The sequence below is a fragment of the Magallana gigas genome, chromosome 4 (assembly GCF_963853765.1).
Source record: "Magallana gigas chromosome 4, xbMagGiga1.1, whole genome shotgun sequence".
NCBI lineage: Eukaryota > Metazoa > Mollusca > Bivalvia > Ostreida > Ostreidae > Magallana > Magallana gigas.
In genome coordinates, this window is record NC_088856.1 from 34109186 (window position 1) to 34253364 (window position 144179).

General features: G+C 34.1%; 8 protein-coding genes and 3 long non-coding RNA genes across 13 annotated transcripts in view; 5 read left to right on the forward strand and 6 right to left on the reverse strand.

Annotated features, from left to right (window-relative positions):
- Positions 1–4695: 4695 nt before the first annotated feature.
- On the forward strand, positions 4696–46961 carry LOC105321151 (nucleolar protein 8). The gene is made up of 17 exons (XM_034451178.2): positions 4696–4948; positions 9799–9925; positions 12559–12621; positions 25578–25656; positions 25805–25952; positions 29062–29130; positions 29738–30769; positions 32438–32548; positions 33783–33902; positions 34079–34190; positions 34400–34514; positions 36458–36556; positions 36693–36913; positions 37286–37388; positions 38113–38192; positions 40585–40667; positions 40832–46961. Exons 2-17 carry the CDS (start codon positions 9802–9804, stop codon positions 40901–40903), a joined length of 2631 nt encoding a protein of 876 aa, XP_034307069.2. The 5' UTR covers positions 4696–4948; positions 9799–9801; the 3' UTR covers positions 40904–46961.
- LOC105321153 (uncharacterized) lies at positions 45416–53409 on the reverse strand. The gene is made up of 6 exons (XM_034451177.2): positions 52700–53409; positions 51666–51698; positions 48671–49003; positions 47532–47768; positions 46972–47047; positions 45416–45909 (listed from the first exon to the last, which is right to left on the reverse strand). The coding sequence occupies exons 1-6, from the start codon at positions 52770–52772 to the stop codon at positions 45648–45650; spliced, it is 1014 nt and encodes a 337-aa protein (XP_034307068.2). The 5' UTR covers positions 52773–53409; the 3' UTR covers positions 45416–45647.
- A 378-nt stretch (positions 53410–53787) lies between these two features.
- LOC105321152 (inter-alpha-trypsin inhibitor heavy chain H4) lies at positions 53788–62212 on the reverse strand. The gene is made up of 12 exons (XM_011419382.4): positions 62051–62212; positions 61672–61844; positions 61298–61408; positions 60872–61116; positions 60263–60426; positions 59723–60008; positions 58004–58725; positions 57809–57908; positions 56864–57100; positions 55161–55280; positions 54771–55019; positions 53788–54608 (listed from the first exon to the last, which is right to left on the reverse strand). The coding sequence occupies exons 1-12, from the start codon at positions 62129–62131 to the stop codon at positions 54394–54396; spliced, it is 2703 nt and encodes a 900-aa protein (XP_011417684.3). The 5' UTR covers positions 62132–62212; the 3' UTR covers positions 53788–54393.
- Positions 59556–60007, forward strand: LOC136274707 (uncharacterized). Its single transcript, XR_010713136.1, has 2 exons — positions 59556–59632; positions 59675–60007. It is a non-coding gene; the product is annotated as an uncharacterized lncRNA (long non-coding RNA).
- A 3365-nt stretch (positions 62213–65577) lies between the features above and the next one.
- Positions 65578–81798, reverse strand: LOC105321154 (inter-alpha-trypsin inhibitor heavy chain H4). 2 transcript variants are annotated; one of them, XM_066082194.1, is made up of 16 exons: positions 81637–81798; positions 81240–81388; positions 80933–81043; positions 80458–80702; positions 80108–80271; positions 78460–78745; positions 72975–73678; positions 72620–72713; positions 72497–72532; positions 71865–71942; positions 70754–70780; positions 67009–67065; positions 66647–66724; positions 66438–66560; positions 66052–66288; positions 65578–65885 (listed from the first exon to the last, which is right to left on the reverse strand). In XM_066082194.1, the coding sequence occupies exons 1-16, from the start codon at positions 81718–81720 to the stop codon at positions 65689–65691; spliced, it is 2670 nt and encodes an 889-aa protein (XP_065938266.1). In that variant the 5' UTR covers positions 81721–81798; the 3' UTR covers positions 65578–65688. The 2 variants fall into 2 exon arrangements, with proteins under 2 accessions (XP_065938266.1, XP_034307064.2); XM_034451173.2 differs by having other exon boundaries at positions 67009–67077.
- On the forward strand, positions 67978–70723 carry LOC136274704 (uncharacterized). Its single transcript, XR_010713133.1, has 3 exons — positions 67978–68283; positions 68648–68744; positions 69125–70723. It is a non-coding gene; the product is annotated as an uncharacterized lncRNA (long non-coding RNA).
- A 2767-nt stretch (positions 81799–84565) lies between the features above and the next one.
- LOC105339538 (uncharacterized) lies at positions 84566–97449 on the forward strand. Of its 2 annotated transcripts, none has more exons than XM_066082195.1 (7): positions 84566–84709; positions 93147–93225; positions 93323–93388; positions 93483–93587; positions 94772–94939; positions 96859–97026; positions 97121–97447. In XM_066082195.1, exons 3-7 carry the CDS (start codon positions 93331–93333, stop codon positions 97156–97158), a joined length of 537 nt encoding a protein of 178 aa, XP_065938267.1. In that variant the 5' UTR covers positions 84566–84709; positions 93147–93225; positions 93323–93330; the 3' UTR covers positions 97159–97447. The 2 variants fall into 2 exon arrangements, with proteins under 2 accessions (XP_065938267.1, XP_034307063.2); XM_034451172.2 differs by lacking the exon at positions 84566–84709 and adding an exon at positions 92065–92194 and having other exon boundaries at positions 97121–97449.
- A 5223-nt stretch (positions 97450–102672) lies between these two features.
- On the reverse strand, positions 102673–109005 carry LOC105339535 (pleckstrin-2). Its single transcript, XM_034451171.2, has 10 exons — positions 108854–109005; positions 105918–106073; positions 105536–105661; positions 105241–105293; positions 105020–105111; positions 104430–104602; positions 104148–104294; positions 103973–104053; positions 103447–103522; positions 102673–103038 (listed from the first exon to the last, which is right to left on the reverse strand). Exons 1-10 carry the CDS (start codon positions 108896–108898, stop codon positions 102875–102877), a joined length of 1113 nt encoding a protein of 370 aa, XP_034307062.2. The 5' UTR covers positions 108899–109005; the 3' UTR covers positions 102673–102874.
- Positions 109006–113413: 4408 nt separating this feature from the next.
- On the reverse strand, positions 113414–143044 carry LOC105339566 (dipeptidyl peptidase 1). The gene is made up of 8 exons (XM_034451169.2): positions 142829–143044; positions 127871–127962; positions 127384–127589; positions 121337–121495; positions 120707–120816; positions 118953–119084; positions 117372–117543; positions 113414–113763 (listed from the first exon to the last, which is right to left on the reverse strand). The coding sequence occupies exons 3-8, from the start codon at positions 127494–127496 to the stop codon at positions 113439–113441; spliced, it is 1011 nt and encodes a 336-aa protein (XP_034307060.2). The 5' UTR covers positions 127497–127589; positions 127871–127962; positions 142829–143044; the 3' UTR covers positions 113414–113438.
- LOC136274705 (uncharacterized) lies at positions 122548–126312 on the reverse strand. Its single transcript, XR_010713134.1, has 3 exons — positions 126172–126312; positions 125951–126036; positions 122548–122688 (listed from the first exon to the last, which is right to left on the reverse strand). It is a non-coding gene; the product is annotated as an uncharacterized lncRNA (long non-coding RNA).
- A 261-nt stretch (positions 143045–143305) lies between the features above and the next one.
- The window catches only part of LOC105336396 (ADP-ribosylation factor-like protein 8A), a 7255-nt gene continuing 6381 nt past the window's right edge, over positions 143306–144179 (forward strand). The window contains exon 1 of the mRNA XM_011440704.4: positions 143306–143506. Coding sequence (XP_011439006.1) covers positions 143384–143506 — 123 coding nt within the window. The 5' untranslated portion in view covers positions 143306–143383. The remainder of the gene's footprint in view (positions 143507–144179) is intronic.

A 144179-nucleotide genomic window follows, 5' to 3' on the forward strand; every position in this document is an offset into this window, starting at 1 on the left:
AACTTTTTTCTTATCTCTAGGATTCAGGCACGTAGCATTGATTTTAAAATTGGAGGGGGGAGGGGGGGGGGGCGACCTCATCCAAAAAATCTTGACGAGCAAAAAAAAAAAAGTTTTCCAAAATCTTGAAAATTATAATCAGTGAGTGTGTTTGTGGGGGTGGGGATAGCATGAATTTACGTACACTGTACAGCTTTAATCAATTCCACTGTTCATTTTCTTATTTTTCACATGGTCCAAAAAAGTGTGTGTGTTTGGGGGGGGGGGGGGGGTGTAAACTCCCTGATATTTCATCTTTTATATGTAAATTTAAGAAAAATCATTGCTGCGCCGAAAAGTGCCCCCCCCCCCCCCCCCGAATGGCACAACAATATCCAAAGTATACCAAAACTTCTTTTTTAAATCCAGCTACATAGTCGAAAAATACGTTACGCTAGATCTCCCAAAACTCATCAGATAAAAATTGGCTATGTTTAGATGTGATGTACGTACTCCCCCCTGAGGATCGTAACAGGTCGCTACAGAGGAGAACCGGTGGAGGACAGAATAGACCCTGTAACTTATGTGATCTTAACGAAATCGAAACTGAAAAGCACTTTTTATTACGTTCATACGTTGTCCATTCTTTAATAACCAGAGAAGTCATTTATTTTATAAAATCGGATATGATTTAACTGTAAGTCAAAATAATACAAATGATAGTACTCTGTTCGTTGACCTAATATGTAACTACCCACGCCAAATCGCTTATTTTATTAATGAATTATACAATTTAAGACAGAAACACTTGACAAAGCCATCTTGCTCCTAAAACATGTAATATTTATTCACATGTACATGTAATAAACAGTTTGAAAGTGACTTATAGGTCCGTTGGGCCGGGTGTATTGATGTTATATTTGTATAAGGAATTTTGTAATTATGCTATATACACGTCACTATAATAAATTATTTACTTACTTACTTATAACACCCGTCTCTGGTTAATTTCTTTCTTTAGCTTGAAATGGGGCTTATTATAGAACCTTAATTAGAAAACCAATCAATAATGATTGCTAAACAAACATGATTATATTTGCACGTGGATAATCGTTTTATACAGTAATATTTACATCTACTACGAATACGCATTTTATTAGAACACGGTGGGATGAATCGTTGTATGATGATATAAGAATTCAATTGTATGATCATTTACCGCAATTGGATGAAGTTTTATTTAATGTAGAACTAACAAAAAACGGTGTGAATAATTGTATAGAATCATTTACGCAAGTACTTAATAATGTATTTTTACCGCATTGTAGCAAAGAGTTTGTTGTAAATAAAACTAGCAATTATACTCATTGTAAAAGTTATAAAACCTTAGACAACAAACCTTGGTTTGACGAAAAATGTGTAAACCTTCGGAGAATCTATTTACGGAATTTGAAACTGTTCAATAGTGCAAAAACTCATTACAATAGAACTCATCTGGTTTCAGCAAAAAGAACTTATAAAAAATACGAAGGAAAACTTAAGCGTGTTTACCTCCGATACCAAGGAGATCATATGGCATATTTAAAAAAGAAGAACCCCAAACAATTTTACCATTTCTTTCGTCAACATAAGAAGAATCCTATACAAGGACCAACTATTATAAATTTTCATGATCATTTTAAAGAGCTGTCCTCCTCGGATAACAACACCTACTCCGATCAGGAAACATTCGCTGAAACGGACATTTCTTCGTACCCCGAACTTAACGGTCCAATAACAACAGAGGAGGTAACTCGCGTCATAAAACGTTTGAAAAAGGACAAGTCTCCAGGAATGGACAATATTTTGAATGAATATTTTATTGCGTTTGGTGACTATCTTACTACATACTTAGTTGACTTATTTAATATTGTTTTTTCTTCCGGTATCTTTCCCCAAATATGGTCGGAAGGTATTATAACTCCTATTTATAAAAAAGGAGACTCTGTGGACTGTAATAACTACAGAGGTATCACACTTGTAAGCTGTTTATCTAAAATATTTACATCTCTATTGAACGACAGATTATGTAATTGGTCCAAGGCATATAATGTAATCACTGATGCTCAATTTGGCTTTAGAGCTGGACATAGTACAACAGATGCAATTTTTATTTTACATTGGTTGATTAGTCGAAATATTGCAAAGAGGAAAAAATTATTTTGCTGTTTTGTAGATTATCAAAAGGCTTTTGACAAAATTGATAGAAATCTAATGTTTTTTAAATTAGCAAGAAGTGGTGTTGATTGTCGTATGTTAAACATTATAAAGTCTATGTATAGTAACATAAAGTCATGTGTAAAATATCAAAATCATATATCCGAGTTTTTTTATTGTCTCGAGGGTTTGATGCAGGGTGAGTCTCTGTCTCCTTTCTTATTTTCCTTGTACGTAAATGATTTTGAAATTGAATTCATAAAGGAGATGTGTCTACCTGTTGAAATTAGAGATATTGCTTTATTCTTAATTATGTATGCAGACGACACTGTACTTTTTTCAGAGACAGAGCAAGGTTTACAAAATATGCTGGATTGTTTACAGCAATATACATCCAAGTGGAAGTTAAAAGTTAATGTAGATAAAACAAAAATTGTTGTATTTAGAAAAGGTGGAAGGTTAAAAAATAATTATTGTTGGAATTATAACAATGAATGTATTGATATTGTTGAAAACTTCAATTATCTTGGTATAACTCTGAATTATAATGGCAGTTTTCATAAAACGCAAAGCGTTTTAGCATCACAAAGTAGAAAAGCGATGTATTGTTTATTGTCCAAAATGAAGCCATTACAATTGAATGTTAATACAAAATTGTCACTGTTTGATACATATATTGGTAGCATAGTACATTATGGTTGTGAATTATGGGGACAGCACCCAGCAAGTGAATTAGAAAGTATACATTTAGATTTTTGTAAGAAGTTATTATGTGTTAAGAAAAGTGTTACATCAATGATGGTGTATTTTGAATTAGGTCGTAAACCACTGCAGTTGGATAGAAATTATAGAATGTTGAAATATTGGATAAAGTTAAAGAATAGTGATAATTGTATTTTAAGCAATATATACCAAGATATGTTAAATGAATGTGAAACACAGTTAGCCTCTAATTGTTGGCTCTCATACATAAAACAATTGATTAACAATTTAGGTTTTGGATATATATGGAACTGTAAAGAACAATTTAATGAACATGTATTCCTACATGAAGTGAAGCAGAGGTTGACCGACATGTTTATACAAGAAGGACATGGCTACTTTGAAAATTCTCCCAAATGTACAATGTATAAGCACTTATGTTATAATTTTGAAGTACAAGAATATTTAACAAAACCAATACCAACTGTATATGTTCAATTTATAAGTAAATACCGTTTATCCTCTCATCAACTCGAGATTGAGCGTGGCAGATTTTATAATATCCATAGAAATGAGAGAGTTTGTAAACTATGTTCACTATCACAGATTGAAGATGAGTTTCATTTTATTTTAATCTGTCCATTTTATAAGGAAATAAGAAAGTTGTATGTAAAAAAATATTATTATGAAAAGCCTTCTGTTTTTAAACTTATTCAATTACTTTCAACAAAGAATATCAAAGAGTTGTGCAATTTGGGAAAATACTTATATAAATGCTCAAAATTACGATAAAATTATAATTAGTTTTTGTTTTGATAGTATACTCTTCATTATCCTGTTTACTTCTGTTATGTAAATTTTGCAGACTGCTGTGTGCACACGCAGTCTAATACAAGATTGTGATGGTCTTTCTTTTTTGTTTCTGTTTTTAAAAATTGTTTTCATATGTTTGTTCACTTATGTATATATGTTAAACCTATGAATCGTATGGTTCTTGGTAATAAACAATACAATACAATACTAAGTATTATTTCCTTTATTTCTTACGGAAACATATAGTTAATTCATAGCTCTTTAGAAACAGCCAGACTGAAATCTACACGCCCCGTTTATCGATTGGTCGAAATCTACAGCGGTTGAAACTGACAAGATACTGACAGGAATAAAATGGAAACACCCTGTTTATCGATTGGTCGAAGCCACCAGCAACCTAAGAAAAATCACGGACTGCACAAAATAATCATGATGATGTCAGACTCAAAGTCTCACAGGAGACGATTTGGCTGTTTCTTTTAGCTAACGTACTCATGTACGTTAACAGTAATTTGGTGAATTTTACTTACTTTTCATACTCAATTTATTAATTAGTTGAAAGAAAGATGTTAATATAAATAAAAAAATGCTTTCTTTGATGATTCATGCGGGTTATGGAGGTAGCGATCATTGCAGAAAAATGCTAACGCGGGTTATATGTATTTTTTCTGCAATGTTGCTACCTTCATATCCCGATTGAATCCCCAAAGAAAGCATTTTATTTTTTAATTAAAGTTATCAGTGAATGGGCCACAATAAGGATGATCATTTGTATATAGATATGTTTTCAATGATTACACGCATTTATATATTAATAAATATTTATTTAAAAACTCTTAAACATCGCAATAAATACAATGATACAAAATAAATAATTTAGGCGCGAAACGTCTCAGCGCGAAAGGTCTTCAGGAACGAAACGTCTCAGTGTGAAACGTCCATGCATAGGAGTGTAACGCCTCATTACCGGAAGAAAGTTTTCTGTACGTCGTAGTTTGTAATTTTGTGCGTATTTGCATTTCCGGTAGATAACAACAAGGCATGTTCTCAAATGAATGTTCAAAGTTAATCGAAATCCGACAATCCATTATTCTATTAGCATGATGAGTGACTAATCTCATTTCTGTTACTAAGACCTTGATTGAAAAGGATTACTTATTTAACAAGTTGTCACTGTATCAGTGTATGGTAAGGCCTTTATTCACCTACAGGAGTCGACAAGTGTTATCAGCAAACACGATATAAAGTCAAAATACATGTAAGTAATACAATCTTTGAGTTAAGTTAGTAAACTTATGAGTAGTTGTTATTCGGTTTTAAATGAAGACTTGTTAAAAAAAATCTGATGGAATTGAATTTGTGACTATTTGAGTTTGGTTTTACACAAAAAAAGCACTATGTTTGTCCCAAGATATAAATTCTATACTCTATGACTGGGACGATACTGTACTTAGCCCATGCGCGGATCCAGAAAATTTTTCCAGGGGGGGTCCGAAGGATAATTGTGTTTGCCAGGGGGGGTCCGAGGCATATTTTCGCGATAATTTTACTATGTAAATTTAATAAATTTTCATTTTCCAGGGGGGGTCGGGACCCCCCCGACCCCCCCTCTAGATCCGCGCATGACTTAGCCGATTCAGAACATATCACGATACATGAGATGCGATACAATACATATCACGATACATTGCAATGAAATGAAAACATGAATAAGGGTTAAAAATTTATTCAATCTGTCGATGTATTACCGCATGTCCAAAGTTATTTTGATATATTCAAAATGAGCGTTGCACAATTTACAAATTACTTTAGTCTCATATACACTACTTTTTCATAAACAAGTATTCCAAAAGTTTACCACACTCCAGATTTAGCTTCCTAATAGTTTTGACAAGGTTTTCCGCCATCTTTCATATTAGGCGCGCGGACTAAAAATAGCCGATATATGAAGCTTGGATATTTTTGGAAAATAAAAAAAAGTTCGCTTAGGTATCGTAGTATTAATGGTAAATGTATCGATCCAAATATCATCAAAATAAATACCGTGATGCACCGGTGCATCGGTGGATTGTCCCATACCTACTATACTCTGTCTCGAGTTTTTGCTTCCACCACTTTTTACTGGATATTTCGATAATCATAAATACCTTTGTGCTCAAACTACGTTCATCCACTTATATGAAAAATGTCCAGATTATCTGTTTTGAAACTCCCCCTCTATCGCTTCAGGTTTCAATACACATCCAAAAATAGAAAGTTTACGGGGATTTTGCATTGCATCAGCCATTTATAAGCCCAGATGATGATGTTGAAAAATTGCATTAGGTATCCTGAGTGCTTCTGAATGGACTAAAGATGTAAATATTTCCCATTATAAATCTCCGTAAGAAATTTGTTTTTGTTCCTTTGAACTTTCATGAGTGAAAAATGATGATCGTTCAATGAAGATATCTTAGATATATTCCCTTTTATCGATTTCAACTGTATTTCTTACACAAGTAGGTGTATTTTCATTAAAAATCATCAAAAAGTGATGAAAGCAGTAACTTGGGACAGACAATATAATGTTTGTTCATTTGCCCTTAATTGCGTTCACCCTTGACACCGTTCGCCTTAGTGTCTGTTCGCCTTAGGTCCATTCGCTGTTGATTCCATTCGCCCAAGGTCCGTCGCCTTGTTTTAATACAAAATTAATGTAGTTGTATATTTTCATATTTGTGTAATTATATATCTCTTAATAATTTTTAAAATGGTCAGAAAACAACACTATTGTAGCACCTTTACATAACCATAACAAATGGACTGACCTCAAAATAATACGATGACTTATTGTCAGGGCGAATTAATTATTTAATTATGGTTAACAGTAGTTTGATAAAGTTACATGTTCCATCTACGTATATATCTCATTTAACTCTTTACCCCTTAATGCCACCTTTTGACGCATAGGCCATATCCTTAACACTCTACCCTGGGCTACCCTTAGACTGTTTTCAGATGAACTGAAAACAGCTGGTGTGTGAATTTAATAGACTTATTACAGGACTTAGCAAATCAAACACATAGAAAACTATATATCAATGGATTTGTAATAAATTAAAATTTTAATATTCATTGAAAATTTTTTATTTTAAGTCACTAATAAAGCAATACAGGTGCTAACAGGTATATGAAAATAAAACTGAGTGTTCTACATTAAAGCTTTATTAAGAATAATTTCACAACAGATACTTGATAAACATATTTAAAACTGTATATATTACAAATAATTATTTAATACTTTTTATAGAAAGATTCCATTATCATCATGGAATTCGTTTTTTGATAGTAAATAATTAAATGTACCTGTGGCTGACTTTTCAATTCATGTCTATCGTTTTCAGACTTATATTTACGTTTTTTTTTCAATAAACATGTTAAATGGTGTAAGAGGATTTGATAAATCTAGCATGTTAACTAAATAAGTGTGTTGACTTTTTGAAAAAATACAAATTTACCGGTATATTCGTGTATTTAGGGGTTGCAGGTAATGCACACCTTGTGTTCCGTTTTCTGTAACTACACAGATTTTTCCACAAAATTTTGCATGAATTTGACATCTGGCTTTCATCTTTCAATCTCACTACCAATAAATCTAGAAAATTCTGCCTCTATACTTGATTATAAACAAAAAGTGAAAACATGTGCGATGTCCGCATCGTAGTCCGCCATCTTTGTTTATTGTAGTAATGCATCACGCCACCATACACAGGTAAATCACGTGATATCTTTATTTAGAATGAGTGAACAACCATCCGTATACATGGCCAGGTGTATACCAGTCAATGTTTATAATAAACAACAGGTGTTGAGGGGTCTAATTAAGAGCTGTGTATAGGGTGCGTCAAAAGTCGTCATTAAGGATATGGCCAGGGTCGTCAAAACGCGTCATTAAGGGTTAAAGGATAGACACCTCTAAGGGGAAAAGAGTTAAGGATCAAAGGATTGTGTTGTACTCGGGTATATAATTCTTTAAAGAAAGAATAGCTGGCATTAGCTGCTCATCCCCTGCTTACCTTTAATATGGACCAATTAACTGATTAATGTCTTAATTTCTTTAATTGTTGAAAACACCACGCAAATCATTAAAAAAAACATCAAGATAGTTTATATCTATAATTTACGGCATTTAATACTAACAATTAGACCACTTACGTCTTTCTGAAGATATAGAATTATAAAATGTATATATTTCATTTAACTGACTTCTTTAGGAATGACGTGAATTCTACGGCAAAACAAATGTGCATTTAACAATTCTTTTTATTATACTTTCATGTTAAATACTGAAATCTTGTTGGTTTAGACGCAGTTTATGATCCATTCTATTACCCTCAACTTTAGCAACACAATGGGGTAACACTATATAAATTATGCCTGTTTGGGAGGGTAACAGTTGAGATTGACACCCCGAGGAAACTAGTGTCAACCGACGCGAAGCGGAGGTTGACAATGGTTTTCGAGGGGTGTCAATTTCAACTGTTATCCTCCCAAACAGGCACTATTTATTTTATTATACTGAATGTCTTAATTTTCGAGATTTTTTTTTACTGATTTTATATAGAAATGACGTGATATAGAAGTGACGTGAATTCCATGGCGAATCGTACGCGCATGATTTACAAGCATGTAAAAATTCGTTGTGTTACCCGTTGCTAAGTGTGTTGCTAACGCTGAGGGTAATAGAGTGGATTGTCAACTGTGTCTTAACCAATCAGATTTGAGTATTTAACATTGTTACATGCAAGTAAATTATGCACATATGGTTTGTCGTAGAATTCAAGTTTATTTGTTGATCGATTTTTATATAAATTTAAAAGCAGTAAAGTTTTCTTAAAAATTACGACATTTAGTATAATGTAATAAATAGTGCTCATTTGGGAGGGCAAGAGTTGAAATTAACACCCCTCAAAAACCAAACAATTGACCATTGACAATAGTTTTCAAGAGTGTGTCAATTTCAACTTTTACCCTCCCAATTATAAAGTGTTATTGTTGTCAAGTGTGTTGCTAAAGCTGAGGGTAATAGAACATAATAAACTGCGTCTAAACCACCCAGATTTTCAGTATTTAACATGAGAGTATTATAAAAATAAATGAAACATATTTTGCTCTCTTTAGATTATATTTTAATTCAACTTTTAAAGTAGACTGTATCTGTTTTCTGAGATTTATCGGCTGACATGTTTATACTTTGTTATTCTGCCATATCGTGTATATTACCTGTTATTTCATTGGATAAAAATATGAAGTTGCAAGGGGTGCAACTCTTGAAAGAACTATATATGATAAGAGTTAAATTTGGCCCCCATAATTTGCCATTTTTTAAGTGTTTCGGGTACAATAAAATGTTAACTAACTTTTTTAGAAGAGTTGATATAAAATATATTTTTCATCTATTTATTTGATTTATTTGCACTCACTGGCAGTACATGACGTCAGAAGTGACGCCATTTCTATAATTCAATCAAAATCAGCCAAAAATTGACATTTTCTTATCTATTTACAAATGGGAAATATAGAGCGCATGCTTGAACAAGGAAAATGTTTTTGTCACTTATATGTCTTGGCTAGATACATCTCTGATTAAAATATTTTATTTGTTCAAGAATGCGCTCTATGTTTTCGGAAGGAAAAACTGCTTGAAAACAAGCTGTTTTACGCTAAAAATGCAAAAATGGTGGGAAAATGTTGTCTTTACAATGTCATATTTCTAATTTGTGGGCACTTGAACCAAAATGAATATCATGTAAACACATCACATGCATATCTGTACTAAGAAAACAAAGAATGATAGTAAAATGATGATGTTCATATTAGGGGGCCATTATCATATATAGTCCTTTGCTAGATAGTGCCAAGACATCACTGAGTTTTCAGATCTCATGCCAGGGGAGCCAGTTGGACTAAAAACCCTTGGCTAGCAAAGATGCTGGGTCTCTATTTATGAGAGTCTGTGGGAAGAGCCTGATGTGCTGCTTGTTGAAATGCCCTGATATAAATATGAACTTAAGAATTCATTGTAGCGAAAATCTTTGTTTTATATTGAATGTTTTTTTTTATAAACAGAGAATGAAGCGATTATTTGTCGGGGGCCTCTTTCCTGGGGTCACAGAAGACGATATTATTGAGAGATTTAAACGTTTTGGAGAAATAACAGGTGTTGAAATAAAGAAGAAGAAAACAACGGATACTGGTATTGATATTATGTGACATAGTGCATAGTTACAGTTTGGCTAAATAATTTTAAATATCATTTTAGCTTACCTGAGCTGAAGGCTCAAATAAGCTTTTCTGATCAAAATCTTTCTATTGTCTATCGTTGTCATTGCTGTTGTCATTGTAAACTTTACACATTTTCATCTGTTTCTGCAAAACTGCTGTGTCAATTTCAACAAAACTTGACACAAAGCATTGTAGGGTGAAGAGAATTCAAAGGACTACGTGCGGTATGGTCAAATATCTGCCCCCGATTTCAACCAATTTTTAAATAGTATCGTATAAAAATAAAATCTTCACAAATCATTGTATAGAGGATGCCTATAACTTTAATCTTGATTTTAGTCATCATTGTTCATTTGCTGTTTATCTATGACGTCACTTAAATGACCTAATTCCTGCAAATTTCCAAAAAAATGAAAATATTCTCATTTTTGCTCCATAATTTGCATTTGGAAGTATAGAGCGCAGGTCTGCTCAAGTGCGATTTTTACATATGTTTTTTGTCAGATAGTTATACACATTATACTAAAAAATGGTACTTGAGCAAGCCTGCGCTCGATGTTTCTCAGTCGAAAAACCATCGGAAAAAAACAAATGTTTTGCTACAAAACATCAATTTATCAAAATACATGTACTGCAATCTTAATGACGTCATTTCTACATTATGACATCACTGTGGTGATAACCTTTTACACCTTTATTTCCAATATGATTTTAATTATCTTTCACCTTCTTTTTAAAGCTCTTTCTAAAACTTTGATTTAGGGGGCAAAAAATGCATAAAACAGCACATGGTCCTTTGTTCAATGAAGGACCAAGCTCTCTTTAAAGGGGATATAATTTTGAATTCTTTAAAATGTGTTGGTATTTTCTTCTCAATAATCATTGGGCCAGAAAAGCTTAAACTTGTGTTGAAGCATCCACAGGTAGTGTAGATTCAAGTTTTTCAATCCATGACCATGATCCCTGAAAATAGGGTGGGGCTACAAGGGGAGGGGTCAAATTTTTACATATGAAGAATCTTTAAAAATCTTTTTCTCAAAAACCATTTAAGCCAGAAAAGTTTTAGCTTGTGTGGAAGCATCCTCAGACAGTGTAGACTCCAGTTTGTTCACACCATGACCCCCATTGGTAAGGTGCTGCAACATTATGGGGTCAAATTATTTCATAGGAGTATATAAAGAAAAAAAAAATCTATAAATCTTCTCGAAAAGCAATGGCCATGAAAACTGTAACTTGGGTTGATTTGTTCTTAGGTAGTATGGATACAAGTTTGTTTAAATCATTATCCCCAAGGGTAGGATGAAGCCGCAATTTGGGTGTGGGGGGGGGGGGGTGTTTCGTATTTTTACATGTGGCGTGGAAATACATAGGAAAAAGTTTATAAAAATCCTTTTCTCAAAAATCAATTGGCCAAGAAGCTGTACCTTGTGTGGAAGAATCCATAGGTAGTGTAGATTCAAGGTTTTTCAAGTCATGATCCCTGGGGCAAGATGGAAGGCACAATGATGGTGGAAAAAATAGAGATAAAATATTTAAAAATATTCTTCTCAAAAACTGAAAAAGAAATACTCTAAAGACAGTCTTAAGCTCTTTTTTGGCTTGGATGAGAGATGTGACCGAAGTATAAATATTTTCAATTCTAAGTACTAGAGCATTCCTAATGCTCTTAAAACTTTGTTTGGAGAACTTGTTGTAGTCAGGTTGTCAAGGTCCTTGTTTTATGAGTGTTAACTTTTGTACCCAGGATGTCAAGGTTCTTGTTGTGTGGGTGTTAACATTTGTAGTCGGTTGTCAAGGTCCTTGTATGGGTGTTAACTTAGAAGTCAGAATGTCACAGTCCTTGTTTTATGAGTGTTAACTTTTGTTATCAAGATGTCATTGTCCCCGTTGTATGGGTGTTAACTTTTGTAGTCAGGTTGCCATAGTCCCTGTTGTATGGGTGTTAACGTTCGTAGTCAGGATGTCATAGTACCTGTTGTATGGGTGTTAACTTTTGTAGTCAGGTTGCCATAGTCCCTGTTGTATGGGTGTTAACTTTTGTAGTCAGGTTGTCATAGTCCCTGTTGTATGGGTGTTAACTTTTGTAGTCAGGTTGTCATAGTCCCTGTTGTATTGGTGTTAACTTTTGTAGTCAGGTTGTCATAGTCCCTGTTGTATGGGTGTTAACTTTTGTAGTCAGGTTGTCATAGTTCCTGTTGTATGAGTGTTAACTTTTGTAATCTGGGTGTCATAGTCCCTGTTGTATGGGTGTTAACTTTTGTAGTCAGGTTGTCATAGTCCCTGTTGTATGAGTGTTAACCTTTGTAGTCAGGTTGTCATAGTCATTGTTAGATGAGGCTGCATTTGACCCTTTTAATATGAAAAGAAATTTTGATGCTCTGATACTTGTATTTAATTCAGTATGCTAAGATGTATTTTGATCATCTCATATGAATGTTTGAATTTTAAAAAATTGCATTGTTTTGCAACAATAAAAGTGTACAAAACAATTTTATTCAATGATTTGGTATGATTTTGTTAATTTAGATATTAGCTTTTGTAGGGTTGTGTTATACTTGGGCCTTAAGGCTGTATGGCTCATTTGTTTTACTTTATTTTTTGCAGCTTCTTTAGGCAACACATTTGCTTACATTGATCTTAACATCACAGATGAAAACTTGGCTAAATGTAAGTATATGAGCATGTATTAATTGCAATGTGCTGAATTTAAAAGCTCTGATTTTTTTTACAGAGTTTTTTAAGCGAATTGGTTCGAATTTTTTTCCCATGTTTCTGTTTTAATTTTTTTTTTTCTCCAGAAAAGAGGTTTTTTAGGGGGGTCTGTATTATACAGTTACCGTAATCACCCTTCATGAGGTCAACATGGTGAAATGATGATCTAAGACATGACCCAAGAGGTGACGTGACCTGACCGAGATCATCAGGTGGGTCAGGTCAAGGGGCATCATTTCACCATGTTGACCTCATGAATGGTGATCAATTATTTTATTATACCGACAATAATAACAATAGTTTTTAATACATAAATAACATTTTATTTCAGCAGAATAATGCATATTCTAAATATATCAGTTTTAGAAAGATTAACATTGAATGTTTAATTAAAAAGTCAAAAAGCACATCTTAGAATCATTTGTAGAATCTAATAAAGAACTTTACAGTATCTTCTCTACTGTTGTTATTCTTTTCCCATGTAATAGTGAATGTGCACTTGACTGGCATTTTTGAATAATTGGCCACAAGAGTTTTGAGGCGTTTGGTCAACTTTTACATTCTCCTTTTCATCTTGAACATTTGCAAACAAATTTGAACCATTTTCATTATTTAGTACTTCAGATAGCAATTGTTTGGTACTGACAGTACCACATTAACAGTTATTTGAATTTAAGAGCTGAATTTCTGAGGATTTGGTACAAGAATTTGTTGACACAACAATTGGGTTTTTTCAGCCCTAAGCTTTGGTGATGGGTAAACAACAGATGATAATACATCAAAAATTTCTTTCATTTTAATTGGAGGTATAATATGTACTGTCCACTCAACATAACTTGTCTGCAGGTACATGTTTTCTTGTTCCCTGATCTGGCTTATACTCTATCCACAGAGTGCCAATAGGGTGAAGGGTGTGCAACATTTTTAAACCAAGTTGTTAAGGTAATAAAAGACATATCTGTAAATCCTTGTCCTGACTATATACTCTCTCCCCCTGTCCCAATCTGGCTAACTCTTCACTAACACTTTGTCTGAGTTAAGTTGGCAATGACCTTGCATAAAGTTACTAGGTCAGTGGTCAATATAACTTATTATAGGTTTGTTACTAACTGACTACAGAATTATATCAAGATTGATCAACCTGATAAATATCTGTAGTCAGACATTAACAAACCTAAATATATATGCGGGTCTGTAGCTCCCTGTCTGAAAAAATTTAGATGGACGACCTGGGAGCCACATGCAGTTCCATACGTGTTAAAAGTTGCAATTTACAATGCATAAAAATTGTATTAGTTTTCTGCCACATTGCCAAATGTTAATCCCACCAGTCAGACATAGAAATATATATGGCAGTCATGTGTCATGTTTAAACCAATGAAAATGTGTCATTTCAGTTCAAGAATAAACAGAGATATAATTATGTCTCCCCTTTCAAAGGGGAGACATATTGTTTTTGTCGACTTTCTTATTCTTCTTCTTCTTATTCTTCTTATTAAGGTCTTCCGTTTCCAACGGAAGACCTTATTGTTATTGCTTTGTTTCTTTTTCCCTATTCTTATTAAGGTCTTCCGTTTCCAACGGAAGACCTTATTGTTATTGCTTTGTTTCTTTTTCCCTTTTATTATTTTTTTTTTTTCTTACGCTTTTTTGTACAAGCGATTTTTTGAAAACGACTTAACCGATTTTCGTGAAAATTTCAGATCTTGTAGATATTGATAAAAACCTTATTTATAATTTTTTATTTTAATGACGTCATTTCCGTTCGGGAGATATTGACGTTTTAGTGATTTTTAGAGGGTCATTTTGTCCTGCTATCTCCTCCTAAACGAAAAAAGATATTGAATTTAAATTTTCAGGGATTGTAGACAAAAGATTGTAGATGTGTTTAAAGGCATTTGTGGTTGTCTGGCTTCAAAGGCGTCGAAGCTCGCCTGGACCCGAAAATCGAGTTTAAAAAAACGACGTAATTTTTAATGGTTTTCGTTCTTTATCTCCTTTCCTGAAAATATTTTACCATAACATATAGAGCAAATAAAATTTATATTTACAGGATCTTCCGTTTGATAACAAGAAAAAGGGGCTGGTCTCTTAAATAAGGGGCCAAAAGGGCTCTAAAGTCTTTCTCCCATAGCACTTTACTGAGAAATATTTTGTAATATGTTTAAGAAGCAAAAATGTTCATCTTTTACTAATTAAACTATACATTATAAATTATTTATTATGCGTTACGTAATTAGGGGTTTTAAGGGGCCAAAAATCCAAAACTTTTGGGATGATCGAATATATCTCAAAAAGGACAAATATTTTGAAAAGCAATATAGAATAAAAGATGCTTAGAATGATGTTTTAAACAATATTCAATCATAAAATTTTCGTTATCTGGCCCCAATAAGGAGATTAGGGGTCGGCCCCTTAAATATCATATCCCAGATAGCTCAAAAACGGCAAAGAATTTCTAAACACTTGTTGTACAAAATATGTTTAATATCAAAAGAACTTTCGTATGATGCCAAGAAAAAGGGGCTGGCCCTTCAATTTAGGGGCCAAAAGGGCTCTAAAGTCTTTCTTCCATAGCACTTTACTGAGAAATGTTTTGTAATATGTTTAAGAAGCAAAAATGTTCATCTTTCACTAATAAAACTATACATTATAAAAATTTTATTATGCGTTACGTAATTAGGAGTTTTAAGGGGCCAAAAGTCCAAAATTTTGATCGAATATATCTCAAAAGGGACAAATATTTGAAAAAGCAATATAGAATAAAAGATGCTTAGAATGATGTTTTAAACAATATTCAATCATAAAAGTTTCGTTATCTGGCCCCAATAAGGAGATTAGGGGTCGGCCCCTTAAATATCATATCCCAGATAGCTCAAAAACGGCAAAGAATTTCTAAACACTTGTTGTACAAAATATGTTTAATATCAAAAGAACTTTCGTATGATGCCAAGAAAAAGGGGCTGGCCCTTCAATTTAGGGGCCAAAAGGGCTCTAAAGTCTGTCTTCCATAGCACTTTACTGAGAAATATTTTGTAATATGTTTAAGAAGCAAAAATGTTCATATTTTACTAATTAAGCTATACATAATAAATTTTTTATTATGCGTTACGTAATTAGGGGTTTTAAGGGGCCAAAAGTCCAAAACTTCGATCGAATATATCTCAAAAAGGACAAATATTTTGAAAAGCAATATAGAATAAAAGATGCTTAGAATGATGTTTTAAACAATATTCAATCATAAAATTTTCGTTATCTGGCCCCAATAAGGAGATTAGGGGTCGGCCCCTTAAATATCATATCCCAGATAGCTCAAAAACGGCAAAGAATTTCTAAACACTTGTTGTACAAAATATGTTTAATATCAAAAGAACTTTCGTATGATGCCAAGAAAAAGGGGCTGGCCCTTGAATTTAGGGGCCAAAAGGGCTCTAAAGTCTTTCTTCCATAGCACTTTACTGAGAAATGTTTTGTAATATGTTTAAGAAGCAAAAATGTTCATCTTTCACTAATAAAACTATACATTATAAAAATTTTATTATGCGTTACGTAATTAGGGGTTTTAAGGGGCCAAAAGTCCAAAATTTTGATCGAATATATCTCAAAAAGGACAAATATTTGAAAAAGCAATATAGAATAAAAGATGCTTAGAATGATGTTTTAAACAATATTCAATCATAAAAGTTTCGTTATCTGGCCCCAATAAGGAGATTAGGGGTCGGCCCCTTAAATATCATATCCCAGATAGCTCAAAAACGGCAAAGAATTTCTAAACACTTGTTGTACAAAATATGTTTAATATCAAAAGAACTTTCGTATGATGCCAAGAAAAAGGGGCTGGCCCTTCAATTTAGGGGCCAAAAGGGCTCTAAAGTCTGTCTTCCATAGCACTTTACTGAGAAATATTTTGTAATATGTTTAAGAAGCAAAAATGTTCATATTTTACTAATTAAGCTATACATAATAAATTTTTTATTATGCGTTACGTAATTAGGGGTTTTAAGGGGCCAAAAGTCCAAAACTTCGATCGAATATATCTCAAAAAGGACAAATATTTTGAAAAGCAATATAGAATAAAAGATGCTTAGAATGATGTTTTAAACAATATTCAATCATAAAATTTTCGTTATCTGGCCCCAATAAGGAGATTAGGGGTCGGCCCCTTAAATATCATATCCCAGATAGCTCAAAAACGGCAAAGAATTTCTAAACACTTGTTGTACAAAATATGTTTAATATCAAAAGAACTTTCGTATGATGCCAAGAAAAAGGGGCTGGCCCTTGAATTTAGGGGCCAAAAGGGCTCTAAAGTCTTTCTTCCATAGCACTTTACTGAGAAATGTTTTGTAATATGTTTAAGAAGCAAAAATGTTCATCTTTCACTAATAAAACTATACATTATAAAAATTTTATTATGCGTTACGTAATTAGGGGTTTTAAGGGGCCAAAAGTCCAAAATTTTGATCGAATATATCTCAAAAAGGACAAATATTTGAAAAAGCAATATAGAATAAAAGATGCTTAGAATGATGTTTTAAACAATATTCAATCATAAAAGTTTCGTTATCTGGCCCCAATAAGGAGATTAGGGGTCGGCCCCTTAAATATCATATCCCAGATAGCTCAAAAACGGCAAAGAATTTCTAAACACTTGTTGTACAAAATATGTTTAATATCAAAAGAACTTTCGTATGATGCCAAGAAAAAGGGGCTGGCCCTTCAATTTAGGGGCCAAAAGGGCTCTAAAGTCTGTCTTCCATAGCACTTTACTGAGAAATATTTTGTAATATGTTTAAGAAGCAAAAATGTTCATATTTTACTAATTAAGCTATACATAATAAATTTTTTATTATGCGTTACGTAATTAGGGGTTTTAAGGGGCCAAAAGTCCAAAACTTCGATCGAATATATCTCAAAAAGGACAAATATTTTGAAAAGCAATATAGAATAAAAGATGTTTAGAATGATTTCTTTAAACAATATTCAATCATAAAATTTTCGTTATCTGGCCCTAATAAGGAGATTAGGGGTCGGCCCCTAAAACGTCATATCCCAGATAGCTCAAAAACGGCAAAGAATTTCTAAACACTTGTTGAACAAAATATGTTTAATATCAAAAGAACTTTCGTATGATGCCAAGAAAAAAAGACTGGCCCTTGAATTTAGGGACCAAAAGGGCTCTAAAGTCTTTCTTCCATAGCACTTTACTGAAAAATGTTTTGTTATATGTTTAGGAAGCAAAAATGTTCATCTCACATTTATTTAACAACATGTTATAATTATTTTATCATGTGTTCCGTATTAAGGGGTTTTAATGGGTTTTAAGGGGCCAGAAGTACCAAACTTTGATAACATACCTCAAACAGAACAAATATTTTAAAAAACATTATTTTGAAAATCAATATAGAATAAAATGCTGAGAATGATGTTCCTAATAAAATTCAACCATTAATTTTTTTTTTGTTGCCCCAATAAGGAGATAAAGGGTCAAATATCAAAGTCAACGTCATATAACCTTCAAAAAATCGCACGGAAGACCTCCTCGTTGCTCGCAACGAGATCGTGTCTAGTTATTATTATTTTTTTTCTTCCTATTTTTGTGCACGCGATTTCTCAGAAACGGCTCGGCCGATCTCAATGAAAGTTTCAGATATGATAGATATTGGTCTGAACCTGATTAAATTTTTTTTGTGTTGATGACGTCACATCCGTTTTTGAGATATTGAGATTTTTCTAATTTTTATATGGGTATTTTGTCTTCTGTCGTTCTCCTAAAGTATAAGAGATATTAAGCTCAAATTTCTACGGTTGGTAAAGGAAAGATTGAAGTTTTGCATGGTTGTTGTTTTGTAAGTTTAGCACTTCTGGCGCCAAAGCTCGCTAGGGCTCGAAAATTGACATTAAAAAAGCGTCGTTAATTTTTGTGCTTTTCTCTCTTTATCTTTTTTCTGGAAAATATTTTATTAAGACATGTAATGTAAAAAAGGCTTATATTTACAAGACCTTTCGGCTGATATCAGGAAAAAGGGGCTGGCCCCTAAAATTAGGGACCTAGAAGGCTCTAAAGTCTTTTACCCATAGCTCTTCACCGAGGGATATTTTGTAATAGATTATAGAAGCAAATATGTTTGTCTCACAGTTATGTATTCAAGCAATATAATGATTTTATCATGTGTTACGTAATTAAGGGTTTTTAGGGGCCGAAAGTCCAAAATTTCGATCACCAATATCTCACAAAGGAAAAATATTTTGTAATGCAGTACAGAAGAAAAGTTGTTCAAAATGATATTCTCAACAAAATGCAACCGTCAAAATTTCGTTAAACGGCCCCTAAAAGGAGAAAAGGGACCGGCCCCTAAAACCTTCTTTCTCATATATCTCCAAAACGGTAACGAATTTCTAAACACTTGTTGAACAAGATTTGTGTAGAAATAAATGTCCTTTTATTTGAAATCAAGAAAAAGGGGCTGGGCCCTCAAATTAGGGGACCACAGGACTCTAAAATCTTTAATCTGTAGCCCTTTACTGAGAGATATTTTATGAAATATTATAGAAGCAAATGTGTTTATCTTATAGTTCTGTATTCAAGCAATGTAATGATTTTATAATGTGTTACGTAATTAAGGGTTTTTAGGGGCCAAAAGTCAAACAATTTGATCACCCATATCTCAGAAAGGAAAAATATTTTGTAATGCAGTATGAAAGAAAAGTTGTTCAAAATGATGTTCTCAACAAATTGCAACCGTCAAAATTTCGTTGAACGGCCCCTAAAAGAAGATAAGGGAGCGGCCCCTAAAACCTTCTTTCTCATATATCTCCAAAACGGTAACGAATTTCTAAACACTTGTTGAACAAAATTTGTGTAGAATTAAATGACCTTTTATTTGAAATCAAGAAAAAGGGGCTGGCCCCTCAAATTAGGGGACCAAAGGACTCTAAAATCTTTAATCTGTAGCCCTTTACTGAGAGATATTTTGTGAAATATTATAGAAGCAAATGTGTTTATCTTATAATTCTGTATTCAAGCAATGTAATGATTTTATCATGTGTTACATAATTAAGGGTTTTTAGGGGCCAAAAGTCAAAAAATTTGATCACCCTTATCTCAAAAAGAAAAAATATTTTGTAATGCAGTATCAAAGAAAAGATGCTCAAAATAATGTCCCTAATAACATGCAACCTTACAATTTTTTTTCAGCGGCCCCAATAAGGAGATAAGGTCCGGCCCCTTAAATATTCTTTCTGAGATATCTCAAGAACGGTGACGAATTTCTAAACACTTGTTGAACAAAACTCTTACACCTGAAACAAAATAGTATCAGGCACCTAAAATGAAGATCCTCTTTTCCTGTTTATATCATGTATAGCTGTTAAATAGCAAAATCAAGATCGAACATAAATCTCAATTTCTAAAATCAGACGGAAGACCTCCTCGTTGCTCGCAACGAGATCGTGTCTAGTTCTTCTTATTCTTCTTCATCCAAATTTGTCCAAGCCGTAACTTAAATACCCTTTGACATTAAGACTTCAAACTTAGAACATAGGTAGATGGTATTGAGAAGGAGTGCACGCCACCAAAATTTTTGACCTTGACCTATTTCCTTTTTCAAGGTCAAGCGTTTTATAAAAAATAGAGTTTGGACTATAACACAAGATTCCTTAAACATACAAACTTTTAACTTGTATCATAGATAGATGGTATATAGTCCAGTTGAACCTTACCAAAATTTTTGACCTTGACCTTAAAATTTTATTTCAAGGTCAAATCAGAAAAAACTTCATTGTTCACCTCCTAAATATTCTTTGACAGAAGGACTTCAAACTTTACACAAAGAACAATTATAATACACTGAGGTGTACTATTGATAAATATTTGACCTTGACCTTGTTTTACTCAAGGTCAACTTGAGAAAAAATAATTAAATTTTGTCTGGGTGGTACCTTAGATACCTTTTGACATTAAGACTTCTAATTTGGAACATAGGTAGATGGTATTGAGAAAAAGTGCAGGCTATCAAAATTTTTGACCTTGACCTATTATCTTCTTCAAGGTCAAGCGTTTTATAAAAAATATAGTCCGGACCATAACACAAGACTCCTTAATCATACAATCTTTAAACTTGTATCATACATAGATGGTATATAGTCCAGTTCAACCTGACCAAAATTTTTGACCTTGACCTAAAAATTATATTTCAAGGTCAAATTAGAAAAAACTTCATTGTTAACTTCCTAAATATTCTTTGACAGAAGGACTTCAAACTTTACACAAAGAACAATTAGAATACACTGGGGCGTACAATTGATAAATATTTGACCTTGACCTTGTTTTACTCAAGGTCAACTTGAGAAAAAATAATTAAATTTTGTCTGGGTGATAACATAGATACCTTTTGACATTAAGACTTCAAACTTGGAACGTATGTAGATGGTATTAAGAAGATGTGCACGCCATCAAAATTTTTGACCTTGACTTATTATCTTCTTCAAGGTCAAGCGTTTTATAAAAAATATAGTCCGGACCATAACACAAGACTCCTTAATCATACAATCTTTTAACTTGTATTATACATAGATGGTATATAGTCCAGTTTAACCTTACCAAAATTTTTGACCTTGACCTAAAAATTATATTTCAAGGTCAAATTAGAAAAAACTTCATTGTTCACCTCCTAAATTTTCTTTGACAGAAGGACTTCAAACTTTACACAAAGATTAATTATAATACACTGAGGTGTACTATTGATTAATATTTGACCTTGACCTTGTTTTACTCAAGGTCAAATTAAAAAAAAAACTAGTGGGTTTTGTTTTTTTATACAAAAAAACACATGTCTCCCCTTCTCCCAAAGGATTGTAATATGGGGCAAATTTAATAAGTGAAAAAGAATGAAGTCAGCTATATGTTAGATATCATCCATATATGATACAGTTTAGAAAATGAATTAACTTGAGACACAAGATTGGTCAAGGTCAAAAATTATGGAGGCGTGCACTCCTTCTCAATACCATCTACCTATGTTCCAAGTTTAAAGCCTTAATGTCAAAAGCTATCAAAGTTACCACCCAGACAAAATTTAATTATTTTTTTTTTAATTTGACCTTGAGTAAAACAAGGTCAAGGTCAAATATTAATCAATAGTACACCTCAGTGTATTATAATTAATCTTTGTGTAAAGTTTGAAGTCCTTCTGTCAAAGAATATTTAGGAGGTGAACAATGAAGTTTTTTCTAATTTGACCTTGAAGTATAATTTTTAAGTCAAGGTCAAAAATTTTGGTAAGGTTGAACTGGACTATATACCATCTATGTATGATACAAGTTAAAAGATTGTATGATTAAGGAGTCTTGTGTTATGGTCCGGACTATATATTTTATAAAACGCTTGACCTTGAAGACGATAATAAGTCAAGGTCAAAAATTTTGATGGCGTGCACTTCTTCTTAATACCATCTACCTACGTTCCAAGTTTGAAGTCTTAATGTCAAAAGGTATCTAAGTTATCACCCAGACAAAATTTAATTATTTTTTCTCAAGTTGACCTTGAGTAAAACAAGGTCAAGGTCAAATATTTATCAATTGTACACCCCAGTGTATTATAATTGTTCTTTGTGTAAAGTTTGAAGTCCTTCTGTCAAAGAATATTTAGGAGGTGAACAATGAAGTTTTTTCTAATTTGACCTTGAAATATAATTTTAAAGTCAAGGTCAAAAATTTTGGTAAGGTTGAACTGGACTATATACCATCTATGTATGATACAAGTTAAAAGATTGCATGATTAAGGAGTCTTGTGTTATGGTCCGGACTATATTTTTTATAAAACGCTTGACCTTGAAGAAAATAATAAGTCAAGGTCAAAAATTTTGATGGCGTGCACTTCTTCTTAATACCATCTACCTACGTTCCAAGTTTGAAGTCTTAATGTCAAAAGGTGTCTAAGGTACCACCCAGACAAAATTTAATTATTTTTTCTCAAGTTGACCTTGAGTAAAACAAGGTCAAGGTCAAATATTTATCAATAGTACACCTCAGTGTATTATAATTGTTCTTTGTGTAAAGTTTGAAGTCCTTCTGTCAAAGAATATTTAGGAGGTGAACAATGAAGTTTTTTCTGATTTGACCTTGAAATAAAATGTTAAGGTCAAGGTCAAAAATCTTTGGTAAGGTTCAACTGGACTATATACCATCTATCTATGATACAAGTTAAAAGTTTGTATGTTTAAGGAATCTTGAGTTATAGTCCAAACTCTATTTTTTATAAAACGCTTGACCTTGAAAAAGGAAATAGGTCAAGGTCAAAAATTTTGGTGGCGTGCACTCCTTCTCAATACCATCTACCTATGTTCTAAGTTTGAAGTCTTAATGTCAAAGGGTATTTAAGTTACGGCTTGGACAAATTTGGATGAAGAAGAATAAGAAGAACTAGAGCAAAGCTCGTTGCAAAGCAACGAGTGGGTCTTCCGGTAATGTCGGAAGTAAAGCAGGAAGTTCCTGTAAGAAGCAGAGCTCTTGAATCAACAACAAGAGTAACTAAAACAAAAAGATGAAAAAATCGAATTATTCCTGGTACGAGTTAACAAAATCCGAATGATTTTAAGTATGAATTAACAAAAACCTTTCTGATTTCAAGAACGACTTGACAAAAAAAATCCGAATGTGTTCAAGCACGACTTAACAATTATTTTTGGTACGAATTAATTTTACTTTGAACATTACGCTATTTTTTAAACCAAGGACGCGGAATCAAAATTTCCGGAAAAATCAATATTTAAACCCCGATATCTCTGTAATGCTTTGTTTGATTTTCAAACGGATTTCAGATTTGAATTCACCATGGCAAGTTCTATAAGACTGTAGTATTGTCTTATTTTGTTCAAAAAAATGAAAATTTCCAAAAATTGGAACTGCTTCCGGTTTTGAGGAAAATTGATGAACAAAATTTTAAACCCCCCAGTACATTATAGAATTGACACATCTATCATCAGTAAAAAATTCAAAGCGATATCTTTAAAGTTAACGGAGATCTCTTCCGGACAAAATCACTTTTTTTAAATTAAAAAATGGCCGCCAAATTTGAACGGAAGTGACGTAAATGCTGAAACTTTAACATCTTTGAGGCACGGTAAGTTTACAAAAGCTCTGAAAATTTCATTGAAATCGGATGAAAACTTTTTGAGATATAAAGCCGAGAAGGAGTCAGAAAAAAAATAAAAAATAAAATAATAATAAAAAGAAACCGAAGAAAAACAAGAGGGTCTTCCGTTGGAAACGGAAGACCCTAATAAGAAGAAGAAGAATAAGAAAGTAGACAAAAACAATATGTCTCCCCTTTGAAAGGGGAGACATAATAATTAAATTTTGTCTGGGTGGTAACTTGGATAGCTTTTGACATTAAGGCTTCAAACTTGGAACATAGTTTGATGGTATTGAGAAGGAGTGCACGCCTCCATAATTTTTGACCTTGACCAATCTTGTGTCTCAAGTTAATTCATTTTCTAAACTGTATCATATATGGATGATATCTAACATATAGCTGACTTCATTCTTTTTCACTTATTAAATTTGCCCCATATTACAATCCTTTGGGAGAAGGGGAGACATGTGTTTTTTTGTATAAAAAAACAATACCCACTAGTTATATAAGTCTTATGTGAAAATACTTGTCTGGAGCATATAATTTTTCCTCATGACACCATCTTGCACATATTTCAGGTAAAGAGGGCTTCCCGGAACTACATTGTAGACAGTTTCTAAATCTTATTCAAATTTTAAGGTCAAAGTCCTCCAAATGTACTTAGTCTAATCTCAATGGTTTCCAGTTTAGGAAATTTTCGTAAGCTTAAACAACATGTGTATTAGAAAAGATAACATCTTTTTAGAATGTAATTGTTATATAATATATGTCTACAAAGATTGTGTTTGAAAATGCAGTCTTCATGAAAAAATATTGATATCAGTCTAAATGCAGTCTTCATGAAAACAAATTGATATCAGTCTACTAGTACAGGTTCCAATATATTTAATTTTAATAATTGAATTGATTTAGAGAGAAAATGATAGTAGCACATATTAATTAACCCTTTATGTCCGGTGATCCTACTTATTGGGTATAGAATAGTCGACATTCTCGTGTGGCAATCCAACATGTTGGTTTTAAGAAAGAAATCATCACTTTTTCACTTTAACCTCAAATATAATAAAAACGACCGAGTGTTTTTCTCGTGAAAAAAAAATTAGAAACAATAAATGATTTTTTATTAAGAATATAAAAAAAATTATAAGCGTTATTTTTTAAAGGATGAATAATTTAAAGTTGTCATCTAATTTTGGAAGTAGGGAAATTCCATGCCATTATTAATCTTGAAAAGGATAGGTCAATCTAAACTGTTGCAAAGAAAACAAATTCAATAACATATATATGCATGATAAAGAGAAAATATGATTTGAATATATTTACAAATTTTAAGTGTCTTTGTCTGTGATAGCACTACGTATCGATTTTGTACTATATAACCCATAACTTCATATGATGTATAATTGAGTTACCAGCGGGGTTTGCTTATTTATATTTAAATATTTAATCGTACAATGGCTTAAAATCATATGAATATAAGTAATAAGGAATCATTCTTTGAATATTAGGAGGTGATCATTTCAGTCAGGGCGTGATCGAATCTATCAAAGCCCTTTGGGCTTTATTGGATTTGATCACACCCTGACCAAAATTATCACATCATAATACCCCCCCCAAAAAATGATTTCTTATTCCTTAAATAAATGTAAAAATGTCCTGTCATGTTCTTAAACAACAGTACTGGGGCATAAGTTGCACGCAAAAGGTTAAATTAATTTATTTTTATTGATTATCGGTATACAAATTTTTTGAGGTGTAGATTTTTTTTTATCAACAGGTTTCAGTCTGTACAATAAAACAAAGTGGAAAGGTCTCTCATTGAGGATACAGCTTGCAAAAGAGGACTTTTTGAAAAGGTTTGAGCACTGTTTAGTTATAGAACACTTTCATTCCAAAGGATTGTTGAATTTTTATTACATCTCACTAGCCGCTCTCATCATTATCAAATCAGAGTTGAAGGTTATTATCAAATAAAACAAAGTAATTCCTTAGAGTTTCTTTCAGATTGATTAAGGAGCGTGAGAATGGTTTTGCTGTGAAACCAAAAATTAAAAAGCCCAAGGGAAAGCATCAGGAGCCACTGAAAAATCAGAAAATTCAGGATTTTGTAATGCAAGGGGCAGTGCCAGGAACCTTGATAGAGGGGGGAAAGGTAAAGTGATTCAGATATTACATGTTTATACTCAGAGGAGATTAGTTTTCTTCAGCAGTTGTTTACTATTGATTTTTTTTTTAAATTTTAATTAAATCCATTTACAAATGATCAGTTTTATTTTCATTTTCTTGTGATATCTGTAAATATTATCAAGCTCCTAACATACTTCACCTCTACAGTTAACTTAATCTTGAAAACAACATGGTAAATTGTCACTTGGCCAAATTAGATTAAATTTGTCTTAATATGTTTTAAAGAAATCTAATTTAATTTTCTTGTGTATTGAATGCTTGTACAGTACCCGCAACGTTATTTTTTACAATCCTATCCTATCGTATCGTGTATCAATCCTATCGTATCGTGCGTGTATACTGTTCTATCGTGTATCAATCCTATCGTATCGTGCGTGTATACTGTTCTATCGTGCGTTAATCCTATCCTATCGTGCGTTAATCCTATCAGGTTTATCGTTTAATTTTAACAATTCTTCCGTTTATCCTATCCTGTAAATCGTTTCGTGCCTTTTCATAAGCAAGTAAATTTATTACTAAGTTGCAACTCGTTCGGTGCGCCGTATACGAATATTTATCGAACAAGAATTGTAAAATCCTATCAAACATTCCGTCAGGATGCTAATTTTTTAATCTTTTTAGATCAAACTTAACCAATATTATATGTTAATCATATCTGTTAACATTAAAAATGAAAAACGAAGTTCTTAGAAACAAGGTAACATATTTACCTGTATATCGAATATATTAAATCGTACGCAGAGTGTATACCTGCGTAAACATTAATTTTTATGCAATATAATTTTGTTGCATCATATTTTACAGAAACAAAACTATTTATGATATAATTTATATTTAATTAAATCCGAGTTGTATTTTGAACCCGTTATTTTCCGTGTGATATTTGATTTCAGGCTGAAATGTTCTCGGAAATCAGCTTGGGTGTGTGGTAATGAAAACAATGTTAACAAATCGTACGAGGAATGTGTATCTGCGTAAATATTTATTTAACTTGTCTGTAATAATTCGTTTTTAATGCATCATTTTCTTATACAGAAAGAGATGTACTTATGATAGATTTTATATTTACTTTATACAAGAGCTGGATTTATATAATTAAACCCACTATTTTCCGAGTGATTTAATCTCGGGCTGAAATATTCGCGGCGATCGGCTAGGGTGTTCGGTAAGGAAAACAATTTTAACAATTGAATACAGAAAATTTATTGATCATTAAAGCTCATAATTTTAGTTGAAAAAAAATTAACTGGTAATTTTTATACATTCTATAAATGATGCAGCGATGATTAACAACTCGGCAATTGTTACTAAAAGAATTTCCACGTAAATCTTTATTTGTACGTGTTCTCTCTCAAATTCTGCCATTATCAGTTTGTTCGTAAATATCGTTTCAAGCGATCATACGTTTATCATGAACATCATTTATCCTTTCCTATCGTATATCAATCCTATCATATCGTGCGTGTATACTATTCTATCGTGCGTTAATGCTATCCTATCGTGCGTGAATCCTATCCTATCGTTTATCTTGTAAAAAATAACGTTGCGGGTACTGTAGCAATAAACTGCATGCATGTTGTATGCATTTTAAATGAAACTGTGAATAAAAAAAAAAATATTGCCATTAAAAACCTGCAGGTATCTATACTTAAATTTTACAATATTTTGCCCCTGGAGCTAGGATATAGAAGATTCCTCTGACTCTTGAATAACTTAAAGCCAATTCAAAACTCTTCTGGTTTCATTGTAATCTAAAGGAGTTTTGAGTAATCACCTTTGATACATAGGTACATACATTCCAAATCATAATACATGTATACCGTAATCCGGTGAATATAATACGCAGTAGTGTACAATACGCACCCCCCACTTTGGGCCTGAAAATGGTGAAAAAAAGCTTGTTGGGATGTATAATACGCATCAAAAAAATTGACCAAACGGTAATCCTGAGTATCAACAAAGCAGTTGTACTTTGTATGCATGCTTGAAACTTCATCGCGGGAATACGCTACCGTAAATAAGAAAAACACAATATTTTTTTAGATACGGATTTATTGTAACTAATACATAGCGGAAATATCTTTAATTCAAAATCAATGTTTTAAATAGACCTAGTATTAAATATTCTACCGTAAATAAAATCAACTACTTTTAACAAGCGTTATATAATTGTTTAGTCATTACAATCCCTGTGAAGTGAAAAACGGACGATGTACAGGTATGGAGATAACGGACCTAATTAAATTCTTAAATGACTCTGATCAAAGTGATCAATTAGAGGCCTGGAACATAATAAAATAAATGCACAAATAGTTGTGTTGTGTATAGTACACATAGCCCAAGGGGGGTGTCTGAGATACCCAAAGGTGTCAAGCGTTAGCGGTGGGGAGCACAACTCTTTCAATGGCTTCAATTAACGGATTAGGTTATAGAATTATTTATATTCATAATTATTTGCAATAAATTGATTAGCATTACATGAAAATTGTTAAAAATGAGCCAAATGATGTGTAAGCTGTTTTCAAAGATCGGTTACAAATAGCACGTGGCCATCCAAGTCCGCATTCTATTAATAACAGCTGTAATGGCAGCGTACACGGAGATAAAGAATAGGCAGTTCAAATTAATTTTTAAAGGCCATTTTGAAACAGTTTATTTATCAACAGACTTAAAGTGTACATTTTCTTTAATTACATGCTATAATAATGATTTCCTAAGGGTTAAATAATAATATATATGTGATAATGAAGGAATGTCACGATGTATAGCGGGGTATCGGTCCTGTCTGTGAACAGCATAGGTAATACGGCAGTATGATACCCCGTGCTTCAGCTAATGAAAAAATATGTCCAAATCTATAGGGATGTATAATACGCACCCCTTTCTCACGGTAAAAAATGCTGGTAAAAAAGTGCGTATTATATTCACCGGATTACGGTATATGTACATGTGTGTGTGTGTGTGTGTGTGTGTGTGTGTGTGTGTATGTATATATATATATATATATATATATATATATATATATATATATATATATATATGAGTTTAACTATGTAAACTGGTTTTTTTTGTAGGATTGGGTGGTTGGAAAATATGGTAGAGTGTTACCAATTGTTCACATTCCCAGCAAACATGGCAAGAAAGTATCCTTTTTAAAAGTAAAATTGCTTTCATCTTTGTGAGTTTTATTGTTTTATACGTATTTAATATCTATTTTAGTTCACCTGAACCAAAGGATCAAGCATGCTTTTCTTAACACCATTTGTTTGTTTAACAACCAAACTTGGCACAAAACATTTTTATGGGAAGAGAGTTCTAGATTGTTAAAATAAGTGTCAAAGATAACATTCATGAAACTGTGAAAATGGGGCATTTGTCTTAAAAATTCTCCTTCTCAAGAACCACTAGATTTTGAATTGTTGAAACAATGACCTCGGGCTGAAGAAGGGTTCAAAGTTCAGCATAGAAATATGTGGGAGAAAATTATTGAAACTCATTTCCTCAAGAAGTACAATGCAAAAGTTTATGATATTACTATGCAAGCATTCTCATATAGTGTACACTAGATTTCTTGATTAATTATTACTTCATGTCTAGTGGGCATACATCAACGGAAACATCTCGAAATGTTCAATAATCATATAATAATAATAATGGTTGACAGCCAATCAAATGAAATGATCTAATCAAGTTACAATCATTCATAGTTTTGTACTCTGGAATACATATTTCATCCTTAATACATACCAGATCATGACTGTGGACCCTTCAAAGTTTTGTCATAATTTAAAAAGGATGAAAGATGACAGGGAAGATAGCAGTAATATTGATGCTTTGACTTGGCATTTGAGAGAAGAAAATCCTGTGCATATTAAGAACAAAAAGCCTTACAAAAAAGATCCAGATTTTGCAAAAAAAAAATGTTCAATCATAAAAAGAAAGAAAGTGAAATCTTCTTCAAATGTATATAAAGATGATAATTGTGTAAATTTTGATTCGGATGAAGTGTCATCTGTTGGTGGATACACAAGTTCAGACGAAGATTCTGTTTCATCAGCTGATACAGATATCATCATTGCAAAGCAATCCCAAAGGAATCATCTGAGAAGCTGTGGTTTTCAGGAACCAAACTTGTCTTCAGATAACCAAGGACTTAATGTCTCACAGACTGTAGATTCAAACTCTGATTCTGGGGATAGCTCAACATCCACAGAATTACTTGCCTCCAAAAATGGCCCTAATTTGGATAATTATTCAATGCATTGGGAGGACAACAGCACTGATGATGAAACTAAAAGTGACTTTGAAAATACTTCACTCAAAGAAATGACAACAATAGGTAATGAGGAATTATCAGCATTTAGAAGTGAATCAAACAAAACAATATCGAACATTGCCCTACCTCCATTTAAAGGAACCTCTAGTTTATATGGATCTAGGGATAGTAAGGTGCAAGAAAGAAGTACAGAAGATAGAGCTTCCTTTGGGGACCTTCCTAGTACAACCACAGTCACTGTAGTGTCTAGTCAAACTGCTTCAAACAGGATGGAACCCAGCAGTTCTACAACAGAACTACACAAGCAGGGGGATACAGGTGACATTTGTGGTTTGATTTCAATGGGGAAAAGTTTAAAAGTGTTAAAGAATGACAGGGTAACAGATTCAATAGAAAAAGAGAGACAGAAAAGCAGAGAATCAGAGCTAAAGAGATTAGAGTCAATGATGGAAAGAAGTAAAGAAACAGAAAGGAAAAAGAAAGCCATTCATCAAGCCCTTGCATTGGTAAGTGGAAAATGAGAATGCTTTTCTTATTATGTATCGTCAGTTATAGTCTGTTATAGTCTGTCCCAAGTTTTTATGCAACTAACTTGGGCGATGTTTAATAAAAAAAACCCCACATACCTGTGAAAGAAGTACAATAATTATTGAAATTAAAGTAAGGGAAAAAGTCTAATGAATGGATACAGATTTGTTACGGAGATTTATTATTGGAAATGTTGACTTCTTTTCACTTTTGGGAAGTCACTCAGGGTACCTTGCACAATTTTTCACTGTTATCATCCAGCTATTCCATGACTGTTGCAATGCAATGTAGACTTTTTATTTAAAGCTGTATAAACCTGACAAGCTAGAGGAGACGTTTCAAAGAAGAAATATTGGGATTTTTTCATTCTATTGAATAAACATTGTATTGTCTAAACAGTTAGAATTGCCAACAATATGGTTATATCCCACATAGCCTAGTTAAAATGACCTTTGATGTCTGGAGGATGTACTATTGTCTTTAATGCATTCAGTAGATGAAACATAAAAATACAAAGTTTTGACCCCCCCCCCCCCTTTCAATTTTAGATTGATTTCACTTCAGATGCAGAAGTGTGTGGCTGTCAGTTTGAATGTAGCAATGCGTTAAGAATGATTTTACTCGCTATTCACCTCTTTGTTTCTATTTTACCAAACGGATTAAACCCTTAAATTTTTCTTAAGACCTGACAGTCATGTTCTGGTGTAAAAAGTCATCTATGTATTGTTTAAAAATAAACAGCAATGTTAAAAAGTTCACCTGGATATGAAGTTGCATGGTCATGTGATCAAATCCTGTGAAGCCTGAAGGGCTTCTCAATAGATTTGATCACATACTAACAAACTTAATATTCCAGTGAACTTTTTAACATTGCTGTTTATTACTTATATTTACGTTTGAGAAAGACAAATCGTTCAGAACTGTACAAATTACCAAGATTTTATATTTACAATAATCCAAGTGACAAGCAATAAGCATGATTGTGCTTTGATCATTGTGACGTCATGAAAAGTTCATACAGAATTTAACATTTTTGCTATTCTATAGGTTCATACACGCAAGCACATTTGCAAATGTAAATATTTATGTTTAACAAAAAGTTATAATCAAGAAGAACTTTTATTATACCTCTATAGTGGCCTGTAATACATTATTTTTCCAAGGCATGTGATAGGTTGTCAGTTGTTGTCATGTGAACCTGACCTTCTGAAATTTGAGCTACCAAGAATCTCCTGTGTGATCTATGTACATTTGTTATCATCCATAAATGGCTGTTTGTTGAAGCCAGAGAAAACATCAAAGATAACTGTAGCTCATCTGAACGAAAGTTACTTAACCTTTCAACTTCCTTTAAACAGTTTTCAAGTAATCAATATTTTAAAAAACCCATACGCATTGGATATCAATAATTATAGTTCCAGATTTATATAAATTACAATTAATTTACATTAATTTATCAAGTTATTGTACGAGTCATGTTTACTTTTACAATACATGTATAAATTTACACTAAGTCTTAGAAAGTAGATACATGTATAAAATTATTTATTTAATGTAAAGTTTTTATAATTTTATTTAAAGGTTTTATAAGCTCACACACCTGCTTTGTAGATATTTGTATTTACATAAAAATTTCTCTCTTTCAGGACAATGCTGGAGAAAAACCAAACAAAAAAATTATCTTTGATTCAGAGAGCAGTGATGTCAGTGAAGATCATGAAGAGGATGAAATTCAACTTGGACATAACAATTTTAATGTAAGATCAAATACTGGTTCAGTTCTTTAATAATGGTACTGTGGAAATATTTATATTCATGGAATTTATTGTATTTTTAATTATCTTTAATTAGATCACCTAATTCACTCAGGTGACACACAGCCATTGGTCTTTGTTTATAGTCATGCCTGGTGTGATGTGCATCTCCCATCAATAGAATGGTTAATAAATTTATATTTTTAACTTCTCCTAAACTACAGAACGAGTCTGTTCTAGATTTGTTGAGTAATTTTATATGAAAGGGTAGGGGAATATACCAGACGAGTAAATTGTGACCCTCACAATCTCCACATCCCAGGTAGCTAAGATTTTTAATAAATTTGTCAAAAGTAAAATTTAAACATCTTCTCTACTTCTGGGCATCTGGATTGGAAACAGAGTACATAACTTGTTTGAATAAAGAAGCTTCTATCAAAATTAAGAAATTAATTGTCCCTGGGTCAGGGGGTCTGTTTGCTGTAAGGACAGGCAGGGCTTTTTGTTCATTTAGTGAAAAAGCATTATTTTATTGATCAGAAGCTTTTTCTTTTTTAGAGGGTATCTTGCAGGCAATTCTAGTGCATGTTAAGAATGATAATGGAAGCTTCCACCAAAAATTGGGAAATTCATGCCCCTACAGTCAGAAATTCTGGTTTTAGGATGGGGCTTTCATTGTTATACTGTATAGTCATGTAAAAGTGAACTTTCATTATCTTCTCTGGGACTAAGCATCTGGTAGTCTAACTGGGTGTATCAAGGAAATTGTCAAATTTGTGACATTGGATTAGAAGTTTAGCTGATAAAAGATTCAGCCCACCCACCCCTTAAAAATGAATAAAAATAGTTTGTCTGGAATATAAGTTAGCAAATATTGTTAATGGTTTTCTATAGTCTTTACACACCTTAAAAAAGATTATTGTCTGGGGTTTTTGATGAAGCTCAATGTACACACTGTATATTCTCAAATTTCTTTATATTGTGCTAATAAATCAAAACTATTATTATCATTACATTGTTTTTTCTTCCTTACGATTGCACAACTTGATACATGTATTATAGATGTTGGTATTCACCTTCATTGAGTAAATTAATCTTAATCATCATGCTAAATAATTTGTTGCTAAAATGAAGAATATCCATTCTGTGAATCCATCACAGAGTTGTTCCCTACGCATGTCACAACTGAGACTCTTGAAGCTCTTGTCATTATTTTTTCTGTTAATATGTTTACCAGGAAGGACGACAAAAGAAACCAGCTCTGTTTGACTCTTCCTCAGAGAATGAAGATGATGAAGAAATAGATGAGGAGCGATTTAGAATTAGACCAGAATATGAAGGGAAAGCAGGCAAACAGGTTACACTCATTCATGTTTTAAAAGTGACTCTGAGGTTAATTATATTTTCTCTTTAATTGGTTACTTCATTTCTGGCCAATACTGGTGTCTTAAAGTTTGACTATATTACACAATTTGTTGCCTTAATTAATTTGATGAAATAGGCACACTTTAGCAGAGTAACAATCTTTTTTAGCTGATGAAACTGCAGGCCAGATTTCAGAATGATGAGAGATTTAGGATGGATGAAAAGTTCATTGATGAACCTGATTCATCAGAGGTGGACTCTGAAGAAGAGGAAAAACATGGTTATTTTACATTTCTAAATTGTTTACATGACATTTTACATTAAAATTTATTTCTTAATGTTTGTGGGGAAAAGATCTTTGTATAAAATTACCCAAGGAATATCAACTACTTTTAATTGAAAAGTTTTTTCATTACAATAGAATTATTGTATTCCAAGAGAAATAATCAACAATATTGCAGCTGCAATATTCTACGTTATTTTATGCAGGTAACAACAACCAAAAAGAAAGCAGTGATGAAAAATCACGAGCCTACAAGATATTGGGAGAAGTCCTAGGAACTACAACAGTAGCAAAAGTAGAGAGAAAAAAAGCAATGTTTAGGTAGTACTCAGAGAGATCTTTCTAGCTCACCTGAGCTGAAACCTGAAGTAACCCTACCTGATCACTATTTGTGTGGCATCTGGAATTTCTAAAGAGTTATCATTTATACTTGCAGAAATGCATCATGTGAAAAAAAAACCAGATTTTTTTTCAGACATACCCACTCACCAATAAGAGGGCCCCAATAGAAGTGCAAAGCCAATCAAATTTATTAAAGATGAAAATCTGCCACATTTTGAATTTTTACTATTATCTACCATTTGCAGGCAATTTGACTTCAAAGCTGAACACCCTCGTAAATAGGCACCATCACACACACCCTTTGATTTTGTTACACCAGATTGCACACCTGAAACTCTTAGCCGACGTGTAGTATTCCTTACATGGTCTTTGGATTTTATGCATTTAATTCTTATTTTATTTGAAACGTTATTCTGTTTGTAAATTATATTTTGACCAGTTTATTAGGGCCCCGCAAGGATTTGCGGGTGCCCTATAGTAATCACTCTGTCCGTCCGTCCTTCTGTCCGTCCGTCCGTCTGTCACTCTTCCGTCCACAAATTTCCTGTTTTTTTCTAATAACTTTTTTTATGGTTGCCCAATCAAGTTCAAATTTGGTATGGTAGTTCAGTAGGCAGAAATACATATTTTGATGCTAAGTTTGGTTCTCTATGTCTTCTGGTTTGGAGCTGGGGTGGTGGGGTAGATTCCTAACTATGCATAAGAAGAATGGGCAAAGAGAGATAACTGCTGAGAATGTTACCATTGTATACATGGAAGGCTGTGCAATATTTGTCCTTTGGGATTAATTAACCTTCCACAGGAAGAAAATCCTAAGCTTTATCTTTATCTGTCACATTGAGATTAATTACTGCACTGCCTGTGTCTGCAAATGAACTTTGTTTTGAAGTTAAGGTCAATTTTGAATGATGTGTAGTATTGTGTACATTCTTTGAAATATGGATTTGAAATATAATATTCATATTTTTTTTGGTTAAAATACCGTACACAATGATTTATGATAGTTTTATTGAATAGAGGCAAAGCCTAGGTATCATTGCATTGGTATCAATTCTTTGTTTTTTTAACAAATTTTATTTCATCCCATGTTAACCCACTTTATCCCGTGGATATGACTCATTGCATATTTTTTTGATATTCCACAGTTGTGACTTTACAATGGGATTTGCCTAGGCATAATGAAGTAAAAATAATGTAGAGTTTTATAAACAGTGTAAACATTGATTGCGGTGTATAAAATATGGGATAAATAGAATCTCATGATTTGTAGTATAATATGATTTTTATCCAACTTGTGTGTTTTATCCCCTCACTAAGGCTCAAGAAAAAAACACTTTAATTGTTGGATGAAAATCATATCCAACTACAAATCACGAGATCCTATATATTCCAGTTCTTTACATCTTCTGCCGGGCATTTATTTTTCATCATTGTTAATATAAAGAGGATGGAATTCAAAGTTTTTTTCACTTCTCTATATTAATTGTCATAGCGGGGCCCTTCCTGACTGGTCATTTTTTCTAGTTTGATGTTAGTATTCTATTGGCTTGAAAAAAGTGCATAAACTTGATAATTTCATCACAACCAAGTAACACGGTGAGGCAAGATGTACATCCACACATTTGAGACCTCTACAGTGAAATACTTAAAACTGTTCAGAGGTCTGCAGCTTATATATTGGTTGTAGGGATAATGGTGGTGAAAGAGAAATATGACGGACAATGCCTATTTACGAGCGGTTCTCAGCTTTAATTAATGTGTCCTTCAAAACTTTTCGAGATTCCAAAATTTTGCTTCTCAGACATAATTAAAAATTACCATTATGAAAAGAAAAAATGACTAAAAAATGATGAATTGTGGAATATATGTTGTTATTTTTGGTATAAGATTATCCATGTACCTGTATGAGCATTTCATTTTAGGGATGTGTCAGCCATTCATTTTGACCCAACAAAGGAGGACCACAAACAGTTTGAAATGGAACCCAATAAGAAAAAAGAGAAAGTAGTGAAAACAAACAAGTTGGTGAAATAAATGTGTTCATGTAATCAAATATCTGTATTAAAAATTTTGTATAATCTAAATTCAGTGCAATATTGTGATCAACAGATAGACCTGTTTATTTTTTAACATACATGTACTCTTTTATTGTTTCAGAGATATTATGGATTCTTCAGATGATGAAGAAACTCAGAATGCTGAAAAACAAAATGAAGAACTTCCTGAAGTGACCAAAGAAAGGTTCTATGAAGTGATGTCCGATTCCTTCAAAGACGCATTTTCAGACAAAGGACCAGACTTGGCAAGCAAATCATTCTCTCTTATGTCTACTTTTGAAGGAAAAGAGGATAGTGACACCAACGATCAAGACATGTTTGGTAAGTTTTTTTTTAAATGAATATCCTCCTGATACTATGTACTATTACATCATCTCAACACAAGATTTGTTGTCATTATTTTTCACGGAATATTTGCCCAGTCCTTTTGATGTGTGAACAATCAGATAAAGATTAGATCTGTAACAGAATTGCAAAAATTTAAAATCATAAGAGTAACCTTTCAAACATAAATACTGGTAATGTAAATCAACTTTTATTCGCATGGGAGAAATTTTCACGATGGTCACAGGAAGTTTGCAGGAGCCTCGTCGTGAATGTATCTCACCACATACCAGTCACAGCCAAACAGGTTTTCTCTGATAAGTTGTGAAATAATCATTTTTCCTTCAAATTTATATTTTTTTGTTGTAGATAGTAAAGAAGTGCCTGACAAAAAGAAACTTGAACAGACTCTATGGAACCCTGATGGTGCTGATAGGAATGATAGAATTATGTCTTCCGATCATGAAGATGGGTATGCATTAATTATTGTGTAATGTAAGTCCCCTACAAGTGAAACTGTTGGAGACAATAATTTTCATCACTGTTGTTCATCTTTCTGTCAGTCATAATACCACATGCAACGAAGTTGCGAGATGTATAATGTTTTTGTCTGATCTGTCTGTCAGTCAGTCAGCCAGTCCTGTTTTTTGTAAGTGCAACTCTTCTTAAACCGCTGAATGGAATTTAGTTAAACTTTGCAGGCTTGTAGGACTTGATGTGCATAATACAGAAAATCCTGATCCCATCATTTTTTTTTTTTGTAAATTAAGGCCTTTTTGAACTTAAAATTTTGGTTCCATGTTGCATATACTAATGAATATTTTATTAGCTCAACTCCCTCTAAATCACCACATGGAATTTAGTGAAATTTGTACTACTAGGTATTTAGGACACAATGTGTAGATGTGCATAATACCAGGAAATTTGGGTTCCATTATTTTTCTGCGAATTTAGTCCCTTTTGAACTTTGAATTTTTTAGTTGTTGAAGACAAAGGAATAGATGTGCATACTTGCAGGAAGTTTTTAGCTGATGATTTTTTTGCAAGTTATGCTCTTTATCAATTTATTTTGTGTATTTGATTCATTGATTCAACATTCTAGAGACAGATAAGGATAGTGATAGTCACCACAGATAGCAGCGGCTTATAAAAAAGAAAACACAGTTACTGTACATTTAATTCTATTTTACTTGCAGAGAATTATATAATCCAGTGAGATTATGCACCAGCAACCAAACTTTCTTCTTTTCTTCAGAAAATGACGAGAGAGTGAAAGGTCAGTATTTCAACAATGTTTTAGTTCACATGCTGAGTTTATATGTCACTACAAAATAATTCCATTTTATCAACCAAAAATCTGGTTTATATTGAAATGGTGAAAATGCTGAGTTGATCGTTGCCAAAATGGTACCCCTATTGTAAGGATAACCCCTTCTACAGTTTTCAAGATAGGAAGTTATTGTTTTGCAGATCTATTGTGAATATATAAGAGATATGCAGATTACTGTACTTGAATTTTGATTTTTGATAATTTATTGAAAAAAATACCAGCTCTTGAACATGGTCATTTTTTGCATAATATTGCATATAGGGTACCCCTATTGTACAGATAACTCTTCCTACTGTTTTCATGATAGGAAGTTGTTTTGCAGGTCAATTTACTTACACTCTTTTTGAATTGGTAGTAGTAAACTAAATTGATGAAGTGACCCTATAGGGCATTAATGTAAATGAAATTCAAAATCATCGATATGATTGTAGTGTTTTGGCAATTTTAAAGTTGTTTTGCATTATTATATTCTCTTTTTACATTTACATGTAAATAATGGAAATATGCGAATTATGATACTGTTTTGCGAGTTAATCCAAGTTAGCAAAATGCAAGAAACATATATAAGATTTTATTCACAAGGAAGCTTTGATGGCTATTTTCATATACCAGTACTTCAAAGAAAGGAGTTTTTGTCACTTTGTGGAGGTTTTTTCTACAACAAATGAAAAAAAAATATTATTGGATCAGAAATTTGTAAATGTATTACATTATATAATATATAGAGCCTGTTTGGGACAGTAACAGTTGAAATTGACACCTTCGAAAAAACCCACTGTGAATTGACTTGATGAGGAGGTTGACAGTGAATTTCGTGGGGTGTCAAGTTTAACTGTTGCCCTCCCAAACAGGCACTATTTATTTATTATACTGAATGGCTCAATTTTAAAGAAAACTTTACTGCTTTTATTATAGCCCCCGCAAACAAAGTTTGGGGGGGTATATAGGAATCACCTTGTCCGTCCGTCCGTCTGTCTTACCGTCTGTGCAATCGTGTCCGGTCCATATCTTTCTTATGGAGAAACATTGGAGGTTCTTACTTCACACAAATATTGCTTATGACCTAAGGGTGTGTCATGACCATGACCTAAGGTCATTCGGGCAAGGTCAAGGTCACTGGCAGAAAAAATGCAAAATTCGTGTCCGGTCCATATCTTTCTTATAAAGAAACATTGACATTGGAAGTTCTTACTTCACACAAAGATTGCTTATGACCTAAGGGTGTGTAATGACCTTTACCCAAGGTCATTCGTGCAAGGTCAAGGTCACCGGCAGAAAAAAATGCAAAATTCGTGTCCGGTCCATATCTTCCTTATGGAGAAGCATTGAATATTCTTACTTCACACAAATATTGCTTATGACCTAAGGGTGTGTCATGACCTTGACCCAAGGTCAATTGAGGAAGCTCAAGGTCATTGTTTTGAAAATGCTAAATTTTGTTTGTGTCATTTCTTGTATTAATGGAAAATTTAGAAGCTAAAATTTGACACAAAGCTTGCTCTTCTCAGGCCACATAAAATTATTTTTAGATTTTCATCCCCGTCTCTCTGAAAATGGCCTGCCCCGATGAAATTTTTATTTGGAAAAAAAAATGTGTGGAAAAAATCGGGCTCATTAATAATTCAAAATGTTTAAATATTAAATGGCTGCTTGACATGTGGATTTCGTTTGATTCGAGTTTGATTTGAGTCATGGTTGTTAAAGGAAGGATGCAAATGTCCTCATGCATTAACAGTTAACTTAAAATAAAATGGAATTATTAAAAGGATAGAAAATGGTTTGTTTACTCCTATTAGCATTAACAGTTTTAAAAAATAGAGCAGTTGTTATTTATAGAAAATGGTCAGTGAAATAAATTCATCCAATATTTTCTGTAATAGCAAAAATACACGCATTATGATATTTTTCTTAGCGGGGGGTATCAATTGTGAGCTTGCTCACAGTACCTCTAGTTCATATTATAATTATAGTAACAATTTGGCAGAAATGCATTCATGTGAACATTTCCTTTTGATAAATGGCTTGTCTAGATTCTATTGGACATGCAGATCTCTATACAAGTATTCACTGAAGATGCATCTGCTTTATCTTGGGACATCGCTATTTTAAGAGATGTTCTTACTGTTTATTAATTGCATTGGTTGAAAGAACAAGGATTGCTAGTTTTTTATCAAAGTTTTATATGTGTGCAATGTCACACTCACAATAAAATGCAAAAAGTTAAACAGTAATTAGATAACCTTTCTGGCAATCCACTAAAAATATGAGCAATTGATAAGTCATCATTTAATAACTATGGTTTTCATATACATCAGCTAATTAGATTTCATTTTTACAGAAGGAATAAGTGCTTTCTACAGAAAGGAAGACTTTGATGAAATCAGAAAAGAATGGCTCCAAAACAGACAAAGTTTAGTCAATGTAAGTTTGACTCTGTGTATATGTAACAATTGTTAATTATTTTTTATGCCTTAAAATGCATATTGCAACTGTTGTTCATCACCTGTCCTATTGTCCATTGAACTGTTCATATAGTCCAGTTGTAAAATTATCAGGATATTTTATTTCTGTTTATTCAAAAATAGGCATACAGGACAAAACACAAGAGTTTGTCAAGAAGAAAAAAGATGGAAGAAAAAAGGAAGAGAAGAAAATGAATAAATTTCTAGTTTTAAAGAGGATTTTTTGAAATTAACAAAAATATGAAAGTTAAAATCATATTCCCTAAGGAAGGAGTCTTCTGGTTATCAGACATACTTATTATATTGAGAAATTCATAAAATTTTCACACAGTAAAACATACCATATTAACAAATGATTGTTTCAGTATAATCAAATTTGACCATCTTGTTTTTGCATCAAGGTCAGGTCAAAGTCAATACCCTTTTCCTCAACTTAAAGTAGAATAAAAATAAATGAGTTATCTGCAGTTAAGTAGACAGATGTTAAAGATATAAGTTTTTATTCTTCATTAAAATGATAAAACATCAAAATATCTTAGATTATACTAATAAATTGAAATAAATGTTTAAACTAAAATCTTTATTCCTTAGCCAGCATTTCCTCTAATTTTTTTCTGAAATTTTGAAGATATTTTGATTTTTTTAATATGCTTCTAATTATGAAATATTTCTGATTTTTACATATTATGAAGACTTTATATAAAGATATAAGTTGACAGAAAAACTGATATCAAATTTTAGTGAATTTTTTGCACAAGTTGAAAACCTGATAAGGCTCCTTCCTAATGAAGAACTCCATCACAATGTTTAAACAATTACCATGGAAACCCTTTTCACTTGAACAGGAATTATTAAATTATAGAAGCTTTGACACTGTTTTAATTTTCACTTCCCAATTTCAGCTAAAATCATACTAATGGCATATATATTGCACATCAAGGCAACTTGAATGTTATTGTATAGAAGGTAAAAAGTAGCAGATTTTTAAGCTTATTAAGACAAAAGGGTTATTGTCATCATTGTTTTGTTCAAGTTTTGAGCTTACTTGAGCTAAAAGCTCTAGATCTTCTAGTAAGCCTTGCTGATCACCTTTTGTCCAGTATCAGTCTACTGTTTGTCTGTCTGGAAACTTTTTACATTTTTGACTTCTTCTCCAGAAAAATTATTTGAATATTTTGAAAACCTTCTTAAAAACAATTGGCCTAAAAATTAAGCTGAAAGCTCAAGTGAGCTTTTCTAATCACTTTTTGGCATCCGTAACCTTTTATATTTTTGACTTCTTCTCCAGAACCACAGGGCCGATTTTAAACAAACTTGGCACAAAGCATCCTTAGGTAAAGGGGATTGAAGTTTGTTAAAATTAAGGGTCACACACTCTTTCAAGGGGAGATAATTAAAAATCATTGAATATTTGTTATTTTTCAAAAATCTTCTCAAAAACCATTTGGCCAGAAAATCTGAAACTTGTGTGGAAGCATTCTCAGGTAGCGTAAATTCAAGTTTGTTTAAATTTTGATCCTCAGGGGTAGGATGGGGCCACAATTGGGGGGGGGGGGGGGAATCGAATTTTTACATAGTAATATATAGAAAAAAATCTTTAAAAATCTTCTCAGAAACCATCTATTCCACCCAATGATCAGCGTATATGCAATATTTCATCCAGGTTTGATAAAAAAAAATTTCATTTAAAAATAGTAATTTTGGCATCTTCGCTAGCCAAGGGTTTTCGGTCCACTTTGCTCCCCATAAACCCTTGGCGGATTTCATTACGAAAACTCGGTGATGTGGTGGCGCTATCTAGTGAGCAACTTGAGTTGCGCCCCTTGCATATTTACATTTTAATCGAATTAAACAACGGGTTTTATATACACTGCGGCATTAATATAACTTGAAAACATGTTGACTACCGAATATCGGAACATAATTAACGATGCTATTAAATACGAATTAAGTTATAACCATGGGAAAGCACGGAATGTTTTATTCGTAGTGTTTTGTAAGGATCTGTACCGGGAGTGAAAAAGTCGCCGATTTATATGAAAGCTTTTATGTCATAAAACCAGGTATCGTTGTCGTGAATAATGTGAACCAAACAGATAAGATAAAACAGAGCTCATTGAACCTTTAAAAGCAATAACCATAAGCAGGAACGAATATACTAACAGGATAGGCAACTTCTACATTCGCCATGTTTACTTCCCATGCATTTACGCGAGCCTTGACAAGTTTGCAGAACTACGTATTTAATCCCAGTAAAATATATAGGTTTTTAAAGCAATCTGGTTAGACCATTGTTGTGGAGGCACTGTACTCGAGAACTTGTGCCTCAACTTGTTAAAAGCACCGAAAGTTTTACCAAAGATCACACATGTGTTTTCTTTTAAAGTTTATATTTACAAGCACTGCGATTGGATCAGCTACTCGCAGCTGCAGCCAATCATAAAACGGAGCTTGTCACCGAGTTTTCGTAATGAAATCCGCCAAGGGTTTATGGGGAGCAAAGTGGACCGAAAACCCTTGGCTGGCGAAGATGTAATTTTGGCGGAGTTATCTCCCTTGACAAAAATGTAAACAAAGGGAACTAATTCATTTGTTTGTGTTAAATGGAATAACTGTGCAGTGATTCTACTTTCTATTGATTTTAAGGTAACCATTATGTATTAAATGTGTTCTTTTGTTTGCTATATAATATATAAGATCATGAAGATATGTCATCTATAATTAGCATAACAAAGTGTACATTTCACGACTGATTAACATTGTATGACTCTTGTTATTTTAATCCGATTTTCCTCTGTTGAAAACATAAGCAGACGTTTGTTTTTATTGAGAATAAATAAAAAAAAAACAAGAGAAGTTATAAGGGGCCACTTGTGACAATGAAAATTTTTGACTCAGCTAAGTAAAAAAATCAACTCAGCTGAGAAATGACTAAGTTTGATTTGTGAAATGCAATTTGAGAAAAATCTCAGCTGAGTATATTCTCAGGATTTGAGTTTAAACTTAGGTAAAAACTTAAGTTTTTTTTGTGAAATCGGAGCCAGGTGAGCGATGTGGCCCATGGGTCTCTTGTTTTTATTGGGGGTTGAATTATACATAGAAATGTACTACATGTAGTATGTAGAAAAATCTTTTTAAAAATTTATTCTCAGAGACCATTCAACCAGAAAAGTTGAAACTTGTGTGGAGGCATCCTTAGATAGTGTGATATTTGCGAGAAGTAAACTTTTAAAACAAACATCTTTCTTTCAATTGCAGATATGGTGAAAATCCAAACTGCAACTTTTCGTAATTGCGTTATATAAAAGTATGTTGTTACCAAGTACGAATTTGTTTTCATAGGCAGGGGTCATCATGTTATTCATGTTAGTCTAATTTTAGTACCACATTCTGATAATGTCAGCACCACCTCTCATGCATATTAAATCTTATGTCCGACCAAGGGCAGATAAGCGAAAATTCTCTCTTTTTTCCAAAGTTGTAAGGAGAAAAACACAGAATGAGCTTATTGTATCACAGTCTTAAATCGTAATTGATGTTGGAAATTGACGAGACTCTTTAATAAAATGAATAAAGATGATATTAGATTAAGAAATAAACGAAGCAAACGCGACCGAAAAAGACCCCAAACCCATGGTTAAGTGCATTCATCCTTTGTTCCAGTCACGATTCCCGGAGGTAGGATGGGGCCTAAGGATGAAATTGAAAATAAATGGAGAAGAGAAAAGTCTATTTTTCTCAAAAATGAAGCTGCATCTTGTGTTGAAGTAGCCTTATGTTTGCTATTACTCGTGTGAGCGAAGTGGCCAATGTGCCTCTTGTTCAAGCAGAGTTCCTATCTAAACTACAAGTAACTTTATGTGTATATAGGGATGCTTGGGATTTTATAGTCTTGGATGCTGAATGTGAGTTATAGGTTTAAATTGTTGGAGGTGAGTTTTTGTAGCAGTTGCCATGTTATTACCAGTTCTATCTCGACCAAACTTGGATGGGTTACGGGTATTCATGAACCTTGTGTCAAGTCGTTATGTCAAGCCTTTTTAATTAACATTAATTAACAGAACAGACCGTGTTATACCTGTCCGATTAATGAAGACGCAATCTGTTCATGAATACATTGAACGTAACGACCATTGCCCGACCTCATTCAGGGTTGTATAGCGTTAAAATTCACACAATATAGCAGACCTTTGAAAAAAACAAAACAACTTTACAATTTCGACAGTATAATAATGAATATAATTCAGAAGAAATGTCAATATTAATTAAACAGCTTGATTTGATGAGCAATTATAGATATTTACATCCCACCGACAGAGATATGTGTAATCTTTTCCCCTCCCTGGTTCTGTGAAGAAGTAAAAAGCAAGTTACAAAGTTCACCAGGATATGAACGTGGTTGGTCACGTGATCAAATCCTGTGAGCCCAAAGGGATCTTCAGTAGATTTGATTACATACCAACCAAGTTCTTATCCTGGTGAACTTTTTAAAATTACTGTTTATTACTTATATTTACGTAAGGCAAACCGTTCACAATACTTTATATGTGGACAATAAAATAAAGAAGAAGGACAGTTTATAAGTTGAAACACAAGAGGTGTTGGTCCCAATACGTTTCTGTACAAATTGCTAGTCATAATGAAATACTTCATACCAACAGACTGAATTATCTTATGACTTTGGATTTGTTATTGATTACAAAAACCAACCATTCACGTCATTTTTATTTGATCCATTCCTCGATAAACAATTTCAATGCATATGGTCATTGTTGCCCATGAAGAGCGTATCGGTATATTACGAAATTACAAATGTCCGTGAATAAGCGTATCTTCGAAACAGAGAATTTTTTTCATCAAATCCACGAACATTAATGCCCACGAACATTAATTAAACTACAGGATATAAAAAAATGTTTCAAACAATTTTGTAACAGTTTTAAAATTTGGCCACTTCATAGTCATATATATGAGGGTCAAATGGTTTTTCTGGTTTGGAGGGTTGGGCTCTGTGCTCATCATACGTCCAATTCCAGTGACCTTGATCCTGAGTTTGCGTTGTTCTACCGCCATTTTGACAACCACTACATCGCTGTGGCTGTAAGTCCCTCTCGTATACCGGATGTGAGCTCAGATAGGCTCTAGCTGGAATCTCTTCGTAGATATCACTGCTTTGTTGCATCTTTTGTGATTTGTCATGTCTAGTTAAACCAAATAATCGGTGTAGTCCAAAATGAGTGACAATGAAATATGATGAAAATTGATATTTAATAACGAGTATTTATGCAAATTAACAAGCATTGGTGTACCGTAATGATTAAAATGTCAAAGGAGAAGAGCGTACAATGCATATGCCTGTCGAGTCCCCCACACCTAGGACATGTAACAACTTGTGTAAATCTCATATAAAAGAAGCTTACATTGAAGGTTTGCAGCAGTACATGTATATTATAGAACTCCATTCCCTGGGCATTAACAAACATACATTTATACTTTTTTCCTTATTTTTATTTCTATGTTTATTTTCTTTACAACGTGATCTCAAACAATCTCTGAATGTGCTAGCGCTATTGTTTATTAATCGTTATTTGGAATGGGCAAGATCATTATTTACTTTTTGTTGTTATCTGAAGAGTTTTATATGTTTTCCAAATTATTCTAGATCTATTGCATAAAACATTTTGAAAATCAATATTTTACTTAAAAGGAAGGCAAAAGCACAAATTTAAAGAGAAAGGTCCACTATGAATCGAACACCCTCTCAGCCGAAAGGTACTGTCTAGCGTCCTCCGCTTATCACACTGAGCTACGTTGACATATGTCGATGTGAGAGAATAACTTATAATTCGACAATTATAAATAAATTTTTGAAGTTTTTGTGAAAACCACGAATTTTGACCCATAATGGGTTAGACTCCACTTTAATAAATCATTAATAATCAAGAATTGAAACTTATCCTTTTAATAAAAGGACTTTTTGGATGGAGTCTAGACCCATTCACATCAAAGAAATGAAATTTTGCACAGTAAATGGTGAAGATTTAGGTACAAAACGTGTTGCTTAATTTGGAAACCTAAATCTCTTGTTTTTACAGAATGAAAACACGCTATTAAGATGCATCGTGAAATTTATGTTATAAACAGTGTATACATGCCAACAATACATATTTTTATTAACATTTGAACTTGTTCTTTATTGGTCAAAGTGGGGGAAATATAATGTCTTGTACGCCCCTGTCCAAAGTTTAGTCCTGTCTACAAACCTTGTGAAGTATTTGAATGTGATGATAGCAGCATAACAGGCAACGGTGGTGAGAAGAACCAGCAAAAGCGCAATTACTAAAATTGAATTGGGGAAGAATATATATATATATATATATATATATATATATATATATATATATATATATATATATATATATATATATATATATATATATATATATATATATATATATATATATATATATATAATTTGTTTCATGTTTTTAACTGTTCAAACTGTGACCTTCGAACAAGTGTCGGACACATAGGGAGCAATCTATAAAAAAGAGGTGCGGGCATCTTGATGAATGATGATTCAAAATTGTTTTAAAAAATTCAGGTAATAGAACTCGCTTAAGAATTGTACTTTAAAAGAGTTATGCGATCAATAAGCCTCTTGTATAAATATTTTTGAAAATAAAACTATAAGTACGTAAAAACTTAATTTCTATTAAAGAAAAACTTGGGACTTGGGAAATCTGAAAGATGCGTCAGAGAATCTTGAATTTCACAGCTGAACAGTAACAGAGTGATAAAGCTAATTATTTTAAGCACAGACCCGTAAATAACGTGGATTCACTGCAGCGATCATTGCTTATATAAGGCGCCAAACGTAAGTTCTTGTCGCCCACAAGAGAAGAGTTTCTAAGCTGTGTGGTGACGTCATCAGTTTGTGTTGAGATTGTTGTGATGAGTGGGGTAGTTTCTGCTTGTTCTGACGTGGAGGGATGTGTGTGCGTTGTCTCGGTTGTTTCATCGTAACAAGTAACTGACATGGCGGCTTGGGGGTGTCCAGCTGAAAAAAAAGACTATGTAGAAATAGCACCTTACATTTTATAATGTTTTAGATTTTACTAAATTGTTGTCTGTTTTATTTCTATCAAACCATAGAATAATTAATTTAACATATCATGTATCGTATATTAACACAGTGCCAAAGCCTTTTTTGCAAACATATATTCAGTATTGCTTTAAAAACTAAAAAAGTTATGTTTCATATATTATATTATTAATAAGATCCCATTTGGAAATAAGCCTCTGATTGCGAGCTCTCATGGGTTATCCTGGTATCATATTTATCATGTCTTTCAAACACGGTGTCTTTGAAGTTATAACCATTTAATATTAAAGCATACTTTGTACAATATTATATTTATTTGTATGATGACATGATACCAAATAAATTTATAAGGTTTGCGTGACAAAAATTCCTTTTGTTAAATAGCAAGCAGAAACATGAAAGGAACTGTATTCTTACTTTTTGACCAACCATATACTATTGAATATAACTTGTGTGGCGGTAAAAAAGTAGCTACCTTTTCACATGCAATTAATGATTCAAATTATAGCGAAATTTGAATAGCAATTAATGTGACTGGGAAATAAACTTTAATGGCCATGTGATGAAAACCTGTGAAGCTCGCAAGCTTTATATAAAAAAGGACCTCCCATCCCTACCCCCCCCCCCCCCCCCTCGCCTTGAATCAATTAGCTCTATGGATAGATACTTACATTTTTTGATAACTGTGGTTTTATATACGTAAACAACAAGGGCTTTGTAAATTGTAAGCGATCGTATTGAAAAAAAACCACAACAATTTTACAACAGCATTATGAGATCATATCATCGTTTTCTTTAAATGATATTATATTGACAGCTTTTATATATAAACGAGGATTTTTAACATAGGCATTTACTTATATCCAGTCTGTAACAATACTGTACGTCAAATGGTGAGTTGTGTTTCATCACGGTAATTCCCAGGGTATTTCCCTCCCTCAGCCCGGAAACCGTTGTCCCGCCATAGCACGGGATGATGTCCCCGGAATGTGGCTTGTCAGACTTTTGAACGTGGATTTCCGTGCCACATCCAACATAGCCAGGGGCAATAACTTGACTGAAGTGGAATTGCTTCCCTTGAATAACGAGTACCTCACAATGACATGTGACCACTGAGGGGTGTTGGGCCAGGGAGAAATCGATCAATAGACTCGACTTCACAATGGAGCCGCTCTCACACGCGTTGATAACTGCAAAATGGTCAATCTTTTAATGGTGGTTAACTTTTGAACATAGATTTACGACATAACATATGAATAGTGCCTGTTTGGGAGGGTAGCAATTGAAATTGACACCCGCGAGAAAACCATTATCAATTTCAATGCCCAAAACAGGCACTATTTATTTTATCATACTGAATATCTTTATTTTAAAGAAAACTTTACTGCTTTTATATAGAAATATTTACATTATCCAGTGTCTTTGCCTGTGATAACACTACGTATCGATTTTGTACTGTATAACCCATAATACAAATGACGCCAAGTTGAGGCGCGAGCGGGGTTTGCTTATTTATATTTAAATATTTAATCGTACGATGGCCTAAAATTATATAAATATAAGTAATAAGGAATCATTCTTTGAATATTATGAGGTGATTATTTCGGTCGGGGCGTAATCAAATCTATCATAAAGCCCTTCGGGCTTTATTGGATTTGATCACGCCCCGACCAAAATTATCACCTCATAATGCTCAAAGAATGATTCCTTATTCCTTATATGACATGAATTCTACGGCGAACCGTACGCGCATAATTTACGCGCGTGTAACGATTCGTTTTAATATATAATTGATAAATTTCTAGCTCTCTAATTAGCTCATATCTAACTCTCTCGAAAAAACCCCAGAACGTTCACCTGCACGTGACTTAGAAGGTCAATATAACATTTGATTTTCTCTACATTGGACTGAAAATAAATCGTCTAATGAAATATCGCGTTTCTCAATTTGTTCGGTTATGGCATCAAACTAAAATCTTTGCTTGATAGCACTCAGTTGATGTGTCTGTATCAATTCGCCGCTGAAAAATTTAATAAAATAATTATTGTTTATATTTCGATCAATACGATGATTTAGCTACCCTCGAAGTACAATATTCACCTCGCATCCGGCTCAGTGAATATTGTACTTCTCGGGTAGCGAAATAATCGTATTGACCTAAAAAAAACCAGCAGTAATTGTAAAGTGTTACTTGTTGGCAAGTGTGTTGCTAACGCTGGCTGAGGGTAATAGAACGGATTATAAACTGCGTCTTGATCAATCAGATTTCAGTATTTAACATGAAAGTATTATGACATATATAATACACCAATAATGTACCACTAAGCACATCGTGCACTTACATGTTTACTTTATACAGTTTTTAAATTATTGGTATTTAATAATTATCAGAGGGAGAACTTGTGCGAAACATAACATCACCAGGTCACTCTCTGATGTGTAAATTAATGATATACGTAGACCATATTCCTTTTACTACAGAAGCGTAAATCACAGTCCTTGTAAAGCAGGGGCGATTTATATGTAAGGAACCATTTTTCGTATATTATGAGGTGATAATTTTGGTCGGGGTGTGATCAAACCAATAAAGCCCGAAGAGCTTTATGATAGATTTGATCACGCCCCTACCGACATTATCACTTCATAATATACAAAGAATGATTCCTTATTACTTATATTTATATAATTTTCAACAGTTGTACGATTGAAGTTAGAATATTAGGTATGCAAACCCCGCTTGCGCTCCAACAATACGTCAAATGAATTTATTGGACTTTAGACCCGTAGTACATAATCGATTCGTAGTGTAATCGCAGACAAAGACACTGAAATATGTAAAAACATGTATATATTGTTGGTTTAGATTGAAAGAGGGTATAGAAATAGTATCTCATATCGATTGTTTGAATTTATTAAATTAACCTAACTTTCCCTTTACTGTATCGAAGACCGATAACTTTTTGAATGGGCGTTTTATACTTGTATATACACATTGTTCTGCTACTCATGCAATGTCATTTACCGATAACTTTCTAAAAACTGTGTGATTCTCCAATAGTGATGATTGCATATTTTCAAAGCATTGATCAAAGAACCACCAGTGCTGACGTCACTCGAGGAGGGGGCCCATACTAATTATTTTTTAAAATAGTTGCATGCATATTTTGTAATATTATCTTTTTGTTTCAACCTGTTAATGATATAAGTACTTAATGTTCCTCTACATCAAGTGACTTTTACTTTAGTGACTGTTCGTCACAACATGAAGATGTAAATGCATTGAAGTATTGTTTATGTCGACACAGTTGCTTCTCTAATATCGTGCTCAATGGATTTGGCATCAGATTACTGATCGTTTAAATAAGTCAACGACTTTTGTTTACTTGCGTAATACAATTTTTCTGATTATTATGTTTTCCTAAACAAGAAATTCTGATATTTTTAATTAATCTTACATTTTGTAGAGTATAAACTAGAAAGAATGATCTTACTGGGACCAGGCTACGCTCAGGTTAAACCAGATACGATAGAACATTCTATCTAAATATAAACCTATAAAATAATATTACTGTAACCAGTTTATACTCGTTTGTGAAACTTTCTCAATGGGTGAAGAACTCATAAAATTTAATGTGAGTAGTCTATTTTTTGATGAGCATACTAGTATCACTATCTAATTTGTATGAAATATATTTTAAATTTAGGAATATTAGAATATAAAACCTCACTTTTTCAAACATAAAGCCGCAATATCAACATAAAGAAAATGGGCGGTAAATTATTAAAGACCTCCTTCTCTACCCCAACGTTAGTTACATGAACAAAGCTTAAAATGACATACAAATACTTACCTGGAAGTCCGTTTCTGGGACATGCTGGCATCACTGAAAAGAAGAAGGTATACCATTGTGTATACTAATTACTCAATAAAAACTTACAAAAGATGATAGGCGAATTTTGCGGGTAAAATGTCATTTTCTAACTTAATATGTTAAAAGAGAAAAGTTTAGTTAACAAAAGCTTGAGAGTTTTTTTTAAAATACACAGTGGCACAATGCGTTTCAAAATTATTTTTTTTTTTTACGATTTGTTGGTTGTTCGGTCGGTGAGGGTTTACGACGTTATGATCAAATGAAGCTGTGTAGGAGCAGGTTATAAGAAATAACATAAAAGTTTTTAAATAATACACAAAGAAAAATGCTAGCCTCTGTGTAATTTTCTTTTATTTTTCAATGAATCCCAAAATTTGGTGCATTTTGATATTATTATATGACCCCCATTAAAAACCAGACACCAGAATTTAGTATATTTTTACATATTATGTGGAAAATGATATTACTTATCACATATCACAATTTGGGAAAAATCGATATTGAAATATGTTTTTTAATCTGCCTCGAAGTGCGGAAAATGACAATTTCCTCAATATTCCTACAGTTAATTTACCTGGGGGTGATTTTTATGGTCCCTTAAAAGAACCAGATGGTACATTTTCTTGAAACTTTGCAAATATACTAGAGTTGGTTTTACAAATGGATTAATGGCCCCCCGAAACGTTCCAAAACAAAAAGAAAAAGAAACAGTTTAACATTTCATACACTACTAGAACAGCGTTATAACTTTCTGGACAGCGAAAATGTTTTTCAGCATTTACAGTGGTACATTTGTAAGAGTTGCAAACATAAGATTGCTTAAAGACTGCTTAAAGAATTTTAAATTCTATTGACAAATTTATGTTGTAGGGTTTTTCAAAATAGTCACCACAAGTCAAAAATTCTTCTTTTGTGTGCCATCTCTTTCGCTTAATATTTTCTTTTTATCATGGGAATGATTAATTCATTTATTATAATTTTTTCTGCTGTTTAATATAAAATGGGCTACTAACCTTCAGATGAAGCTATTCCAAGCAAAATAAAGATGGCTGGCAAAACTAACAACATTGACACAATTATATCCATAAGCCAGCTTGACACACCCGTACATGTATATGTAGGTCTACGTTTACTTTTTGTGGCTTTGTTTCTGTCGATCTTATCGATCTTCGCAGGTATATACGGCCGTATGAAAATAAACACCACCCAACAACCCCAGATTCGACGTGCTTCTTTATCACTCTTATAACTGAGTTCAGGTAGAAAATGTTACTATGACAACGCCTATGTATCTGATTCAAAAATATTGATTCTAGAAAGTTGAGATCATAAAACAAAATGGCTTTTTATCTGTACTTGAATTCCAAAGAGACTAATGTGACCTAAACTGTGTTATATGTAATTAAGTATGGTTGATAATTATTTCATATGAAACGATATGACAAATTAAAGTGGTAAAAAAACAACGCAACACAGGAATATACGTGAATGAGGAATGGACGTTACATAGGAGAAATTCGAAAATCCGTCGCCTAGATTCGAATTGTTGTTTAGTTGAAATTCAACATCTGAGAAACAAGACAAAATACAATATAATTACATTTTATACTAAGGTTGTAATTCAGTGTCATATTTTCCCGCCCGCGTGGTGCATTGCTCTCTCTCTCTCTCTCTCTCTCTCTCTCTCTTTCTCTCTCTCTCTCTCTCTCTCTCTCTCGTAGTGTCTACCTATCGCAATTGCTTTTCGTTTTCCAGACAGGAAAACGAAAAGCAATTGCGATAGGTAGACACTAAGAAAAGATATTTTGATTTGATTTCTTATGATGAAAAACTCTTTCCTTTAATCTATGCATTAAATCAATAATGAAAGTATTATTATCTTGAATTTTATGCCAGACGTTTATACCAACTTGTCTGATATTGTCGTTGTGTACGTTTGATAGTCACAGTTAAGCGATGACACCTACAAGACACAGGCTAATCTTTTTTTTATTCAGGAAATCTTTTGGTTTTATTTATAGCGTATTTTAAACATTTAGTTATATGCAAGAGTGTCACAGTTTTTGAAATTCTATTTATAGCATAAAGAATAAACATGACAAAATATTGTAAATGTTTATTGTGAGAACAATTTTTTTTTAAATGGAAAAAAATATGTGACATTGTATCTCATAAATATTAATGATTTGAAATCCTTCCAGTTAAAAAAATCTTACATATGTTCTTATTCATGTAATCTTATAAAAAGAAAAAATATATTTCGCTGCCTTTCTTTTTAATCTGTTTGAAAGACTTATATTTGAAAGACTAATACATCAAAGTTGATGTATTAGTTATCCCCCGTTATGTAGGAAACAATTACTTTCTTAATGATTTCATGTTTCCCCATTTTTGTCACATCTTTAAAATAGAAATGTATTAAAAGTCCAAAATATAGCTTGAACTGCTCAATGACCGTGAAATTATAAAGGAACAATTTTTTGTAAGATCCATCTCTCTTAAAACATATGTTATTCGCTAATCATTCAACAAATTGAGAAGAAAAAGTAAATTAAAAAAATCATATCATTAATTATATGACTGTAAAATATTAACATTGATGCTATTTACAAAATGTTTAATTTGTTCAAACGAAATATATGTACATTTGAAATCGGAATTCTTCACTGCCCCCTTAAAGGTCAATGTAGATGACTTTCTTGTGACGTCACGGAATGATTTCGTAATTTGATGGGATTAAGTTCAGAAGATTCGTCATTTTTTTGTTCAGAAATAAGCAGGATTCTCCAGATGAAGCCGTTCTTTCAATGGCCTTCAGCTTTAAGGTTGGCTTATTTCGCTGTCGGCACTTGATTTTTACAACTTGTTTTCCATTTCTTGGTGTTCTTCTGACAACCTTGCACTTCATGTTGACAAAGCGACCTGTAGATCAGACATTTTGTGTTATGGCTTGGAAACAAATATGTACTTTTTAAACGTGAAACAAATGCGTGATTATGATTATAAACATGATCATATTAAATGCAAAATTCTTATTTAAAAAACACAATTACAAAGTTTCTAAGCCCTAATATATAAACTTACTCAGAATTCCAGTGTACTGTTTCCTCTGACGACCGGATATATCAGCCGTCACACGGATACCTTGATCGGATAAGATGCCGAGGCGGATTCCGTCCGCGAGGCAGTCGACCTGTGGAACGGTTTGATTTGAGCTGATGACGACTGTTTCCTGCAGTTTACTCCCTCTAAATTTGTTTACTCTAAGGCTAGGAAAGGTAATCTTTGGCGTCCAGGTCTGTAGGCCTAATGGTTCCGCGGACATAGAGCAACCTGTTAATAATATTTTTCGCGCGTATTAAAAAATGGAATTGCTTTTCCTTTTATTTTTTTTTCATGTTTCAATATCTATATAGATTTTTATCAGATTTAAATAATCTAAGAAGATTCTCAACATTCCAATTATTCACTTACCATTTTTTTGCTGCACCATGTTTATAATGCTATACCTCTTCGACTCTATCAATGGTAAGTCGAAACACATGTTTACTGAGGATACATTAACAAAAAATGCAGGGAGGTGCTGCCGAGTCCCTAAAATGTAAATCAATAAAACAATTTTAAATAATGGACCTCCCGGGCGCACAACAAGGATACAAACCAGGAGAATTTGTAGACATTACATGGACATCCGTGACAGTTGAAAAGATATATAACCTATTTATTTGCGCTATCAAAATATTCATTTGATGGATCTTACTATCACAGTGCACAATTCACTGTTCATTATTATCTTTATTTTGGACGTTACTTTTTAAATTCAACACCTGTGTTGTAATACTTCCTCACAATTTAATTCTATCAAAGTTATTTATTCAATTAGTGATTGACACTTTTCGGAATCTATGAGTGTGATATTAAAGAGACATGACTGTTATATCTCAAGAAATGATAATCTGTTAAAACAACATTGTGCAATTTCCTATTTTTATGTCCAGGACATCAAAGACCCATTGGGTTTATTTACTTATTTTATATCTGTGAACCTCCCACTCAGCTTACTTAATGTCATCACCTGTCAATTTTTACTCATAGTTAAGATTCGTATATAAAGTTTTATTATACTTTCATGTTAAATACTGAAATCTGATTGGTTTAGACGCAGTTGATAATCCGTTCTATAACCCTCAACGTTAGCAACACACTTGGCAACGGGTAACACAACGAATTGTTACATGCGCGTACGGTTCGCCGTAGAATTCACGTCATTTCTTTTCAAAAGCAGTAAAAATTTCTCTAAAATTAAAACATTTAGTATAATAAAATAAATAGTGCCTGTTTGGGAGGATAGCAGTTGAAATTGACACCCCCTCGAAAACAATTGTCGAACTCCGCTTCGCGTCGGTTGACAATGGTTTTCTCGGGGTGTCAATTTCAACTGTTACCCTCCCAGACAGACACTATTTATATATTGTTATACTTTCTTGTTAAATACTGAAATCTGATTGGTTTAGACGCAGTTCATAATCTGTTCTATTACCCTCAGCGTTAGCAACGCACTTAGCAACGGGTAACATTACGAATTGTTACATGCGCGAAAATCCTGCGCGTACGGTTCGCCTTAGAATTCACGTTATTCCTATCTAAAAGCAGTGATGTTTTCTTTAAAATTAAGACATTCAGTATAACAAAATAAATAGTGCCTGTTTGGGAGGATAACAGTTGAAATTGACACCCCTCGAAAACAATTGTCAAACTCCGCTTCGCGTCGGTTGACAATGGTTTTCTCGGGGTGTCAATTTCAACTGTTACCCTCCGAAACAGGCACTATTTAAATAATGTACAATTGTCAATCTGAAGTCTGGAATACGGCGGCCAGCCTCGCGGCCAGTTGTCTGACTCATACAGGAGCCTGAGGTCGGAGGCCAATACCGGCAATATATCCGTCTCGTTTGTAACATGTCCGTCAGTTGAATCGTGTTAATGTTGCCAGCGTTGAGATTTGTATAATAAATTCGGAATCCTGCATAAATTGGCTTTTATTTCTCTGGAATTGTATTTTGGTGGACCTTTGGGAATACGGCACACTTAAACATACAGGTCTACACCTACTGCAGTGCAACTGCAAGTTCCAGAAGAATTCCCTAACAATGATCGGATCTACGCGGTCACATTACCTTGAAATTTTGGAGATTTGGGTTTTCTAGATTTGCCTCTAGAGCTCTTTCTTCGAGATTTGGTTCTTGTTCTAGATTTCTTTCTCAGATCGGGCAATAAAGACATGAATGGAATACTGGCATGACCGTAATTCGGAAGTAATCCGGACATATCAAATGCATGCATTCTTTGGTAAGCGTGGATATTCGAATTTAAATTCATCCTCTGTATATTCGACAAGAACATTCCCCTGGAATCTGTAAATATATAAAATGAAATGTTTTCAATATGCAAACTTCACTATGTCCTTGGTTGACTTTCCTTTCACTTTTCCGTGATTAACAGAAACTGTATCCATAATGATTATACCTTTCAGCGGAGAAATACAAATATAGGAGACAATTTCTGCATTGAAATGTCTCCCTCATTTTATACTAAAAACAAATGACAGGAACAAAAGCATAAGGGAGGAGAGCGTACAATGTCTGTCCAATCCCCCGCACCTACGATATTTAAACGTCTTTACAGGAATCTTACATTTGAAGGTGTGTGGCAACACACTTTGAAAGAATTGTGCGCTTTGAAAAATTTTAAACCAAGTTAACCCACTTTGAAAAAAATTATTTTAAGCGCGTTATGAAGGTACATCAACAATTTTTAGTATTGAAAATCTTAATGCACTTTGAAAAATTATGTATAAATCACAAAGTCTAGAATTGAATTTCTACTTTGTTGATAGTATGATTAAAGCACATGTATAAAATAGAACTGCATTATCTGTACATTAACAAACATTCATTTGTACTTTATACTTTTCTTCTTATTTTCATTCTTTTGATTACCGGTATTTTTTTAACATTACAACGCTGTCTTGCAACAGCTGCTTCTCTGTAGTGTAGCTTTATCCTACATCATCAAAATTCCTAACAACATGAATCCATCAAATTGAAACCACAATCAATTACCTGCTGCTATTGGCTTTTCTACCGTATCACTGCTTAGACCAGCTTTTGAATTGTCGGGGAGGGTCACAACCATTGACGTCAACGGGGTAACAAATTGGTACTGCAATATAACAAAAAATATGTGATGTTTTATCATCAGCGTACATATTAAAATATTTTAAGATGTCTTGAAATTGATCCAGTTGATTTTCTAACCTTTAGAGACATCGCCAATATTTTCTTGTTAATGTTTTCTATTTCTTCCTTGTCATCAATGCCATCCTTTTTACGCAATAGTTGTTTGATTGTAAGGTATGCCCACACGTTTTCCATCATCGTTGGCTTGACTGATTTGGATGGCTCTGAATGAATTGCTGGAACTGGTGGAAGTGTAATGGGAGGCGGTAAAACGCAAATCCATGGTCTCTTAAGTCCAATATCAACGTTTTCATATCCTTTTGCAAACACTTGTACTCCATCTTGTAATCTTTCCATGTCTTGTATTTGTCCAGCAACAATAAGCTCTGATCCTTTGAAGTACGTATTGAAATTATTCCGAGTAAGGGTCGTCTTATTAAGAGAACCGTCGACGTATATAAAAGATATATTCCTCATGAGGACCGTGGAGATTTCCTGGTAGAACCCAGCTATTTGTAGCGCCGCGTCGGAATCCTCGTAGATCCTTTTGCCAAGTCCATTGTTTTGAGCTGCGACTTTTTTAGTGAAGTCGTAATCGGCCCCTTTTCCAAAGGCCAGACTGAAAATAGGAATCTGAACTTCATTGAATAGTTTAATGTTCTCTAGAATTTTGACAGTGTTTGTGACCCCTGAAGTGGGTTGTCCGTCCGTGAGGAAAACTAAAATAGGTGCCCGTGAATTGTTTCTCTCACTGGCCAATACTTTCAATCCCTCCGTCATTGCTGAGTTGATATCAGTACCTTCAAAATAAAAGATATATGATTTAAAGAACGTTATTTCATTATTTACAAAATAAAAAATCGAAGATAAATTTCTTGTATACAATCACTTCTTCTAGTATTTAACTTATGATGTCTATTTTTTAACAGGATGCTTTTATAGTCATATTACATTTTGAGTATTGCAGTTCTCAAAAAGATCCTTAACAATTGTTTATATATGGGATATAAACCTTTAGCAAACTCTGAACCTCTTGTGAGGCTTAAGAATTGTCCTGGGGCCAAAGTCTTAACTATTTTAAAGAATAATCTGGCTGATTAGTTTCTGAAGAGAAGATTTTTAAAGATTTACTCTACATATTCCTATGTAAAACGTTGACCCCCCCCCCATTGAGGCCCAACCCTACCCCCGGGGGTGTCATTATATTCACAATTTTGAATCTACACTACCTGAGGATGCTTCCACACAAGGTTTAGCTTTCCTAGCTGATAAGTTTATAAGAAGAAGTTTTTAAAAGATTAACTCTATATATTCCTATGTAACACTTCGACCCCCCCCCTCCACTATGGCCACACCCTACCCCCGGGGGTCATGAATTTTATAACTTTGAATCTACACTACCTGAGAATGCTTCCACACAAGTTTCAGCTTTCCTGGCCTAATGGTTCTTAAGAAGATTTTAATTTCTAAAAGAAATTCAATAATTTCTTATTACCGTATCTCCCCTTGAAAAAGGGCGTGGTCCTTTTTTCACAACTTTGAATTCCCTTTGCCTAAGGGTGATTTGTGCCAAGTTTGGTTTAAATTGGCCCAATATTTCTTGAGAAGATGTTGAAAATGTGAAATGTTAACGGACAGACGGGCGGACAGACGAACGACAGACAAAATGACAAAAATCAGAAAAGCTCACTTGAGCTTTCAGCTCAGGTGAGCTAAAATATAGTATTTTTAAGATTGATTTTGATAAAGGTGAGCTAAAATATAGTATTTTAAAGATTGATTTTGATATGCACTTACTTCCGCGGGCAGAAATACTGGTAATGAATCGCCTGGCGTCTGCAATGGCGCTACTTGTTGCTTGAACAAGTTCGTTACGCCAGAAATTCAGTTGGTTATCAAAAGAAATTAACATGAACCGATCTTGTTCGCTGATTTCATCCAATATCTTTAGCATGGATTCGTGGAGCTGTTTCATCTTGTTTCCACTCATAGATCCACTTCGGTCTAAAACAAAGACTATGTCCATTGGCATCGGATCCAAACCTTCTGGTGCCAGAAAATGGACAAAATAACCATCCATCACCTAAAGAATCCAGTATGTATCGTGATGCATCGGACAGAATTTCGATTTAAAATAGAAATCAAATTTTATCAATAAAATAATATTTAAATAAATGTGACTTTTTTTTAGGAGATAGTTTACAACCGGGTTTTTTCTTAACACATGGATCTTTGCCTGAATGTATACACACACACACCATTGCCAAAAACTAATTTTATTTCTCGAACGAAAGTGGTTTAACCTTGAACATTTCTGGAATATAAATCGGTTAATACCAAAACTTCTCCCGAATCTTTCTCTCTCTCGATGTCGTATTGTACGACGAACTGGCCGGAAACGCCTTGTTCAGTCAGAGCCCGCTGTTGAGAGGCTGTGAGAGAGTAGGAAACCCTCACTTCGGTCTCTGAGAGGCGAACAATATCGGCGTCTCTGTTTTCTCCTGCATACCGAAACAATCATAACTTGGTCAAGAGTCATATAAAAAAGTACAAAGGTATTAGAAATTGTAGGCAAAACATTAATTATGAGCTCTTAACGCTTTACAAGGTTATAGTAATAGCTTTGTGTTAAGTTGTTAACAACTGAAGCAGTCTTAAATGTCAACATATACTACAAAACTTATAGTAGTGATCAGATATTGATTTTCCCAAAAAATAATTTCCTAAAGCATATCATGAATGTTTGATTAAAGTCCTGAATTTTCTATTTATCATATGCCACAACTGTCCGTATAAGTTGCATGTTGCTTCACGTTTAATGTTAATATTCATTATTGTGATGCATTAAAAAAATAATAAGCCAACACACAAGTGGCTTCTAGAAATGGAAATTATTATTATTATTTCATATCATTTTATACATGTACCTTTATGTACAGCACTTACCTTCCCTGTTTTCTGTCAGAATATCGTTACGTAATGGCGGTACATTGACGGTTGTGATATTTCTATATTCCTCGATGGAGACATCTACCCTGAAATCGTTCACTATTTGTCGAGGATTGATGAAGATTATCTGCTCGTAGTTTCCGATCCGTCGCCGTAACAGTTCCTGGTAAGTCAACTCAAATGTCACTTTTTCGGTGGCTGCAACATTCACCTGGATTTGAAATTTATTGGAGTCCCTTGGCCTAGAAGAAAAGACAAATTAAATCACATTCCGTGTTACTAGGAGACAAATACATTATATTGTGTGATCTGTTATGAAACTCGTTCACGTTTGTCTCTATTTTTGATGTACAACAACTTCGACATGAAAACAAGTTTATTTATTTATCAAGTCCTTTTCGTTAATAAATGAAAAAAACATACTTTGACACAATGTGCCCTGCGCTTTGGCCGCGCGATTTTGCCACGTCATATTCCTTCTTTGCTTGCTCTTTTTCCTTGACTTCGCCATTGTATTCGGTTCCATTTATTATTCTGAAATTGAACGACTGTTACCATGGGTGGATCTTAAAGGGGGGGGGGGTATGGGAGAGGGGGGCTAGATCCTCTGAAAATTTGGATGATAGATTTACATAGTAAAATTACTATGCAAATAGGCCTTGGGCCCTCTAGTTAGCAAACATACATATCCCCTTCCCCTCCACTACCCCCGGGAAAAAATCTGGATCCGCGCATGTTGTAACAATAATACAGATTTATATAAAATCGGTCGATGCATTAAATTTCAGATCTCTTACAGTTTGAAGGCTGAGAGAAAGGCTTCGTCTGGCAGCGTGACGTCAAACAGAGCCTCGGAGGACGCCTTGCTGGAGGGGTTCACTACTTTACTTGTTATCACTGTCTTTGAGAAGCGATACTTTATCTCGGAATTCACATGCAAAAAATAAATCGTCGGAGTCTTTGTAACGCCCTGGAAACGAACAACCAGTTAATGATTTCATGAAACGATCAACAACAATAACAAAAATAAAAAAATAAATTAATTAATCAAGTAATTTATAATAAAATAATCCAATAAACGATTAACACAAAAAATAATGTTAACTTTTGCGTATGTACATCAAATGATTTCAAAACATATTTCATTATTGAGTTATAACATGAAGTAAAACTTACATTATCCGCTGATTCTTTACACAGGCTCAAAGAAACAGAGAGCGCTATAAAGAGAGTAAGTCTACACAGCACATCCATCATCAAATATTGTGCTCATATGTTTTCTTCATCGCTTTGCTTGTTTATATATACACCGGTGGCAGACGACCGTGCGCAAATGTTGATAAACAAAGTTGTTGGTGCTGCGAGGGGGAAAAACCTTGAATTGGTCAGACGTCAGAAATCTTAATCTCATCCAGAGATGAAAAAGTAGGGGAAATCCCGAAATTTTAAGATCTCTCTCTCCCTCCTCCTCTTTTAATATTTCTCTCTGCAGTACAAACCATTCACGGACACTTCAGCGAAGCGTTTAACAAAGATAGGAAGAACATTTTTATAACAAAAGCCTTCAGTAGAAACTGTCTATCAGCATTTACGAACAAGAAATTCAACATCATACCCCGCTTTGTTTTATCGTTATTACCAGGAGTAGTGTTAATTTTATGGTGACATATACTTTGCTCCTGTTGTTGCCAGGAGTAGGATGGTTAATTTTATGGTGACATATTTTGTTCTTTAAAGGACTTATGACATAAAAACCAAAATTCTCTATAGCAAATTATACATAATGGTTCTTTATTTTTGTTAATGTTCTTTTTTCTTAATTGAACATTAATTAATTGAGATCAAAAGATTAGAAGTAATATTTGACTAAAGCACATGTAAAAATATCTTAATTATAAACTGTGACATCATCTGAAGTATCCATTTTATAATCATAATACTAGTAGTTAGAATATTTGTAATTCTAAGTGCTTGTAAAGAATTAAAAAAATGATGTATAACCTTGAACAATACAAATTATTTTGAACTTAATAAATTCTAACTCGAACATACCGGTACTTTGAATAACTTGGTGATTCAAGAGTACAATACAATCATAATTATGCAATATGAATTGCTCAGCTTATGAAAATTCAAGAGCCTTCTCTGTAAACAATTAAACACTTGTATACGAGTATCGCCACGCATAGTCACCGATTTTTTTTCTTCAAATTTTAATATAATGCATATTATCATATACCTATCATAAAAACACCAATATTTGGTTGCTAAGCAACTCTTTTACCATGGATACCCAAAACCCGTCATTCTTAGGTCTTGGTTTTTACTGAAAAACACACCTTTTAAAATTTATTTCAATAAGATTTGCTGTGATAAATCTTCATCAAAGTATCAAAGCAACACATCTTAACTATTGAATTAGCATTATTATTAGCAAATAAAATATTTATTTCTTTATTGTTCCAATGGCTTAGGGTTGGTCACGGGTTTACACCCCAAAAGAAAATCTCACGAGAAAACATAACCTGGAAATTTGTTCAATCGTTTCCGAGGATTTACAGTTCATCATGTGTTATTTTTACTAACTTTGCCCGCGCTATTTTTATGCAATAACGCCTGAGCAAACTTAGTATTGTTTAGATTTCTGTTTTGACGCTTTTCTAATGAAATATATAGGAACGTTAGCATTTTCCTCTTTACTTTAGCGATGGAGTGATTTTGAGAAATTGCAAATAACATTTAGACAATTTAGACGAATCTATAAAATGTTTCAATGCATAAAGTAAAAGTGATTAAAAAATTATTTATATGAAAAAATCATGTGTTCTCGCTAGATCTTTTGCTATTCAAGTACAACTACAAAATTTCTTAACCTGTTCCACTAAGCCTAATTTAGAGATAACATTCACGAAAAAAAGTTTGCTGAAAGAAACAGCAAAATCGTCTCCTTTCAGACTTTGAGTCTGACATCATCATGATTATTCCGTGCAGTCTTAGGTCGCTGTAGGTTTCGAGTTTCGACCAATCGCTTTACAGGCCGTGTCAATTTCAGTCCTGTCAGTTTCTTGTCAGTTCCATCCGCTGTAGATTTCGATCAATAAATATATAAACGGCGCGTGTAGATTTCGGTATTGTTGTTTCTATAAAGCTATGAATTAACTATAAGCTTCTGTAAGAAATAGAGGGAATGGTACTTGGTAGATGTAACAGTTAAAGTGATATTTTTTTCAACTGATTAGTGTTCTTAGGCCCATAATTATAAACTTGCTTAACCTTACATGACATGTATATATTTTTAAAAGTGATTCAACATACTATTGTTATGAATTCGAAATTGTGAGTATAATTGGGGGAGGGGAGAGCTTACATATACATGTACCTCCGGTTTGTACGGGACTGTAAATATGTGTAATTCTATAATTTTGAATCGCATTTTAAAGACATTTTTAAAAAATGAAAGTGGATCTATTTAATTGCTATTTTTAATCAAATACTGAAAGTACTGACACGAGTTGATGCTTCAGAAATCAGACATTTATTGCCCCTGGTGAAATCAATGTAAAACCAACAGGATGTTTGAGTGTAGAATATTAGATATCTATAAATAAAGTTTGAGGTCATCTTTTTCAACCTCTGCGAAGAGTATGTTATATCAACATCTTTTAGACAATTTTATCTCAGGAAATCAATTAATTATATATTTTTTTTAAATTGTAAATATTTTTCAAACTTCATCACACTCTTTAAATATTGAAAGAGGTCGACACAACAAGGTGCCAAGAAATCAGATATTTTGCCATCTTTGTCATAAAAAAGATTTAGATGTCATCTTTTTCAACCTCTGCAAAGAGAATGTTATATCAACATCTTGTAGATATTTTTTGACTGCAATCTTATCTCAGGAAACCAATTAATTACATTTCCAAAAAAATAAATTATAAAATATTTTTCACACTCTTTAAAAATTGAAAAAGGTCGACACAACAAGGTGCCAAGAAATAAAATATTTTGCAATCTTTGTTATGAAAAAGATTTAGAAGATGAGTTCCACTTTATCTCGTGTGTCATTTTTACGCTGAATTACGAAAAAACATAGAAAGAATTGTTATTACAAAAAGCCCAGTGATTTAAGTTAGTTAAACTAATACAAAGGAACTCAATCATTCTAAAAAGTAAATATTTGTCTAGCGCTCCCAAATGAGAGCACAGCATTGTAATGATACGCAATTTTAAGCCACTTAGCATACATATATACCAATTTATATTTTATGCATGTTATGTGCAAGTTATTCTCTTAATATGCCAACTCTTCTACTGGACATTGCAAGTTTGTAATATAATTTTATATCTATTATACTTTGCATTCCAATGAATTGTTAAGCTAAAGCACAATAAATTGAATTGAATGGAGTAAACGTCTCAATAGTTTCCGAACAGCTCCCATAAGTAGTATTGATAATACTATAATTATTTTCTTTAAAAAAAGTAATTACCATAATAACAAATGGTTTAAGTTTAGATTTCGTCTGTATGATTAACGATGTAGACATGCATAAAATATAAATTGGCATATATGTATGCTAAGTGGCTTAAAATGGAGTGTCATTACAATGCTGCGCTCTCATTTTGAGAGCGCTAGATAAGTATTTACTTAATTAGACACGGTTTGTTAATGTCATTTTTTCATAATAAAACATGTACTATTAACAATTGTATGTACTATTAACAATAGTACATTCTAAATTTTAATACATATATTTCAAATGAATTTTAATTGCATAGCATAAATCTACAGGAATAATATAACTTTGTATTCAAGGTTTAAGAAAACTGTTAACGTCGATTTGAAGATTAGCAATATCTGTCTCTTTTATAAACAAGCACTTGTTGTTGGCGGTATATGTGGCCTCGGTTGCTGTGGCCGCAATCTGCTGAGAGCCACTGGTGATCGATAGCCTAGATCGGTTTCCAGATTTAGCTGTAACTGTTGCTTGCAAATCTCTCAGTATTCCTGTAAAAATAAAACAAACTGTAGTATGTAAACAGAAATATATTGAAATTACTTATCGTCACAGAGAGAGAGAGGGGGGGAGAGAGAGAAAGAGAGAAAGACACACAAAGAGAGAGAGAAAGAGCGATAGAGACAGAGTGAGACAGAGACAGATAGAGAGAGATACCAAGTATTCCAGATGGGTTTCCTCTGTTATTCTTCACTTCAATGACAATCATCAGTCCGTCTGCTTTGCTGATCACCTTAATAATCATCCCGCTGACCATCTCATTGTATGAGTATACTTCTGTATCTTCGACATTTGATTTGGTCACAGTTGAAGGCACCGAAAAACGCCTTATCTTTCGGATAACCGACAGTTTTTCAATTAAACTTTTGCCAATGGTTGCATCCAATACATAACCTAGCGAAATAAACACCTGGTTAAAATGCAAGTTTTAATTGTAAGAAGTAGATGTGTTCGATTTGCACATTAGCTACATATATAAACAATACATTATAAATATATGAAAACGTTTGATTAAATAAATAAAAAAACCTTTGTTTTCTCACCAGAGGAACCCCTTGCAGCATCTAATAACTTGTACTCTTTTCCAGAGGTTAGTGGCAAATTGAAGCACAAAGGATCACTCAGCCCGGTCACCGTGATCACAAACTGAGGGGTGGTTGAGGTGGCTGTGATAGAATACACACAGATGAGATCAATTTTCATGATGTAGAGAAAACACATGAAAAGATGCAAGAGATGAAATAAAAGATACCTGACAGAGAAGGGCTGACGGGGGGTGCGGGGGGTACGACTGGAGCATTGACATCACTAGCTACATTACCTCCATTAGCTACAGAACAGTCAAACAAAAAAAATACGTGTGGGTGGAAAAAAAAAGTCTGAGATAAGAGAATCAGAATTTTGATAATGCACACAATCCTGAAAGTCATTTACGAAGTTACTTTATTTTTTTCTGTAGAGTTTCCACATAAAACTAGAATAAAATAAATTTTGATAACAAAACGGCTCTTTTTCTAAGTAGATTCATATAAAATGTTACGCCTTTTCAACAATTTTGTGGGGGTTTTTTGTGGTTTTTTTTTTTTTTTTGGGGGGGGGGGGGGGTGATTTTACCTCCTGTGTTTGGTGAGTCTGATACCACAGTTTTTCCTACTGTTTTTGCAAATAATCCTTTTGGTAATCCTGTTGATTAATAATAATAATAACGATTAGTCCATGTGCATGCCGTTAAAGGCGAGACAGATTAATAGATTAATTTTAGATGAAATGAGAACTGTAAGGCATTATATATTAAAAGCTTAAATTCCTGTACAATGAATAGTTTGTAGACATACATGTATACCAGTGACAAGTCATATCAACCGGATTCGTATCCATTTCGAAAAAAAAATAATAAAAGAATTCGCAATTCATAACCATTTCCCAAATATATTACGAACTACTGAAGACTGAATGGAAACTCGTTACATCGTATACATGTATCTTGTCTTATATAACATGATCTTTACTTCTTTGCAACATGTATACACAGCTAATTGTGCCACATACGTTTCACATATGTTTGAACATAACACACGTACAACATACGTTAAACATACGTTACACACATGTGAAGTCAAACCGTACGTTAAACATATGTTGAGAAACACATGGTTAACATACGTGTGGTAACATATGTTCAACATCACATATGTTTAACATACGTTAAATTTTACACATGTTAAACATAATTATGTGAATCACATGTTTTACATATGTAGATCTCAACCACATGTTACACATATGTTAATAAACACATGGTTAACATGAGTTCAAAAAACCATGTTACAGGTGCGTTAATAATATATATGTTTTACATATGTGTGAACTGAAGGCATGCATTTGAATAACTTTATCTGCATGCGCGGATCTAAGGGGGGGTCGGAGGGATCCCAACTCCCCCCCCCCCCCCCCCCCCACCGGAAAATGAAAGTTAATGAAATTTACACAGTAAAATTATCGCAAATATGCCTCGGACCCCCCCCCCCCCCCGGGCAAACACAATTATCCTTCGGACCCCCCCCCCCCCCCCCCCCGGGAAAAAAAAATTCTGGATCCGCGCATGATCTGCATGTACATGTCTGATGCTGCTTTATCACTCATGTCTTTGAAATGAATGCATGTGAACATGTGTGAAGAAAAGCCTTGCTACTGTGCGTGTTCATTGGTTTAAACTATGTATAAATAAAGTTGTTTCATTAACAGAAGCCACGTGTCTTCTTAAAATTAATTCGATAACGAATCCGGAATTAATACGAAATCGGTTTTAGTTTTGTCGATGACAAAATATACGTCACATTTTTACGTCACGGAGGCAGAAGATCGAACTGCAGGATGGATTTAGCAGAGGTAATGATTGTCAAGTATTTGTTTTATTTACTTGCATTTGAAAATTATATCGTACAATTACCGATGTCAAAAGAGTAAACATGTAGCCACAGGGGCTCGTCACGAAGTTTTTTCAACCTTGCATATATACCACCTCTATACTATAAAATACAAGTGTATTTTATAGTATAGAGGTGGTATATATGCAAGGTTGAAAAAACTTCGTGACGAGCCCCTGTGATGTAGCACGGAGCTGTAACTGTGTTCTCCGGGAAAATTCGGGTTGAATTAATGACGATAAAAATGATGTTTCCCCAGAGAGCTACAACTAAGCAGCTATTTAGTTTAGTTAATACTGAAGTTTCAAAGATCTGTTTTGATGAAGCCTGAAGATTTTGTAATGAATGATCCAGGATCCAAAAGTTCTTCGCGGAGTTCAAAGACAGTTGCAATGTGGTTGCTTAATTTAGTGACAGATTAAGGTAATTCAATTTAGATAAGGATAAGGATTAATACAGACATGTATCCAGTCACCCCCAACCCAATACCCCCCTATTTTTTTTTTTTTGTTGCGGCAAAGATTTTACTTAAATTTTCATATAAAAAGTGAATTATCAAGGAGTTGCCCCCCCCCCCCCCCCCCCAAATGCATGCACACATACACCCACTTTTCTGGGGGCTATGTGAAACTATGTGTAAGTGTACTTTAGAATATCATTTCACCCAAATGATTCAAGCTTATTTGCATAAAAAATATTTACCTGTATACGTTGTTTTTTGCTTACATGTATAAATTATATTTTTTATCGTGTATTTAAAAACTCTTATCGTGTATGTACTTAAGTTTGTATTAATATTTTAGAAAGAAGTTCAAACAAGCAGTGTCATGGGAAAACATTAAAAAGGAAGAAGTTGGTGGTGGACAAAAATCAGGATGAATATACATGTACTGGAGGTAAAAAATTATTTTTTCAAATTAATACTTGTGATTGACCTTCTATTTTGCCCTTGTTATTCTTTAACAATATTGTTAAATAAATAACCCAACCGAGGCATTTGTAAATTTACTTTATCATAAAATGAAATTTAATGTAAAATTCTTTGGTTTTTTTCCAGAAACTATTAACGAGGCCGGGTCTAATTTGTTCTGCCCTAGATTTTTGGATGAAACTATTTACATGAATTTCTACTGATATAATTATTATTTTACGATTAAAAAATAAGACTTTTACCACATCGTTTGTTTAGGGGATCATCTCAAAGTTTGTTAATCTTTAACATAGGACCCTATGGGATTTTGCTTGAAATGTATCAATTTTGCATATTTTTTACATTTTTTCAAAACTTCTGCCCTAGGGATTTCTTTTTCTGTTCTACATATTAAAGTTATTGCTAAAAGGCATCAAATGGTCAAATAAAAAAAACCTTTTACCTCCTGGTTTGTTCCAGGGGTCTTATCAAAGTTGATTTTTGTATGCCCAATTTCCCAGATAAGTCAGATAATGGCTATTTTTTATTTGACAAAGGCGGAAAAGATGATCTATATAGTATTATTAAAACATTCAGACATATTTAAGTAATAAAAAAATATATAACATCACATATTAAGGGTCATTAATATAAAATACATGGTTATTTTCTTGAAATATATGAATTAAGCTATATTTAGGCGGGTTAAGAAAACGTGACAGAGGGCTAGGCTTGCTGAACCCTCTTCACGTTTTTGACCCGAGCCCAAATATAGCTTATACTTCGAGACATTTATGTTTATTCCACAATATAACATTATTTTTACGCATCAAACGAGATATTTTCAACTATTTTCGCTGAATATCTGCAGTTGAAACTATCACGCCATGGCGTCAACCAAGCAAAAATATGACGTCACAATACAAATGAAACGCTGCGCGAAAGCGTGCGTACTCGTTCTGTACTCGGCCTCGTTAAAGCACAGAAGAATGACAACAATATAATTCTAAATGTAATCATTCAAGGAATTAAATTCATTTTTAATCTCGAAACTGTCTTTTTTCTGTAACTCTAATTTTAGATTAACAAGTAGCTGGAAATGCAAAATGAATGTTTCCAAAGATCCACTGAAGTTACTGAGTAATTAATTGAAATGATTCAAGCAGCAAGATGAAGTATATCAAGAATGAACTGAAAAATTAAAAATATTTAAGTAATTTAATTTTAAGCAATTTACATGCGATATGTATGTAATTCATGTGAAAAACGTACGTTTGATCCACATACGTAAAACATATGGAATGTATCACGTATGTCTAACACACGTGTAACATACGTTTCACATATGTTCATTAACGTACGTTAAACACACGTGGTACTTAAATCACGTTAAACGTACGTGAGGTCACATACGTATCACACATGTTTAACGTATGTGAAACGTATGTGGCACATTTTGCTGTATATTATTTCAGTCATCCGTCTTTACTAACAAAATAGTATGTATCCATGTCTACTTTACCTAACCCAGGTATTCCACTTATTGGCACTGAAATATGGAAAGTGTATAAAATTACATCAGATTGAACTTGTTACTTAGTTATTACAGAAGTTTGAAAAAGAAAACCACTGTGAATAGAAGTAGAATACGTTCATTTAGCATTTGGTAAAAAAATTTCTGTAGGCCCAATGTGTAGTGTTGAAATTTGTCGAGGCATGACCCTCATGTGTGAATAATTTTCTCCGCTTAATTTTTTGAAAAGAGGACTAGACGGTGGATTTTAAATTGTAATATATCAGATTATATAGAGGACAAGAAGTTGGATAATTAACAGTAAAATATCAGATAATTATATAGAGGACAAGAAGTTGGATAATTAACAGTAAAATATCAGATAATTGTATAAAGGACAAGAAGTTGGATAATTAACAGTAAAATATCAGATAATTGTATAAAGGACAAGAAGTTGGATAATTAACAGTAAGATATCAGACAATTATACAGAAGACTAGGGGGTGGATAACAAATACTAATAGTAAGATATCAGATTTATGAAGTTTATAAAGGATAAGTAGGCGGATAGTTAATAGCACTGTACACGTAAGATGAAAGATAATTACATGTATATAAAGGGTTACAAAGTAGATAACTATATAGAGGCTTGTTTGAGCACTAGAAGGTTGACAAATAAAAAATAAAATCTCAGATAATATAATAATAAACTACAAGATGAATTATAAATTATAGTAATCTATCAAGTAACTATAATAAAAAGAACAAGTCATGTACTAGAATGCGGTTAATAATAGTAAGATATCAGATTATTTTTATGTAAGTAGGACTAGATGATTGATCATTGATGAGAGGATATTAGATAATTTTATGTATAGAGGAATATGTGGTACATGTAGATACGAATTCTCTTATGAATATACGTTGACAATAAATCTAAAGATTTAATATTGATACAGATGTTGAATTGGATGTCAAATTATTTACTTCTGAACGCTACAGATTATCTAGTACACGCAGTTCTGATGTTGTCAAAAACTTAGAACATGGAAACATGTAGTGATCAATGACTGCAAATGAATGTGTGTAAACACTTAAAAAAAACCCAGCCGTTACTTACAGGAACCGAGGTGTTTGTCAATATCGGAATGATCAAAGGGCGGGTTGGACTGACCAGGACGGAAAGGGTCACCTGCACCTGCACGTTACAAGAAGTATTGATTTACTTTACAAAGTTAAAAAAAAATTGCTATCAATGTTTACAGTTGAGTGGACTACAGACCGAGTCTTCACCTCTTGTTCTGTCTTTAATGACGGTTAAACATATTAGGTCACCAGGAATCGGGTCCTTAAAGTATTGTCACGGTCATTCTTTAATCGACAGAATACATTAACTGTTTACATGTACCAGCCTTTTTGCTGGTGGGTGAATTTTGCAAGAATCAAGAGCATTAATATTGCAGACGCATATCTTCTGGCAAACCAGGCTTCAAAACGTTTATTGTTTCGCAAACTATATTCGTTTTGAAACAATTTAGCACTTGTCAATCGCCAAAAAATCGTCGCAAATAAAATTTTGTATACAGTTCTCAGTAATCATTGAGTAATTGGTGAAAACGGTATATCATTAAAAAGAATACGAATACTAAGTAAACCACGATGTAAAAGCAATATTCAAGCGTTTTAGATCTTTTAAAATTATACATTAGAAAAATAATAAAATGTACATAAGTATTTTTTTCTTGTACTCACCTGGCATAGGTAGGGGGCCATTTGTTAAACCTTGACCTAAATAAAAAATAATTTTAAAGAGGAGTAAAAGACTTTCATGATATCGGTTATTATCTAAACAAAATTGATGAGCGTTAAACCTACCAGCTCTTGGTATCGCCCCGCACGAGCATGGCTCTACTTTTTGTTGGTTAGGCAATGTTACAACCATAGATGTTAATGGGGTTACAAATTGATACTACAATCACAAATTTAAAAGCTTTACAATGATGTTTTACAATCATTATAACACATATCAATCAAAATTAAATATTAAGCTTTAAAAATCTTAAACTGATCTCAGAACCCGAGAAGGCCATCTTTATCTGTATAGAACAAATACGTGACATTCACTAATTGACTATTTGTAATTAGATGAATATATATCTTCAATAAGTTACTTATTAAAAGTGTAATATTTTATCTGTTGTAACTTATTGATTATGGTGAAATGCTATACCTTCAATGAAATAGTTAGAATCTCATTTTCTATCTGTTTTATTTCTTGATAAATGTCGGTGGCATCCATCTTCTTCAGCAACTGTTTAATAGTTAAATAAGCCCAGAGTTTTTCCATCATTCCAGGATGTCTTTCCCCAGGGGGCAATCCTTGGTCTTTGTAAGGGAGAATGGTGCATTGATTCGGGGGATAATTTATAGAAATGTTGCGGTGACCGTATCCCGTTGCCGAGATTTTCATTCCTTGTTGCAGCCTGTTGATATCGTCTGATTTTCCAGCGACGACGAGTTCCGAGCCCTTGAAGTAGTTATTGAAGCGCCTGTCGGTGACGGTACTGTCATAGAGCGCTCCATCCAGGTATTTAAAGTTGACATCTTCCAGGAGTAAACTGGATATCTCGTCATAAAATCCTGTAATCTGCAGTGTTGCATCGGCATCTTCGAAAATTTTGCGCGCAAAACCAAAATTCTTTGCCGCGATCTTTTTAGAAATTGTGTAATCTGCCTCTCTTCCAAAAGCAAGAGCAAATATGGGGATATTATAAGTGTTAGCATTTATGATATTTTGCAGAATTCTGTCCGTGTCTGTTACCCCTGCTGTTGCTTTGCCGTCAGTGAGGAAAATCATGAGGGCGGGTCGGTCGCCGTGGTTATAGGTTTTCAGTTCACGCAGTCCTTCTGTGATGCCAAGGTTGATGTTCGTTCCTTAAAGAATAATATTTATCATATTATTTACTAAACAAGAGGCCCATGGGCCACATCGCTCACCTGAGGAACAATAGGGGTCATAATACAAACTATCTGGACAATGTACAATAATACATGTAGATCCTGTATAAATAAAATCCATTTTCCCCTGGATATTCTTATGTTTATAATCATTAGTCCCTTATCTAACAGGATGGTTTTATAGTTATATCATATGTTGAGTATTGCAGTTCTCAAAAAGATCCTTAACAATAGTTTATATATGGGATATAAACGTACATCAATCTCTGAACCTTCTCGTGAGGCCAAAGAATTGTCCTGGGGCCAAAGTCTTCATAATTATAAAGAATCATCTGGCTGATTAGTTTCTAAGAAGATTTTTAAAAATTTACCCTATATATTCCTTTGTTAAGCTTTGAACCAACCCCCCCCCCCCATTGTGGCCCCACCCTACCCCTGGGGATCATGATTTTCACAACTTTGAATCTACACTACCTGAGGATGCTTTCACACAAGTTTCAGCTTTCCTGACTGATTAGTTTCTGAGAAGAAGATTTTTAAAGAGTTACTCTGTTTATTCCTATGTAAAACATAGACCTCCCATTGTGGCCCAAACCTACCCCCAGGGTTATGATTTTCACAAATTTGAATCTACACTACCTGAGGATGCTTCCACACAAGTTTCAGCTTTCCTGGCTGATTAGTTTCTGAGAAGAAGATTTACTCTATATAATCATATGTTAAACTTCGACCCCTTATTTTGGCCCCACCCTACCCCCAGGGGTCATTATTTTCACAACTTTAAAACAACTTTGAATCTACACTACCTTAGGATGCTTCCACACAAGTTTCAGCTTTGCTGGCTAATTAGTTTATGAGAATAAGATTTTTAAAGATTTACTCTATATTCCTTCGTTAAACTTCGAGCCCCCATTGTGGCCCTACCCTACCCCCGGGGGTCATGATTTTCACAACTTTGAGTTTACACTACCTTAGGATGCATCCACACAAGTGTCAGCTTTCCTGGCCGATTAGTTTCTGAGAAGAAGATTTTTAAAGATTTACTTTATATATTCATATGTTAAACTTCGACCCCCCATTGTGGCCCCACCCTGCCCCCGGGGGTCATGATTTTCACAATTTTGAATCGACACTACCTGAGGATGCTTCCACACAAGTGTCAGCTTTTCTGGCCAATTAGTTTCTGAGAAGAAGATTTTTAAAGATTAACTCTATATATATTCCTATGTTAAACTCTGATCTCCCATTGTGGCCCCACCCTACCCCCGGGGGTCATGATTTTCACAAATTTGCATCTACATTACCTGATGATGCTTTCACACAAGTTTTTACTTTTCCTGGCTGATTAGTTTCTGAGAAGAAGATTTTTAAAGATTTACTTTATATATTCATATGTTAAACTTCGACCCCCCATTGTGGCCCCACCCTGCCCCCGGGGGTCATGATTTTCACAATTTTGAATCGACACTACCTGAGGATGCTTCCACACAAGTGTCAGCTTTTCTGGCCAATTAGTTTCTGAGAAGAAGATTTTTAAAGATTAACTCTATATATATTCCTATGTTAAACTCTGATCTCCCATTGTGGCCCCACCCTACCCCCGGGGGTCATGATTTTCACAAATTTGCATCTACATTACCTGATGATGCTTTCACACAAGTTTTTACTTTTCCTGGCTGATTAGTTTCTGAGAAGAAGATTTTTAAAGATTTACTCTATATATTCATTTGTTAAACTTCGACCCCCCATTGTGGCCCCACCCTCAGGTGAGCTAAAAAGGTTAAGTTTACAATACAATAAGTTGTTAAAGTTGGTTTCTGGAAGAACAGACTTTGAAAATTTTCTTAAATAAATATTGACAAATTTTTTACTTTTTTAATCTTTAGTTTTTAAGATCTGTGTACAAACATAGAATTGTGAGCAAATCTCTTTATCTTGCTTATAATTCGAAGCTTAACACCTAAATATGGTTAGTAAATAGAAATTGTAAACAATTAAACACAAGAAACATCCACTACATGTATAACAAATAAAGAACACAATTTATTTTTTCGAAATGAATCGTATATACATGTATATACCTACATATTTCCGTCAGCGATATCAAACTCTATTTAAACTGAATAAACTCGAGAAAATGCCGAGCATCTCAACAAAACATATTGGATTAATCTACCATTACGCAAAAGATAATGCCGAATTACCGATAGAATGAATTGTATTTCAGTACCCCTACATCAGATTTTGCTTAATTTGCGCAGGTAAGCAGTTAACTGTTTGATTTACCGAAGTCTCTGTTTGATTTGATACGTAAAAATCACGAAATACAGACGATAGTTTCCAGGTTACAAAGCATAAATAATGAAAACGAAACGAAATTCAGAACAAGCGAACACCAACGTCATGTGTGAAAACTGGTCAACGCATTGAAATATTTAGCCTCAATTTACTTCACAAAATCGGCACCAATATATTTTGCATGTTTCAAAATTTCCTTTCATACGCGAACTGTTGCACAACAAGCAAATTCATCATAGTCAGATCGACCCTTTTTCGTATAATGTCATGGCTGCTTTAAACAAAGAACCTCGTTTTAGAAGTATGGAATACGAGTCTAGGTAAAATGGGTATGCAAACCCGGGCCGTGGCAAAATAAAAGCCGGGGCAGATCGACAATCGTCAATTCCATATACGTATTATTTTGCAGCAATATTTACAGCGAATACAAATATACTAGTCCATCAATTATCCTGAAATTTTAATGAGATTGGCAGATTAATAAGTGCCAATCTTTTGTTTTGCCCTGGCCAAGTCTTGCCTACCCATTTTACCGGATGCCGAGCCCGAAGCTATTAAACTGATTGAAACACGCCTTTCCTTTATTATTATTTTTGTAATAAGTCACATTTGAAACAGAAATACCCCTTAATTTTTGCAATTTATATTTTCCTTCCCATAAGGATAATATATGCTAAACTACGTTAAATTTCCCTCGGTAGTTCTTGAGAAGAAGATTTTTAAAAATGCACCCCCCTTTTTTTACAATATCAAGGTTTTCTGCGCTTTGAAAACAGATCGGACTTTTATTTCTGCAATTTATATTCGCCCTCCCATAAAGATGCTATGTGCCAAATTTGGTTGAAATTGGATAAGCGGTTTTAGAGAAGAAGTTCAAAATGTAAAAAGTTTACAGACGGACAGATGGACGGACGGACGGACGGACGGACGACGGACAAAATGTGATCAGAATAGCTCACTTGAGCTTTCAGCTCAGGTGAGCTAAAAACATAATAAGTTTCAGAATAAACAATGTACTACTCACGTTGAAAGAAAAAAACCCACTCTAAAGACTAATACATCCTTAATTAAAGAATCACATTGAAAGATTACAAGCCACAAAGATTGTAATTTCATTTTAAACGTGAATTTTTACTTACTTCTAGAAGTTAACTTTAATTGGTATAAGAAATATTCATTTCGTGATCAGAGCTTAAAGTGTATATTATTTTCAAAAGTTTTTATATTATTTGAGTACATAATTTGGATAGTTTGTAGCTCCCGGTCTGAAAAAAAATCGGATGGAAGACAATGCAGCTACAGTTGCGTACGTGTTAAAAAGTTGCAATTTTCGGCGCACAGAAAATTGCACTAGTTTTGGACAGGTCAATCTTTTTCCTAACAACCTCTGTACAAAGATTTCATTCCAAGAAATCCTCGGACATTTTACTTCTTTTAACTTCACTTTAATTGCCTCTGATATTCTAAAGTGAAGTACATGGTGCAGTTTGTTTGCATAATTATGCATGTATTTACATTTTACTTTGTTTTCCCTTAAATTATGTTTTTACATCTTTTAATGCCTTTAAATGCAACAGCCTAATTACTTACTATGAATTTACATGTAATTTACATAAGAAGATTTCAAACCTGATTTTTATGTTATCGGTTTAAAAATACGTTTCATACATGTTGTTTAAACACCATGATTAACAATTATTAAACAATAAAATTGACTCTATTGTTTCAACCAAAATTTTACGAGTTATTTTTCATGGATTATATATTTTCAGGACCCAGGGGTCATCTAAACGGTGTATGAGAGATCTAGTTTAAACTAGTTTTACTAAACAGCTGTTCTTGCTCTTATTAATTTAACACCCCCCCCCATGGTCTGCAATTTTTACCGATTTATTTAATGAAATAATGAATTTTTTCAGTAAGGAAATGTAAAAATAAGCATATAATGATTTAGCGGTATATTTTTACGTCGTCGTGTCACTAACTACCGTCGGAGGACCGGACAAATCATTCGGCACGAACGCGCATTATTCCAATTTGTCCGCTCACTTGACCGCTGTTATTGACACGATGAGGTCCAAAATACATGTAAATCATGCAATGCTAGATTAAAAACTGCGATCCTCACGTGAATATTTAACATATTTTATTCTTTCAGATCAAATAGTGTTTTTAACAGAAAGTCTCGGATAGGTAATATGACGATATTAGCCTGAATAATTTAGCGGTACTATTTTTTCCACACAATTTGTGTCGAAATAAGATTAATCACAACTAGCTCAATTTTTGTGCGCCATAAACTGCAACTTTTTAACGCGCATGGATTTTTCAGACCGAGATCTGCAGACCTGCAGCTTGGATATATCAAGAGATGTTTGCCTTAATAAGCATCAGATACATCCACTGCCTTGGCCATTGACATCCATTAAATGAAAGCGGTACACGTTACTAATACTTACCTCCAAATGCCATCTGTTCTCTGATGTACTGCTTTGCTGCCTCTTTATTGTTGCGGTCAGCTGCCACCAAGCCTCTATTCCACGAGTGGACAGTATGGGAAAATGAAAGCAACATAATTCTGTCGATATCTTTTGTGTCGTCCAAAATTTTGATCAAAGCAGCCTGCAGTTGGCTCATTTTGCGACCTAACATTGAGCCACTCTTGTCAAAGACCAAGATGATATCCATGGGAATGGGAGGTAACCCCTCAGGGGCAAAATAGTGCACTATCCATCCGTCCATGACCTAAAATAAAACTAGCGGAATGAATTCAAGTACACATTGCATCCATTTGCAAGTGTTGCATTAATTATGCATATGCTGTAAACCTTATGAACTATTAAAGTATACTCAGATATTGAAAGATCTACCCATCACGTCGCTTTATTCGACCAGATTTGACAGCTGGACCTCCGAAAATGAGGTGTTTACAATGCCTATCTAAAGAAAACCTCTTTTATCGACCGCAGATATAAATTTTTATAAACGTTCTTTTTTTATTTGATTTTATTTAAGACGTAGAATATGGCTTGCAGGGAGTTATATTTTCTTGTTCGAAAGATTGGCCTTCGCCCATCCACTGAAATGATGCATAATAAACTAATAGAATCACTGCCTGAATAATATATTAATGAAAAGGGAGTTGAACTCACTCAACATTTTAGATTTTGTTTTCCATTTTTAATATTTAGAATGATAAATACGGGAATTTTTTGTTGCTTTGTCAAGATTTGAAAGTTAAATGTTGAGTTATATGCAAGATATAGGGTTTGGAATCTTTTGTTTTGTTTTGTTGTTGTTTTCCCTAGCCTATGTATTTTTCAATATTGGCATTGTTCATGCTTCTCCAAAATTTGAAAGTCAAAAAACGATTTACAAGCAGGATACAGGGTTTGAAATTTTTTCGAGTCTTGCTAATTGTTTTCATTTGTATTTCATTGGTATAAATTTCAATCATATGTTTCTTTCTTCTGTGGATAATTTTATTGATGAACACATTAAATCAGTTCACCTTACAATTGTTTGCCACGAGCAATTTTGTCAAAGAAACGGTTATTCCATACTTTACATTATTTGTAAACAAATATAAGATTCGAGCATTGTTTACATAACAAACACTTTTTTCCCTCATTACCTCGCTTGTTCCTCGACTTTTAACATTCAATTGCATGGTGAATCATTCAAAATACATAAGGAAACCATTGTTACAACGCACTTTCCACAAACCATGTTATACAAGTTATAGTAAATACGTTTAATTCTTTATCTAATATTGCTTTCAAGTCCCTTTAAAAATTGTTACAAAAAACAATGTTATCGGGCCTTTTATATTTTTTAATGTAACAGATTCCTTGTTAGGGAAAACATGACAAAAAAACTGTCGGTTTTTCTGTGATGAAGTTATTTTTTTATTATCCAAATGAAACTGGATTTATAATTGAGAGTACAGTTAGCACATATATTTGAATGATAAATAAGTTTTCTGGTGCGACTTATTAAAGTTGTTGCTTTTTGTCCATTAAAGTAAAAAATAAATGTCTCTTTTTATTTAGGATATTTGCGTGTACTTTCTCTCTCTCTCTCTCTCTCTCTCTCTCTCTTACTCACCAATATTTCACCAGCGTCATTGAACCTCTCTACGTCATACTGGACGATGAACTGGCCTGACACGCCCCCGTCCGACAGGGCGGCCTGCTGTTGTAGCGTCGGCTGATACGTCACCAACACTTGTGTTTTAGAAAGGAATTCAACCTGCGCTAATTCGTTATCACCTGAAATATTTTTTTCATTGCACCGACTTATATTCAGTCATTATTGTAGTTTAGAAAGAGATGAAATGAAAAGCAATTGTTGAACAGAAAAAGAAAAATGTGTAGGTCAAGTCTGATTTTCTCGTTATTCTGGGTTCAGAACGTTTTGTACTCCACTAGCAGATTTCTACCCGTCATTTGACTTGCCTAGTGGTCCCTCTGCCAGCAGTCCCTTCTGTAGCGGGGGGATCTTGACATAAGTGACTGTACGAGACTCAGTGATCATCACAGTGATCAGGAAATCCTCCACCAGCTGCCCGGGGTTCAGGTAGATGATATGATTGTAGTAGCCTTTGGTTCTTTTTAGAAGCTCTCGGTACACTAATTCAAACTTCACTTCCCCCAACGCTTCTACATTCACTTGGACTTGGAAGCTATTTGTATTCCTTGGCCTGTACATAAGGATGTGATATTTCACCGACTTACTTAAGAGTGTCCACAGTTTTAAAAAATTGCTCTTTAGAATCCTCGTTTTACCCTTATATATATAAGATTTGAACAAAGAACCTCGACTTATAAAAATACGAACCACAAGAAAATATTGGACCAAGCAGTGTTTCTGACACTGTGTGACATTTAGATTTGAAAATGTACACGACATCTTCATTTATGGGACATTTACCTGGAGATGATGTGTCCGGCGGTTTCACCACGAGCCTTGGCGGCCTCGAATTGTCGTCGTGCAATCTCTCTTTCTTTAACATCCCCGTGGTAGTCCCTTCCATTCACTGTTCTTAATTACAAAATCGGTAAAGAAAATTTTCAATTAAGTCTTATAAGAAAATATGTATTTTGGTTCAGTGATATGTATTTATATATACAGGTTGATGAAAAATACAAATCAGTAACAATTTAACAAAAAGGGGATAAAGTATGTGTAAAGCAAATGTTATTTAAAAAAAAATTGTGGAATAAATTATAACCCTTACAGTTTGAAAGCAGTTATAAAGGCTTCGTTTGGTAAATCGATATCAAATTTAGCTTCTGTCGCAAACGGCTTCTGGTTGACCATTTTACTGGTCACAATTGTCTTAGAGAAGCGGTAGTCAATCTCCGACACCACGTGTAGGTACGTTATCTGAAATTGTCAATATAGGTATAGGTAATTATGTTTATATAGTATATACTAGCCTTACATGTAAACTTGATTATTCTCCGAAACTTCTTTAATTGTGTTTATATACTAGCCTTACATGTAAACTTGATTATTCTCCAAAACAAATTGCAAATTGGTTTTATGATATAGTACAATGTAGTGGCTGTGACGATTGACAGAATTAATTAGCAACAAAAGGAGTATCCAAAGCAAGATAACAAACAACGAACCTTTGGTAGGTACTGTCCACATATTGAAATCCAAAATAATGAAAAGACAACGAATGATGACCACATTTCTCCTTTGAATCTCATTTTGACATTACATAACAGAGTCGAATATACTTTTATATAGGAACAAAAGTTGTGAAATTCTTTTTCATTGGTTCAAATGTGTTTGTTAAAATGATCCAATACTTTGTCGCGAACATAAATATTTAAGATACCTCAAAGCTATAATGCATCAAAAAACGCTCCTGTTGAATTATCATAATTTTGCATACGCAAAAAAACTTTAATCTTATTTTGTTTGCATGATTTACACAATGATGAATCATGACATGAGTAAACTTCATCATAGCTGTAGGTCAAACTAATATATGTTTATGAAGGTAATTCATATTTTTAGAGCAATAGTTTAGTTAACTGAGGCCTATATAATCAGATAGGTAATGCTGACGTAAACATCAATCTTTTGTATACTTTTAAAACACAACTGTTGCCATCCCTATTCATCAGGCCTCGGTGATGGCTGACAGGCGTGGCCTCATGGATCATCATCAGGGAGTAGTACCCAGGGCGATGCTGGCCGCTTTTATCGTCATTTTGAGCGGTCATCAACCAGCAGTCAACGAGGTGCACGCGTTCCTAAACTCTAGCTACAAGTCTCACGTTCCTAAACTCTAGCTACAAGTCTCACGTTCCTAAACTCTACCTACAAGTCTCCCGTTCCTAAACTCTAGCTACAAGTCCCACGTTACTAAACTCTAGCTACAAGTCTCACGTTTCTAAACTCTAGATACAAGTCTCACGTTCTTAAACTCTAGCTACAAATCTAGCTACAGTCTCACGTTCCTAAACTCTAGCTACAAGTCTCACGTTCCTAGCTACAAGTCTCACGTTCCTAGCTACAAGTCTCACGTTCCTAAACTCTAGCTACAAGTCTCACGTTCCTAGCTACAAGTCTCACGTTCCTAAACTCTAGCTACAAGTCTCACGTTCCTAGCTACAAGTCTCACGTTCCTAGCTACAAGTCTCACGTTCCTAGCTACCAGTCTCACGTTCCTAAACTCTAGCTACAAGTCTCACGTTCCTGTTTTTAGAAAGTACTGTAAATGATTTTTTTTTTTTTTTTTTTTTTGCATTTTCAGGTATTTAATGTAAATCTGCTCACGTTCATTTGATTAATTGCTTGGTTTGTGATGTAAATAAAGATCCATACGTATAAATGACTATCTTCACAATAGCGAATTATATTACTTCTTTCAAAATACGTGATGGAGCCATTTCCATAGTCTTAGCAATTTTATAGGAAATTCATAAATCGGAGTGAAAACTGCGTTATCTCTGTATCTTTGGATATTCATCTTAAATGTTGATATCGCTAATTGGGAACTAGTGTGAATTGATATTTAAATTTTGATCGTTTGATCCTTGGATTGAATCAAATTTTACGCACTTTAAACCACGAGTTAAATGATTAATGATTAAAGTGAGACCAGTTGATCATGACGTTATAGACAGGTCGATTTATAATATAATATCATTATACGCTAATAATGGTGAGAAGGTAACATGTATACAGTATAAATGTATCACTTCAAACCTTTATCATCGATGACAAAAATTCTAGGAGTTAATTATTTTGTTATTTTATATTGACCAATATTTTGTTTAAAATAAACCATCACAGTTGATATTAAAGTAGTTTTATTATGCTATATTGTTTAAATTGGATTTTTTTGAAATCATAAATTTAAAATCAAAGTAGATTTATGCTGTATCATTCATTTTTTTATTAAATAAAAAAAAATCACCAAAACTGAAATCAAAGTTTTATTGTTCAATCTTTGTTTTAAAATCAACATTGAAATCAGAGTACATGTAGTTTATTTACTGTTCACTCGTGTTGGTTTTTATCATTTTATTTGACATTGCTCCATTTTCAGGAATACTTAGTATTCTATACTGCTTTCCCTCATTACACCTACAGTTTACCTACTCATACTCATAAACGTGTGTCTCCTAAACATGTTATAAAGTTGGGACAATGCTGTATAATTAAATGAATAAATGTACATTTTTTGTTTTTATCTGCCCATCTGCTGAAAAAGTTTTCTAAAATCTTTTTGAAGTTGTTGCTAAAAATGGATTTTAAAAAGTTTTTAAGTCCCTGATCCCTGATTTATTGTCGGCTTCAACATTACGTTAACAGAACAGACCAATGTATAGGCGCCATTACCTAGACGCTGGTTGACGTAAACTTACGAGTGATTGAATTTTTGTATGACGCTCGCCGACATGAATGATATAAACTTAGATAACATTCTTATCACTGTTGTTTTTTATATTTACATTTTCCATGGTCTTCATCTGTGGAAAGACTGCAAATCACATTTTGTGACGTATAGTTCAATACAGTCCAATCGATGACTTGAAAAGTATTTTGATAACATCAAAATGTTACAAAAATATTTGAGTTCCCTATACGTCTACCTTCGATTATTTTAATTTTACAACAAAAATCGAGATTTCATTTAGAAGAAATGTGTTATTATGTTTCGTTTGTTTGTTCATACGTAAGTTTGGTTTTTTTTTTCTTTTTCCGAAATAGTTATAAAAGTTCTCTTTCCATCGGGTTTCTAAAAAGAACACCTTTGTTGTAAAATGTTTTCGTTGGTTTGGATTCATTTTGATTTATGACAACAGCCCATCATAATAATTCTTTGACTTGCTGTTGTTTATGACAGTTAAGATCGGAGTGAACAGTAAAATTTACTTTAAAATACTGGTTAAATAGGTTCTACATTTTACAATCTGCCTGCTAAAATTCAAGACTTTTTAAAGCCATTGTTTTATTTAGTCTATCTTTTTTATAATATTGAAATTTTTGCTATTAAGTTCATTAGCTTAAAGCTACAAATACATCATAAATCTTAGGACTGGGAACTAGGAAGGAAAAAAAGTAAAGTGCGGACCACCTCTCCTAAAAATGGACCAGTTTTACCTGCGTATTGCTTGTACCTGACCGTCATTGCGGTGATTGTTTATAATTCTGTGAAAGAAGTGGCGTGACGCACTACAGGTACATTATTTGATTTTTAGAAATTTTAAAACAAAATAAAAAATGACTAAATGCAAAAACCATTCCATACTAATAGAATCTGAATTGAACTCAGTAGTTATTATCATGAAAAACAAGTGAATCTAGTTCAAATGTAATATAAATTGAGTGTAATTTAAACCTACAAGTAGTTCCCATACGTCTCAGGTCGCCTTTTCGATGCCTCGGTTAACATGTTGACGTACTTACATACATCAGACACCCATCCATACTGTGACCACTCTCTATCACCCACAGACTCTGGTTTGAACAGACTTGAAATGTTTGTATGCCTGCTTTCAAAATATTAATAATTTCACTTAATCTTCAATTTTTCAAGGAAAAATTTGACGTATTTTTTCTAAACAGACATTACCCCATCTACCGCATTTTAGAGGGTGGTAATACAGATAAACTAGATTTACATTTACCAAAGAAGTAAATGTACTAGGATAGAAAATATCACTACTGTGGTCGTCTGTTTACAAATGTATATATGATTGATGTATATCATATATACACTTTATAAAGTAAGGAATGTCTGTGTCTGTGGCAATTTTCACTAAATACACAAGAAGAAAGCATTTGTTGATGTATTGCGCCTCAAACTGACTAATTATAACATCGTACAATTTCTTTTCTTTGTATTAATTTCTGAAGAATTAAATTTTTCAAAAATATATGTTTGGCAAAACAAATAAAACAAGGAGGATTAAAGTATATATTCGTGTTTATCAGAAAACAATGTCATTGTCGTACATAAATATATGTAGATCTATCAAAATTACCATCTCTAAAAGTAATTTTATTTTATTTTAATCTAGAACATTGCATTAAATTGCATTCTTTCAAATATCTACTTCAATCTAAATTTAGACTATCTGCTTTAATTGTTTTATAAATTACAAGCACTTGCAGTTAATTAGAGTCCCAGGATCTCATTAAGACATTTAATTTGTAAAAAAAAAAAAAAAAAAAATAAGAGAGAGGAAAGCAAAAGAGATATAAAATAACAAAGGAAGTAATCATCTAAAAGCCTGAATACAAAACTATAAAAGTCCTACAATTTATAAATCGACATTCTAATTCAGCCGAGTCTTATATCTGATATTTATACAGTTCAGACAATGGATGTTTGCAAAAGTCAGGTTGGGATGTACTTGTTTAATAGACAATAAATACTTTTAACAAGCTTTGTATTCATTCATATGTTAATTCATCACTCGCCTTGCATTAAACACGTATAAATTACGCACGGCGGTGATTTGTCATTCTTTACATACAAATAATCCATCCTTCTAAAATCTGCACGAATAGAATGACACTTCACAGCAGATTCGTGAAAAAGACACATGGGAGAGAGAGAGAGAGAGAGAGAGAGAGAGAGAGAGAGAGAGAGGTTTAATGATTTAATTTTTATTTTTCAAATCTTAGACAACTTGATTGATGATCACGGGGTCTGGCCTCATTTTCTCCTGAAGCTTGGCCGTTTCTTCTTCCTATGACCTGGCATCATTTAACTTCAGAAAAAATGTAGTCCATTCGCATTTTCTGACAGATTACTTTTCACTTTGTTCACAATTCTGGTGATGCTATTCCAGTCATAGCCAACCACCTTCATCTCCGTTTCTTATAATGGTCCTTCTCCATGCATCCTTTTGTCCTCTAGGCTTCCTCTTTCTTAGTGGAGTCCATTTCAAAGATCTTCTGTCAAAACACTTTTCAGTCCCTAGTTATCCTTCATGGCAAATATTTTATTAAAAAATCAATTCAGCCTCTCCTGGTCTTAGCTGTTAGTGTTAGGCTGTTTTCTCCCATGACGTAGTTTCTGTATACTTAGCTGAACTAAAATCAGGTGCATATTTTATATAGAACATATCTGCTAATGTTCCTGATCAAAATTTGATTGATTTTGGTAAAGCGTGAGTTAGTTGATAAGACCATGGTTATACATGTTATTCATGGGGTACGTTCATTAGCGTAGCATTGCAATTCATTAGGAAGAAGAAGACCTGCATGTACCTCTTTATTGGTTATCAGCCAAACCTGACTATGGCCTCTTATAAAATCATCAACCCGCGAATTTTTTTAAAAGATTCTTTCTATAACATATCTTTCTGCTTTGAATCATACTGCTGAATGTTAGAATATCTCCTGCGGGATAGAACACTTACTAAAGTTTAATAATAAATTCATTGCATTCCTTTACAGTTCTGTGTGTACAGTCAGAGAGTTAGTGTGAAGTCCGTTCTCACCTAGATCACATAGAGTACGGCTGAAGGTTCAAAATGACGGATGGTCGAGGCAATTATAAGGCTACTCTATATCTGTATATAATGCTATTGGAATCTGCTCAAATTTTAAAGCTTTGAGGTTTTTCAGGCACGAAGAATCAATTTTGAAGGGGGGGGGGGGGGGTGAGGAAAAAAATCTTGATAACGCAAACAAAAACCCCAAAAGACAATTTCAAAAATCGTAAAAATATTGATGTGTGTGTGTGGGGGGGGGGGGGGGGGGGCTGTTAGAAGTATACCTATCACATTTATTTCCTTATTCCAAAACAATTTTTACATGTCAAATTCATCATAAAGCCCTTGGGGCTTTATTGAATTTGATCACGTCCCGACGATAATGGTCACCCAAGAATGCTCTTCTTATTCTTTGATAACAACTCAGACATGTAGCATCGTTTCTGAAAGTGAAAAAGGATAGACGAATTTATCCACACATCTTGATACACGGAAAAAGGAAACAAATCCATTTTCGTAACGGGGGGGGGGGGGGGTGGTAACAAAAAAAATCAGGAGGCAACCGATTTGAACCTTGTTTTTGTAAAGGAAATTATCTTACTAAAAAAAGCAATATTTTAACGTCAGATGGATGAGGTATGAATTAAAAAAAATGTCCGTTTCAAAAAAGTGGGAGACCAATGCAAAGTGAAAAACTTATCATGAATATCAAATTTAGAACTTAGAATTTAGACTTTCCTGCATACAGTAGTATAGTCGAAATTGATTCAAAACTTTAAAATAAAATGAAGCGTATAAAGAAATATAATGCAGTGGACGACGACAAGTTTTCATCAGACAAGCTTTCTTGAGTTTACTATAATTATGCTATACCAGGGTATGTAAAGTCTGTGCAGGGTTTTATTTTATTTTCTTTGTCATTTTCATTAATTATTCACTTTCAATGGTTATTTTTACAGTTGTCAGACGTATTAAAGTCATTAACAATGAATTATTATGAATTGTAAAGAATAATTTTACAGGAAAGTACACATGTACATGTACATCCACACCAAATTTTATGATCTACGGTGAACTTGCTAGATATCCATTGTGTGTGAAAGCAAAAATTAGAATGTTGAATTTTTGGATAAGATTGTTGAAAGGTAAAGAATCAAAATTGTCATATATATTGTATACTTTTTTACATAGCCTAACACAAATCAACAATTATAATTTCAAATGGGTTGAATGTATACAGAATATTTTACATGAATGTGGTCTAAGCTATGTCTGGTTGACGCATAATGTAGAAAATGAAAAATGGATTTTAAATGTTGCTAAGCAAACTTTGATTGACCAATTTCAACAAAAATGGGTCTCTGATTGTAACGCATCTAGTAAAGGATTGATCTATAACTTGTTTACCAATAACACTTTTGTACCTAGAAATTACATAAACTCTGGTGCTTATATGAATAACATTACTACATTAGTTAGATTTAGAACAAGCAACCATAAACTGCCAATTGAGACAGGCAGATGGAACAATGTACCTAGAAATCAACGATTTTGTAATTTATGTAAAAATAACATTGGCGACGAATATCACTATATCATGATATGTCCAGAATTGAAAGAATATAGAAAAGCTTATTTACCATCAATGTATTTTAGACGACCAAATGCTTTCAAATTTTTTGAATTATTTTCATGTAAAAAATTAGCTGTTATTAATAACTTATGTAAATTCATCAATATCATTAATAAGAGAGTCAACTCTCCAGGTTGATGTGTACAGTATACACTCTTGCTTTTTGCATAATATTGTATGTATTGTATATTTTCTCTATGTTGTTTTATACAATATGAGAATAAATAAAATGAAAATGAAAATGAAATGAATTGTATTTTTATTAACTTTTATTTCTGGAAACATCAGATGATAAGGGTCTATGATAATCCTAACTTTGAGTGTAACGCTCCCCTGATATGGTACACCTGCACAGAGTGGTGTATATCATAGATGATAAAAATGTTACTGGAGCACAGTGCATGGTCAGTGATCTCATATGTATACAGCATGGCTCATTAAATTTGAGATGATCAGAAATATACACCTAACAGACACTGAAAAAATATTTGAATAATTATATCAAACAGTACATAAAATTTGCACAAGAATACACACAAGCATACAAAGTACATTTATTTTACGTAGACAACAATTTTATCAGTGTCTTTATTCAACGAGTTAATTAATTAAAAGCATTTATGATTAACTCGCCGTATTAAATTGTGAATTTTCAATTTTGTTCAAGAAAGTTTGTCTGGTTTTTTATTAGGTGAAAGGGGGGGGGGGCACAATTTTACAACCCAGAGAATTCAAGCCAAGAGAGACAAATGTAATTCTATACGGAACCAGAAACACGTCCAATAACTCTATTCCTGATAAGTTATCAGGAAAACCCCCCATACAATCCCTATAACCAAAACATTAGACAAACTATTTCTATCTAATATATTGTCTGATTCAAATGTGAAATAAGCGATTTGATTATATGTTCTACCAAAATCAGGATTCACAAACTCAGTATTTTTTTCACACAAACAAATTAAAGTTATTATCATACAAATATTGAACTGTTATTAAATACATGTATTACAGGGCGCTCTCTCCCATACAGGACTAATGCTGAGCCAACCGTGAGCTTAGTCTCTTGTTGTTGGACCCAGCCTCATGAAACCTCCAACAAGCCAACATGCGTTTAGTTTTCAGACTTTAATATAGACTTTACATGAAATATACTTTTACGTGAGTTTGGTATGCATCAGCACCGAAGGTCTGATTCCAACTGACTATAATTTACAGTTCCGAATAATATATAATGAGCAATGGAATAACACAATGAAGGATTAACATAATAAGTACAGATGTAAATAAATCAATTATCAATCAGCTATTGGGTAACTCGGGACATTTTAGCAGCATGTACATAAAAGGATTAATAAGATAAAAGAAGCTTAAGTGTCAATAAACATAAACAGAAGTCAATTAAAAGATTATCTGTCCATCACTGATTGAGCCTCAGGTCACTGGTGGGATTAATGCTGTGAGGAATTTATAACGTTTATAAAACAGTTGTCGAAATAGATGAAAAGTTTTTGTAACAATTAACACAAAGTCCGAAAAAGTTAATTTATACAATAATAAAAAATAGTCCGAAAGATTGAATGTCACACCGTGACACATGTACAGCTGTAACGCATTTTAAAGCTGCTTGGTCCGATTTTATATCAAATTTTATACTCGCTTTTAAACGATGGCTATGCCTAGTATATGTATAAAAATAGACATTACAGTAGTTTTACCCGTCAATTATGCCAAATTTCAATGAAGAAAAATACGTACAAAATTTGCTAACAAAACAAAACGACATTAAAAGGTGCCGTGTTATTTCGCCTCATGTTAAATTTCACCCCTGACTACGAGACGGGTATGGTTGTATTACGAATTTGACATCGCTTTAAATAAAGGTCGAAATAATCAGACAAATTACAAATAAACATGTGTACGTTTTGTTAGCCAATATCTCTAAAGTCTGCTTTCTTTACAATCGATGCATAGCATGTGGGTCGAATAGCCCCAATCATTCGGGGGACGAAATTATGCAGTTTCCTTTTCTAAACATTCCCGTGATGCATTTTGGTTTGTTTTTTCGTTTGCCCAAAGAGAAATTATTTTTATTTACTTTGAATAGTTCTAACTTTGAAAGGAGAATGATTCTGCTGGTGTAAATAGGGGAAAGTCCATAACTTTCTAAGATAAATGATTTGTATGAAAAAAATGTTGATACTGTAATTACAAAAAAATCGGACCAAGCAGCTTTAATATAAACTGTGATAATTCCGCGTTTACCAACGATGTTAATTCTGATTTAATATTTTATACTCCTACAAATAAGAACATCAAGGGAGTGGACACAAGTGTTACAACGCACTTTGAACATAATTTGCAAAGTGCGTTAATTTTTCAAAGTGCGTTGCCAAAATGCAGCAAATTTCCTTCTTATTTGGTACATTTGGCCTTTGTCAGAGACGTAAATGATTTATAGATGTGATTTTTGAGATAAATGCATACCATATCTCAATTGACTTCAATTGCATGTGCATACAAACACACATGACGTAAAAAAGGACACGTTAGTTATGTTTATCAAAAACAATATGATCTTTTAGAAGATCAGTGCCAGAGAAAACAAATCCCTACATCCTAATTCTTATTGTTTGGTTTATAATAAATTTATGGTTGTCACTGTAACTTTTTTTAAATAATGCAGTTATTTATTTAATTGGAATTTGAAAAGACTGTTTATGTTGAAACACTTCCAGATTCTTTGACATATTATTGGAGAAATTATTGTTTGGCTAGCTCGTTTTTTCAATATCACTTTACTGAGTTTATTACAAAACGTATTTGTTTTTCAGTTCTTTATATTTTTAATCCAAGTTGTTGAATACCATATGTTTCATAAGGAAAGATGAGGAGACCTTTTTCCTGTAATCAAATTAATAATGCACTGGTAATGCACTGTATCATTGGTTAACCTACACCCATCCCTCGTTCTCCAAGATATATATATATATATAAAGTGCGTTAAGTGTCTCGATAATAAAAAAAATATCGATATACGTTTAAAATGCACTTTGAAAAAATGCTCAAAGTGCGTTAAATTGGTCCCTTTCACGCACTTTGAATTTTTTTTTCAAAGTGCGTTGATTTGGTCCCAAACTAGTATCTAATACTTAAAATAAGGAAAATGTTTTAAAATATAATGGTGTAGAATATATGATTTATACATATTCTAATTCAAGGTATAATTATTAACTTAATCAGGATTTATTTTTTTTATACAGAATATGTGCTGACAAACCAAATCTATAGTCATTTAAAAGTTCGACATATGCAATTTAGATAACAAAGATAATTATAATCGTTTGATTATATAAGGTGATATACATGAGTGACTTTGTAATTTAAAATGACTAGTTCGTGATAAAGCGAATCATAATTCATTTCATTACTGGTTTTCTATTCGCATTATTTTGACTTATATAAGAAGAGATATTAGAAATTTATGAGAATTACATGTACAACATGTTGAAAATATGTTGCAATGTTTTGGTGATGGTGGGATTATTTTCTTGCGTTTTCGGTGATTCAGAGGATGTTGTTTTGGTAAGACCATTAGTAAAATATATTAGTATTTTCTGAATATTGAACATGTATTACATGTGATACAAACATTAAGACCCCAGACGGCTGTGCTGACATAGATTACAGTTTAGTGGATGGGGTTAGTAGGAAGCGCGCCAACAAGGCTAACCTTATCGATGTGCATGTATTCCTACTGATGCTTCTTTAGGATCATCTTGTTACACCTCTTTATAAGCCAGGGAGGGGCGTTAAAGATTAACATCATGATATATCTTCGAAAGTTTGAATCTCCTTCTCACCCCCACCCCCCCCCCCCCCCCCCCCCTTTGTGGGTTATGGGACGATTGGATATTTGGATATACATGTATCTGTCGCTGTTCTTTCTGGGTTTTCTTTGGCCAGAAACAATCTAGAAGTGAATGATTATAAATAACTTATAAATAATATTAGCCGAAGAATACATCCCAGGTTGCTCGATAACTTATAACGAAATGTAAAGAGAGTGTATCATTTTATAAACATCATCTTCACATTAAGTGGGGGTAAAAACTGCAAACGAATGCAAGTTGTTTTAAGAATTTTACTGCTTTAGCAATCACGGCAATTACACCAGAAAGAGCCGGCTGTTTTCTTTCACGTTTGAATGAAAGAAGCAGTTGCGTGCTCCTGTTGTACTTACGTGAGGTATACGTGTTTACAACATGCTTTTCAGGAACTTTTAAATTCTAGTGTAATTTCCGTTGCTAGTATTTCGAGTTTCAATGATAAAGAAGTTAATGCCGATCTGTTTGATTCGATTTTTACAGTTCTTACAGGATATATCCCAACCAGCTTGGTCCCCTCTTACTTAATGTGAAATATCGAAACTATACATGTACATGTATTGATGGCTAATTCATACGGAAAGAAAGAAATTATCTACTAACAATTTTAAAACGATTATATCAAATGTTGAACCTTTCTTTTGCTCCAGAATAAAAAAGAAACGTCCCAAGCAGGCCCGAGACCAGCCCGCGTGGATGGCCCCACCAGGTCCTCCTCAGTGCTGAAAGGTAACGATCGGTCACGTGACTACTTCTGTAATTTTAACTAAGATGACTTAACGGTATATGACTCAACATCACATTGACATTTGATTTCAATCGACAGCAAATACGATGTCCATCGTCCGAAAGCTGTCCGAAGCATTTAGATATTCGATTCAGAAGAACAAAGGTCAGACTCTTTAGATTGGTGATATCACTTATATTGTAATACTATATAGTAATTGTTATCAGGAATGTCCACGGCTTTTTCTGTTGACTTACAGCGGCGCCTCAGTACCGCTGGCTTTCTGAAGGACCTAACGGCCTATCCTCCGTCTCCAGTCGCGTAGAAACCTCAAAAACCTCGACGGAGAAAGACACGGAAAAAGGTAAACGACTGTAACTTTCTAATCCTTTGACCGTGTGTTCATATAATTGTGTAGATAATACCGGTACCGTAATTTGTTGGTCTGTGTATATTTTCCAAAGTAAATACTGTTTTAATGTAAAAATACCCGATTATTTGTTGATCTATGTGTGGTCTATGTAATCAGTGTTATTTGTTGATCTGTATGTGGTCTATGTAATCAGTGTTATTTGTTGATCTGTGTGCGGTCTATGTAATCAGTGTTATTTGTTGATCTGTGTGTGGTCTATGTAATCAGTGTTATTTGTTGATCTGTGTGTGGTTGATGTAATAAGTGTTATTTGCTGATCTGTGTGTGGTCTATGTAATCAATGTTATTTGTTGATCTGTATGTGGTCTATGTAATCAGTGTTATTTGTTGATCTGTGTGTGGTGTATGTAATCAGTGTTTTTTGTTGATCTGTATGTGGTCTATGTAATCAGTGTTTTTTGTTGATCTGTGTGTGGTCTATGTAATCAGTGTTATTTGCTGATCTGTGTGTGGTCTATGTAATCAATGTTATTTGTTGATCTGTATGTGGTCTATGTAATCAGTGTTATTTGTTGATCTGTGTGTGGTGTATGTAATCAGTGTTTTTTGTTGATCTGTGTGTGGTGTATGTAATCAGTGTTATTTGTTGATCTGTGTGTGGTCGATGTAATCAGTGTTATTTGTTGATCTGTGTGTGGTCGATGTAATCAATGTTATTTGTTGATCTGTATGTGGTCTATGTAATCAGTGTTATTTGTTGATCTGTGTGTGGTGTATGTAATCAGTGTTATTTGTTGATCTGTGTGTGGTCTATGTAATCAGTGTTATTTGTTGATCTGTGTGTGGTCTATGTAATAAGTGTTATTTGTTGATCTGTGTGTGGTCAATGTAATCAGCGTTATTTGTTGATCTGTGTGTGGTCTATGTAATCAGTGTTATTTATTGATTTATGTGTCTCTGTAATTACTATTCTGTAATTACTATTACCTGTTAATTTTTGAGTTGTCTGTATTATTTGTTGGTTAGTAAGTGGTTTATGTTATAACTTCTATATGTTTGTTTGCATACACATGAACATTTGTATATGTAATAACTATTTGTTGGTCTGTGTTTAGTATTTCTTTTATACATGTACATATCAGTTACCATGTTTGTCCATGTTTTACCAATGGTAGATGACAGAAGAAGAAAGTTGAAAAACCAATTCCGGTTGTTCCATAATAAACATAAAGGTTCCGATCTTCTGCTCTCGAGTCCAACAAAGGCGAAACTGAAATCAAAGAAGCATACGCCAGTATCGCCCCACAACACCGACGATGGGCCGCGTATGGATATAGTACCAGGTAAATGCCATTTTTGGCGTCAGTGTCATATAGTATCTTCATGTATATGTCAAGGAAACGGAAAGGGGTAAAAAAAACAATTAGACTTACACAGTAAAGTTACCGAAAATGCGCCATTAATTTCCTTTAGAAATTTCTGAATCCATGTCTGACTTTCATGTGTACAGAGTATCAGTGGATTTAAAGCTATTTTATCACAGTAAGAATAGTCTGATTTTAGACAGGGGGTTACTACACAATAGCTGTTTCATGTGTTATGTGTATTGTACAACAGTGCGATAACGCTTTGCACGCTTTCGTGGATGATACTCTTGAAAAGCTCTATTCAATACCAAACGGTGTAAACACGGTGACAACTTATATCATTTCAGCAGAGTCATGCCAGTCGTTGACCACTAATGTAAAAATGTTTGGGAAACGGGTTGAGAATTTTGAAAAAATTATAGCTTATATAAAAGTTCGCATATTTTAACCCCATTTGGGACAGTTTATGGGTCTGATAGGATATCTTATAAGAAAGTTCGTTGGTGAATAAAACAATTTTTCGACGGGCACATAGTTCAAAGATGCATTTAAATCTGGCCGACCTTTGACGTTAACAGGCAAGGCAAATGTTTCAATCGTTAAACGTGATGGCAGATACACGGTTCGTGATATTGTCCAAGCTGCTGGCATCTTGCTAACGCGGATGCATTTCATTTTGAAGCGTATTTTCAAAGTACGTACGATTTCAGCCAGATGACTATGTTGTCCGCGTTTATGCGGACAGATCACCATATGACCAAAAGCGAGTACAAACCGCTAAGCAATTGCTAAATATGTTTCCGGTATTCAGTCAAAGAAAATTTTCAAATATTGTTACTGGTGACGAAACATGGATTCCCTCTCTCGAACCAGTAAGACAAATTGGAGACAAAATGGGTTCCTAAACACGGTAGAAGGCCTGTTGTTGCCAATAGAAACATTAGCACAAAGAAGGTTCTTTATTGCCTATTCTTCTCATCTGATGGTATAGCCGTCCGAATTCAGTGACAAAGGGAAAAACGTTTTGCAGATTGATAAGTAATTACCGATATATTTATACTAGAAAGGCTCAAGAAAAATTAACATAAGTGACGCCCTGTGTCAGGATTTAGGCATGATGAAGCTCTATCACATATATTCGAGCTTGTGCAGCGAATTTTGAAATCGGAGAAGGTGGTTGTCTTGCCACAACCACCATACTCCGAATCCCCAGATCTAGCCCCTTTTTCTTTTTCCAAACTTAAAAGGTTCTTATCTGGTCGTCGTTACAAGTCCCGACAAACCCTTGGCTTGGCTCAGCCATCAGTCAGTGCCTCAGAGGTCTACCTAAATCAGCGTACAGTGACGCATTTCAGAACTGGATTCAGAGATTGAAATAAATAGTTATTTCAAACCGCTGAGAAAAATTTAAAGGGATATAATATTGAGTCGAAAGCTTTTGAGATGCGTGTATCATACAATACACAATACATATTGAACAATCTTCGTATATGTTCTGTTATACCGTGGCAAAAAATATGTAAAGGTGAATGTGCACTCTTCTTTTTAAATAAGCAGGCACGTAGCATCGTTTTTGAAGGGGAGGGGTGATTCATCCAAAAAATTTAATTTTTTCCGCCCCAAAATCATGAAAATCTTAAGCCATGACGGCGTAGAATACTTACAACTTCAATGTATCTGTTAATTGTTTATGTCATTTTTCACGTGCTCCAAAAAGAAGTAGAGGGGCCAACTCCATGAAAAATCGATTTTTTAAATGTAAATTTTATAAAAAAAAAAAATTGCTGCGATAAAAAGTTTGGGGGCTGTTGCTACGTGCCTGTTTTAAGGAAAACATATTTCTTTCTTCGCATTTTCGTTATTTGGTAACCATGGTAACCAATTTCTGGATTTAGATCACATTTTGATGGCACGGATTCTTCGTCCTAAAAGTCTGCCTCCTCTTGCACCCAATGCCAAGGACATTTCCCTTATCATTCCCAAGAGAAATCGAATAACAAAGGAAACGGGGTTTTACATCTTTGAAAATCTGGAGAGCTTGATACAACACAACAAATTACACGGTGAGTTTTGTAAACGATTCTTAAACAGCTGTTAAATGTTAGATCTCAATTGGGATCATAAAAGCTAAAGTAGATCAATTCTTTTTTTCCCCAGAATTTCGCATAACACCCAGTGACATACATAAAGTGTAATTGTTGTACAGTGTATAAGACTGTTCTGGACCGTTTACAAGTGATGTACTGAGGCGGTTACAGTTGTCTGTACATGGATTCTATAGCTGTACCAGAAAGCATCATATTTGTTAACACGTAACAGAGACGGTCATCTTTATGGAAGGAGTCACACAACAGTACAATTAATGTCAAGATTGGCTGTAAAAGGAATTTTATGCACTTCTGTTGCAAGGGGAATAATGGTGATCACTATTTTGTTAAATGTAACAGGCGGATTTAGCCCTTTTGTGATCATAATTAAACAAAAATAAAACTACAGAAAATCAGTTTTTTTGTTGTTCATCATTGATTTTATGATAGGTCAGGTACAGCCAGAAAAGCTCAAAAAAGTGTTTTAAACAACCCAGAACCTGGGAGCTTTCAGGGGCCCCCGCCAGGCAGGGCTTTGCCTTGGACAAACTGGATCCCTTGACCACCGGTCTTTTCGACCGCCCCCCCCCCCTTAACAAATCCTGGATCCGCTACTGCGTGCTAATGGATTTGTGTCTCTCAGTGCAGTACACTTACCAAACGAAAATTATACAACCCCACCCCCACCCAAAGATACCCAGAAAAAGTGATTCTGCTATGGTCGATTTATTCTGGAATTTGAAGTCAAAATATAAATTTCTTCGAATTTTCTTATTGTATTGTGTACATGCATTGCATATTTGGTTATCACCAAATTATTGATTTTAACTCAGCCAGGGACATTGTAACAAAATTGTTTAAGTTCTTTCTTGGAGTAATAACACAGACTGTTGGGCATTGATTGCAGACATTTTACCGGTGACCAGGTTCACCCTCAGTGTAAGTAATCGACGACTAGGTACCAGGACACGCGGTCACAGTCCAACACTGTCTGATTAATTCACCTCATAGCATTGCTTGCTTGACAAGTGCAGGCCATGTTTTATTCAGTTATTTGTTTGCACCTACAAAGCCCAGTGCAGAAGATTAATTACAAAACTATAAACTTCTTTTTTTCTAGAAAATCCATTACATTTTCTTGAAATAAAACTTAATTGCAATGTATAGGATATCCCATTCTCCACAAAAAACAATGACACCTTCATTTCATTTAAATTAATGTTTATTCCATTCAACAATACACCTTTACAGGTCTTTCATTGAGTAATAATTGTGTGTCCATTTATAAATTTAATGTTTACACCAATCTCAGTAAAAACAAAAACATTTGCACCAAAAAGAAAAACAGAAATATTCCGTTGTACAGCCATATACAAACTTGCTTACATTGTTTTCAGAATGTTATTAAAAATAACATATTTAAAAAAGCCCCGTTTTCAATATTTTAAAACATGCGTATACCCGTACTTGATGCATGAAACTACTAGTATATAACCATGTACATTTAGCTTCATAACATTCGTAATCGATTAATGCTATCGGGTATTTTCATAAAAAAATAATATTGCAAAACATTTAATGAACATAGCGTTATAGACTTCAAATTGCTTCGCTGCCTATCCCATGACGCATGATAGCGCATCACGGTGGGAAACTAGTTTATTGTGCAGTGTTCAATAAATAAAACATTGTGTCTTGCTTAAATAAATTACTGATGATTTATTGATTTGTACCAAGATACAAAAAATAAGCATTCTTTTCAAGTTTTAATATTTTCCTTCTGATTAAACTTAAGTTTCGTGAATTGTATGCACAGATTGGCGGTTGCAAGTTAGGAGCGAGGGAGCAGACAATGAGACACGTTTCTTACTCTGGTTAACAAGGCCAGTCTCTAATGCCAAACCTTCACACGCAATCACATCCGTCCTCTCACATGTACAACAGAACATCATCATAATTATTGTACCTGTATTTTTTAATGGTTACAAAGAAATAGAGGAGCCGTGTCTTCTTTAATTTATCAGTTTATCGAGTGGTAAATTCTTAAAAAGATAAATTACATTATAAATGACTGTATAAGTTGGATAGCATTTGGTTAAGGACTTACAAATCCATTTCTACTAGAATAAATGATCCAGCGCCTGATAAAGCATTAAAAAATACATAGTACAATTCAAAGGACAGAAACAGCACCGCATATCAGTTACTCATTTCTAGCTCTCATCTCACAAATGAACTAAACACATCTGTAGCAAGACTAAAGGTTTCTGGCGGCTAATAGCTACATTTGCATGCAGTAAATGTACGTTAACATACATTTAATAATTCGGTTTTGTCTGGGTTGCTGGTTATAATATAAAGATACGTTAACATTCAAATCTTGACTAAATGGTTATTTAGTGTAGCTAGATGTACAAGTTATACGATTAAATAATTACTTTTCCTCTATTTTGTTGGCTGGTTATACCACATAAAACTTAACATTCAGTAAAAATAAATATGTGACTAGATGTTTGATTCTGTGTAGTTGCATGTACAAGTAACCATGCAGTATTAAGAAGTTTTCCCCTGGGTAGCGAGCAGCTAACATGTAGATCAAGTAAAGAAATGCATCTGTGACAATATGGTTTGGAGTCATAGTGCAGGCCTGACACAAACGTACATCTACAGCTATTGTTGAACTACCACACAGTATAAATATATACATGCATATGCATGCATAACTTTCAGTGTAAATTCCCCTCATAAATATTAACATTATTATCTAGAAAAAATTGATCAAAGGCAGGCTGGTATACATAACATAATATTAAAGCTAATGTAGTTGTTTAAGGAGTACCAAGGGACCTATTTGTTTAGGTTTGAAATTGGATGTAAAATAAGAGGCTTACGTGTGTACGTATGAGATTGAATGTAGAACAAGAGACCTTCTTGTGTAGTTATGAAATTGGATGTATAACAAGGGACCTACAAGAGTAAGTATGAAATTGGATGTAGAACAAGGAACCTTCTTGTAGAATTGTAAAATTGGATGTTAAACAAGGGACCTACATGACTGTGTAGGTATGAAATTGGATGTAGAACAAGGAACCTACAAGTGTAAGTATGAAATTGGATATAAAACAAAAGACCTATATGTGTGGATATAAAATACGATGTAGAACAAGAGACCTACATGTGTAGTTGTGAGACTGGATGTTGAACAAGGGACCTAAATGACTGTGTAGGTATGAAATTGAATATTGAACAAAGACTTACATGTGTAGGTATGAAATTGGATGTAGAACAAGGACCTACAAGTGTAAGTATGAAATTGGATATAAAACAAAAGACCTATATGTGTGGATATAAAATACGATGTAGAACAAGAGACCTACATGTGTAGTTGTGAGACTGGATGTTGAACAAGGGACCTACATGACTGTGTAGGTATGAAATTGAATGTTGAACAAAGACTTACATGTGTAGGTATGAAATTGGATGTAGAACAAGAGACCTACATGTGTAGGTATGAAATTGGATGTAGAACAAGAGACCTACATGTGTAGGTATGGAATTGGATGTAGAACAAGGGACCTACTTGTCTAGGTATGGAATTAGATGTAGAACAAGAGACCTACATGTGTAGTTGTGAGACTGGATGTTGAACAAGGGACCTACATGACTGTGTAGGTATGAAATTGAATGTTGAACAAAGACTTACATGTGTAGGTATGAAATTGGATGTAGAACAAGAGACCTACATGTGTAGGTATGGAATTAGATGTAGAACAAGGGACCTTCTTGTGTAGGTATGAAATTGGATGTATAACAAGGGACCTACAAGAGTAGGTATGAAATTGGATGTAGAACAAGGAACCTTCTTGTGTAATTGTAAAATTGGATGTTAAACAAGGGACCTACATGACTGTGTAGGTATGAAATTGGATGTAGAACAAGGAACCTACATGTGTAGGTATGGAATTAGATGTAGAACAAGGGACCTACATGACTGTGTAGGTATGGAATTAGATGTAGAACAAGGGACCTACTTGTGTAGGTATGAAATTGGATGTAGAACAAGAGACCTACTTGTGTAGGTATGGAATTAGATGTAGAACAAGGGACCTACTTGTGTAGGTATGAAATTGGATGTAAAACAAGGGACCTACAAGTTTAGGTATGAAATTGGATGTAGAACAAGAGACCTACTTGTGTAGGTATGGAATTAGATGTAGAACAAGGGACCTACTTGTGTAGGTATGAAATTGGATGTAAAACAAGGGACCTACAAGTTTAGGTATGAAATTGGATGTAGAACAAGGGACCTACTTGTGTAGGTATGAAATTGGATGTAGAACAAGGGACCTATTTGTCTAGGTATGAAATTGGGTGTAGAACAAGGGACCTACAAGTGTAGGTATGAGAATGGATGTAAAAATAAGAGGCCTACATGTGTAAGCATGAGAATGGATGTAAAATAAGAGGCCTAGATGTGTACGCACGAGATTGGATGTAAAATAAGAGGCCTTCATGTGTAGGTATGAGACTGGATGTAAAATAAGAGGCCTACATGTATAAGCATGAGATTGGATGTTGAATAAGAGGCCTACATGTGTAAGCATGAGACTGGATGTAAAATAAGAGGCCTACATAAGAAGATATGAGATTATATAGATGTAGAAAGGTATATTTCACATTAAAAAACCATCAAGCATCAAAAATCTATGTACACTTCATCTGATATTGATTTTAAGTAATGTAACAAGCTAATAGATTTAATAAAAATCTATTCCTGCCTATGAGATTCTTAACATTAATATAAAAATTATAATAAACTTGACAGTTCTTAGTCGGAATACATTGGAATATTTACTTTATAATATTGCATGTTAATGCCTGCAATACTTAGACTGATTACAATAATACTCAATCAAAATCAAAAAATGCATCGAAGACTTGACAAGGAAACAGATTTGAGCTCCTTTAAACATTCACGTATCTTTTATTGCATGTGAGGCATAAATATTGCCAACCATTTAACATTCATAAAATACAGTTCCAGAAATGTAAAAAAATAATTATGAATACTTGGCAAGAGATTTTCATTTGTTTGGCAAAAATAAAAGCATGAAATGTATAGTGATCTCACAAAAGCTACTTATACATTTGTTTAACAATCTACCAATGTTTACAATGAAAAAAAGAATTCATTACCACAAATAGAAAATGAAAGACAGACTGAAAGACTTGGATATGTGTACAAGTATTCTACTTTTTATGTGTTTTTTTAGTTAATGCTTCCTCTGTTAGGAGTATATAAACTCGCAATTTTTTTTTCTTATCTTCTGTTTAAAATACTATGCATGACAACATTCAAGTTATATGGAATAAAATTTGATAATATGAGTTTGTTTGTTTACTCGTATATATACATGAAACATACATGTACGTAACATTTGTCATTATTCATTCTTTCACAGGCTATCAATGACTGTATAATTATTTCTATCTTATTTAAAGACCTTTTTCCTCTCAAATTTCCTATTTAATATATGCTGTTTAGTATCTAATTTCTACAAATTTTTTCAGTTTTATTTTTATTGCAAAGAGGCTAAACGTTAAAATTTTTTGAATATGACACATCATATAATTACAGAGTACTTAAAGACTAGTATGTTCATAAATGTCAATTGTTCATCAAACATTACTTCATGTGTGCTGATTTGTTCTCAAAAAATATCTTGTCATTTCAAATGAAAATGTTCACGTACTACTTAGTCATAATTATGCATTTTTCCTGTGAATTTATATGAAGACCAGGTAACTGGAGGCCCGTTTGCTGTCACTGCGATGTGGCGGCCTTCCGACTGAGGCTCTGCAGCAAGGGAAGCCACTCTAACTTCTCCTGTTCATCCTTGGTTTTAAAGATGTAACATTTGCCTCCTGTGTCTCTCAAAACAATTCTTCTTCTCAGTCTGGTTGTCTCAGCTGTATCTTGACTACAGACTAAACAATACAAATCCTTCAATTAGGGATTTTTTGTGTTACAAACAAAGGTATTGTTTAATGCATATGGTTTTTCCAACTGAGAGTATTGAATATGCTGTTTTCAATTGCTTCCCTTTATGGGAGGTCTTTGTTTTTTAACTTTCAATTAATACATATAATCTTTGCCTTGCCTAATTATTCTAAGAATTTTTTTTTAAATTTCATACCCTGCTTTTACAAACATTTTTTTAACCCCTAGCATGTATTTTCAGATGTCACCCCACCAAAATGGGAGCAAAAACACTTCATTACAATATATATTCTTCCTTCATAAAAAGTTTTATAGTTCTACGTGTTGGTCAAAACAATATATATAATCGGAATGGTGGTTAGGATCCAAAAAATAAAATGAACTTGATATTCTACCTAAACAATCATTTTTAGCTTCCTCTGTGTTTACGTCCTCCACTTCAATTAGCTTCCCTTTTTTGGAGTGATCATGCTGTAAAATGAAATTGGATAGTCTTTTACATAGTGCAAAATTAGAAGCTGATTAAAAATTATTGCCCCAATCTGTTCATTAAGGAGGCTCACTACACCTTGAATTATTTGATTATAATAAATAGCATTGTTGATAAAAAGTATAGATACACAATAAAAAGTCCAATTTTGGATAAAAAATTCAAATTTTCAAAAACTTGATTCAGTAAATATAACAAATGTTCCAGGTGGATTTAAACTCATGATCTGTGGTTCACAAGCTTGATACTTTAACCACTGAGCCATGACAATATTCAACCTAATCGATTGACACAAACAAATTAACAAAACATTTGCCATCTTGTGATAAAGTGTGTCAAAAAATAAAAGCCTAGGTGTTGTGAGGTACCAACTTCCATGTCAGAAAACGTAAATTGAATTTGAATGTATCAAAGACTTGTTACATTCTTACCAAAACTCTTGAATATTCCAGAGAAGGTGGGTTTTCTCGTAATGTAACTCGGACAATTCTCCAATCCTTACGTATACTTTTCTAATGATAAAAAAATCACATTTTAATTCTCAAAACTAAAAAAATAATAACTAATGATTGCAATTTGTGGTAAATTTGTGGCGAATAACCCAACCTTTTTGGACAGGTAGGATGCTTTGAGTACTTTTCCTTTTTTGAGTTTGTTTTCCTGAGTGTCGTCCTCTTCATCCTCCGAAGAGCTGCTGTCACTGTCAGTGCTGTCATAGTAACTGTTCCTCTTAGCACCAAGGTTAAGGGAGGACTATAAATCAATCACCAACTTTGAATGTAATGCTTTAAATAGATGTACACATTGAATAATAAAATATTCCTTATCTTTAATACACTTTGATTTGTTTTAAAGAGCTTTATTTTGGTTATTGAAAGATGAACTCACAAATCTGTATAGTTTGTCTCCATCACTGAACTTTTTGGAGGCTCCCAGAGCTCCGTCATTGATGTCCACTTCCTGGACATGACCTAGTTTTAGCAGAGTCTGAATCATGGCCGACCCGTCCTCACGTTTCCTGATGATTGACCAGCGTACCAGCCAGTCTACTACAGCACTTCCTGTAAACCAAAGTACAGGGAAAATGTACCGCAACAGTACCTGTCTACACACAGTAATTGATAAAGAAAAAGTCAAACTAGTGGCTTCAACATACAGGAAAAATGGATTCTATACATATTACTAAACGTATGATGATTCGAAACTTTTATATACTACTTGGTATTATATTTTGTTAAAGGATCTACATCTTTTATACAGATAAATGCCTTTATTTTGGAATCATAAAAGATGAAAAACTGTCAACTTAACCTGAGTTGACATCAATTAGATTACCAGTAAATACAAACACTAGTTGACTTAACTGATGATTACGGTATGGAACAATTCATTTTAAAGTCATTGTTAGCTTACTATGGTGCAAGTAATCACATTACACATTCAATATTGTGTGAGTATAAAGAGTGACTGAGTGTTACCTGTAAAACAATTCTTGTGAACTGCACCATTACGGACATGGCTCCCCAAGCTAACCCCAGCATCAGGGTCTTGCATAGCACCCAAAATTTCACTACAACAAGAATGTTTGCAAAATACAGATACATGTACTCAAATTAAAACACGCATGATCAGGGCAAAACACAGAGTAAATTCTTAGAAAAAGTTTGCCATAACTATGAAAGATCATATACACATGTACCTGACGTTTGCTGTGGCTCTGAAAGCTGTAAATGGAATTGGTTGTTCTGAATCCTGAAAGAATTTAAAATGAAATATTAAAAAAATAACAACAAACATATTAAGAACTGAAGCCAAATGTTGCAGAAACATTAATTTTATACAATTTTTAGGTAAATCAAATGATGAAAGTGAATTGTTCAATGTTAATCTATAAGAACAGTAGTTGGCATTTTTCAAGTTCTTTTCTTCAGCACAAATTACCTCTATGTGAAAGCAAACAAATAGAAAACTTGTATTGCTGTAGAGAGACCGACCTGTTTGGATCCACTGAGCGATCTGATGACGGCTCCCACCGCGTGAGCCCAGCCATCTCGGTCCTGTTTCCCGGCAGCCTGGTAGAAGAGCTCGTCTCCCGCCGGAGTGGTGATCTTGAAGGTCCCCTAATTGTAAGGAAAGGATTAAAAGAATCTCCAAACATAATAGATAATATAGAGAAATGATCAATATCTCATGGGATTGACTTTACTTGCCTTATACATGTATATCAAATTTTCTATAATTACTGACAATTGTATGACCTTTATAAAAGATCAAATTAAAGCATTTACGGTAATCTTAATCAAATTTACTTTTGACATGTCGAAACCAGATAATACTCCTTACTTATGGAATTGTTTATTAATTTTTGTGACTTACAGGTGAGTTGAGCTGGGGGTCGGTGATTGGACAAACTACGGAGGCTCCCTGAAGGGGAACAATGTCCACCACCATGGAATGATGCAGTTTATGTGTACACACCAACTGTTCTTCTAGAAGAACAAACCATCGCAACTTCCATCGCTTATTTGGCTCCTACCAAATATAAAAATCATATGGACATTATGAAATCATCCCTGATGTTTTACATCTTTAGCTCTACTACAGGGATCTACAGACTTCTTATTCTCGTTATAACAGATTTTATATTCCGTTTTCCTACATATTTCTATCAATTTGTAAAGTAGCCTCGTTTTGATCATCTTAGGCCAATTATGTACAAGTAGTTTGAAAAAATCTGCATAAGTTTACATGTACATCAAAGTGCTATACCTTAATAACAAGACACCCTAGAAAAATCTGGCTTATTGTCAGGATCGACTGCAGATTTTAGACTAAATATTGTTATGTTATACCCCTGTAAAACAGTTACTACAGTATATAACTCTATACGAAAAAAAAGTCAAGCATTTTTGACTGTTTAACTGGAACTGGTAGATTGGAACTGTTAAAAAAGACTGTTAAAAAAGACTGTTGACCGGTGACGTCACATTCAGCGAAAACGTGTTATTGATTAGAAAGGGTATAACGTACAAAACAGTTGTTGACTGAGTCTTGGTCAACAGTTGATCACCTGTTGCCTTCGACCCCAGTCAACTGTATAATGTTAATCATGAAGATAACTATAATTATAACAAGTGAGTCATTGACTTCGTCAAGCATATCAATCAATTCTATATAATTCATGACTCTCTATCCTATACTTGACACTTATCACTGTACAAATTATATAGAGGGTACCATATAAATTATTGCAGTGCACAAACCAATGCTACATATTCTTATGGATGGAAAATAGAACATGCATCATATGACACATAAATCTGAGCAGACATTTTGATGACTTCATACACACACCAGCCTTGAGCAGGATCTATTTGGTATGTATTGCATAAGTGTGTATAAGATAGGCAACTCATCTACTTAATGTACCCTCAACAAACAGGTCATCTAACTTAAGAATTTGAAAACATCCTGGTCACTACAGTAAAATTATCAAATCTACACAGAAAGATACTACCACAGAACTATCACATTTGAGACCAACAAAAATATGTAATTTCAATCTACATATATAGCTTGAATTTGATTTTCTTTCATTAATTGTTAATCATTTATTTTAACAAAGTTGAGCATCAATTTTATGACATATATTTCATATACCAGTAGTACCACAATTAATATAGTCATCATTAGTCTTTTTAATCTTTTAAATAACAGTAGCAGTTAGCAGTACTTGAAAATGTTAGGCTTATGACAGTCACATGTAGGTTGATATTTGTTACAAGATTTCACTTTGATTTAAATCTTAAAGAATATTGTTCGTCTTATAGATGGAAATAGTATAAACATTAGTAAGTCTTGCATAGTATAGTAGAATGAGGATTGTATAAAAGATTCAGATAGTTGTAAATGAAGAAAAAACATGGGACAGAGTACACTGCATAAAACAGTTAGTGCAATGCTGATGTGATGCCATGTGTAAACAATGTAACAAATAGTACATAATAAATTGTTTTGCCTCAGACTAGAATGTCTCGACATCATTGGATGATCGCGTCACGTGATTGCCTTATAAACTTCTTTACACGGTGAGCATTAAAATTTATACCGCAACATGGTGGACACGGCGAGCATCAAAATTTATACCGCAATATAGTGGCGTAACGTTATTTGAGCTGACTTTTTGACACAAACATTCAACCATACCTTTATTTTTTTAAGCCCCGAATAAAATTAAAATAACCCCCCTTTGCCCTTGACGTAATATTATGATCCAACAATGGCATCCAGGTTTGCACAGACGACTGACGAGGAAGATAAATAATTAGAGAATTAAGCTATTAATTTAATTGTTATATATTACAACACTTATTAGGTTTGTAACTGACTGTTAAAAGAAATATGTGGGATTGGTAAAGTCATGTTGGCGGAGCCTCGCATTCTATGGACTTTTCCGACCCCACAAATTTCTTTAAACAGTCAGTAACAAACCTAATAAGTAATACAATGTAATATTAACACAACAGTGTTTTCCTTTAACTAATAATCATAGGTTTGAGAACTGCTAAAGAACTTGAACTATAGACCCCTTCACATTAACTGCGTTACTACTTTCTTGCAGGGCGAATTGATATACTTTGCCGAAATATTGGTAGGTACTAGATAATTAAATGACGTAAATGAAACAATTAACGTTACGTCATATTTCACCAAATTATGTCATTTTGCCCTGCAAAAGAGCAGTACCGCAGTTACCATGAAGGGGTTAATTGAAAGGTTATGATAACAGTGAAGTATGTATATTGAAAAAATCATTGTCATGTTAGTCATATGTGTTATTGCATTTTTAGACTAATTTTGATTAAATTCTCTGTACCAGAGTATGGCTTTTTTTTTAGAGTACCATGACTGGGTTTGGGTTTTCCTAGTGGACCCTTACCTAGTCCCTACAGACTACTGTACAATAAAGGTTCTCCAGACACCTCGATATGCAAGTAGCTTAAACGGAAATACGGCTATAAATAATCTCAACCTAAAACGGCAAGGTGACCAGGTGACTAGTGCTTGGGTCGAACAACTGTCCTGAGTAGTGTTATTATGGACTGTCCAGAGAAACAGTGATGGCGTTTTCCACCAATAGGTCCTTGTTGCTCGAACCTGCATGATGCAGAGCTACAGTCTGTCAGTATCCAATTATCAATCTTATACTATACAGGCATAAACTCCTATTTAAATAACCCAATTGTGATTCCGTTAAAAAATCACTTGTTTAAAAAAATGTCATATCTCCTTTTCAGTGTTAAGTAACTTACGTAGCGAAGAAGAAAGCCCGTCTTTAAACTTGTCCCATCCTCCATCTTCTCAGTCAGCGAGTGTGATTACGTAACTTCCGGGTATCCGTCAACATTGCAGTTATCGATCCTTGATTTTTACTAGAGGTGGATCATGGAACTGTTTCAAATTGTAAACAAACCGCTGTCGCTTAGATTTAATCAAATACTGTATATATACATTTAGGAATTACAGTCAACTCGTCACCAAACTGACTCGTTCCCAAATCCAAGTAAAAAATGACTTCAGTTAACGTTATATACATTAAATTCAATATGTAACTGCAACACTCTCTTTCCGATTTCTTCACAAAATTGGATTCATGCATTTAGTTTACTAGTACCCCCCCCCCCCCCCCCCCGCCTTGTCTTGGATAGGGAGAAGAACAAGAACCATTTTAACAAGAGCTTGAACTTTGGGTAGTTGCTGCAAACAGCAATGTGACGTAGGCCTGTCTATTTCATTGAGAGGCCGCTCTACCATTGCTCTTTGAAATCAACAAGATTGTCTGGCTTTTGAGCAAAGACTGCACGCAATCGGTGTATATTTCACATGAAACCAGCGTCATTTTTAACTTATTTTGATGCAAGAAATAGCTAGTTACGTCCTACAGAAAGTCATTTTGGTCTTGTTAAAATGGTTCTATTCTAAGATCAAATATATATTTTCACTAATGGTTAAAAGTTAAAAGAAGTTAAAAAAGTAAAATTGTTAACAGAAGACGACGGATGAAGACCAATTGCAATAGTTCACCTGAGTGACTCAGGTGACCTAAAAATTGACATAATGCTAAATATACTCAGATATTACTGAAAAATGTACTATGTACTAGCTTGATATGTCGGTATTATTTTTTTTATTGTTAACTTTTTAGTCTCTTTATCTGCCTCACCTTTAGTTAACCTATCTTCTTTGTATGTTTAAAAAATTGCAGGTAATCTTAGCGTAATGGTCTTATTAAGGTTCTTAGGATACTGGTGAATGTGGGCTTCTGAATTCTGATCATTAGTTCGAATCCAACAGGGGCGTTTGTTCATATTCACTAAGCTATAAATGAAAACTAAACTAAAAGACAATGTCTTCTCCAAAAGTTTAATGTTTTCACCCTTTCGACTTATACAGCGGGTCACCTTTTAAGAATCACATATACATTTTATCCAATCATGCTTTCTATCATAATCAAGTAATTATTTGCTGAATTGAGAAACTATTTCTGGGTGTTGTGAGCCACCTAAAGCCTCAGTCACAACTGTCCGTACGTGTTTGGTGATCGTGCGTGTGCTACGGGTTTTGCCAGTTTTGGCTCCCGTGGCTGATCGTAGCGTTAAAAATCGTGTTGACGTGATTGAGAGAGCAACGTAAGACAAACGGACAATTGAAGTGCTAGTCGTAGGTGTCACGTACAATTCTGTTTGCGATGCTCGTAGGAACCGTACTTGCGTATAACGATTATCGTGCACCAGACGTGCGTTTGCCTTGCGAACGACAGTAATAACATCCGTGTCGCAGGTCACATGCATGCAAGTCTTCTGAGCCTCACGGCAGCCGCACGGACAATTTTTAGTTTTCACATTAAATAAAGAACATTTTTTTCTTTGAATATGTACTGAAATATATATACTATAAGCAAGTATATATTTAAACGTCAAAAGAACTTGTATAGAAAAAGAAGACTATTATTCTGTTATATTCTATTATTGTTATCAAACAAGCTAAACTTGACATTACAAATAAAGAATATCTTTAAAAAAAAATAATCTTTCGAATCTAACACCATTAGTATAACGTTTCTGAAATCTAAAAGAAAGTTTGCGCATGCAAAAATCTAATTTCAGCGAATTAATTATCAACTGATAATTTGCCTGACCAATCTAAAAATTTTAAATGATTTTCCAATTTTGTTTACCATTTGTTAAACTTAACAATATTTTCGAAAAAGCTTTGACGAAACTTTCAACTGAAAGTAAAAAAGTTTGCTTTTACATATATCATTATTAAAATATTGACACCATTTACACAAATTCGTTCCTGTATTCTGAACTTGATACATTTGTGAAAGCCTTTTCATAAAGTTGTAATGGTCATATGAGACAATAATCAATAATGATGTTTATTCGGAAGATAAAACTTTGGGCAGTACAACCCGTCAGTATAGAACAATAATTAATATAGGTTACAAACTTACAATATTTAGACTCCCTTGAGTCTAAAAACGAGGCCGGGGGGGGGGGTCAAGTGGTCTACAGAAAGTACTCTGTTTACAAAGAAAAATCAACCCACTCACGCAAATAACAACATTCTTTAATAGGATTTGTAGGAGTATTTTGTGTAGTTGGTTTTAGTTAAAAATATCGTCCTAGCGTAAATATCATTTATCTTCTCCTTATATTATTCTATCCTAGCACGCTTGCAAGTCAGTGATCGGGAAATCTTTTGCAGTTTCTCTACAATATACTTCAAAATCTAGTTCTTTCCTGTCCCGTTTCTCTTCTTTGCCTTTCATCTTTTTGTCAAAAAGAACGTTTTTGTTTGATTTTAGTTTTCAGAAGGGGGTTACTATAGAATCTTTGATCTTGATGAATAGTAAAACTGTCGATTCTCTCAAGGCGATTTTTTTTTCACAATCATTTTTTAAAGCTGCTTGGTCCGATTTTTTTGTAATTACAGTATCAAATTTTTTCCCATACAAATCATTTATCTTAGAAAGTTATGGACTTTCTCCTATTTACACCAGCAGAATCAGTCTCCTTTCAAAGTTAGAAATATTCAAAGTAAATAAAAATAATTTCTCTTTGGGCAAACGAAAAAACAAACCAAAATGCATCACGGGAATGTTTAGAAAAGGAAACCGCATAGTTTCGTCCCCCGAATGATTGGGGTTATTCAACCCGCATGTTATGCATCGATTGAAAAGAAAGCAGACTTTGAAATATTAGCGAACAAAACGTACACATGTTTATTTGTAATTTGTCTGATCATTTCGACCTTTATTTAAAGCGATGTCAAAGTCGTAATACAACCATACCCGTCTCGTCGTCAGGGGTGAAATTTAACATGAGGCGAAATAACGAGGTACCCTTTAATGTCGTATGTTTCGTTAGCAAATTTTGTACGTATTTTTCTTCATTGAAAGTTGGCATAATTGAAGGGTAAAACTACTGCAATATCTATTATTATACATATACTTAGCATAGCCATCGTTTAAAAGCGTGCATAAAATTTGATATAAAATCGGACCAAGCAGCTTTAAAATAAAAATCTTGTTCATGGGCGATTCGCACGCTCGACGAGCAGTTGGTGTACGCTTGATGCGAGTGTGACGTACGTTTACGGTGCGTTCAAATGTGAGCACAAGCGACTTGCAAGTCAATGTAATGCAAGGGGCAAGTGAGATCTCTTCACGTCATTCGTGCAAGTCAATTGCGAATCGCACCATTATCTTACGGGTTCCTTGAGGGAAGCGCAAGTGCAGCGTACGTTTTCAGATCTCGCAAGGTAACCGTGGTGATTGTTGCGCATGTCCAACAGCCCCCGTGCGTACGTCCTTGCAAAATCGTTAGATGCACTTGCGTGCCTCGTGCGTCCCAGTTGTGACTAAGGCTTTTAGTGTAATTTTAACACTGGCCCCCACTACACTATATTCACTAGAGCATACAAGTACAGTAATTGTTGTACCTTTATGACCTCTATTTCTCTATGTTTAGTTCCCTCACATTGCTTATTGGTTGAAGTCATTATAAGTACATCATAGAAAATGGAGAAAAAAAAGATTACAACAAAGATAAATTATTCTTTAATGGAGGAAAAAATAGACATATATTTATGAATGAACTGAAAAATGTCATCACAAAATAATAGATGCGTGGTTATCTAATCTTGAATCTTGAATCAAAATAAAAGTTGATTCCATCAATATCATAGTTATTGCATCTTGTCATCACAGCAAATCATTAGAAAATCAAATACAGATAATACCGGTATATGTAAACAAAAAACGTGAAACATTTGAGCTCTCAATCACAGTGTTACATGTACTGGCATGGGTAGTGGTCAATCCAACAGACAAACCTAAGGAATGTTAGACACCGAAAAAATACAGTATTGAATTTTTGATTTTAACAGTAATAAGATATAAATGACTGTAAAAAAAAAGCCTCGTCCATGAATCAATCAGTTGTTATGAAATGTAAATAATACAAACATATAGAACCCTTTTAGAGGATTACAAATTGCAACTTTGGGAGTAGTATTGATTATACATGTATCACACTGAGAATGAACACTCAAGTACACCCCTTTACTGAGTGTCTCTTCATTCACAAGGCATTTTGTATAAAAAACACCTGAATAATTATAAAATGGTTGGAAGTGAAAGATTTTTTAAATGTTTACAAGAACTGGGTTCCTGACCCAGGAGAATATACATCTTTTATCAATTTCACATTAAAAAGAGGGCACAATGTACATCGTTGAGTAGCAGTCCTTGACTAGAACAGAAGGTCTACATTATTTTTAAAAATTCATAACTATTTCGAATATATATAATTATTTTCTGAGTGACTGTATTTAATAGAGTGGGAATGACTGTACTGCGATGCTTTCGATGGAGCACTCATCGGTACCCCTCCTGATCCTGAAGTAGCCGTCCTCCCCCCACTGTGTCCCCCACGAGTTCTTCACCGTCCAGAACTTGACACCAGTGGCTGCATCCACACCATATCCAACCAAGAGCACCGCATGGTTCGTGATCTCGAAGGGGTTGAACTTCTCCTGGAGTCCTGTGTGCACATAAACGCCGCCCTTGTAGTGGAAGAAATCATTGTACACCTCAAAGGAGACTGACAAAGGTCCATTCTTCACCAAATTTATCTTCATCAGTTCTTCATTGCATCTAGATGGAGCAAAAATTGAAAAAATACTGGTACATTGAACTGTTTGAACATGCATATGTTATGATAATATATCATATTTCTTTTTCAATTTTGAATTCAGCAGGTTGGTCCCAAGCAAAACAAATCAAGTGGCTCAATTAAGTTCTTATAGAATCGATTATTCCTTTAAACAAGAGGCCCATGGGCCACATCGCTCACCTGAGGAACAATAGGTATGATAAAGTCAGCTTAATGGAGTCATAATACAATCTGGACAATGTACATTAATACATGTAGATCCTGTATAAATAAAATCCATTTTTCCCCCTTGGAACTTGGATAGCCCTGATTGCTGAAAATATTTACAAGAGCAGATTTTAATCACCGCTCCTGCACATATATAGGGACTCAACGTTATGCAGGCAGGGATGACCGCACACCTACGCAACTCAACAAGTACCAACGTTAATGCAAGCAGAGATAACGCAAGCAGGGATGACCTCACACTTGCGCCAACAGCTCAACCTAACGCAGGGAGTGCCGCACACTTGCGCTAGAAAGGCCAGAACACCAGCAGGGATGACCATACACTAGTGCTCCGCCGCAACAACCACCAATACAAGCAGGTATGACCACATATTTGTATTAATGCGATACAGGGCAGAAATGACCGCATATTCTGTATCGTTGGTTAGAAAAACACGAAGAATAGAAAGAGCAGGGAGGTCAACACCCTCAAACTATCCGTACCTGTTCAAGTTTAACCCCAAACAGTCGCTCATTGCAATGCAATAGACACTGTCCCTATATATGTGCCAGCCTAAAATAATTCATAGTATCTAAAAATTGGAAATCAAAAATAAACAAACTAATCCAGCCTAACCCAAAACTACTTATGCAGAACAACTTATATACATTGAATATTTATTATTGTATAAAAATAATCATCACATTAATTGGTTAACAGTGGATGCATTAATTAAAATAATCAAGAATCAATAAATCAAGGGCAATAACTCAAAACAGTAATACAAAAAGATTCTAATGAAAAAATAGCTGCCTGCTTCAATTTTATAGTCATATCACATGTTGAGTATTGCAGTTCTCAAAAAGATCCTTTACAATTGTTTATATATGGGATATTTAGCTACATCAAACTCTGAACCTTCTTGTGAGGCCGAAGAATTGTCCTGGAGCCAAAGTCTTAACAATTATAAAGACTCATCTTGCTGATTAGTTTCTGAGAAGAAGATTTTTAAAGATTTACTCTTTATTCCTATGTAAAACTTTAACACCCCCCCCCCCATGTGGCCTCACCCTACCCCCAGGGGTCATGATTTTCACAACTTTGAATCTACACTACCTTAGGATACTTCCCACAAGTTTCAGCTTTCCTGGCTGATTAGTTTCTGAGAAGAAGATTTTTAAAGATTTACTCTATATATTCCTATGTAAAATTTTAACACCCCCTCCCCCCTAATGTGGCCTCACCCTACCCCCAGGGATCATGATTTTCACAACTTTGAATCTACACTACCTGAGGATGCTTCCACACAAGTTTCAGCTTTCCTGGCTGATTAGTTTCTGAGAAGAAGATTTTTAAAGATTTACTCTATATATTCCTATGTAAAACTTCGACCCCCCATTGTGGCCCCAACCTAACCCCAGGGGTTATGATTTTCACAACTTTGAATCTACACTACCTGAGGATGCTTCCACACAAGTTTCAGCTTTCCTGGCTAATTAGTTTCTGAGAAGAAGATTTTTAAAGATTTATTCTATACATTCCTATGTAAAACTTCGACCCCCCATTGTGGCCCCACCCTACCCCCAGGGATCATGATTTTCACAACTTTGAATCTTCACTACCTGATGATGCTTCCACACAAGTTTCAGCTTTCCTGGCTGTTTAGTTTCTGAGAAGAAGATTTTTAAAGATTTACTCTATATATTCCTATGTAAAACTTCGACCCCCCATTGTGGCCCCACCCTACCCCCGGGGGTTATGATTTTCACAACTTTGAATCTACACTACCTGAGGATGCTTCCACACAAGTTTCAGCTTTCCTGGCTGTTTAGTTTCTGAGAAGAAGATTTTTAAAGATTTACTCTATATATTCCTATGTAAAACTTCGACCCCCCATTGTGGCCCCACCCTACCCCCGGGGGTCATGAATTTCACAACTTTGAATCTACACTACCTGAGGATGCGTCCACACAAGTTTCAGCTTTCCTGGCTGATTAGTTTCTGAGAAGAAGATTTTTAAAGATTTACTCTATATATTCCTATGTAAAACTTCGACCCCCCATTGTGGCCCCACCCTACACCCGGGGGTCATGATTTTCACAACTTTGAATCTACACTACCTGAGGATGCTTCCACACAGGTTTCAGCTTTCCTGGCTGTTTAGTTTCTGAGAAGAAGATTTTTAAAGATTTACTCTATATATTCCTATGTAAAACTTCGACCCCCCATTGTGGCCTCACCCTACCCCCGGGGGTCATGATTTTCACAACTTTGAATCTTCACTACCTGAGGATGCGTCCACACAAGTTTCAGCTTTCCTGGCTGTTTAGTTTCTGAGAAGAAGATTTTTAAAGATTTACTCTATATATTCCTATGTAAAACTTCGACCCCCCATTGTGGCCCCAACCTGACCCCAGGGGTTATGATTTTCACAACTTTGAATCTACACTACCTGAGGATGCTTCCACACAAGTTTCAGCTTTCCTGGCTGATTAGTTTCTGAGAAAAAGATTTTTAAAGATTTATTCTATATATTCCTATGTAAAACTTCGACCCCCCCATTGTGGCCCCACCCTACCCCCGGGGGTCATGATTTTCACAACTTTGAATCTACACTACCTGAGGATGCTTCCACACAAGTTTCAGCTTTCCTGGCTGTTTAGTTTCTGAGAAGAAGATTTTTAAAGATTTACTCTATATATTCCTATGTAAAACTTCGACCCCCCATTGTGGCCCCACCCTACCCCCGGGGGTCATGAATTTCACAACTTTGAATCTACACTACCTGAGGATGCTTCCACACAAGTTTCAGCTTTCCTGGCTTTCTGGTTCTTGAGAAGAAGATTTTTGAAAATTTCTCAAAATTTTTCATTAATTTCTAATTATCTCCCCTTGAAAACGGGTGTGGCCCTTAATTTTCACAACTTTGAATCCCCTTTGCCTAAGGATGATTTGTGCCAAGTTTGGTTGAAATTGGCCTTGTAGTTCTTGAGAAGATGTTGAAAATGTGAAAAGTTTACGGACAGACGGACGGACAGACGGACGGACAGACGGACGACAGACAAAATGTGATCAGAATAGCTCACTTGAGCTTTCAGCTCAGGTGAGCTAAAAAGATCCATTTTAAGAGAACAAATATAATATAGGGGAAAACTTCACTAAAATGGTTTCTGGGATTACATGTATTAAGCAATTCCTATCCCCAATGCACTGGCACTCATATTGTTTGGAAAATGTTGTTTTATCAGAATGTACACTTGGAAAACGTTATTCAATAAATGTATATAGGTTCCTTGGTTTCAGTCATAAGGTCTCATACATATTTTTGGTACTGATATATGTACATTTAGAGACTTTTTGTCACAAGAAAAGAAAATTCACCCTCCATAAAATCCTCCAATATACTGGTAATTGTATGAATACTGGCGAGGACAGCTTTTGTCTGTAGAGCATTTTCCGTCTTTTCCTTTGTATGGGTTACACTTCTCGTCCACAATTCCAAAGTCCTCGGCATACTTCCCTCCAATAAGGTACGGAAATCCCCCGTCACAGCCTGATAAAAATCATATCAACTCAATATAATTCAATGATGTACAGGGAACATGGCCATGAGGGCTTGACACTCTAGCTTGCAAATTATTTTTCTTACAAAATTGTTGAACATTCATATTGAGATAGAATGTACTAATAATTGATATTTGTAAATGCTTTATACACACAAGCTATTATTCACTTCATATCCTATCCTCCCTAAACTTTAAAAATCTTTCCACACCATATTTACATTGTTATTAAAGAAAAAATGGTGATCAATCTTACATATTCCATGATTCCAAATTACTTGACAATGCTACACATAATTACCGGTAGAGGTGCTGTGAGAAAGTTGATAAATAATCCTAAATATAATAGCTAAAGTATTTCTCTATTGGAAGGTAATGGATGCACCATTATTCTTATATTGACCTTGAACTTGCAAAAGAGACCAAAGCTCATAATCAGGACACATTTACCAGTTACAGACAATCTTTGTGTTTAATTAAAGCTTCTAATCATTTTCCATTACAAGATATAGTCTAGAAAGGATTTACCATGATGCATTTTTTTTAAAACGATGACCTTGAACTTGCACAACTGAGCATGGGTCAAATTCATAACACACACTGTTCATAACACACCCTCAGATCATAAGCAATCTTTATGTAAAAAGGAACTTCAAATGTTTTTCCAAAAGAAAGGTATAAATTATGGATGTTTTCTTACCAATGAGCTTAAACTTTCTCAAATGACCTTGGGTCAAAATCATGACACACCCTAAGGTCATAAGCAATCTTTGTTTGAAGTAAAAGCTTTCAATAATTCTCAAAAAAAAAAGATCATACATAGTAGACCAGACACACATTTTGCACTCTTCCTTCCAATTACCTTGAACTTGCCCAAATCATGGGTCAAAGTCATGACACACTGTCGGGTGATAAGAAGTGTTTGTGAGAAACTTGTAAACAGTTTCATCTCATCTTGAATTCACTCAGACACAGTCGTTATAAAAGAGATAACTCTGTCTCATTTAAAACCATTCAGCCTTAAATTCGCTCGCAGACAACTATAAATGAAACTGGGTCAAATATTTCCCAGTATACAGGTTTCATTTCTCATCACCAAAATCTGTTTTTATCTGCAAATCATTTTTCTTCATTTTTCACTAGTTTAAGTCTCCTTTCATAAATTTCTTTGTTATAGAACATCCATATTAAGATATATATCTTGATTTCTTTCTCTTATCTACATTTTTTTTAAATGCTATTATTTTTATTAAAATAGTTCAGTCCTTTTTATGACCAAATTAGTTAAATTTTCAGAATAAAAGTATAGCAGTACAATTATGAATTTTGAAAGTCTTTTCGGTCTTTTTTTGGGGGGGGGGTGGGGGTGGGGGGATAAAGTATTGGGGTATGCTGTTACCTTGAGAATATTCACTACATTCCACAATGTCCTGTGGAGAAAATACAGGCTGCTCTGTATTGTTAGTTCGCAACCTCCAGCGGGCTTCATTCATCCCCATGGCTGAAAAAGCATAGCAACTACCACATCCACCTACAGAAACAAAGAGAGAAGCAAAGTCTGATATAGTGTCCGTATATGACATATGTATCATTTAATGCAAACCCAGCCAAGGCAAGCGTGGGATACTGGGGTGCAAATAAAGGAATCCATATATGGTAATGTAAAACTCGGTTATAGCAAAGTCCAAGGAACCAATGAATTTACTTTGCTATAATCATAAATCGTTACAATTTTATCTATATAACACACTCATAAAAATAACAACAGGGAATTTACTATATACATATTTTCTTTAACCAGACTACAATTTTTGCTATAGTAGGACTTAGAATGAAAATACATTCTTTTACCTTTAAAAATTGGATTGTAAACTGAAGAATATATGAGAAAACAAGGGCACTGCAAAGCGGAGCATCCCCTTGCGAAATGAAATACTGTGCGGGGAAATGCATTATTTAGGATTACATGTAGTTCAAGAGACCAAATATTTAAATGGTGTCACAAACTGTAAAGAAATTCATATTAAATGTATTAAATTTCATCAATATTCACCTCTATGGGTCAGTTTGCTATATCCGTAAATTAAATTTGTCATATCGGAATTTGTTATAACCGTAAAATTTTGCAAAGATTAGGTAAGAATTCAGCTAGGGACTCAAAAAGGCTTTGCTATATCCAAGATTTCACTATTTCCTTGTTTGTGCTACAGGTGTTACTGTATATGAGATTTGAAAATGTAAACTTAAAAAAAAAATCATTTTTCTTTAATTAGCTGGAACAGTCGCTAAATACATAAAAATTGCAACTTTTCAAAATTACATTTGTTAAAATACCGTAAGTATGCATAAGCCATTTTACTTATGCAGCAACAAGCACCAACCTTTTCACTACTCTCCCTATGATAATGAGAACGCTCTTTCCTAATTGCCTAAATAATCATGAATTTAGTAGGGAAAGTAATGTCTATAGGCACTTAACCAATTAAACAGTTGGAACAAAGGTAACCACTTCCAAAAATCAGTTATCAATTTTTTTGTAAAAAAAAAATCTTAACAACTTTATAAGTATAATTACCAAGTTCCAAAATCATATGTAAATCAAGATGAGAATCTATTTTTTTTCATTCATGTACCGGTAATATCTTCTGACAAGGTTCATACTCAAAAAATGGTTATCATATCCTTATATTAATATTTTCTTTTTCTTACATTTCTTTATAATCTCTCATTGAGAGAGGCTTTGTCTATCAACCATTCACCAGAGAAGGTGGTGTGCAAAGTTGGGTTGAAATAGATCTGCTATCAAGAAGATGAAATGTGAAAAGTATGCATCTTGTTTCATCTCATATAAAAATATCCACTCTATTGGAAAAATCTTAACCTTAACTACATTTATCAGAATATCTAATATTTAAATTTTGGTACATTAATAATTTAAATTATTCATTCATGTGATGAAATCCGTCTTTATATGATTGTTATTTTTGATTCTGGAAAAAAGAAAATCAAAATGTAAATGTGTGTTTGACATACGATATTTGACACATTTGTAATCAGATATTAAAGCTTACTTTTGCCTCAAGTTTGTCATTAGCTAAGGTGAGTTAGAACACAATTACAGTTCATTCTTCTGTCTAACAAGAAATTATCTACCTTGATTTCTGACGGGGGAGACAAACCCAGTTGTCCTCCAATCAAAGATTTCTGGAAGTTTATCAGCTATTCTCTTTACTTCTTCACTAACTGGTGCAGGTTTTGGAATCCTGCAATAACAATGTTCAGTGCTACATGTTAACAAACTGCCAACAGCTGTGGGATTTGATTTTCAATCCACACAAGTTTGTGACTAGATATATCAACAAAAACACAATATCCCTGAGACAGTATGTGACATCATCTGTAAACTTTGTTGTTGCTAAGATGATACGGCTAATATACAAATGTATTTGCTTGGAATATGGTATATGAAATCATTAAAATTTGTGGTGGCCAATTTCTTGTATTTCTAATTTGTTACACCTGTTCAAAGGCACATCATTTAATGAAATTACTTTTTTAAAATAATAATAAACTTACTAAGTTGCGACATTTGTTAAAGATTAAAATTCATGAACAAGGGGTAAACTGACTACTTCCATGAATGGTTAGCCACAAGATTCCACAATGCATAATTAGCCACAATAGGAGTTTGAAGATTATGTATAGAAATGATCAACATAAAATGTATTACGAGCTAGTTTGTGAGGTAAACTAAGTGTAATGAGTATAGGAATAAGAGCGGACCCAATGATTTTGGATTTCCTGCCCCCTGCTCTCCTGACCAAGTCCTCCAGAGTCATATCCTCCATATCCCTGTAGGCTGTGGCCTTCCACAGACTCTGCTTCTTATTTATTTGGTCAATGAAGTCATAATTAGTTCTGAACTTCAGTTGTTGAAGAAGTCTACAAGGTAGAAAGTGTAACTTTATTTACTTTTAAAATGTGACACATGGATTTGTATTTGTCAGATGCAATACTACAAAATTATGTACTTGTAGTCTAAAGATCTGTTGCGTTTTTAAAACTATCCCACTTCTGACACCAATGTTGCGTTTTTAAAACTGTCCCGCTTATGAATTATATTTTACTGAACTTGGGTTTTATATATAACCAAGGACGTTGTGAAACGCAACTTGTGGGTCTCCCAAATCTGTATATTGGTACCAAAGAAAACTCAAAGTCAGGATTCAAATAAAATATAGATATTTCAGTTTATTAAACGAGGATAGTCCCAAGACTCTGGGAGTCTAAATATAACATAAATTAATTCCCAACTTGATGGGATTAAAATACAAATATTACAAATAGCCAAAACCCTTAATATAGCTCTAAATATCCCACTTAACCGTGCGGGAGTCCCGTTCCTATACAATCTTTCCCCTGTAGCCTATATACTTAAATATAATATTAAATTGATTAATAAAAGAAGGTTATTGCATCAGCTCCCACTGCTAAATTATCGAGCATTTACCCAACGGGATATTTCCATGGTCATTTCCAGTGTGTGGATGTTGTCCAGATGTGGACTCGACCGTCTGATCTGCCGTGGCAGATCAAACCAACTGCCGTGCAAACAGCTGAGCTCGTTATTTAAGGCATCGGGCTCGGCCTTTATGACGTCATACCGCATGCTATACAAACCCGCCGTTATGGGGAAAGCAGTAAACAAGATGGGAGAACTGAAACACGTGAATTTGGGAGACCCACAAGTTGCGTTTCACAACGTCCTTGGTTATATATAAAACCCAAGTTCAGTAAAATATAATTCATAAGCGGGACAGTTTTAAAAACGCAACATTGGTGTCAGAAGTGGGATAGTTTTAAAAACGCAACATTGGTGTCAGAAGTGGGATTATTTTTTATTCCCAATATATCTGATTGGACAAAGAACATAAACTCAAAATAACATTTTTTTTTTAGTAGTAATTTTTCTATAAATTTTTGTGTAAAAATGTCCCGGGAGAATAGTCCTTTGGGAGATTCCGGTGAGATAATCTTCAATCCAAGATCAGTTGGGATAAGTGAAGATGCATCTCAAGGGGGGAGTGACTTCAGAAATTCTTGTTCTCCCGATTTATCATCAGCTCCCACAGCATCTGAAAATGTAAATGAATTATTGTTAAAAGCTATTGAAACAATGAATAGGGATGTGGTTTGCATGAAACAAGATTTGGGTGAAGAATTATCCCATATTAGGGAAACGTCCCGAGGTTTACAAGAAAGAATTGGGATGCTGGAAAACAATGTTAATGTAAATTCCCAGTCAGAGTATGGGAGACATACAGAACATGTAAATCCCAGGCATTTACCATTTGTAGGGGCAGGGGAAAGTTTCCACTGTGACAGAGTCACATACCCCCCGTTTCAAAGGGTCAATAGAAACGAAAATAGTTGTCAAAATATGGCGTTCAATCCAAAGCCCACAGTATCTCTAAAACCTCAAACATATGATGGGTCTGAAGATTTTGAGGAATATTTATCCCAATTCAAAATACTGGTTGATTTGCATGGGTGGGATTATTGTACCAAATCCCTTTATCTAGCCAGTAGTCTTACTGGGAATGCTAGAGCAGTATTGGGAGAGCTAAGTGAAATTCAAATAAGGGACTTTGATTCCCTAGTCAAAGTTCTCAGCATGCGCTATGGGTCAGTGGAAAGATCAGAAATGTTCAGGGCAAAACTGAAAAATAGAGTAATGGGAACCAAAGAATCTCTGTCGGAACTATCCCAGTCTATTAAAAAGTTAGTCCGTCAAGCCTATCCTACAGGTGACCCAAACTTGTTAAACATTTTGGCACTCGATCATTTTATAGATGCCCTCCCAGATCCTAACATGCGGTTACGGCTCAGAGAATCCCGGGTAAGAGATATAGGGGAGGCTGAAATTATGGCCATAAGATTGGAAACATACAAAATGGCAGATGCCCAGAGGCAAAAACCAATAAACGTTGTTTCTTCCCATGCCCCAAAAGATGAAAATAAAGAAATTATATCTCTCCTGAAAAACATTCAGGATACCCTAAGTCAAACAAACCAGAACTCCCAAAATTTTGGTAGACTTCCACAAATGCAGAGAAATCCCAGTTTCAGAAATTGTGACAATGGGAGAAGTTATCAAAATAGGTATAATGGGGGAAATAATCAGTTCAGAAACCATAATTTGGGAATCCCTCAGTGGAAAAACCATAGGTTTAATGACAGCTATCACTCTCAAAATAGAGACCAGTCAAACGGTCAAACGTCGGGTTTAAGGGGCGAAAGTCGGCGTCCTATGGCAACAAGCCTCAGAAACAGTCAATAAAGAAAACTAAAGGGGAAGATCCGGTATCAAGAGATAAGAAAACAGAGTGTACAATTGAAAATGAAAGTATTGAGAAGAGTAAAAATAATCCCATCCCTACACTTCCTAAGTCAGTTCCCAAGAGCATAATAGTGGGAGATGTAAAACAAGGCAATGAAGGAATTTTTATAACAGGGAAGGTTGGGAATGCTAATACAACACTTTTAGTGGATACCGGATCAAGTGTGACAATTATTAACCCCAAATTATTAAGAGAAGTAGATTTAGAAAATAGATCAGATTTAGTTATAACTGAAAGTTGCCTTAGATTGAAATCAGCTAAGGGAGATGACATCCCAGTAGTGGGAGAGTGTACACTCAGTATTTTTCTTGGAAATATGGAATATTTCCACAATGTAGTCATAGCGGAAATTGAAAATAGTTGTATATTAGGAGTTGACTTTATGTCAAAGTTTGCTTGTGGCATTTGCATGAAGCAGAGATTTTTTAGGATACAAGGAGTAGAGATCCCTTATTTTAGTGACAAATCAGAGATTACGAAATGTAGCAGAATTGTTTTATCAGAGGATTTAGTTGTTCCTCCCAATTGTGAATTTGTAGCACCCGCTAGAGTAGAGAGCCCTAATTTTTATAGAGGGCCAGCTATTGTTGAACCAGTAGAGAAATTTATGGAGAAGAAAAATGTACTTGTGGCAAAGTCATTAGTTAAGGTGTCAGGGGAGAGTGTCCCATTACGATTTTTGAATTTTAGTTGTGAGAGTTTAAAACTTTACAAAGGGAGTGTGGTAGCTACAATTGAAAGAGTTGAAGACGTAGATGTAGAAAATACTGATACAGAAGTAGTTAGGTCAGTGTGTTACAGAGATGAGGGGGATCCCTCGGCTTTACCAGATCATTTAGAACAGATTATTGACAAGGTTCATGAGAGCATAAGTGTGGAAGAGAAGCAAAAATTAGCAAACTTTTTGAAAGAATACCAATCAAGTTTTTCATGTTCATCATCAGATATGGGAAAGACAGACTTAGTTAAACATTCCATCAATACGGGTAATGCAAGACCCATTAAACAACCCCCTAGGCGTATTCCCTTAGCCAAAATGGCCGAAGTGAGAAGGGAGATAGATGATATGTTAGAAAGGGAAGTTATTGAGACATCAGACAGTCCATGGAGTTCCCCCATAGTCCTTGTTAAGAAAAAGGACGGGACAATCCGGTTCTGTATAGACTATAGAAAAATAAATGATGTCACTGTTAAAGATAGCTATCCTATACCTAGAATTGATACTACGTTAGATGCGTTGTCTGGAGCAAAATGGTTCTCCACTATAGATTTAAAGAGTGGGTATTGGCAGGTGGAGATGAAACCTGAAGATAAGCCCAAAACTGCTTTTTCAATCCCGGGGGGTGGTCATTGGCAATTTTTGAAAATGCCATTCGGCTTGTGTAATGCCGGAGCCACTTTTGAAAGATTAATGGAGAGAGTTTTGTCTAACCTCTCCTGGAAGGTCTGTTTGGTGTATTTAGATGACATTATTATATTGTCCAAAACTTTTGATGAACATTTAGAGAATCTGACACAAGTTTTTGAGAAGTTAAAGGGTGCAAATTTAAAAATGAACCCAAAGAAATGTATTCTTTTACAAAAAGAGGTATCCTGTTTAGGAGATACTGTTAGTGAGGAAGGGGTTATACATGTAGTAGCTACTGACCTTCCACAAATAGAAAAAATCAAGCACGAGCCTATCCATAAAAGTATTAATGAAGTACCCAGTCATCGAGGTCCTTGCTTGTACCATTGGAACCTCATCGATAAAGCTAGACCATTGTATAACTTGATGGAGAAAAACATTGAATTTGTGTGGAGCAAAGACTGTAATAAAGCCTTCGACAAATTCAGGAGAGCCTTGATAAGTACTCCCTTCAGCATACCCAAAGGAGAACAAATTGTCAACCATAGATACGAACCAGTCGTTTAAAAGCGGATTTCAACTGAATAAAGACTGTGTGATAATTTTTCAGAAACAATGAATCCATTTGATATTTTAAGAAAAAATTACCAGGACTGAAGTATTCGTGAAGTACCATTAGGAAGTGTCTGACATCAGGAACAGCTGAGGATGGATCTTCCAGGAGTTGGAATATTCTGCAAGTGAAATGAAACAATGGTGATATGATATATTACATGTTTATTATTACCTGTGATACTATTTGTATATGTGTTGATATTATTGATGATTTGTTTTATGTATATTGTTATGTTAAAAACAAGTATAATTACCTTTTTCTAAGTTAGGTAAGAAATTCACTTGAGATCAGATGGTTGATTCCATTCGAGGACGAATGCTTTTCAAGGGAGGGAGCTGTGTTACGAAATTTATTTCTCACATCCCAATACACATTCCCTGTTGCAATAAAGGTCCATATACACCATATCAAGAAGTGAATTTCCGTTTAATACATCGTATGATGATCATTCGCTGTGTACTAAGATATTTTATTATTCATGTATTCTTTGTTTACAATTACCAATCAATGTCGAAATTATCGGCGAGAAATTATCCCGAGTTTCCTCGACGATTCATTTGGTTTTATTTATATTTCCATGCATCATTTAAACCCTTTCGTTTCATTAATTCCTCAATCACAACTCCCTCTATTGCCTTTCGATAATACATATCGTCAAAACGCTGTTATTCACGTGTTTCAGTTCTCCCATCTTGTTTACTGCTTTCCCCATAACGGCGGGTTTGTATAGCATGCGGTATGACGTCATAAAGGCCGAGCCCGATGCCTTAAATAACGAGCTCAGCTGTTTGCACGGCAGTTGGTTTGATCTGCCACGGCAGATCAGACGGTCGAGTCCACATCTGGACAACATCCACACACTGGAAATGACCATGGAAATATCCCGTTGGGTAAATGCTCGATAATTTAGCAGTGGGAGCTGATGCAATAACCTTCTTTTATTAATCAATTTAATATTATATTTAAGTATATAGGCTACAGGGGAAAGATTGTATAGGAACGGGACTCCCGCACGGTTAAGTGGGATATTTAGAGCTATATTAAGGGTTTTGGCTATTTGTAATATTTGTATTTTAATCCCATCAAGTTGGGAATTAATTTATGTTATATTTAGACTCCCAGAGTCTTGGGACTATCCTCGTTTAATAAACTGAAATATCTATATTTTATTTGAATCCTGACTTTGAGTTTTCTTTGGTACCAATATACAGATTTGGGAGACCCACAAGTTGCGTTTCACAACGTCCTTGGTTATATATAAAACCCAAGTTCAGTAAAATATAATTCATAAGCGGGACAGTTTTAAAAACGCAACATTGGTGTCAGAAGTGGGATAGTTTTAAAAACGCAACAGATCTTAAAAGTTAAAAGGGTACAACAATTGCAGGCATTGCAGAAAATACAGAACTGGAATCAGCAGATTTCGTCTAAAGTATTTTTTTACCTTGAGACTAAGTAAACTTACTCCACAGAATGTTGTTCTGGCATTTGATGGTGTTTTGGGGGGACAGGTGTGACTTTTTGCCCCTGGAAACACGCCCAGTTTCTGTCCATAACATCATGAGTCCAGCCCGGCATTGTTTTCCCACAATGACTTGTTACATTCTTTCCATTCTTCTCATAAGCAGAAAATGCAAAGTACTTCCTTCCTTTAATTCTGACTTCAAATCCCTGCAACCAAATTTTGTTATGTACTAGTTAAAATAAACTATTTTATTTTGGCTTGTATACATTGTTAAAATTATAAATTTTATAACAAGTACTTGGTGAGGACAGCTAATAATAGATAAGCTTATACTGGTTATAGACAGCTTATAATAAATGAATTATAAACTTCGACAACTAGGGATTGTACGCCTCTGTCCTTCCAATAACATCATAAATAAATAGTGTTAAAAGTAGCAATCGATCAATTTTAAAATGTTCAGCACAAAAAGCCTAATTTACAGTACCTGATTATAAATCAATGTCCAGAACCCTTCGTTGCCTTCATCATCTGTTGCTAGGTCAGGAAATTTCAGCGTCAAGTACACATTTGTTCCAACTATGAAAGAATTTTTTACATTGGCAAAGTTAGAAACGAAAAAATTCAATGTGGATTAAAAAGAGTTTTCCTTCATACATTACTACTTGTATTTTTTTATAACATTACAGTGAAAGCAATGAGTACAAATACACCAGATAAATATATAGCCACTCTTATGACAAAATTTATGTGCAAAGCTACAATCTAAATCTATCCATAATACAAACTTTCTTGCCTTCTTAATACATTCTGGATCAATACTACTGATTATAAGACAATGACCTTGGTCAAATGACCTCAGGTCAGGGACACAAAATTGAGAGGTTAAAAAATATCTTAAAAATAAATGAGTCATAGGCAGACTATAGGCAAATATCAATAGATTTATTAAGATACACTGGTTCTCAAAATACAACACAGAACCCATAAAAGACTGTGACGCTGGAGCAAGGAGATCCCTTAGCATTGACTCTGGGAACCTTAAGAGAAAAACATTGCTTGGCATATAAAATCAGAAGTATCCAACAGGGCTTAAATATTATGGGAAAAAGCAATTTGTTGATATTTTCTACATAAAAACGGCACTGAAAAGGGCCCATTCTCTATAGCTTTAAGTTCACTTGTTCTTTGGAACCTTTTTGTACAACCTTTATCGGGTCCAGTACAATCTCTTGATTTAGTTTGTAAAAGCTATATAGCTTTATTAAGCTATTAAAAATATCTTGATAAAGCTATTTATATTCAGTTTTTTAAGAAAATATTTCTTATAACAAATGAACAAAAAATTGAAATTAACTTGCTCCTCATATTTGCACCACTGACCATTAAAAACTTAACCGTAATTAAAGTTAGTTTTAATATTGCAGCCTTTTAGCACTTTTAAGCAAACTATATATTTCCATTGTTTGGGTTATAACTGTCCACCATTTTGTGTGCAATGTACGAGGCTTGGAAAAGTATGATTTCTTCTCATTGTGCTGAATTATTACCAATCAATTATCTTGTTTACCATAACTGACCTCTTTCATATTTCATTAAAGAAGTAACTGTGTGGTCATGAATCAATTGCCCCAAAACTTTTAGAACTTTATGTGCAAAGTCTTACATGCATTATTTACAGAACAGTTCAGAGTTGAAAACTATCAGTTCACTGCACTATAGTGTTGTTAAATCGGCCCAATTTTACTATGATCAATAATCAAATTGAATCGACAGCTCACAATCGATTATTAAATCGATTATGTAAACTTTTAAATTCCAGCAAAGATTAATTTTTCTTTCATCCTGTCAAAGACTGAAAGATACCAGCAATATTTACAGAAAATCCCTTTTTTTGATTTATAATTCATATATCAATTTTTTTTTTTATGACCTTATCTTCAAATGAATTAACTATATTATACTTAGGGACCAACCTAGGGCAACATTTTAATTTAAATTGGATTAGAAGCTAGTCAATAAAAATGAAACTTCTAAAATTTGTAAAAACTTATCAGATTTGTTAAATTTAATTGATCTGATACATTCACAGTGATTGGGAAGGACCTGCGCCACGCGCCATAGTCGCATTTAAGAGAAAAATGGTGCATTAAATCAATTACCCTAAGCGCCGAAGTGCGCATTCAAAATTCTCTTCGGTAATAAAAGTTTTAGATATGTCCACTGGAAATTTACTCAGTACGACTTACCTAATCGTCTTTTAATACATCCATTTTAAAACATCAAATTTCATTGGTCGTGTTTGGTAAAACAGAATTTTTTTTTAAACAACCAATAATTTAAAAATGTTTCCACTCATTTATGCGTGGTCTTAAACAAGATCATTCCAGAATTTCCTCCGAAAGAGAAGTTGAAGTCGCCCTGTATTCTGAGTTCTCAATAAAATGATGATTATCTAATTGAAAAGACGTTTTCACAGCCTCAATTAATCCCTGTTGTGATTATCAAAACTCGCGAGTGTCTTATCATTGCTTATCTTTAGGGGTTATTAATACGGGTGATGCAACCACACTGTACGTGCATTGATTATTACAAACAATGTTTATTAATTTAAGTGTTGATACTACAATTAGTTGTAACTTGTAATTACCTAGTTAATAACTCGCAAAATTAATGTTGAAATAAAAAGAAAAACTGTTTCCCTACAGTTATCTTCAAAAGAAAGATTCTCTACATAACGGTAATAATTGGGTCAAAAACACAGAAGTACAGAGACTGATTTTATTTATCATTTAGCAAACACCGTTACAAAGCAATGCATCAATGAAATGTATTAACACATCAAATAAATGAAATATAACCAATTGGTTGAGTTTTTTTGAAGTTGTTTTGCTCAAGGTTGGTCCTTGATAATTTCAATTTTACAAAATGGCCCCAATGAATAAATACTGGTAGATGGCCCTTTCGTTATGAAAATGGCCCATCAAAATTTATAACTGTGGGGCCATAGTCCCATTGACATTTTTGGCCTTCCCAATCACTACATTCACACATTTTTTTATTTTAAATGTTTTGTAATTCTGTGAGTTAAATGACAAATAAAATCAGTCCTTGTACTTTTGTGTATTTTGGAGGTATTAGTGCAACCCTTTGACCCAATTATTTATACAACTGTTATGTAGCGGATCTGTTTAATTTCGAAGGAAACTGTAAACAAACGGTTTTATAATTACTTTAGCAAAAATTTGGCAGTGTTATTTCGGCACGTCTTTTAACCCCAAGGAACCCCAAGGAACCCCAAGGAAACCCCAAGGAACCCCAAGGATACCCCAATAACAGAAATGAATAACTATTGATACCCAAGGGGGTCTCATTAGAGTGCAAGGGTCACCCCTTACCCTTGGTACCCCAATTATACCCCAAGGAACCCCAAAGATAACCTAATAATACAGATTTATAACTCCTGATACACCATAGAACCCCAAGGAACCTCAAGGATACCCTAATAATACAAATTTTAAACTCTTGGTACCCCTGGGGACTCACTGGTATTCCAGACACACCTCTAAGAACCACAGGGAACCCCAGGGATATCCCAAGGAACTCCAAGAATACCCTAATAATACAGAATCATAAATCTTGATACTCCATAGAACCCCAAGGATACCGTAATACCTTGTAATACAAATGTAAAACTCTTGATAACCCTGGGGACTCATTGGTATTCCAGATACACCTCTAGGAATCCCAGGGAACCCCAGGGATATCTCAAGGAACTCCAAGAATACCCTAATAATACAGAATCATAAATCTTGATACTCCATAGAACCCCAAGGATACCGTAATACGTTGTAATACAAATGTAAAACTCTTGACAACCCTGGGGACTCATTGGTATTCCAGATACACCTCTAAGAATCCCAGGGAACCCCAGGGATATCCCAAGGAACTCCAAGAATACCCTACAAATACAGATTCATAACTCTTGATACACCACAGAACCTCAAGGATACCTCAAGGAACTTTAAGGATAACTTAATAATACAAATTTAAATTCTTGATACCCGTAGGGACTCATTGGTATCTCAGACAAAACCCACGGATACCCAAAGGAACTCTAGGGATACTCTTATACATGTATTGGTTATATAAATTTTATAACTCTTGATATCCTATGGAACTCCAAGGATACACTATATCTCTTGATACTTTTTGGGTCTCTTTGATATCCTGGACAAATCACAAGGTATCCCAGGGAACCCCATGGGTACCCCAAGAAACCTAAAGGATACCCTAATAGTACTCTAATAGTAATAATACAGATACCCCATTGTTATCCCTGACTGGATACCTCAAGGAACTCCAAGGATACCCAGTAATATAACTTTTGATACCCAAATGAACCGCAAGGATACCCTAATAACACAATTTTATATCTCTGGATACACCCTCGGGGCTTTTTGATATCCCAGACACCATTAGGTATCCCACGGAACCCCATGGATACCCCAAGGAACTTAAAGGATACCCTTATAATACAGATTCATAAAACTTGATACCCCATAGAACCCAATGGAACCCCAAGGATATAGCCTAATAATTCAAATCAAAAATTCTTGATACCACTGGGGACTCATTGGTATCCCAGACACGCCTCTAAAAACCTCTATAAACCCTAGGGAACCCCACAAAAATCCCAAGGAACTCCAAAAGATACCCTAATCATACAGATTTATAACTCTTGATACACCATACAACCCCAAGGATACCCTAATATGTAATACTTTAAAACACATTTGGTCTAGCCGAAAAATTTTTGTCTATAAATTTTTCGGACTTGTGATATTGCATCACATTCTGAAATATAACGAAATTCATCGGCTATACGTTTTTTGTAACAGAGAGGACAAAATCTTTCATTTAATGGGATACCTTCCCATCTTCACACTTCAACTGGTAGATGGTGATTTGAAGTACGAAAGAACTATATAGGTATATGATATGAGTTAAATTTGGCCCTCATTATTCGCAATTTTTTAAAGTGTTTCAGGTACAATAATATGTTATATTTTAGAAGTGTTGTTGTAAAATTTATTTTTCACCTATTTTTTTTATTTTTTTGCACTCACTGGCAGAAAATGACGTCAGAAGTGACGCTATTTCTATATTTCAATCAAAATCAGTCAAAAATTAACATTTTTCTTATCTTTTTATGAATGGGAAATATAGAGGGCATGCTTGAACAGGGAAATTTTTTTTGTCACTTATTAGCCTTGGCTAGATACATCTCTGATTAAAATATTTTGTTTGTTCAAGCATGCTCTCTATTTTTTCTGAAAGAAAAACTGCTTGAAAACAAGCTGTTTTATGCTAAAAATGCAAAAATGGCAGGAAAAGGTTGTCTTTACGATGTCATATTTCTAAATTCTGGGCAGTTGAATCAAAATGAACATTATGTAAAAACATCACATATATATCTGTACAAAGAAAAATGATGATGTTCATTTTAGGGGGCCATTTTAGGCCCATATCATATATATAGTCCTTTTACAAGAATTTTTCTGAATTTCAGGGGTAAAATATTGAAATAGTTCCATCAGTCTGAAAATGTAGTCCTAAATGTACATGCATGTTGTTGAGCATTTAATTCTTTTATATCATAACCACTATAGCCAAATTGTATGATGTACGTGATAATTCCTCTGCATTTCTTATAAAATTAACATTTATAGTTTTTTTCATTATTAAAATCAACAGCCCAAAACTTGAACCATATAATGTTTATTTTTTCAAGGTTCTTGATAAGGGACATAGAGGGGGTAGTAATGTCATAGTTTTCCTTCTCCTCAAAAGAATGAATATTGAGTAATTTTACATGAAATAAACATTAGCTTGTACGATCAATCATGATAGAACAAACCCTTTTTAATTATCAAAATTTACTTCTATTACAAGTATCTAATTAATTTTTTTTACTTCATTTTAAACATAATCTCAAAAAACTGCCTGTTATTTTTTTTTTTATTAAAAATTTGCTTAAGGTCAATAATTGAACAGACTATAATTTACCTGTAATTAATTTCCTTTGTTCTTTGAAACCCTTACCTGAGCACCTTTCCCACTTAGCTAAAATCAGTCACCCATAAAAATTTCAGAATTATAGCAAAGTGGGAAGACACCCAAAATTCACAAGGGTTGTCTACCAATAAACAAGGAGATGTAGGTGTAGGTAAATATATTGCAACAGTGATGGTGAAGCCATTGTGTATACATGTAAAGGGTTATGTTGGCCCTTTAATCCCTGTCTAAGATCTACCACCAACAGGTGTCTACCTGCAATTAACAGGTATTTTGGTGCCTCTCAGGTGAACATTCTGCACGCATAATGGGTCAATCCATTGTGTTGTATCCATGAAGGGGAGATAGCCCCACTCCACACTTCCATGATCACTTCTTGTCTTTTCTCAAAAGTACTCCAATAAGGGTAACACCCCCTATGTCAATAGTAAAACAAGTTTGGGTCTTTGTAACTGAACAATATATTTCTCCACATCATTTGAAAATTTCACCGAAGAAACATTGTCTTATTAAGTGTTCATATGAATGGTTCACCGGAAGGATTGCAGACTTCCTTGTGGTGACATAAAATTTAGTGCCCTATATATTTTCATGAATTTGATATAATTGTTTACTGATTCAATATTGGCTGATCATCAGTTGGTAAGAGACAACAAATTCTGCTGATTAACGGTACTCGATTATGATTTTCAACTGATTTGACAACACTAATTGTTAAATTCATCCAAAGTGAACAGATATTTAAGTCAGGAGAAACATTATTTTTATCATACCAGTATGTATTGGGGTATCACAAGTGTTCCTTGGGTTGCCCAAATGTTTTTATGATATTCCATTGAGTAATTGGGTATTAATTAGTAATATGTTTTACAGTACAACCACTGGGGTGGTTATTAAATTCTATCAATTGGGTACCTTGCAATTGGGGTTCCTACAGGTATCCTTGGGGTACCAATAGTTGACCTTTGGACTCCAATGAGTATCCTGGGGTATCAATAGTTATCAATTTTTATAATTGGGGTATCCATGGGGTATCAGGAGTGACCCTTTGATTTTTAATGAGACCGGCCTTGGTCATCAAATTTACTTTCCACCATTGAAGTATATGGGGTTCTCAAGGGTATCCTTTGGGTTCTCATTGGTATACTTGGGATTCATTTGGGTTCTTTGGGGTACTTATCACTTTAAATACATATGTATTTATAACAGTAATATATTTACAAATTAATGTATCTGATGATATTTTTTTTTAGCTCACCTGAACCGAAGGTTCAAGTGAGCTTTTCTGATCACCCGTTGTCCGTCGTCCGTCCGTCCGTCTGTCCGTCCGTCCGTCCGTCTGTCTGTCTGTCCGTCCGTCTGTAAACTTTTCACATTTTCAACTTCTTCTCAAAAACCACTGGGCCAAATTTAACCAAATTTGGTACAAAGCATCCTTATGGAAAGGGGGTTATAAATTGTTAAAATAAAGGGCACAGCCCTTTTCAAAAGGGAGATAATTGCGAAACAGTAAGTTTAGGGTGCATGTCTTTAAAAATCTTCTTCTCAAGAACCACGGCACCAGAAATGCCAATATTTACACAAAAGCTTGTATATATAGTGAAGATTCTAAATTGTAAAAATCGTGACCCTCGGACCAAAACTGGGGCCCCAGGCGGGGTTCAAAGTTTAACATAGAAATACATAGGAAAATGTTTAAAAAATCTTCTTCTCAAGAACCACTGCACCAGAAATGCCAATATTTATACAAAAGCTTTTATATATAGTGAAGATTCTAAATTGTAAAAATGGTGACCCTCGGACCAAAACTGGGGCCCCAGGCGGGGTTCAAAGTTTAACATAGAACAACATATGGAAAATGTTTAAAAAATGTTCTTCTCAAGAACCACTTCACCAAAAATGCCAATACATACACAAAAGGTTGTATACATAGTGAAGATTGTTCAAGAACCACTGCACCAGAAATGCCAATATTTACACAAAAACTTGTATACATAGTGAAGATTCTAAATTGTAAAAATCGTGACCCTCGGACCAAAACTGGGGCCCCAGGCGGGGTTCAAAGTTTAACATAGAAATACATAGGAAAATGTTTAAAAATCTTCTTCTCAAGAACCACTGCACCAGAAATGCCAATATTTACACAAAAGCTTGTATATATAGTGAAGATTGTAAATTGTAAAAATCGTGACCCTCGGACCAAAACTGGGGCCCCAGGCGGGGTTCAAAGTTTAACATAGAAATACATAGGAAAATGTTTAAAAATCTTCTTCTCAAGAACCACTGCACCAGAAATGCCAATATTTACACAAAAGCTTGTATATATAGTGAAGATTTTAAATTGTAAAAATCGTGCCCCTCGGACCAAGACTGGGGCCCCAGGCGGGGTTCAAAGTTTAACATAGAAATACCTTAGGAAAATATTTAAAAAATCTTCTTCTCAAGAACCACTGCACCTAGAAATGCCAATATTTACACAAAAGCTTGTATGTATAATGAAGATTCTAAATTGTAGAAATCGTGACCCTCGGACCAAGACTGGGGCCCCAGGCGGGGTTCAAAGTTTAACATAGAACTACATATGAAAAATGTTTCAAAATTTTCTTCTCAAGAACCACTTCACCAAAAATGCCAATACATACACAAAAGGTTGTATACATAGTGAAGATAGTAAAAATCGTGACCCCCGAACAAAAAGTAGGGCCCCAGTAGGGGTTTAGATTTTAACATATGTAGGAAAATGTTTTAAAATCTTCTTCTAAAGAACTATAGTGCAACTGTTTGGGATATTTCTATGCATACATGTACATCCTTAAATAATGTAGATTCAAAAAATTGTAACTCCCGGACAATTGATGGGCACCAAGAGGGGTTCAAAATTTAAACATTTTAAAAAACATAAAGGAAAAGTTTAAAAATTTTCTTCTCAAGAACTACAATGTTTTAGTTTGTGGAATTTCTATGCATGCATCCTTCGCTTATGTAGATTCCTAATTGGTAAAATCGTGACCCCCGGACCAATACTGGGGCCCCAAGATGGGGTCAAAATTTATTAAAGAAATATAAAGGTAACATGTTAAACAAGAGGCCCAGGGGCCACATCGCTCACCTGAGCAACAATTGCCTTAATTCTGATCAAATTAGCATTACAGTATCAAAATATCTTGACAAACGAGTACAGTAGATCTTGCTAAAAAAATTGAAAATCTGCCAATTTTTATCAACCTCTTATTTTTTGGTAAATACCAAGCCCCTTTTGTTGTTGTACCTGTAAGAAGATTTGTCTCTATTCCTATATACCCCCCCCCCCCCCCCCATTTCATGGCCCCATTTTTCTCTAGGGAATCATGGTTTCATCAGACTTAAATCTGCATAACCTTTGCTTTCACACTAAGTACTGAGTTTTGAACCGAACACTTTCCCAGAATAGTTTTAAAGATTTTCTCTTTATATTCCTACCCGGTATGAAAAAATTCAAACCGCCATCACGGTCCCGCCCTACCACTAGGGACTGTGATTTTGCAAACTTGAATTTACACTACCTGAGGATGCCTCTACACAAGTTTAAACCCTTTCTGGCCAAAATTCTTTAAAAAGAAGATTTTTAAAGATTTTCTCTATATATTCCTAAGTAAAAATTCATCCCCCATTGTGGCCTCACCCTACCCCTGGACTATTATTTAAACAAACTTGAATCTATATGATCTGGGGATGCTTCCACTCAAATTTGGGCTTTCCTGGCCTAATAATTTTGAGAAGAAGACTTTTAAAGATTTTCTCTATCTATAAAAATTCATCCCCCATCGTGACCCCGCCCTACCCCCAGGGACCATGATTTGAACAAACTTGAATCTACACTTCCTAAGGATGGTTACATGCCAATTTGAGATTTCTTGGCCAAATATTTTGAGAAGAAGATTTTTAAAAGATTTTCTCAATATATTCCTATGTAAAACTTGATCTCCCAATTGTGGCCCCACCCTACCCCCGGGGATCATGATTTGAACAAACTTGAATCTACACTACCTTAGGATGCTTCCATTTCAATTTGAGCTTTTCTGGCCTAATAGTTTTTGAGAAGATTTTTAAAGATTTTCTCTATATATTCTTATGTAAAACATGATCCCCCTATTGTGGCCCACCCTACCCCCGGGGACCATGATTTGAACAAACTTGAATCTACACTATCTGAGGATGCTTCCATTCAAATTTGAGCTTTCCTGGCCTAATAGTTTTTGAGAAGACTTTGGCTCAGGTGAGCTAAAAAAGGTTAAGTTTACAATACAATAAGTTGTTAAAGTTGGTTTCTGGAAGAAGAGACTTTGAAAATTTTCTTAATAAATATTGAAATTTTGTTTAGTTTTTTAATCTTTAGTTTTTAAGATCTGTGTACAAACATAGAATCGTGAGCAAATCTCTGTATCTTGCTTTTAATTCGAAGCTTAACACTCAAATATGGTTAGTAAATAGAAATTGTAAACAATTAAAACACAAGAAACATGCACTATAACAAATAAAGAACACAATTTATTTTTTCGAAATGAATCATATATATACATGTACATGTATATACCTACATATTTCCGACAGCGATATCAAACTCTATTTAAACTGAATAAACTCGAGAAAATGCCGAGCATCTCAACAAAACCGATTGCATTAATATACCATTACGCAAAATATAATGCCGAATTACCGATAGAATGAATTGTATTTCAGTACTTTTTTGATACATCAGATTTTGCTTAATTTGCGCAGGTAAACTGTTAACTGTTTGATTTACCGAAGTCTCTGTTTGATTTGATACGTAAAAATCACGAAATACAGACGATAGTTCCCAGGTTACAAAGCATAAATAATGAAAACGAAACGAAAATCAGAACAAGCTAACACCAACGTCATGTGTGAAAACTGTCAACGCATTGAAATATTTAGCCTCAATTTACTTCACAAAATCGGCACCAATATATTTTGCATGTTTCAAAAATTCCCTTCATTCGCGAACTGTTGCACAACAAGCAAATTCATCATAGTCAGATCGACCCTTTTTCGTATAATGTCATGGCTGCTTTAAACAAAGAACCTCGTTTTAGATGTATGGAATACGAGTCTTGGTAAAATGGGTACGCAAACCCGGGCCGTGGCAAAATAAAAGCCGGGGCAGATCGGCAATCGTCAATTCCAAATACGCATTATTTTGCAGCAATATTTACAGCAAATATAAATATACTGGTCCATCAAATATCCTGAAATTTTAATGAGATTGGCAGATTAATAACTGCCAATCTTTTGTTTTGCCCAGGCCAAGTCTTGTCTACCCATTTTACCGGATGCCGAATCCGAAGCTATTAAACTGATTGAAACACGCCTTTCCTTTATTATCATTTTCCTAATAACTCAGATTTGAAACAGAATTAGACCTTAATTTTTGCAATTTATATTTTCCTTCCCATAAGGATAATTTATGCTAAACTACGTTGAATTGGAATCAGTAGTTCTTGAGAAGAAGATTTTTTAAAATGCACCCCCCTTTTTCTACAGTTTCAAGGTTTTCTCCGCTTTGAATACAGATCGGACTTTTATTTCTGCAATTTATATTCGCCCTCCCATAAGGATGCTTTGTGCCAAATTTGGTTGAAATTCGATAAGCGGTTTTAGAGAAGAAGTTCAAAATGTAAAAAGTTTACAGACGGACAGACAGACGGACGGACAGACGGACGGACGGACGGACGGACGGACGACGGACAAAAAGTGATCAGAATAGCTCACTTGAGCTTTCAGCTCAGGTGAGCTAAAAATCTTCTTCTCGAGAACTACAATGCTTCAATTTGTGAGATTACTATCATGCATACAACCTTGGATAATGAAGGTTCGACAGTTTTAAAATAGTGACCCCTGGACTAATACTAGAGACCCAAGATGGGTTTAAAGTTAAATGTAGAAGTACCGGTAGATATGGAAAATGTTTAAAAATCTTCTTTTCGAGAACTACAATGCATCAATTTGTCAGATAACTACGTCAGCACCCTCAAATAGTGTAGATTCGAAATTATAAAAGCCGTGATCTCAATCTAATACTGGGGCCCCAAGAGGTGTTCAAAGTTTAGCATAGAAATATAGAGGGAAAATGTTGAAAAATCTTTTTCTAGGGAACTATAATGCTTCAGCTTGTGAGATAACTAGGCAAGCATCTTTAAATAATGTAGATTCCAAATAATTAAAACTTTAGCACTGGACTAATACTGTGGCCCCAAGAGGGGTTCAAAGTTTAACATAGAAAGATATATTGAAAATGTTTTTAAAAAGTTTTTCTCGAGAACTACCGGGTATAATGCTACAGTTTGTGAGATTACTATGCAAGGATCCTCAAATTGTGTAAACTCTAATGTAGTAGAACCAAGAGTTATCTTTCTTGTGTTCTGTACAGTCTGAGAGTTATTCCTCTTGAAGTGGAACTCTGCTATGTTCAGTTTTTCAGGTTGTGTACGTGCGGTCCCACCGCAGTGCTTCACATTTTCATTCCTATGTTACTATTTATGTTGTTCAAGCCAACCATAAACCTCGGACCATAACTGGGTCCCCAGAAAGGGGTTCAATGTTTAAAATAGAAAAAGCATATGCTACGAAATGTAATGTTACAAGGAACTGCTGTTCAGGTGAGCGATGTGGCCCATGGGCCTCTTGTTATTTAATTGTTTTAATGAAAAACCAACAAAATGACAATAATCCCACCCTTTGCAGTAAATGGAAATACCGGTAGCCAAGCAATGCTCTCCTGTTGATAAAACTTTGAATATCTTTCTAATTAGAGTCTTAACAGATGCAGTTAGTAGTTTCAAATTTTCCTCACTTTCTGCTATGGTACAATGGAACTCCATATCAGAAAATTGATCCCATAGGACTTTATATATGATTTTCTTTGACATGCTTGTTAAATTTAATAAACTCCCAAAACATTACCATAATTACCATACTATGTAAAAATATGTAAGAAAGAAAATTTAATATTACAAACAATTTTAAAATTGCGGAAACACTACAATCCTATCAGTAATTTTAAATCTATAATTTAAATTAAATTCCCTATAGGGTCACTTCATCAATTTACTTGCATGACTAATAAATTTAAACAACTTCTAAAAATAGTTCACTTCTTTATTTTAATAATGTTATTATTTATTTCCTTTTAAATTAGCCCCAAAGCCACTGCCCATTTTACAGATTATCAATTTTCCATACACACATGCTCCATCTAAACCATGGCTCAGATAATGGCCCCCTTGGGACAAATGAATTCAGCCAGCTCCTAAGAATTTATCATTGACAAACAAAAATTTTGGCCATTGTCAGTTGATAGAATACTTATAAAAGATAAATTTAGTTAACGCATAAAGACAAAAAACCTCCATTTGAATGTATTTATATAAATATATTTTAGGGTATTTTAATGCTATAAATTAATTAATATAATCTGTAAAGATTACCTCCCTTACTTTTCAACATCAGTGAACAATATATGGAATGAAGAAAATGAAAACTGCCATAAAATCATTAAATCTTGTCTGATCCTAAAAAAATTACAGGTGCACATCTTCAGATGGTGATCAACATATGTACAAATTTTCAGACTGTTCCATGCAGTAGTAAAAAATTCTATAGGGGGGACAAAGTTGCATCTACAGAGAGACGGACAGACGGACGGACAGGGTGAAACCAATATACCCCCTTAAACTTCATTTGTGGGGGTATAGGGGTATAATGAGACTCCTGGGGTATCACTAGTTACTAATTTCTATTATTTGGGTTACTTGGGGTTCTAATGAGTATACTTGGGGTTCCTTGGGGTACATGTACTACGAGGTGACCCTTGTATTCAAATGAGACCCCTTGGGTATAAATAGTTATTAATTTCTATCACTGGAGTACCTTGGGGTGAGCCTTTGATTCGAATGAGACCCCTGGGGTATCACTGGTTAATAACTTTATCATTTGGGTTCCATGGGGTTCTTACGGGTTTCCTTGGGGTTCCTTGGGGTACCCTTGGGGTACAAAGAGGTGACCCTTGAAGTCCAATAAGACCCCTTGGGTATTAAAATTTATTAATTTTTGTCATTGGGGTTCTTTTGGGTATCCTTGAGGTTCCTTGGGGTTTCCTTGGGGTTCCTTGGGGTTTCCTTGGGGTTCCTTGGGGTTCCTTGGGGTTCCTTGGGGTTAAAAGACGCACCCTCAAATTCATAAGACGTTTTCACAAGCTCAGTGATTAGGAACTTGCACTGTGACTGTCTTATCTTCATGGATTATTAAAACTGGAGATAGTCTACTGTGCATTGAAAATTACAACTGATGTTTATTTCTATTCATAGTGATATTGTGTTATTTACTAATTACAAGTTTCAAACTGTAATTGTAATATCACTATGAATAGAAATAAACATCAGTTGTAATTTTCAATGCACAGTAGACTATCTCCAGTTTTAATAATCCATGAAGATAAGACAGTCACAGTGCAAGTTCCTAATCACTGAGCTTGTGAAAACGTCTTATGAATTTGATAATTATCATTTATTGCCTTTGAGTTTAATTAACACAATCGTAAACTCAGCATACAGGGTGACTTCAACTTCTCTTTCGGAGGAAATTCCCGCTATCACAAAGCAAGTCGCCCCCTAGGTTGGTCATTGTATAATAATACTTTAGTCGTTTTATGGATATTGCTACGCAATAAAAGTTATTTGTCATGTGACTGAATTTTAGCGACTATCGATGATAAAGACTTGTTGTCGATTGTCGCCAAGCTGCTGCCTTCAGCGACGATTTTCTGATAGTCGGCGACTATTGTAACAACACTACAGTGCACTAACGTGCGTTTTTTTTATACATACTGATAAAAATACACATTTAAGAAAAATATATGACAAAATAGCTACATAAAGCTATTCTGAGTAGCTACATGAAGCTATTCTGAGTAGCTTAATAAAGCGAATTAGCTTATTCAAGCTATCTAGCTAAATCTGGAGATTGTACTGGACCTGTTTATGATAATCATTTCAACTTCTAATGCTACTAATTATTAGTATTATTTACAGTAGGCAAGATGCTTGCATATAAGTGATACCATATCATATTATAACATTTAGGAATAATAACAATTTTCCTCTGTAAAATCCCCCCCCCCCCCCCCCCAATATGGCCCTATCCTACCCCCATATATCATTATTCAGTTGGAGTTAGCCAAGTGGTTTTGGAGAAGAAGATGAAAATGTGAAAAGTCTACGACAACAAGAACAAAGCCAATCAATGACGAAAGATGTAAAACTAATTTTGATAAAAAAAAAAACTATAGAAAACATTATATAACGTTATGTACCTTTTCCAACCGCATCACAATTAACAGTATTGTCGTGCCCCGTCTCCTATTTGAAACAACCACCGTCCTTGGATGTCTTCATATGTACAATTTGCGGGTGTATCTGCAAAAACAACACTAAAAAGCGAGAGTGCACCGACGATGAACAACATCTTGCTATTTTCGCCCCCTCTCTTGTCTGAAGTGCCGTAATAGTCACCCCTCGTCACATGCAATTTCGTCTGCAGAGTTTACATCACATGTTACAATTTTTACGATGAAAGAATGTAAATATGCAGTCACCATATCGCTCAGTTAAATATAATTCCTTTCGAAAACTGAAAATTAATATCTATATCAAAAACATTACTTAAAAATTGAAATTGCAAAAAACTTAAAATTTAAGCTAGAGTCTAAAAAAAATGAATTTGTATTGTTAAATATTTTCGTTTCGTCCCTTTTTATTATTACGAAAACTCAGTACACCGACCTTGCCCTTTGTCATGTGATTATTCTGTCTGTGTGTCGAAGGAAGAAAAAATATTGGATTTTGGGTTGTATCGACTTGCAGACAAAATGTTGGCCTTCTTTCAGAGAATTTTAGATTGGATCAAAAGTTTGTTTTGGAAAGAGGAAATGGAGTTGACGTTGGTTGGTCTACAGTATTCAGGAAAAACAACTTTCGTTAACGTTATAGCCGTGAGTGTTTATCTCCGCCTCCTTTGCTTTGTACTGAATTTTAATTACCCATCTTCTGTTGCATGTGTTTTACGTGCATATTTCACTTTATTATTTGTTTTTAAAAGTCGAATTTTTTAAACTTAATTGTTTAAGAAGATTGTTATACAAAAACATTAATGAAAGATAAATTTATGAAACTGTTTCACACAATACATACTGTAACATGTAATGCTATGCTTGTTGTTGATCCCATTGTAATCAGTATAATAACTTGGTGTCAGATTAGGTATCTGACTAATATGTAAACGGTGTAACCTTTGGACCGAGCGCAGATTTAACACAGTGCAGTTTGATATTTGTAGAACAAAATTTATTTGAAACGCACACAGTATAGGATCCGCCTGGTTGCCTACTCAAATCATTAGCCAAAGTTTAACTAAACGTCGCGTGCTCAGTCAACATTATGACGTCATATTTCAGACGTAAAACGTACACGTTCTGTTTTCGGAAATAGCCGAAGAAAGTTACGTTATAGACCCCTTCACGATAACTGTGGTACTGCTATCTTGCAGGGCAAAATTATATACTTTGCCGAAATTTCAGTAGATAGATAATTAAATGACGTAAATGAATCAATTAACCCCTTCACGGTAACTGCGGTACTGCTCTTTTGCAGGGCAAAATGACATAG

Excerpts from the sequence above, each read along its gene's own strand:
- LOC105339538 (XM_034451172.2), top strand. The coding sequence starts at position 92,105 with ATGTACAACATGTTGAAAATATGTTGCAATGTTTTGGTGATGGTGGGA. Across the intron at positions 93,389-93,482 it reads TTCGATTCAGAAGAACAAAG|CGGCGCCTCAGTACCGCTGG; the intron begins GTCAGACTCTTT and ends GTTGACTTACAG. Across the intron at positions 97,027-97,120 it reads ACAACACAACAAATTACACG|AATTTCGCATAACACCCAGT; the intron begins GTGAGTTTTGTA and ends TTTTTTCCCCAG.
- LOC105321154 (XM_034451173.2), bottom strand. The coding sequence starts at position 81,720 with ATGAGATTCAAAGGAGAAATGTGGTCATCATTCGTTGTCTTTTCATTA. Across the intron at positions 81,044-81,239 it reads TTTATAACTGCTTTCAAACT|AACAGTGAATGGAAGGGACT; the intron begins GTAAGGGTTATA and ends TTTGTAATTAAG. Across the intron at positions 71,943-72,496 it reads TGGCCCCCTACCTATGCCAG|GTGCAGGTGACCCTTTCCGT; the intron begins GTGAGTACAAGA and ends TGTAACGTGCAG.
- LOC105339535 (XM_034451171.2), bottom strand. The coding sequence starts at position 108,898 with ATGGAGGATGGGACAAGTTTAAAGACGGGCTTTCTTCTTCGCTAC. Across the intron at positions 106,074-108,853 it reads CGGGCTTTCTTCTTCGCTAC|GAGCCAAATAAGCGATGGAA; the intron begins GTAAGTTACTTA and ends TATATTTGGTAG. Across the intron at positions 104,295-104,429 it reads GAGACAAACTATACAGATTT|TCCTCCCTTAACCTTGGTGC; the intron begins GTGAGTTCATCT and ends ATTGATTTATAG.
- LOC105339566 (XM_034451169.2), bottom strand. The coding sequence starts at position 127,496 with ATGCCGGGCTGGACTCATGATGTTATGGACAGAAACTGGGCGTGTTTC. Across the intron at positions 121,496-127,383 it reads CCAGAACAACATTCTGTGGA|ACTTCTTCAACAACTGAAGT; the intron begins GTAAGTTTACTT and ends TCTACCTTGTAG. Across the intron at positions 113,764-117,371 it reads ATTGGAGGATTTTATGGAGG|ATGCAATGAAGAACTGATGA; the intron begins GTGAATTTTCTT and ends TGCTCCATCTAG.
- LOC105321152 (XM_011419382.4), bottom strand. The coding sequence starts at position 62,131 with ATGATGGATGTGCTGTGTAGACTTACTCTCTTTATAGCGCTCTCTGTT. Across the intron at positions 61,845-62,050 it reads GTAAAGAATCAGCGGATAAT|GGCGTTACAAAGACTCCGAC; the intron begins GTAAGTTTTACT and ends GTTCGTTTCCAG. Across the intron at positions 61,409-61,671 it reads TTTCTCTCAGCCTTCAAACT|AATAATAAATGGAACCGAAT; the intron begins GTAAGAGATCTG and ends GTTCAATTTCAG.
- LOC105321151 (XM_034451178.2), top strand. The coding sequence starts at position 9,802 with ATGAAGCGATTATTTGTCGGGGGCCTCTTTCCTGGGGTCACAGAAGAC. Across the intron at positions 25,953-29,061 it reads CCTTGATAGAGGGGGGAAAG|GATTGGGTGGTTGGAAAATA; the intron begins GTAAAGTGATTC and ends TTTTTTTTGTAG. Across the intron at positions 36,557-36,692 it reads AAAGTAGTGAAAACAAACAA|AGATATTATGGATTCTTCAG; the intron begins GTTGGTGAAATA and ends TTATTGTTTCAG.
- LOC105321153 (XM_034451177.2), bottom strand. The coding sequence starts at position 52,772 with ATGGATATAATTGTGTCAATGTTGTTAGTTTTGCCAGCCATCTTTATT. Across the intron at positions 49,004-51,665 it reads TCCCAGAAACGGACTTCCAG|TTATCAACGCGTGTGAGAGC; the intron begins GTAAGTATTTGT and ends ACCATTTTGCAG. Across the intron at positions 47,048-47,531 it reads TGAATCCACGTTATTTACGG|TAATTGCGCTTTTGCTGGTT; the intron begins GTCTGTGCTTAA and ends ATTCAATTTTAG.